This window comes from Capra hircus, chromosome 10 (genome assembly GCF_001704415.2).
Source record: "Capra hircus breed San Clemente chromosome 10, ASM170441v1, whole genome shotgun sequence".
Lineage (NCBI taxonomy): Eukaryota > Metazoa > Chordata > Mammalia > Artiodactyla > Bovidae > Capra > Capra hircus.
In genome coordinates, this window is record NC_030817.1 from 33,552,677 (window position 1) to 33,696,855 (window position 144,179).

The window sequence follows — 144,179 nt, forward strand, 5'->3', positions numbered from 1 at the left end:
TGGACTTTGCAAGGTGTTTGGTGTAGTTATTGCAACTGTTTTCAGATCATTTAGTTTGTAACAAGGTACTGAGTATGAGAAAAAGTACTTCTCAATGACACCTTCAGCAGCCTTTGTGACCAGTGTGATCACTTCCTTTCCTGAATCATGTGGCTGCTACTTTTCACAACACTTGCTGCTCTTTTCCCAATTACCAGAAGGCTCACTCTTGTCCCCGCCACCAGCACCCTCAGTTTCTGTGGCCATTGTGCATTATGTTGTAAACATTATAGCCCTGGACCTCTGCATCCTTCCTTCCCTTTAAAAAAAAATTATTGATTTTAATTAATTTCTTTGACTGCACCAGGTCTTAGTTGCAGCACTTAGGGACCTTTGATCTTCGTTGGGGCATCTTTAGTTGCGGCATCTTTAGTTGCGGCATGTGAACTCTTAGTTGCGGCATGAAGGATCTAGTCCCCTGACCAGGGCTTGAACTCAGGCCCTGTGCAATGGGAGTGCAAAGTCTTAGCCACTAGACCACCAAAGAAGTCCCCCTACCCACCTTGTTTTAATTTCAAAGAATTTATCACTACTAACAGACTCTATATTTTACCTATTGTTATGACTTAGCTAACATTTGTTAAGCAGGGCCCTGAGGTGTCAGATGGTGAGCCATGAGGGGTTCAGTGAAAACCACCAGTGAAATAGAGAAGCTTATTACTCACAGGTCCTGGGGGAGGTATATGACCCCCTGGAAGAATCCATGAGGAGAAGTCGAGTCAGGGTGTGGGAAGAGAGACTGTGGCAGGCCTCAGGGCACGTCATAATAAGGTCCTCAGGTGGACTGCTTTGGTATTCTCAGGTGAAGGCTGAATCAGTCAATTCAAACCAAAAAATTGCTGTGGTTGTTGTTGAGTTGAAATAGAATATATTAAAGTTTTAAATGGACACATTTTGATAACTTATCTTTTAATAAACAGTGCACCCTGCATGTAAATTAATTTGGACAGTTCTTGATTACCCTGTTGGCTCCACATGCGGAGCTGGCTGCAGCCATTCCTTTCCAGAGTAATAGCAACTGAGGATTACTGCAGCTTCCTTCAAAAGCAGTTCTCTGTCTAAGCTTTGCAGCACTACATAATCCTGTGTTTGAGCAGTAATTTTTTTGAAATTAATAGTTTCGCACAGTGACTGGAAAGATGAAGAAATAGAACCTGAGGTTGCTTCGATTCAGTCTTTCTGGGCAGCTTCTATTACAAAAGTAAAACAGCATGCTAACTTGAGGTATGGTATAATGTTCGAGAAGTGTAAATTTTGTTTCAAACATCAAATCTTTTACTAATTAGAATAGTATTTTCATGTTAATTTTTGTTTTTAATAAGAATACCGAGAAAATAGAATTACATCAGTGGTATGATTTAGTTGTCTCAACTGTACCTTTTTAAATATATTTTGGTTTTATTAAAATTCACTTATTACTGAAATGTTATTATTTGTGTATCAGACTGATATGTATGTATAAATTTGACCCCCTTTAAAAATACATTAATGAAATTTAAAAGTAAGGACATTTTAATTTGTTCTGTAATAAATATTTCATTTTGTATTTTTATGATTATTATTATATACATGGCATATAGATACATATATGAGATACACAGATATGTACATATATATTTAATGAAAGACAATTTTTACTATCTGTACCCCTTTTGTGGCCATCATTCTTGTCCCTTTGGTCTTGCAGAAAATAATTTTGTCATTTGGTAGTGAGAAGTATTAAAAAACGATCCACTCCATGTATTAAATATTCCAGATATGCCACAAATATTCACACCTGACATTACACTGAGATCTTCTACTGGCATCTCTAGTAACAAATAGTAACTTTGCAAATAATACTTTGTCCTTTGGTCAATTTTCTAGTGATTACTAAGCCAATGGGCTATATAACAATTTGAGTTCCATTTTTAGCCCCATCAAAATGTAAGAATTCTTATTATTATAATTACTTTGTCTTTACTGGTTAAATTAACATTCAGCTATTGAGGTTGCTGTGCAATATACGATATGATTTCACCTACTGTGTGTTCAAAGTAGTCTTGACACAGTAACAGCATGGTAGCTTGAAAAGCCTTATAGCAAATAGGTAAATACACGTCTTTTGTGAATTAAAAGGGGGTAATTATGTCAGCCTTCCTGCATTTGTGGGTGAATAGCTAAAAATAATTGAAGTAAAAATGTCAAGAAATATTTAACCTTAAATACAAGTAATCAAAAGGTTATCATAAAAAATGAGAATGACCTATCAAACATAATTTTTAGTTTCTCTTGATAGAGTAGCCACATTAGAATTAGAATATGAAAAGACATGCACAAATACTCTTAAAATTTTTCTTTCATTTTAAGTAGTTCCAGTCCCTTACACTACAGGTACAATTGCTGTAATTTTCCTGTCAAAATAGAACTTTGCTATAAAAGGCCCCCAAATTATTATTTTTATTTTAAAAATTTATTTTTATGCTTTATACAAACAAACAGAACCCAAATAAACCCTGATACTGAAAATATTTTGGCTTGCTAGAAGTACACAGGATTATGCTGTACAGGGTATGCTTATTATTGAGACTCATTTAAAAACAAACACACCAGAATTTGCAACTGAGCTTCAAAGTAGTCTTTGGTTAACTACACACTTACTCCATGATTCTGTCTTTGTGCCAAATTCTCCTGAGAATTCCTTTTTTTTTCATGAATAGCTTTTAAACCATGTGGCATATTCTTCCAAATATTTGATTTCTTAAATTTAAGCCCCATGACTATAAGATGGTTGATTAAGCCAGATAAAATGGTTTCTGTATTTAATACAAAGCAGCAATCATAAGGTCCATTTTCCATCTGCAGCTTTTAAATTAGCTTTGAAGGCTTTTGCAAAGAAATTCCTCCAAATATTTTTCTGATATCTTCACTAGAATCACAGATAGAGAAGACTAACCTAAAAGACAACATGCATATACTCGAATACTTGGAACTGGTGGTGTTGATGATGCAAGTCTCATTTTTAAAAGATGGCCGAATGGATTCTAATGGCTTTTGATGTAAAACAATGACAGTGGCAAACTAAGTTACCTGTGTTTGAGCAAGTGAAATACTTCATGTTAGAAGTCACCAGGAGACGGTCTGACATAATCAGTTTCAGAATCACATTAAATTTTCTCCAATCCTTTTCTCTTAAATTTTGCCAGGAACATTATCAGTGGTGGATCAATGACACCCTTTTGCATATATAATTATTCTCAGCCTCATTCCAAAAATGATTTGAAGAAATTAAAAATAAAGGATATAACAGTATATTAGTAAAGACCAATATAAAGGCTAGGGTAGTACAATAGGATAAAAAGAGAAACTGAGGCAAAGGGAAAGTAAAGTTAGAATAGTAAAATGATTTAATACAAAGATGATGAAAATATATATGAAAAATTCTGCACCTCTTTAAAAAAAGGTCAAGATTTCAGCTCTCAGCTTCCTAGTTACCAGAGAGGAAAATGATCTGTTACAAGAACAATAATATATATGTGTGTGTATGAATTCATTCTCTCTCTCCGCACTTCCCCCTCTCCCTGATCCCGTGTATGTGTGTGTGTGTGTTTAAGAAGAAGCAATGAGGTTGGTTGTCTAACTACATGGAAATCTAACTTTGCTATTCATACAAACTTTAAATTTCTCTGTCCTATAGTAAATGTGGGAATTTAATATTTTACTTTTCCCTATTGTGCTATCACATTACAAAAAAAATACGTGGGTTGTAAATAATAGTGACCTACTTCCAGTTCCTAAGTCATTAATAAAACAGTTGATATCTTTATTGGAGGGAGAGTCAAAGGAATGTATGCCATCACCTATGTACCATTCACTTTATACTAGCTGTATCATTTTATTGATATAAAATTCTTATGAAGATTCCTATTTCACAAATGAGGACGCTGGGACCAAGGTTTCCTTAAAAAAGAGATGGCTTTTGAACTGTGTCTGCCTAACCAGAAAGCCACACTATATACTCCACTTACCACGCTGTTTACTAACCCCTCCAAGGGCTTTCCTAGGAAACTATGCTGATGGCTCATATGGTAAAGAATCTGCCTGCTATGTAGGAGTCCCTGGTTTGATCCCTGGGTTGGGAAGATCCCCTGGAGAAGGGAATAGCTACCCACTGGTGGCTCAGGTGGTAAAGAATCTGCCTACAATGCAGGAGACCTGGGTTTGATCCCTGGGTTGGGAAGATCCCCTGGAGGAAGGCATGGCAACCCACTTCAACATTCTTGCCTGGAGAATCCCCATGGACAAAGGAGCCTGGCGGGCTACAGTCATTGGGTTGCAGAGTCGGACACGACTGAGTAACTAAGCACACACACACTAGTATTCTTGCCTGGAGAATTCCATGGACAGAGTAGCCTGGTGTGCTACAGTTCAGGGGGTCTCAAGAATCAGACAGGACTGAACAACTAACACTTTCACTTTTTTTTTTTCATGCTCAGTAGCACAATGAACAGAGAAGGCAATGGTAGCCCACTCCAGTACTCTTGCCTGGAAAATTCCGTGGGTGGAGGAACCTGGTAGGCTGCAGTCCATGGGGTCGCTAAGAGTTGGACACGACTGAGCGACTTCACTTTCACTTTTCACTTTCATGCGTTACAGAAGGAAATGGCAACCCACTCCAGTGTTCTTGCCTGGAGAATCCCCAGGGAGAGGGAGCGGGGAGCCTGGTGGGCTGCCATCTATGCGGCCGCACAGAGTCGGACACGACTGAAGCGACTTAGCAGCAGCAGCAGCAGCAGCACAATGAAGAGTTTTCCTAGTTTCAGATTCCCTAAGCGTCCAATCTTTCATTTTCTAAAAGCCCCCCAAGATAACTATTGTGCATTCATTTGAGTTTCAACCTTTCAGTTGTCATTTAACACCTGAACTCTTATTTACACAATATTTTTCTTTATACATGTTCATTTTAAATTTCGCTTTAAGGAAGAAACTTTCTATTACCATTAAAAATATAAAACCAGTATGTTTGCTAGAAACAAAAACATAGAGAAATAACCATTAAGAGATGTGAGTTTAGATGCCTCTAGTAAGCTCTCAGGCACTGACGACAGAGAATCCAAAGTGTGGCCTCCTTGCAGGACTAGGGAGTTAGGAAGCTCCTCCCCACTTGGCTGTGGGCGGTGTCTTCACTGGGAATTTCCTGGGGCTCACATCCAGGCCTGGAGGATGTTATCATGTCACTCACTTTTCTACTTTCAGACATCAAGATAGGCTTGGCGTGGTGGTAGAGACTCAGGCCTAGGGAAGATGAAGGAGTATGCCCACTGGTATTAGAAATCTGCAGCTGCAACTCAGAGTACTTTATTCATAGAGCTAATTTGGGCAAAAGGGCTAGTGCAATAACACAAAGCAAAATGTTACTATCCTGTGAGAAGAGAAAAAATTATTTTCAACTTTTTAGCATTACTAAGATTTAAGTGCCATGATCTAAAACTTCAGATTTCTAGGAAGCTAAATTTGACAATTTAAATGTTTCATTAAATCAATAAATCAATCAATCTGACATTTAAAAAATAATTATACTGTCAAATAACTTTTCTACTTTTAGGAAAATTTAAGAAATGACTTCCACATGTAGCAATTAGTTATGAATGGTACAGATTATATCTTGGACAACATAAAGAAAAGCCTTCCAGAAGTTAATTGAGCTCCATTAATATTTTGTGGGTTATTACTGCATTTGTTTAATGTTCCTGTGAATTAATTTTATTTTTGTTCAATCCCACTTTTGGCAGAATATGGCTGTTCAGTCATCTTTAATATGTGAATTTTGAGTAAATGTCTTCCCATGAATAATGATAAATTGTTAAACTTTAGCAAACTTAAACACTTACACCTACTCAGTTCTATAGCCATTTTATTAAATCCCAAAGACCCATTCAAGCAATGGAGTAGGCATTCCTGCAATGTAATATACAGCTGAACATTTAAAACCAAGGGCAAATAGACAATACATATAATTTTGATAGTCTGAAGGCATAACTATCTAATAACTAGTTGCATGTAAAGGCCATTTTTAACCTTTGATATGGAAGCAAATGAACACTAATTGAATACCTATGTAGTTAGAAAATTTGCATCATTCAATGCTTACAGTAGCCCTATAAAGCTTGGATAAAAGTGAAGACCTCAGACGTTAATTTATCCAGGACCACCCAGCTTGTAAATGGCAGAGCCTGGGATTTGAAATCAGGCCCGTATGACTTCAAAGACTGTATATTTCCTCTCTACCATTCTGCCTTTATGATAGATGGAAATTTTCATAATAATCACTTGGAATTCTTGGATACAGGCAACTCTATTTCGTCAGTACACGGGACTCACTGAGAGCTGTGGCTTTATGGGGTGAGGGGACTCTTAGCATATCAGGTCATATTATACTGAACAAAATCAGGATCAACTCTGGTAAATAGTAGGGAGCTCACAAAGCCATTGGAGAGTGAGCTCCAGAAGGGAATTCCTAAGATGAGAGTGCCAAATGCTTTAGGGTTCACTGAAGCATAATTGCAAAGAATGTGTCCTAGGATGGGCAGTAAATGCAGACCTCAGCTGTTGCTAGTTTAACAGGTTGAGCCAAAACTCTGCAGAGTGTGTCTGAAAGGAAGTGTCACGGACAGCAATAAATCTTCCAAATAGTGTTAGAGATGACAATCACAGGGCAGAAATCACCTGTGCTGAATGTGGATGGAATCACATGCATGCAAAACCATAATCACTAGACATCACTGATCTGTGTGAAGTGGGAGAATAACCTGCTTTACTTCATTTCTGACATTTCACTTAATGAGCCAACATTAAACTTGTTTTGTGTTTCTAGTGGCACTTGGAATACAAAGATGTAAAGAGATGAATGTCATTGTCCTCAAGAAGTTCAAAACGTTAGCATGAGAGGTGGGGTAAAATTTGCAAACTAGTATGTAAGAGCAGTGCTCTGGAGCCTGCATTTTTGTTTTACTTACACACACACGCACATTCGTGTGTATATGTATGTGTATATACCCAAATGAAACATGGTGAAGAATGTGTTCCATGGTAGTTCCACGGGATGTGAACTAAAAAATTTAGCTTATCAATTGACTGAGTATGCTGTATATTAATGTATCAACAGATTATATAACAGTTCTTCACATACATTTTCTCTATAGTCCTATTTGTATTTATATTTTCTTCATTGATATTGCAAAGCTAAGTCTCATATGAGCACATGCATTCAATAATTAGCAAGGAAGGAAAGCAGAGAGGGAGACAGAGTGTGGAAGTGCGCATTTGTCTTTAGGAATGTGTTCATACGCCTGCATATTCAGGTGGCAATTAGAGTAATTACTTTCCTTGGAAATTTATATCTATCTAAATATCCAAATATTGAACATCTGGAAGGAAAAAATATTCCCTTGTATGCACATGTACATACTTACTATATTAGACGCTCAGGTTTCTGGGATGCTCTTTTCAGAGAACTAGACATCCAGGTTTATGACCTTGTCCCTGGGATGCTCTTCTTTCCTTTGTATGCCTGGTGAACTTCAACCATCCCACCTCTTTGGACAATTTCGTACAATGTCTAGTCTTCCTTATTACAGTGCTAAATTGCAGGAGTTATCATATACCATTCAAAATCAGGTACTATTTATTGTCTGTCTAGTTCTGAAGTGGCATATAATAGGAGCACAGTAAAAGTTTAATATTAATTATGCGTTTCCCCTGACTAATGTCTCAATTTCAACTGGATTACTCAGTAGTTTTTTTTTAGATTTATTTTACTTTTGGCTGTGCTAGGTCTTTGTTGCTGTGCGTGGGCTTTCTCTAGTTGTGGTGAGCAGGGGCTACTCTCTAGTCGCAGTGGCTTCTCTTGTCGATCCGGAGTAAGAGGGCGTGCGGGCTCAATATTTGTGGCTCATGGGCTTAGTTGCTCCACAGTATGTGGGATTTTCCCAGACCACAGATTCCATCTGTGTCCCCTGCACTGGCAGGATGCTTAACCACTAGACTAACAGGGAAGCCCAACTCAGCAACTTTTTTTGTTGTTGTTTAGGCCTTTAACATTAAATTATAAGATTTAATGTTTATTAAATTTGACATTAAATTATATTAACTATTTTAAGTATAAGGGAAATGTTAATTATGGGCCTGAAGCCAACTTATATTAAAAAGTCCTCTTGCTGCTACCAGTTAGGAAACTGAAAGCATTTACTAACCACTTCTCCTCGTGATTTCCTTAGCAAAAGCAGAGTTAGAAGCTTGACATTTGCTTCATTTCAGATTCAAACTTTTTTTTTTAAAGATTATGGACAAAGATTGAAATTCTGTAGGATATTTTAAATATAAAATATCCAGTTTAACTCAAGCAATTCTAATCATTTCTAGACTTTAAAAAATATATGCTGCTCTGCAAATACCATAGGAAATGGTAAATAAAAAAATATGTGGTAAAGAGGTTCTCAAGAGCCTATAGCATGGGTTAATAACCTTTGCTAAGTATAACAGAAAGATTTTTAGGCTGAAATACAGAAGACTGACAACTTGTTATCTTGATGAATCTAAGAAAATTGTTCCTCAAAAATCAGTCCATCAGATTACAGAATACTGAATTGTATTCCATAACAACTGCTAAGATACCAAGTAAAATATGGTACTTAGATCCCTACTACACTTCTACTTCTAAAAGTGATTCACATTGTTCATTTCCCATAAATGAAAGCTAAAATTTTGAATTTTTAATTATTGCTTTCCTCAATTTTACCAATACATATAATACTAAATTTTTTAATGTGAGATTATCATTCCTGCTTTTCACTGATGTCTTGTTTAATTCTCAACTTAGTCTTCATGAGGTAGTTCAAAAAAGCTCTTACAATTATCAAGCTATTTCTCCAATACACATATATCCAGTAACACACTCACTTAAGTAATTTCATAACTGTTTTGTTATTTTATTATGTCTCATGCACTGCAGAGTCTGGGAGGAAAGTTCCGTAAAGCATTTGGAAATAATTTGAATGTGTATTACAGTGAATGATTTTTTTTTTTAATAGGATACTTTTCCTAGGGACAAATCTTTAAAAGAGAAAGTATTGACACATTTTTTTTTTTTTTTTTGATACTTGAGTATTTTGAAGTAAGATGGCTCAGGAACACTTCAGTTAAATGTTACTTTTCTAAAATGTACAAATGACTCATTTTTATTATCACTCATGCACTGTAATAGAGAACAGCAGGTTGCTTGAAGATGCAACAAACATTCTTTGAACACTTCAATAAACAGAATGTAAACATTCACTTTAATAATGTTTCCTTTGTTAACGCAAAACCGAGTGCATTTTTTCCTTGCCTCCGGCTGAACCATGACTAGCTGAGTAGCAACAGCACAGTGCTGAAAGAATTTTTCAACAGCAATTTGCTTGTTCTAATTTACTTTTCAAGGTTGATGATCAGGATCATTATGTGGCTTGCAAAAGGATCTATTTCTATTAACTTGATCCAGTCATTCCTCTAGTTCTCATCATATTTAGTTTCCCTGGCAGTTTTAAGTGAATCAGAAGTGCCACCAGTACTCCAGTTCTATAGTTTCATATAATAAATGCATTTCTATATCCTTTCAAAATAAATCTGTTACACTTGTTGAGAAAGTATGGGTACTTTGAAATGAGTGACTCAGATATGAAACCTCTGCATTTTGTTCAAGTAAAAATACTCTTTCTAGTTAGTAGATCTATGTCACAATAATACCAAAGAATTATCTGTTCAATCTTAACTTTTTTTAAATAAAGAAATTCTAACTTGGCCTTATGTTTTAAGCTTGAACACAATCACCACTCACCAACAAGATTAAGAAATAAAACTCACGTAATTTAATAAATTCACATGATGCATATTCAAAAAGGCTTATTTATTTCAATGTATAATATTCTAAAAATTTAACTGGAAACAATCAAGTTTTTCTCCACATTTTCAATAAATTTCAAAATAGCTGAATATTTTCCCAATCTGCTTTCTGTAAGAAAATGTGTATTATTATAGTTCTAACATTTAAAGAGTTCCACGAAAAAAAAAAACAAAAACCCAAAAAGCCAGCTAAGTGATTTGGAAAATTCAATGGTATTAACATTGTATTCTTCACACTGAACTATAAAACTGGCAAAAAAAACAAAAACAAAAAAACACCTTACTTCAATCACTGGCAAATTAACAAAGTTAACAATATGAATAAAATAGATCACATAGGCTTTGCTTCTAAGAAGGAAAAACCACAGTTTAAAAATATAGTCACTGTGAGTATTCTCACTGTTCTGATTTTGTAATAATTAGGGCAGGCCAAATGTTCACTATGTTAAGACTGTACATGTGTCCCCAGATCTAGTTCTTTACCTAGGTCTGGTTTTATAAATGCTGGTGATAAACCAAGTCCAATTTATATGTTGCATCTTGTATGAGAAGTGTCTGTGACTCTAGGTATCTGATCAACCTTGAGAAATGGCAGCACAGCTAGTGTGGTAACTTTTGAAGATAACCATTGTTAGTTTGATGATTACCAGTTACCATTAAAGGAACTGAAAAATTATTGCGTTTTATTTTCTAGGTGATTCTGATATCATTAGAAGACTGGAACAAACTGGTGAAAGTAAATCATGTACAGTTTTCCTTTAATAAAACTGGTTGGAGCTTTTTGTTTTTGTTTTTTTTTTTTAAATTACAGTCATTGGTTATCTCTATAACCTGTAGAGGGCACTCAAGTCCCTTGAAAGAAAAAGTAAGAGTTTTCATTTTTATTTATTAGTAGTGTGTTAACTAAACAATCTGGTTTTTTTTTTTCTACAGAAACCATCATTTAAAAAGAAGACATTTAAACAAAACATAGCTTCATTTTAAATGTTTAATGGAATATTAAGATATACAAATTTTCACATGTCCTACTGGAAAAACAATTTAGCAGGTGGTTTCCATTCCAGAGCATCTGTCCATCTATAAATGCTGTGCATCAAATATTAAACAGTATACTGCCATAAATTACACAGATTGGCCCTGCCTGAGAAAAGTCAACCTGGACCTCAGAATAACCTGCTTTCAAAGCAGTAAACTAGTAACAAAGATAAGGCATTCCACTGTTCCAAGCTATATATAGATAATAATGTTATCATATCCACAAAACAGCTGTTGATAATAATGGTTGAGAAACTTTCAACTCATGCTACTAGTTTTAACCATCTTATAAGAATAACCTCAAGAACTTCTTTGGGAATACTCATCTTATGCTTCTCTTCATTACTACTAAGTGTGGTTAGATGGAAGATATTTGAATATTTGACTTAGAATATTCTTCTTCCTGACACGTTAATGAAATATTTCATAGGGAAACCTCCAAAGTTGGACACACTAACATATAATTATATAAACACACGCACATAAACATCTGTTTTATATATATTCTTTCCCTGATAGCATATTTCAACATATATTGCAATGTTAACTAAAAATTTACTGTATAATTATTAAAAATACTATTGTAGTTTCTTAGCAATATGGTCAGGGATCCTGCCTTCTATCTTATATTTTCTATGATCCTCAGTTTTACCATGATTAAGTAACTTGATATTAAAAGATATTCAGAAAGTTTAGTTATTAAATTCAAATTAGAGATGCTCATTTGGCACCAATATAAGTTAGATATGCCCTTATTTGAGTCACTGTTTCTATTCAGAAATTGGATCATAGAAGTTTGAGCCAAAAAGATCTATAAGAAAAGTATCCAAATATATAACCTACAAATTGATACTAGAATAATGAACTATAAAGCATTTAAAAAAGCTTCATCTATAGTAATAACACTAGTCATCAAGAATTCACTATTTAAAAACAAATTTTGTTATACATCATTGTTTCTACTTTTAAGGTTCTCAAAATATACTTGAGAACTAAATCTCCAAATTTGACATCTGGCAAGGCAAACATTGACACTGATATTTAGTTTTACAAAGTGAATTCCTTGAGAAATCTAGCATGAAACATCTTACAAGTTTATCCTTCAAATATTATACACATTTTCATAGAATATTTCAAAGATTAGAGTTATGGAAGAAGGGTACCCAGTTAAGCAAGAAAAAGAAAAATTAGTAAAACAGTAAACAATACTGTGGAAAATAGTTGTTTTGATAAATTTAAAATAATGAGTTTGAAGTATTTTTGTAAACGTATCTTTACGAAAAAGATCTGATTCATGATTGGAACATAATAAGGTTTTTCCTCAAGAAAGGACAAAGTTAAATAAAGCTCTGAAATCAGAAGTCTTAAGATGAATAATTGTATATTGTGACGTGTTTCCCCCAGTTGGATTTACCACATTCCATGACAGTTTTTAATGGGGGCGGATGGGGAGAAACTGTGCAGTTTCATAAAATAGAAGCATTTCTCTCACCCTAAACTGCAGCTTTGCTTTTGGGTTATCTCGGGGCCAATATATATACACTCTAGTATATGAAACAAAACTAGAAGATATACTTAGAATGTAGTCTTTGTTACTTCAAAGCCTAAGTTTCCTAAAATCATTGTTGGGCAAAGTAAAAGGAAACGTTTGTTCTATTACGTAAGAAATAAACTTCATTTGGTATTCAATTGACTTTCTAACTTAGCAGGCAGGACTTTTACATCTTCAAATACTGAAAATAAATTGCATTCTTGGCCCTTGCTTTAAAAGGTTATGGAGAATAAACGCACACCCTGGTAGTGTTCTAGTGATCTCCCTAATCTCAGTTGCACTTTGTCAGAACGAGGTAACTGGTAGTTAAGTGAAATACCCTAGATCAAAGGGGGATTAATCACCAACTGAATCCTTGCTGAATAAACCTGTCATTCAAGAAAATTATTTCCACTGAACTTAGCAGAGGATTGAAGGTATTTGCATAACAGGGACCAACGTACTTCAGCCAGGTTAAAAGGTTCAGAATTCATCCCATGTTTAGCTTTTTGCCTCCTTTTCCTTTCAGCGGGCTGGTACAATGGTTTCTAATCTGATAATACAGCTAACTATCTAAATGATGTCAGAACAGGAAAGTATTGCAAAGTTTGGATGAGGGATGGATCAATTTCACTTTCAGTAACTCCTAAATCTGATTTGTTGGAATTTAAGATGTAATCCTAAAAAAGTCCCTTAAACCTGAGGACTGTTTATTAACATCCCTTTTCTGACCTTTGTCTTAGAAACAACCACTGTGCTGTGGCAGCGGTCCCAGCAGAGACTCTGGATGATAACTCGAGCTACCTACCTCCCAGGGGTGGCGCAGAGTCCATGAATGTCTAAAAAGAATTCTGAAATACTACAATAAAAACTAGAAGAAAAATACTAGCAGTTACTCTATGTATAACGTTGTGCTTTGAAACACCTTAAACCATATGATGTATAAAACTAGTTTTAACTCACTAGAAATACTGTTAGTGTGAATAAATTAATTTTATAAGACTAATGTTTTATTAAAAATTTTTTAAACAAATAATTTAAGAATTCCTGACAGGTTATTTTCTTCAAAGCTGACATCTGAATTAATTATTTAAAAAGTAAAAGGTAAAAATTGCCCACCACTGGAAGGGGACTGACTGACACTGTAAGGGTACTGCTGACTTTAAAAGTTTAAAAAATACTGTTTGTAAAAAATAAAGAAATGAGTTTAATCAAAATCATGAACTATCTTTTCTGGAGTACATTTTCAGAAATTTAACACTTTTTGTACATTTTGGGTCTACTGAAGAATAATCACCCATATGATAGACATCAGATTTCATAATCATATTTTGGCACTAAAAGGGAATTTAGCAATTCTGCCTCTGGAGTAGGTCTGACACCATCCAAATCTTTAACTGGAAGTAGGTGCTCATATTCAGTGCAAATGCACAGCATCTTTCAAGTTAAAAAATGCAAAGAATAGTTATCAAAGAAAATGAATAAAATCCATAGTGGGATAATTTTTTAGAAAATGATTGAAGTTTTAACCCAAGAAAGGACTCTTAGAATGTCTTATAGCTTAGAATAAGAACATGTCAATCACGATTAAGCTTCTGGAATCGGAATCCCTTTGAAATGCAGCTGTTTCTTCTTTAATTGTGGCAGCGGACTCTGAAGAAAAGAAAGGTCCAGCCTTAAAGATGAGTAAGGAATACAAAATAGCTCAGGATTAGTTGTGGAGTTCAAAGGTCGCTAATTACACTAAGGAGTTCCCAGACACAGAGAAAACATTAAACAGGTCACCTACCAAACGGGAAACAGACTTTGTCTTCAGAAATTATCCTGAAGTGACAGGTTTCTAGACAAAATCAAAAGCATCACAGTGTGCCCAGCTGATCTCAACAGGATGAAAACATGAGTTAGTTTAAGTTCTGTAGCGGTATGTTAGAATGGAATGGCAACAGATGGCATCAGGTTCCCCATCGTCCCTATACTTCTCCAGTACTTCTTAGATTTTCCTCAGGTTTCTAGAAATGTCAGAGCAAAGATTCACTGGTTTTTCTGACTGCTTATAAAGTTTTACCTAGGGGTTTATTATATGGAATCTCAGCCCACTCACGAGAGAAATGCCTCTTCTGTGTTTTAGTGTGCTTGGATAAACATTTATACAATCAAGATGTACAAATAGCTCCATTAATATAAGTGAAATGTTAAACTTTGCTTGAGTTTAAGAGATTAAAAAAAACTTAAGGGGAATGATTTCTTCTTTCAAAAGGCAAGTTTTTTACTACTGATAATCTGTGATGAGCCTAGAATAACAAGCTAAAGTCCTGGTCTGGATTTTACTCTATTTTCATTACTTGGGATGATTTTGAACATAGAACACTATGCCATAATGCTTTGCAGAAAAGGAATTTATAATGAGTAGGACTGATCTTAATTTTAAAAATCATATTTCAAATCCTAAATTAATATGCAATCTCATTTCAAAGTATCATAGCTCTCTTTCAGGAAGTTTGCAGCTTTTTCTAAGCTTTTCCTTAAGAGACTCGTAAAAAAGAAACCAAGATACAATTTAACTGAATATTAATTTGTGATGCATATTTTTTATAACTCTTCTGTTCTGTAAAAAGAAACTTGACATGGAGTAAGTTTTGAGGATCTTAAGATTTCATCTTTTCTTGCATTTCATCTTTCCTTTAAAGTCCAACTTGACAATGAGCTACTACGAAAATAGAAATAATTGTAAAAACAGGTAGAGAATAGAGTATGACTGGATGGTTCTTAAAGAAACCCAGAGCATGCCAATAAGGAAACAAGAGTGACAAATGTAAAGATAATGTGCTACATGAAACTGAAATAAGATTAAGTGATACTCTATACCCATAAAATAGCTTTTGAATTTTAACCTGAATTCATCCATTAATGAATTACAATAAAACAGAGAAAAAGCAATACTATATCTAAATTTACCTTTAAAAATTCGGCTGCAGATATTCAGTAATCACGAAATACTATGCTCAGCTTCAGAAGGTATCCCACCCCTCTTAATATGCTTACTGATATCCTAAACAAAATGTTACTGTTGCAGCTTATTAAGTTTGCCTGAAAGTATCTCTAGAACAGAGATAAGCACTGTAAATAGAATTATGCAGATTCTTTATTAGTCAGTAGGATAGTTCTTATTAAAAACATGTTACTGTTTAAACGATTTTCCTTCATTTTCACTGGCTATTTTCTCAAGAGATTTACAGTTGTTTCTAATGTGGTCTCTGGTATTCTGTAACAAAGCATTGTGCTAGCACTTAGTACTCGGGTTTGCAAAAGCAAATAGTTTTTTTTATCTTACATGTCACCTACAATCCATTGGGAGTGGCAGCCTGCAGCTCTGGATTGAGAAGGAGCTTGATTCCAAATCCAGGAATGCCCAATGGAGAAAGAGGGCTGTGATTGATTAGCCATGTCTGCCACAGGGGCAGGAAGAAGCACGTATGGCAAGGAAAGTTAAGACTAGTCTAAAATAAGCTGAAAGTGAATCACTCGATTTTATGCTCTGAATCATACTTAAGTAAAATCAAGGGTAAAAAAACTAAATACATTAGTTTTTAAAATGTTCTTTCAAACTAAATCAGACTAAAAACATTGAACAAGAATATTTTATCATTAAATAAATGATTTTCAATTACAGTTTATGTGTATATACATTAAAAATAAAAGACTATGATTTAAATTGTTATTAGTGTATAAATCCCATTTAAACATGAGACAATTACAGTAATAATGATCCATATGTTACTGGAGCAGGAGCTTTAGAATTCCAGATGTAATAGTCAGAAGAAATTAGCTTCCGGTCTAAAAAAAAAAAGATAAGATTATATTAACAAAATTTCAATGAGAAAGCAAAGTCATGGTATTTAAAATTTTGGAACACAATTATTTCAAGGAAGGAAATTCTTTGAGATAGTCATTTCAATTCAGTTTTCATCAAGGCATTATTATAACTTTTACCACTTTAAAAGTATGGGTTTATTAAATACATGAATAATCCATCTTTTAGCCTATATATTCCAAATTTATGCCGATATCCTTCATGCTAAACCTGTTAATTTTTTTCTCACATCTTACCTAAATTCTGTTTCTTATAGACCATTACTTCAGCTACAAAAACATTAAAAATATGTTTATTGGTTTCCCTTCTGTAACCTCTTCATCACAGTTCTGATTCTATTCTTGCTATTCTCTATGCATTCAAAGTTTCATAGATAGAAATACATACTTAACTTTCTGCTGCTGCTGCTAAGTCACTTCAGTCATGTCCGACTCTGTGTGACCCCACAGACGGCAGCCCACCAGGCTCCCCCATCCCTGGGATTCTCCAGGCAAGAACACTGGAGTGGGTTGCCATCTCCTTCTCCAATGCATGAAAGTGAAAAGTGAAAGTGAAGTTGCTCAGTCGTGTCTGACTTTTCGTGACCCCATGGACTGCAGCCTACCAGGCTCCTTTGTCCACGGGATTTTCCAGGCAAGAGTACTGGATTGGGGTGCCATCGCCTTCTCCGACTTAACTTTCTAGTAATGTTTTAAAAAGGTTGCTTTGGTGGCTTCTTATAGTTCTGATCAGATTTAAGGTTTCTGTTTTAATAGTTTTGAACAACTGACAACTTCTTTGAATTAAAGTTTTTTGACATGTAAAACTGAGACGATAACGTTTGTTTGGAGCTAGACACATGTAAATTCTTATTCCATACATCTCTATTTATCCAGTCCTGCCTTTTCTACAATACCTCTTCATGCATCTTCTTCATAATGAAAAGGATAGGTGTACAATACTGGCCTGCTGCTATCCATGGGGTCACAAAGAGTTGGATACAACTGGGTGATTGAACAACAACAATGATACATTACCTTGTTGCCTTTTTTCATTGTTACTTCAGTTTGAGAATCTAGTAACACTGAGAGGCAACAGCGTATTGGTTAGGTGGTCAGGCTCCAGTGACCGACTGCTTGGATTTGAGTCCCAGTTCCACAACTTACTAGCTATGTGATCCTAATCTCTCTGTTCCATCAGCATCCTTATCCATTAAATGGAGATAACACTTACATAGGGCATTCTAAGGATTAATGAGTTAGCCTGTACTCAAAACTATGCCTGGCACACAGTAAGGAATAAAGATTAGTTATTATTATTTAAATTACCATCATGAGCATTATTAAACTATTATCAGAACTAAGTTGAATATTATGAATAGAAATTTTCTTGTCAAGATGATGGCAAAATAGTTTTTCACATAGTTGCACAAAGTGATAGCTATCTTTTGAAACTAAAAGAAGAAAGAAATAAGAGATTAGTTACAATTATCCAATTAAAATGACCTCTTTCATTCATATATTAAGAAGCAGGTATATTACTGAAGCGTTCCATTCTGTATTGTGCTCTCTGAAAGTTACTACAACGTTTAGTAATACTAATAATATACTTACAATATTTTAGATTTTATCTAAAGAGACAACATATTTCCCACAGAAACACTGGTCTATTTACATTTAGACAATACTTCTTGTTTGTCCAAGCTAACAACTATACTGTGCCTTCATAAAAAAATTTTTAAAAGACATTATGAAGATTCTTTTATATGTATGAATTTCTTTAAAAAAAAAAACAAAAAATGATATAGGAGAAAGCACAGGGAAAACCTACGGCAGTAAATATGGCTTACTCTGGTTATACCTCATAGAATTTATTACTGCCATTCACAAGTAATTACCTAGAATTCAGCAGTTCTGAGTTCTATAATCTTTTGAAACTTTCAAATTACAAAGTCTTATCCTATCTTTCCTACTTTAAGGACCCTAACCCTTAGTTTAAGATTGTTGTTTTTCAGCTGCTAAGTTGTATCCAACTCTTTGTGACCCCATGGACTGTAGCCCACCAGGTTTCTCTGTCCATGTGGTTTTCCAGACAAGAATGCTAGAGTGGGATGCCATTCCCTTCTGCAGGCTATCTTTTGAACCCAGGGATTGAACCCGCATCTCTTGCATTGGCAGGTAGATTCTTTACCACTGAATCACCAGAGAAGCCCTGATGATTTAGATATACTTATCTAAACATGATAGCTTTGTTCTTAACATATGAGGCAAAAAGGTTTCTACTTTTGTTCAGCTAACTCCACCCTCATTCTAACTACTTGTTTATTTTATGCCATATGTCTGTATTTGATCCGAATTAAAGTTTTTTTTTCATAAACTTATATTTTTATTCTCTTTCTGTACATATTGGCAATGATAAAGCTTAAAGATGCATGTCCTATGACATAATTAAATTGGTTTCCTCTACCTATATTTTTACATCTGTTTATATATATATATAACACTATATACATATGAAACATACATATATATATGAAACACTAACAAACTCATTAAAGGCAGGAAACTTCCTATTGTTCTCCTTTTGGTAAAGCAGGGTACAAAGTAATGGTCACTGACTATGACACTGGCTAAAAATGTTTAAAATTTTAATACTCATACTTAACATTTATTGAATCCATGCTACATGCCAAATATTATGTTGAGTGCTTGATCAATATAAATTTTATTTAAACCTCATAACAATCCTGAGATAAATAATACTACTAATTCCAATTTATACATGAGGAAATTAAAACTTTAAGTAAAGTTCACTAACTTGCTCAAGTGTCAAATAGTATATTATAAACTGAGCAAAGCAAATTCACCTTTAGACTAGAGCCTACCTCTATGTCAATCCTTGCTCATTCAGACCACTTTATAAATAGGAGAAGGCAGAGGGCAATGTATATAACCTATTAACACAGGATGGATTAGGCCAGAATTTTTATAAATTGGGATTATTTTCTTAGCTTTTTATTTCACATTTTAATTTTATCTTAGTTAATAATAATATAACACCACTTTAATTCCCTCAAGTTGGCTTGAATCTGTGCAACTTACGTGTACTTATTTTTGGTTTTCCTGATGCAAAAACTTGAACTGAATGCTGATCAACATAACATCCAGTGAGCGTGTAATCTAAGATCCTAAAATGAAGCTAGAACCAGAAGAGAAATGTACCAAGTTAAGGTGATTATTTGTTAAAAATGATGGTCACATTTTTCCCTTGACACAATTTTAGGAATTTATTTCACACAATTCACAAAATAAAAATCACAAATAATATTGTTTATGTGTGCATGTGTATGGACACATATACACTAATCTTTCCCTTCTGCATTAGAGTCACTTCTTTGTAAGGCTGCCATTACGAAGTGCTTAACACATATCAGGCCCGTCACTAATGTACAGTCTAATCTACACGGCAAGTTATCTGTATTTTGCAAACAAGGGAACCGAGGTTCAGAGGTGGAAGCAGGTAGTAGAATGGGCATTGGAGCTCAGAGCCAACTGATTACAGATGCTGCCGGCCCTTCCCTGCAGTCTGCTGTTCTGTACGTTCTCTTCTGTCTCTAAGACTAGGTGATTGTGATATAGTTCAGATCATAATACTTTCACACACCTTTTAGCAAAACACAAGCATGTAATTACTAAAAAGGGAACATCAGTTTATCTGGTTTTGGAGGGAATAAAATGCTCTAGTTAATTTTTCATAAAACTAAAATTTAACTTATGTAGAACTTTTCTAAAATGTAATCAACGAATGTAATGAATGAATGTAAGTTCCTGAATTTAATTGATCATGTAGTGTCATTAGTACAAATGCCAGTTAATATACTGTGCTATAACAGAGAGGGCCATTAGTACCTTCGCTGAAAGCATAGTGTTAGCCACATAAACTATGAAAGGTCTATCACAGACCAGCCTCTTTTTGTCGTGATTCTTATCTTTGCTGCTAAAATCTTTTGAATTTGCAATAGCCTGATAGTTTTTCCATACTTTTTTCTTTCTTCTTCTTTTCCTGAATATTTCTCTCATTTCCTCTTTCTTCTTTTGATTGTCAAAGTAACTGATCACATGCATAGATATAATTTTCAGGTCTCCTCAGCAATTTTTTTCCCTATTGCCACTCAAATTATCTAACAGTAAAGAGCTATGGCTTCCTTGTTTGGCATAATTCTGGATGCTGGAAGTTATGACAATGCAGATTTCCACAAAACTAGATATTATAAAAATAAATCTATTCAGTGAACACAAATATCTATTACATGCTTTCTGTGACACTGTAACTGGTTAGGTGATGAAAATGAATAGAAAAGTTATAGTCCCTACCTTTGAAAAAACATATAACATAGTAGACATCCCACTTTTTTTCTGAAAAATATACAGAAGTGGGAATTTTTTTTAACAATCATTGAAACAAACCTTGTGGACACAGTTGAAGTCAATACAGAAGAAATACCATCAGGGTACTTCTGATTTCACTACTATTTCCCCTAGTCACTTTTATGTATAGATTTCAATCTATCTTCTTTGATTTCTTTGATACTATTTTACTTAAATTTTCCCGCTACCTTTCTCATCACCTTTTCACTTTCCTTCGCTAATTCTCCTGAATCTTCCTATTTTCTCTTATCTTTTTCTGACCTTATTCATTTCCACTGCCTTAACTATTTCTTTTCCGTGGATAACTCCTAGATTCTATGAACAGCTGAGCTTTCTCAGACACAACCTTGGTGTAAGTTGCTATTACCTGCAACAATGTGATATGAAGCCCACTCCCTCTCAACTTTCTTTGTATTTCTTCTAAGAAACAGAGCTTTCTTCTAAATGTGTTTATCCATTCTTCAAATATTTATGTGTGAGGTACTGAACTAGATGCTCAGAATAAAATAATGAATGAGATTCACGTGGTCTCTGCTCTCCAGGAGCTTCAAGTCTGGTTTGTTGTTGTTTAGTCAGTTGTGTCCGACTCTTTTGTGACCTCATGGACTGTAGCCTGCCAGGCTCCTTTGTCCATGGGATTTCCCAGGCAAGAATACTGGAGTATGTTGCCATTTCCTCCTCCAGGGGTGCTTCTTGACCCAGGGATCAAACGCATGTCTCTTGTGTCTCCTGCACTAGCCAGACAGATCCTTTACCTTTGAGCCACTTGGGAAACCCCTGGTTTAAGTCATAATTGTTTTTAATGACATCATCTTTGACTTAAAACTATTTCTTATCTTTCTACTTAATTAGTGAGATTAAAGGATTTACCCTTATCACAGCTCTATTTTTTTCTCTTTCTCTTTCTGTGACACTATACTACCTCAGCATCATTTATTTATTATCTTTCACCTGAAATACTAAAAGTTTCTTCGTCTCTAGCTTTTTTCCTCTCTCATCTTCTTCACATCCATTTCGGCTGATCCTCATAAAGTACCACTTTCTGAAGGACCACTCCCATACTCAAAAAAAGTATAACATTTTCTAACAAGCAGTGAAAGCCAGATTCAGTCCAGACCTCTACAGTCCAGACCTAAATCACTTATCTAGCCTTCTGTGTAACTACTGTTTCTAGCACAGGTTCCTAAATATGCCTAGTTATCCTTCATTCCCATGATTAAACCATGACTTTACCTATACAAATGTTAATTCCATCTTCAAGCCTTCATATTCATGCTTAACTGGGCCTCATCACTACTACAAAGCCTTCCTTGACCACTTTGGTTGGAAGAGCTTAGTCTTTTTTTGAAAGTCCAAAAGCAGGCAGTCCTGATTAATTACTGACAAGCATCACTGAAAAATCCATAGAGCGCAAAGACTGTATCTTATATCTTTGTATACAAATCTCAAATGTGGTATCTTAAGAGCTGGGTAGAAAGAGGTTAAATTGAAGTATTTTAAATTTTACATAATTCTTTCCTCTTATTAAGTATTACATGAAATAGAAAGTGATTAATAAATAGAATTTTACTAAAATCTAGAAGAGGACTTAGACAAAAAGAATTCCTACCCCCCAAAAGGATTAGAAAACATCAAAAATAAATTAGATACGTGTATTTCAGAAACAAAGGAAAGATCTCTAATGTAGTGAGCCATATAAATATAGTTACCTTTAAATATGCTGTACCTCCAATGCAAATCTGGTCAAATGACTGCTTTTCATGGTTCTTGGCTCCAAAAGTTACAGTTCCAGAAAGACTAATTTCCATTGATTTGGGAAACTTCTGTCCTAGAAACGGAAATACACCAATCAACTATTATAAATTAAATAGGTTCTACAGCAAATGAATGAAAGAAAAAAAAAAAACAAAACCTAGTTTACCAATAATCCAGACCAATAAGCTTTTCTCTCGAAATACTTCAAGCTGGCCAAAACTAGCCTTGTACTCCACATGTGTGATGGGACCTCTTTAAAAAAGAAATGGACATAATAGAAAAAAAATCACAGATTTAAGTTTGAAGAGATATATGTCAAATCTTGCTACTGTGACTTAATACAAGGATAACATAAAGCAGATCTGCATTTAAGTTTGCAAAATAGAGCAAAATAAATAATGAGTATCATATCTCAAAAAACACAGAAACACAACAAACCTTTTTGGTGATGCTATACATTTCATTATTAATTCTAAAGATGACCACAAAGTCATACAGAATGTATTAATACAGGCACATGAATTATATAACATTAAAACTATGATTTTTACTATATAGTATGTAGCCTTTGAAAAGAATTGTGCCGTAGAACAAATTTAAAAGTAGAACTGGTAAGGGAAAATCTTACAATTGACTTAATTCACCAGGTTTTATCATTGGCTTAACTTATTAATATAGGTACAGTGCAGAGAAATTGCTAGAAATAAAACCAGTAAAAAATAATCCCCGAGGAAGCTATACTGGCTGAAGCTTATAATTTACCAGCAAATTTAACCAGAAAAATGGTGACATTTAAAAACAAAAAGATTATTTTTACAACTATGTTTTGGTTCAGAATCAACATACATTTGAATAACACAAAATTTTTAGATCTTAAAAATAAGGTAAAAACCAAGACAACTTAATTATAGGGCAGTGCCAATGTACTGAGGAAGGCAGAAATCATGCCATCATGTAATTTTATTCCCACCTGTTGTAAAAAGGTATATGAGCTTCACAGAATTCAAAACTATTTTTCACACTTTCATGAAGTTTTAAATTAACTGTTATTTTTAGTTGTACTTCTTCTTCTTTCACTTGATAAAAACCCAAAATCGGTGGAACAGGGACCTGGAAACAAAACAAACACATTTTTTACATGATTCTCAAGTTAATGGGTCTAAAATGCCAATGGTGACTGAGGAAAGAGCTGTGCAGTAATATAGTCATTATAGACACATACGCCTTGAATGACTATTACGTTACTCGAACTCATTCTGACAACAGATGATGGAGCTACAGTCCTTCTAAGGACAGGGATTCTTCCATCTCTTTCCATTTCCAGAAAGACACCTTACAAAGGTGTGTAATACATTCTTTTTCCTACTCTTGCTTGTCCAGATTCTCCTCCTCCAGGTTTTCTATGACGTACAACACACAGAACATGCACTAGACACACTGATCCCTGACATACGCTCACAGTTCCTGCTGCTCTGCTTGTATCTTCACTCCCCCACCCTCCCAGGTCAGCAGTCACTTAAATTGGTCGTGAAAAAGCTGATTAAGGGGAAACAATTTGAATCTTCTGGTAAGTAACTCATGAAAAGGTTTTGTTTGGACCAAAATATGGTGATTTCCTAACAACACAATTCATAGATATAAAGACTAGCAAAGTGCCAACTTCTCCAAGGTCACTTACCTGGGAAGTGTAGTAGCATAAGGTGAATGACTCTAACGGTGGAGTGAGCGGAAATTTGTACGGTCCACTAAATGCAGAATCATCCACTGCATCAATGCTACTAGAGGTCAGAATGGCAGAGTCAAGAGATGTCACACAAGGATGAACCAGAATATCCTGAAGTGGAGATCCATTGGTAGGGAGACTCAAGCTAATGGTAACATTTGGCATGCTTCCCTCTAGATCACACTGCAACACAAACAGATATCACCGAGAGCTTTGAAGAAGTCATCTTCTGGATGAGGCTTTTCTTAATTTATCTGAGGCACTTTTCACAACTTAACTCACTTTTCTTGCAAGGAATTATTCTCATTGCTTTCTGTGTTCTGGATAATGATTCTATTTCGGCTCTCAGAAACCCAAGCTAGAAACCAGGAGAGCCTTCCTAGAACCCTCTGCTTACATTTAAAATCCTTAAAAAACTACTTTTCTCTATTCCTGTTACAAAAAATATTTCTGTCACAGCCCTCTAAGTGTATCTAGACTCACTTTCCTCTAATCAATAGATACTCCATCAATGCCAGAGCTATCTTAATAAAATAATCCTAATTCTATTGTACCTATGTTAAAACCACTCAATAGTTGCCCCTCAGTTTTATATTACTTTTAAAGCCTTTGCTGTTTGGTTCCCACCCATTTCTTTAGCCATTTTCTACCCCACAAGTAATGCTCTAGACTTACTGGATTCTTGAATTTACCTGAATAAACCATATTTTCTATCTATACTTTTGTACGTGCTATTCCCTCCAGCAACAATGCTCTTTTCTTCTTAAACAGTCAATTCATTACATGTGTTGTGTGAAGCCTTATATTCTGTATTGTCACCTCCGTGGCCTACCTTTGTTATGCAGAGAAGCCCAGGATCTTCCTCCCTGTGGTCTGGGTTAGTTTGCCAATGAGAGGTACTCATGAGAGATTTAGGAGATAGAAGGGAAAGGGAAGTCATTTATAGTAGGAAAGTCATGGAAACCAGATATGACAGCGTCACAGACCTCACTCTGAGCTCTGTTTTAAGGCAGTGGTGGTCAGACACAGCACTTTCTCAGACTTTTCCATGAACTCCTGCTTTGGGGTTGTAACACATGTGGCTGCTTTTCTGTTAACTCTGGCTTCTCTGTGTATCCTAGTCTCTAGGCTAGAGCCATTAGTTACTATCAGAGGATCAGAGACTTACTCTTTCAGTTCCTCTATACTTGAGTAAACAAACCCTCATTCCTATACTAAACATCATGATCATCTATCTGTATTAGACCAAGAATAGAAGCCAATTCAAAATTCCCAGAAGCCAAAAACTAGGGTCAGTCTACCAAAGACCTATTTAAATACCATGATATGAATTAATATTACATTATATTTAACGTATTCCCTGTTCATTACCACAGAATGAAAAAACACATAGGGAATTTCCCTTTTATTTTACAGAACTTAAGAGAGCCTCAACAACTTTAAGAGGTGTGAATGACGTAATCTGCAAACACCTTAAGTTGGAGACATTTATGATAATGATTTCCATTAAAAGTAGTAACTGGAATGTATTTTTGACCATAATGGAAGAGAGTGTAAAGAAAACACATACATTTTTAGGTCACTTTAAGGTTAAAAGGGGCTTCCAATGTGGTGCTAGTGGTAAAGAACTCATTTGTCAATGCAGGGAAAGTAAGAGACACAGGTTCAATCCTTGGGTCAGGAAGATCCCCTGAAAGAGGGCATGGAAACCCATCCCAGTATTCTTGTTTGGAGAATCCCATGGACAGAGGAGCCTGGTGGGCTACGGTCCATAGGATCTCAAAGAGTCAGAGTTGGACACAACTGAAATGACTTTGCTTGCATACAAGGTTAAAAAGAAAAATAAAGACTCAATTTGTCTGCCAGGACCATTTTAATTCTCTGTTCTTGAAATCTACTTTTAATCTATTAGATTTTTACATAGCTACTCAACATTAATAGAGGCTTCCCAGATAGTTAGTTGGTAGAGAATCTGCCTGCAATGCAGGAGTCCCTGGTTCGATTCCTGGGTTGAGAAGAGCCACTGGAGAGGGAGGGGATAGGCTACCCACTCCAGTATTCTTGGGCTTCCCTTGTGATTCAGCTGGTAAAGAATCTGCTTGCAATGCGGGAGACCTGGGTTCATTGCGTGGGTTGGGAAGATCCCCTGAAAAAGGAAAAGGCTACCCACTCCAGTATTCTGGCTTGGAAAATTTCACGGACTGTATAGTCCATGGGGTCGCAAAGAGTCAGATATGACTGAGTGACTTTCACTCACTCAACATTAATATGATATATAAAAAGTTTATTAGTGCAAAAAACAAAGGAAGAAAACAGAAAGGACACCTCAGAATATTAATATACATGTATAAGCATTCTTTTTTGGAGGGTTTCTATTTTTGATCATTATTGAATGTGGCAATTATCACTGCTAATTGCATTGTTATTTTCATTGGCTTTTCCTATTATTTAACCTTAAACCAGAGAACCCTATATTTACCTAGTGACTTGTTTAAATAAAACATGAGTCCCTGAAAATGATTTCAGATATTAAGTCAAAGATTTGTCAATTTCACGCTCTCTAAAAAAAATGGAAAGTAAGTATAGTGACTTTAAAATATTTTCACAAGTTCTTTGATATTACTGTTTCAAAAGATGGAGCCGAATTCCACTTCCCTTGAATGTGGACTGACAAAGTGATCTGCTTCTGGTGAACAGAAGTGGTAGAAGTGATGCTATGTGACCTTTCAGTCTAGGTAACAAGAAGAACAGCTTTCACTTGTGCCTCAGGTGGCTGTCTGGCTGCCTGTTCAATTGTCTGTTTGATCAAAGGGAAGTCACCAAGTTGTGAGAATGTTCTTAAGCAGCCTGTTGAGAAGTCCATGTGGAAACGAACTGAGGTTCCCTACCAATAAGGGCCAGCTTGCTAGCCATGTGACTGAGTCACCTCACAAGCAGAACTTCCAGTCCCACTCAAACCTTCGGGTGACTGCAGCCCCAGCTGAAATACTGACTGTGACAGACATCCACCTTAAAAGTTCCCAGCTAAGTTGCTCCTAAAGTCCTGACCTATAAAAACTACAAGTATAGTAGACGTTTACTGGTTGTGATGACAGGTTAATTCATTACACAGCAATGCAACTGACCCTCTGTGCAGTCAAACATCCATGTATAACTTTATAGTCAGCAGTCTGTATGCCAGGTTCTTCATCTATAGATTTAACTGTACATTCAGCCAATCATAGGTAGTATGGGACTGAATGTAGTATGTATTCAAAGAAATAAATCTTTATATAAGTGGACCCAAGCAGTTCAATCTCATGCTGTTCAAGGGTCAATTGCATATAGCTAGTATATTTAGTAAAGAATGCAAAAAGATAACATTAGAAAATTTCACTTGAATATAATATCGAATGACTGCTGTTTATGCTAAGAATCAAGAATGTCACATTATGATGTAAAATAAGTCAGCAAAATTTACTTTTCTCCATAAATATTAAGTGGTATGATAAAACAAGTATCAGAGAAAATCTCACCTTGCAAGTGACAACTCCAACGACCTGCCATGTATCTGCTATCTCCTGTTTATCATATTGCATGGAGTTTACCTTTTCAGTGATAGAAATAGAGACTTGTGGTTTTCCTTTATATGTTCCAGTTCTCCAGGCTGGCTGTTTTTGTAGATGAGTAACAGAAGCAAAATTAATACTGTCCAATGAATTATGTAAGTTGGCATCTAACAAAGTGCCAAAGGGACAAGTTTGTAAAAGCAAGTCAGACAACTGGCTCAACTTGGTATTTAGCTCACTGTCAGTTTTTTGACCTGAGGAAAGAAAACCCTGTACCCCAAAAAGAAGTTCAAAGCCTTGTGAAATTCCACTAATGCTAATTAATGGTGGACGAGGGGATAACGTTTGTTCAACCAGTGGAACACAAGCATATATCATGCCATTCTTCAGAAAAGCAACAACTGGCCAGAGTTCTTCACTTCCTACTCTGAGTCCGTAAATGGATGTTTTATTGATGTGTGAGCAGCTATCACGACTCTCCAAAAAGTCCTTCTCGTCATCCAACAATCTCAGCTCAAAAAGCAGTGCTTTCAGGAAGGGACCATCTTCAGGAACAGGCACATAACTTGCTCCATTGAAGACTTTAGCTCTTTTTTCAACAGTTGGATACCGTCTGCATCAATGGAAATAAAAACATAATTCCTGCAAAGACTGGAAGTCCAAAACCAATACAAGGCAAATACTAACAAAACACCCAATAATAAACAAATACATACACAGACACATGAAAACCACAACCAAAAAAATGTTATATTAATGTTAAACTCTTATGTCCTTGATATATCTCAAATGATAAACACTGTTTTTATTTTTAAAAACTGAATTTAGTTCATTTTTTAAATTGGTAAGATACCTGTTTCTAATTCAAAATCCTAGACTCTTGGCTATTCAGATTCCCACTTGGTAAGCAAGGCATGTGTATGTTTAAAACATAAACACACTGTCATTTTTTAAAAACAATGATACATTTTGCAGTGAAACTTACTTTTTTCCAAGTTAGTATTCATGAAGCTACAGCTGCATAGTATTCTGTTGGGTTAAAGAACTACAATCTATCTAGATTCCCATTGGTAGAAACATCACTTCTGTTGTTACAGATAAGACTGCGAAGATTTTCTTATCTTGTTTTTCCTTCCCTTTCTCTTTCTTTCCTCCCTCCTTCTTTTTCCAATTGAGGTATAATTTACATATGACATTATATTAGTTTCAGGGAAGCAACATAATGATTTGATATTTGTATATGTTGCAAAATAGTCACTGCAGTAAGTCTAGTTAACATCTGTCACCTTATATACTTACACATTTTTTTCTTATAATGAAAACTTATAAGACTTATCTTAGCAACTTCCAAATATGCAATGCAGTATAATTCAACTATAGTCACCATGCTGTACATTACAACCCTATGACTTACTTATTTTATAGCCATGTTTGTACCTTTTGATTCCCTTCATAAATTGTTCCCACCCCACCACAGGATATTTTTCTGATTCCATCTTAGTAGAGCAGGATTGAAAAAAGTAGTTTAATTTAATCCTCCACATTAGGAATTCACTAGTACCCTAAGTCTTCTTGCCAAGCCGTACAAAAATATGTGTAGTTTAGTAATAGTGGTTTATCTATATGGCCTTGGAAGATACTATGAGGTAACAAAAAGAATAAAATAAGAATAACCTTTTATGGTTTACAAGCTCTATGCTGAATGATAAGTTACTAATTTGTTCCTTTTTGGGAGAAACAGGAGATACTTTTTGCTCACTTACAAAAATGTTAGATCACATTTTCTTAATTAAAAAAAAAGTACTTTCCCCTATTCCTTATTTCTCCACTCCAAAGTCCACAACAAAATCAATTATTTGCTATTGGTTTCTGAATAGGGCTTCCTTGGTGGCTCAGACGGTAAAGACTCAACGTGAGAGACCTCGTTCAATCCCTGAGTTGGAAAGATCCCCTGGAGGAGACATGGCAACCCACTCCAGTGTTCTTGCCTGGAGAATCCCCAGGAAGAGAGAAGCTTGGCAGGCTACAGTCCATGGGGTCGCAGAGTGGGACACGTCTGAGAGACTAAGCACTCCACAGCTTCTGTATAAATTGCCTAACTTCCCAAAGTCTATTTTCTTATTTGTAAAATAAGGTATGGCTAAAGAACATACAGGCAATTCTGATCAAGGATCAAGAACACACCTAGCCAAAATGTTTTTCTACTAATTCTCTAATACTAGTAATATTTTATTAGTATAGGATAAATAAGTGACAGATGAAATTATCTGAATCCAACTTATGGCCTTCATAGAGATGTTGAAATGTCCACCCAAACATATTTGAAGTTTTGTTTTGAAATATTCTGAGCATGGTGGGAAAAAACTCTGAAAACAAGAACAACTTCTTCAAGAAACTAATTATTGTACACAGTATAAAAACCTTACCTCTACAAGATATTAAAATAAGCTACAAAGCCACAGATATAAATACAATATGTTGCTGGCACAAGAACAGATAAAGTAACAGAACTGAGACAAATTGCTGTTTAAATAATTTTAAAAAAGAAAAATGAGAATGTATTTAAAGTTATTCATGTATTAGTGAACCTCACTCATTTACATTTTGATGTGCTTTTTTCATTGAGGAAAGGGAAATTTTAGCTCTCAAGTGTTCTTTTAAAATTCAAAGTGCAAGAATTTCATGACTAAAATTGTAAAAATAAGTCAATCTGGGACCTTATGCATAGTGCTAAATCGCTTTAGTTGTGTCCGACTCTTTGCCACCCTATGGACTGTAGCTGCCAGGTTCCTTTGTCCATGGGATTCTCTAGGCAAGAATACTGTAGTGGACTGCCATACCCTCTTCCAGGGGATCTTCCCCACCCAGGGACTGAACCCAGGTCTCCCGCATTGGCAGGTGGGTTCTTTTACCAGTAGTGCTTCCTGGGAAGCCCCCTGGGTCCTTATATGATTCCTCAGTATGTGCTCAATAAATACTTTGTTCGATGACTCAGTCTGTCTTTTCAGATTTATTCTAGGCCTTTTGTAAAGTAGGACTTTAACTTTAAATGGTCCCACAACTATAGGGAAAAATACCAACCTAAGCTAGACTTGAGTGGTACTGTTACTGTCTATCCAGACAGCAAATCTCTAAACCAGAATCTAAATCAAGTTTTGGTGTGGGGAAAAAAGTAGTTAGAGGAAAGATCATTTGGATTCTCAAATCTTAAGTGATTTATCCTTTGGCAAATATGTGGATAATACATATACCTGTTTCACTTTAACTCTAGGCCAAGAGGTCAGAAAACAGAAAAAAAATAAAATAAAACCTAATTAATTTGTTCAATGATACAAAATAAACAACTGACAGATGAATTATCTGAACCCAACTTGCTGCCTTCACAGAGATGCTGAAAAGTGCACCCAAACATATCTTAATTTTTGTTCTGAAATATTCTGAGAATGGTGGGAAAAAACTCTGAAACAAGTACAACTTCTTCAAGAAACTAGTTATTGTATGTAGTACAAAAATCTTATTTCTATAAGATATAAAAATAAGCTACAAAGCCACAGATATAAAAACAGTATGGTGCTGGCAGAAGAACAGACAAAGTAACAGAACTGAGACAAACCAATGGAAGACATAAAAAACTATCAAAACCGCCCACAAATCAATGAAGAAAATACATACTGTTTGGAAGATGATTCAGAAAAACTGGCCCATAGTACAGAGAAAAACAAAGTAAGATTCCTACTTAATGTCACATTCAAAGATGGACTATATATAGTAAATAAAATATATATAATATATATATAATAATAAAATGACAAAGTCAAGAGAAAATAATGTAGGAAGACATCTTTGGGCAATAAGGGTAGGGAAAGACTACAACAAATCCCCTAAAGGGCTAACTACTATGTAACAAAACTAAGGGTTTCTGTTTAACCAAAGTAATGAAAAGTTCATTGACAATGATAATAAGTTAAGATTAAGTATCTGTAATAGCTAAAAATGACATAGGACTAATATCAAGATTACAGAACAAACTCCCACAAGTTACCAGGAAAAAGCCAGCAAATCTCAAAGAAAAAACAAAGAATATGTATAGGCAATTCCCAGAAAAGGAAAGCCCAAAGGCTAACATCATTGCTACCATAGAGAAATGCAAATGAAAGTAAGAATTTCTTTACAGCAATACTGGCAAAAAGTGCAGTAAGTGTTAGAAAAGAATAGAGACAGTGATGGTGACAGTGTAGACTGGTCCAAGTATCCTGAGGAGCTAATTATTTGGTAGTAGTCAAACTCAGTGTAGATATGTCTCATGTAATGTTTGAGGTTATTTACTGCAGCATGGTTTTGATAGCTGAGTTGGAGGCAATTTGGGAGATCAGCAGCAGGAGAAGGGGATACGTAAAATGTGGCAGATGGAAACCGGGGAGTACTACAGAGCAAGCAGAAACAGTGGCCTAGATCTGCACTGTCCAGTATAGTAGCTGCCAGCCTTACATGGCTTTTTAAACTTAAAATGAAACAAAATTAAAAACTGAGTTCCTTAGTTACAATAACCACATTTCAAAAATTCAACAACTATATGTGGCCAGTGGTTACAATTTTGACAGCAGAGATTTAGAACATTTCCCATTTCCATCACTGAAGTGGTGGACAGTGATGCCCGAGATGAACACAAAGTAACCTGGATATTTCTTAAAAATAGGGCCGAGAGGACTTCCTTGCTGGTCCAGTGGTTTAGAATCTGCCTGCCAATGCAGGGGACACAGGTTCGATCCCTGGTCTAGGGAGATCCCACATGCAGTGGAGCAAGTAAGCCCGTGCGCCACAGCTACTGCGCCCTAGAACCTGCAAGCCACAACTACTAGAGCCTACGCTCTGTAACAAGAGAAGCTACCAGAACGAGAAGTCTGCGCACCACAACTAGAGAGTTATCACTCACTGTGACTAAAGAAAGTCCACACAGCAAGCAAGACGCAGTGCAGCCAAAAAAAAAAAAAGCTGAGAAATCTGACAAATGTTAAGAAATGGTAATGACATCAGTATCGTTAAATTGTATAATTTAAAATATATACATATATGAACACACAAAGAAAAGCATAACACCAATCATATAAGGTAGGCAAATGGCAGAAATAAAGATACCAAGGGGAATATATAAATAAAGCAGGAGTATCTGGGAAGGATGGACCAAAAAGGTTGATGAACCTTTTAAAGATTATAAATAACCTCCTGAGGTACTACAACAACAAATGTAAGCCAAGTATCCCTGAGAAAATGGTAAACTTTAAGTCTCTATGATTCCAATAACAGAAATTGTTTAGGTAGGAAAGAGGGAATTATTCACATTCACGTTGCCTACCAGTTTTCACTTAAAATACACTCATCTTTATCAGCCTCAACCTAGATTCAGAGCTAGCTATTAATACTTCACTATAGAGCTATTCTCAGGGAAGAATGAATGTTTACAAGAACCGCCCATCACGGAGAATAAAAGGTGAAACAAGTTACAATTGCCGCCCATATTTTACAATGAGTTACTGTATGTGTAACTCTCTTCACAGAGTTATTTTGATAAAACGTGGCAAATTTTATATAAGCGGCACTAGCTCAGCTTACACCATTTTTAAAAAGTGAATTCAGTTTAATTTCTTGGCATTTTTTCAATTTTCAACAATTAGGAACTTTAGAAGTAAACAGAATTTCTAGGAATTAAACATAAGAACCTGAAAGTAACAGTCTGATACTGCTCAGCAAGGACTTTCCAGAAGAACGGAGTAAAATGTCCTTGCACGACTTTTATTAACAAAAGTAGAAAAATCTGAAGCATTTACTGCTCAGAAAGTTTCCTTTCCTTTTGTCACCTCTGTACCAATCTTACGCAGGTGGTAAGGCTGGTAAGATGGTAGGGCTTCGCTGGTAGCTCAGCTGGTGAAGAATCCGCCCGCAAGGCGGGAGACCTGGGTTTGACCCCTGGGTTGGGAAGATCCCCTAGACAAGGGAACGGGCTACCCACTCCAGTATTCTTGCCTGGAGAATCCCACGGACAGAGGGGCCTGGCGGGCTACAGTCCATGGGGTCGCAAAGACTCGGACACGAGTGAGCGACTTTCACTTCACTTTACTCAGGAGAAAATGTGCCAGGCATCAACTCATTTAATTTTCACAACACTATGAGGTAGTATCACAGTCTCCAGTTATTAATAACAGATGTTACAAGGGTTAAGTAACTTGCCCAGGTGTTGGACCAGGGATGAACAGCATCACAAAATTATGCTACACTATCCATCCATCTTATCTATCACGCCTAAGGATACAGATTTGCATTTACCTGGAGAATTTGACAACGCCACAAAGTGGAGTTCCTGGTTCGTGGCTTATAAGCCACATTGCCCGCTGGGCCATGATAAGCCACTAAGGCATCAGCTTATCACTAAGGTGGCCACCGAGGCAGAGCGCAGACGGGCTTTCTCAGGCGTCTTCAGAGCCACCTTCTGCTCCACCGCAAACAGATCGGGCTCAGCAGAGAAGCTAACTCCTTCAGGTGAAGTGACTAAAACCTTTGAGTCTGTCCGGGACAACTCACGCCACAAAAAGTTCCGTGAATCCGTACTTTAAGTCCTCATAAACTCATCTCCATCAGCCTAACTACCTTCTTTCTCCCGAGTCCATTTCCGGGACGGTGGCCCGCAAAGATCATAATTCCTCACTCGCTCGCGCGGAGAGCCTTTCTGCAGTTCGCCCGCTGCTCGCCTCCTCGCCGGCCCCTCCCAACAGCCACCCGGGCGCGCGCAGCTCCACTTCCGGCGTACGAGGCGGTGACAATGGGAGCGGCGCGGGTGGCGCCGGGAGGCAGCTGACAGGCGTCTGCGGCTTCGCTTCATGGCCGTTCTCCCGCCCCGCCTGGGCTCTGTGGGGAGCGGGGCGGCCCGCAGCGGCCGGGAGCCGGAGCTGGCGAGCCGAGCGGGGACCTGTGTACCGCGCCGCTGAGGCGCAGCATGTGAAGCGGAGACGGCATCCAGTGCGAGGCGAGCCTCTCAGCCGGCCGGAATGGCCACGACGGCCGAGCTGTTCGAGGTGGGTCCCCGCGGCTCTTCAGGGAGTGGCAGGCCCGGGGTGCGGGCAGAGGAGTGGGCGTCCGCCGCTGCCCGAGAGCAGCCGGACGGAAGGAAGGGGCGAAGGCGAAGGAGTGGGGTGGTGGCTCGGGTGTCGGCGCAGGCGGAGCGTGAAGGGGGAGGGGTAGCTTGGGGCCCCGGGTGGGGAGGTGGGCAGGGGTGCGAGCCAGGAGTCCTAGCAGAGCGGCGTCGGCTGGAAGGGAGCCTCGGGCTTTGGGCTTTGGAAGATGAGCTCGGGATGGGACGGGCTGACTTAGGGCGCGGAAAGAGAAGGCTGACCCAAGTCTGGCGAGTTCCGTCTTGTCGCCTGTATCCCCGCCTGATATTCTAGGGGGGGCCCCTTGAGATTGGGACGACAGGGGGCTTCTCGTGATTGAGTGATGACTCCGTTAGCCAGTGTTGGAAGCACTTTACCAGTTTACTCTTTCATTTGAGAAGGCTGTAGTCTCTTTTTAGGACAATAGAGGCCTACTAAACCCTTCCCATTGAAGAAAGTCAAAACTAAAACTAACATTTGTGTTCGTGTCTTGAGGAGTTGAAGTGTAACGTAACACCCCTCGACTGCTAGTTAGAGAATCCTTAACGCGTGAGACATTGACATTCTAATATGTTTCCTGGACCGTTTTCAGTCTCTAAAACTTAAAATTGAGATAAGGGGAATCCAGTGTGAGAAGCTGTGATGCTTGAGATAATAGAAGAGGAAGATTCTAATTGGACCACCTAACAACGGTATATCTTTTTGTGAAAGACACGAAAGCTGAGATGTGAAGGAGAGAAAAGGATGGACCCTTTTTGTGTGTGCTTATGTTTCATATTGAGTAACAAAAGTGTAGGTAATAATTAAGAAGACTATATTTAAGTCAATAATTAAGTTGACAATAAATTTCTCCATAGGTGAAAATAGGATTCTTTTTTCTGTGTAAGATTCAGCAGGCTTTGTTTTGTTATTTTGGTTTTTTTTTTTTTTTTTGGCTTAAAATTTGAATGCCACAGCTTTTGTAACAACTGGGAACTTTTCATTTGTTAGTGTTAATTTAACTTTGTTTTGGATTTCTGTCAGCTTTTGGATAGATAATGCATTTGTTGAGGAATAGTGTATGCTACTGTTATAAAAATTGTAATAGTAATTTGTGAGTGAAGGAGTATAATTATTAGAATTGGGAAATATTAATTATATTTCCTCAGATTTAAGTGTAGGGACATATATTTATTGCATTAATTTCTCTAACTCCAAAATTGTGCCATTTGTTTATTGATTGACAGGAGCAGGGAGACCTTCTTTTTGCTAAAAGCTTTTACTGTGTGTTCCTGAGCCAATACTAATTTATGAAGTTGAAATCTTTCATGAAATAGGGAACCAGCCAGCTGTTAATATACAGAAAACTGTTAACTTTGTCATACCGTTCATAAGATATTAACCTTTGGGCTTATGAATTCCCAGTTGTCTTTTTTTCTTTAAATGCTTGATCATATGAGTCCACATATACTTCCTTGAAAATGTATGTGATTTCTGTTCCACATGGGGGAAGGAGAGGAAGTAGAGAAATATGTGTAGTTTATTTTGCTTTTTCATGTCTTGCCATTTACTAAGGTAGTTAAACTAAATTAGAGTCTGAGTTAATGCAATGACATCAGTTATGAGAGCAGGTAATACTTAACAGTGATAATACAAACAACTAGTCCCAACTATCCACAGGGTTTATAGAGTGCCCTTGATTGAACATGCTTGTGGATCTTAACACATGTGACTTTCTCTTTGCTGACCATGTGTAACTTGTTGCTTCATCAAAATTAAAAGCATATTACATTAATAGTTACAATTAAATGTTAATAGGAATGATAAGTGTATTTATCTTTTCAGCCCTACAGTGGATTCTACCCTTGAATGAAGTTTTCACTGCCAAGTGAAAAGTTGGCCTCTTTGCTTTACAGGGAGAAGGAAAAAAAGAAAAGAACCAAACTTTAGCTATCACTGCCATTTCCTGTTGCTGTTGCCTTTAGAAGATAGCTTGTAGGACAAGTCAGGGAGTGCCTTTTTTTCTCTTATTTTCCTTCCTTAGTCACAGCTGGAGAACTATGGAAAACAGGTTAGGATGTAGTCAAGGATATTTAGTTTTTATGATCCTGGCTTTAATGCACCAATAAATTGAATTGTGCCTTTATTTTTTCACACTGAAAAGGAAGTTAAAGCAAAATTATGCTTTGAATCTGTGAAATGTCTTAAGTGTTAACCCTGTTTCTTTTAAAATCTTGTTGATCCTGTGAGACTTCCTTTTTAACATAAACACTTTCGTGCAACAAAAGCGAACTACAGGGTATTTCCTCAGTTGACAGAAATGATTTAAAAGTTCTGGCTGCAGTGTTTCTAAATGATCACCTCAGGATGGACATTCTAAAAAGAGTTCATATGTGGTTTGTGTTATGTCTTCTACATATAAAAAGTGGCTGGGATAGTAAATTATTTCTCTGTTGTCATAAGTATTCTTCTCTTTTCACTGCACTGCTGAGAAGTTTCTACTCCCTTCTCACTTGCTGTTTTTCTCTCCTGTCATTCTTCTGTTTGGGCAGGTTACCTTTATGGGAGGATTCTTTGTTAAGCAGAGTCTGTTGAGTACCTACTAAGTTAATGAGGCTTCATGTCTCAAAGAATTTGCTATAGACATATTAATCCTATGAGATATGAAGAAAAAACACAACTGGTTCAGAGCCCAAAGAAGTTTTGGATGTGGGCATGCTTTATTTCATTAGAGATTTACAATATTCCTTGGTATGTTAAAGATTTTAAGAAGTTCATTTCCCAAACTTCTTTGACCATGAGAATGTTTTATTTTCTACTGTTAATTTTGTGAATTCCATGGAACATTAGAAAATGTTGAATTATAAACAGAACTTGCCCTTAATGTTAAATAGGAGGAGAGAAGATAGATATATAGCTACATACTCTTGAAATAAAGTTATAAATGGTGTCAGGGGTCTAGGTAAAGTGCTATAGAAGTAGAAAGGATAGGAAGATTATCTCCAAAAGTGGGAAAGGATTAGAAGGTGACATTTGAATGAAATACAAAGGATAAATTAAATTTGAGTTTGTGGAACTGGGTGGAGGGACATTCCAATAAAGCAGACCATACAAGTGTAGGCCCCCAAAACAAGGGAAGAGTTCATCTTAGTTCATGAAGTATAGCATGCATGAAGACGAGGAGTGGCATGTAAGGGAAGAGTTTTTAATTGTTGAGGATTAGGAATTTGATTTTTTTTTTTTTTTGTAAATGTGGATGCATTAATAATAGTGTTTGAAGTCAGGTAATTTATTTGACTGTGGTGACAATGGCTCTTTGACTTCCAGATTAGAATTTGAACAGTGAAGAACACATTTGTGTAAAAACATATTTATGTCTCTTAGATTTACAAATTAAGTTACACAGACTGAAGACTTACTCAAAAAGACTTATTCTGTTGTTCAAGTAACTAGTTAGTAATGAACAGGAAATATACAAGTAAGGACCACTCCTTTACTTTCAAGATGTTGATATGCTACTTGTTTTAGCCATAATAGCTATTAAATACATATTTATGGAACTTGGCCACCGATTATAGTATCATGTATATAAAATGGATTCGTTCAGTAAACATTTAGCTTTCCTTACCTTACCTACCCTAGGCCAGAAATCCTTCCAGGTGCTGGAATTAAAAGATGGTTTGAGTTAAAAATCTAGTTGAGGGAGTGAAAGAAAAAAAAACAACCAACCTTTCTTCTCTCAACACTTTACTAATACTCTCAATATTGCTTCACTTCTGACACCAGATGTATGGGGATGGGGATTTTTTTCCCACAACAATTCAGTTTTCCAGCAGACACTGACTGGGTTTTCTACAATTCACTCTAATTCTGATACTGTTTACCTGGAGTTAGCTTAAGTCCCACAAAGGGCTTGAAGTTAAGGGCTCAGTCTCACAAACATGCCCCCACTCTGGATACCAATGTTGTCATCTCTATTTCTGATTGGCCAGCCATAAATTGGAGGTTCTCATGACCTCCTCTTTGGGTTCAGTAGTTTGCTAGAATGGCTCACAGAACTCAGGAGAACAATTTAGTAACTAGATTACTGGTTTATTAAAAAGCTCAGAAACAACCAGAGGGAAGAGACGCATAAGGCAGAGTATGGAGAAGGAGTACCGCACTGCCATTCTCTCCTTGGGTGTGCCGCCCTTTTAGCAACGTGATGTGCTCCACAACCAGGAATTTCCCTGAACCCCACACTTCAGGGATTTTTATGGAGATTTCATCATGTAGAGAATCAACTATTCACTCAATCTCTAACCCTTCTCCTCTTCACAGAGTATAGAGGATGAGGCTGAAAGTTCTGGGCTTCTAATCATGCTTTATCTTTCTGGTGACCAGCCGCCATCCAGGAACCCACCAATAGTTGCTTCAGTAGAGCCAAAGGTGCTTCCAGGAGATTCCAAGAGATTTAGGAGTTCTGTGTAAACCACTCCTATCAACTTTGTCACTCAGCAGATTAGAAGAGTTTTAGGAGGATTGTGTCAGGAACCAGGATCGAAGGCCACCGGAACAAAAGCTCTCCTGGCATGCTTATCACTTAGCCTCTTAGTTGTCTTGTGTGTGCTTTCTTTCAGCCTTTCCTTGGGTAGGATGAATCCCATTTTGCTAGCCTGAAACAAAACATTTGTAGTGCTTTTCAAAAGAATTAGTATTCAATAAATGTAATTGATTTCAATCCACCACAAAACACGTAGTCTCATGAAAATAAAATCAAATGTGATTAAAAGGAGAAGCCAAATGGGTAAAATTCATTTAGTTCCAGTGCTGGAATTGCATAAAGCTCATGTTTGGTTTCTAGTAGAGTCTTGGATTTACAGCACCATAGAATGCCTATTTTTTATTTTTGGAGTGGAGCATGGTGATCCTGCCTTTTTTTGCTTTTGGATATAAGGGGCAAATCTTGATTTTCAAGGTCCTCAGCAGGGGATTTGGCTATGGGCAAGCAAGTGTCTTGAATTATTGTGCATCTGCGATGTGCTCAATGTTATTCTGTTGACCACAGCTGGAAAGTAAGAGAAATAGATGACAAAACCTGCCCTTGCTTTTAATTTAACTGTAACAAGAGAGAAACTTACAGATGTTACTGCTGCTGGTGCTAAGTCGCTTCAGTCGTGTCCGACTCTGTGCGATCCCACAGACAGCAGCCCACTGGGCTCCCCCGTCCCTGGGATTCTCCAGGTAAGAACACTGGAGTGGGTTGCCATTTCCTTCTCCAATGCATAAAAAAGTGAAAAGTGAAAGGGAAGTCGCTCAGTTGTGTCCGATTCTTAGCGACCCCTTGGACTGCATCCTACCAGGCTCCTCCATCCATGGGATTTTCCAGGCAAGAGTACTCGAGTGGGTTGCCATTGCCTTCTTCCACAGATGTAGTATAAAGCAATAAATGACAAAATGGAAGTGTTACTGGTATTAAATATTATTCTGTGTTGGGATTTGAATTTTTAAGCCTCGTGTGCACGTGTGTGCATGTGCTTAGTTGTATCCAACTGTTTGCAACCCCATGGACTGTACCCTGCCAGGCTCTTGCAGTCCATAGGAGTTTCCAGGCAAGAATACTGGAATGAGTTGCCATTTCTTTCTCCAGGGGATTTTCCTGACCCAGGAATTGAACCCTGCACTCCTGCATTGCAGGCAGATTCTTTATGAAGTGGGCCACCAGAGGAGCCCTTTCAGCTTCATGGGGATTGTTTAAGAGTGAAGAAATCAGCTGAGATAATCTAGGGAAAGAACCCTTTCCTCACAAATATCCTTGTGGATTGAGTAACTTGGTCACAGGTAAGGAAGCAGAAGTGTGAGTTTGAAGAGAAGATGAGAGTAGGCTTGTGGTAGTGTGCCTGTCCATTTTGGGGTGCAAAGAAATTAGGTGGTGTAAAATAAGAACTTAAAAGGGTAGATTTAAGAGCATGAACATCATAGTTTTGAAATTGCATAGGGAAGTTTCTGACTAAAAGTGAATAGTGTTTTAAAGATTAGTTTGACAGTGGTTTGTTACATAGTGAATTTAAGAAAAGTACTTTCTACAGGAAGTATGTGAACCTACTTGTTAGTTGCTTTAATAGGACCCAGAAATACTTCTTCCTGAAATCCTCTGAGCCTTTTTTTTTTTTTACCTTGGTAAGCGAAAATATTATAGGTTATTTGAGTTTGTAGGTGGCTATAACATATTTTATTGAATCTTTTTGAGAAAGTTTAGTTGGGTTTTCTCAAAGAGAAAATGTTAAATTAGGGATTTATGTTCCTGTTCAAGGGCTTGAGGTCTTAATTTTTAATAGAAATGACTACAAACCCCATGTTTTTATTACAATTGGTAATAAAGAATATGAAACTTATAAGAATATGAAATCAGTTTAACAGATAAACATACTAATACATTATGTAAAGTTTGTCTTCCCTGGTGGCTTAGTGGTAAAGAACCCACCTGCCAGTACAGGAGATGCTGGTTTGATCCCTGGATCCAAAGGTCCTTTGGAGAGAAAATGGCAACCCACTCCTTTTTTCTTGCCTGGGAAATCCCATGGACAGAGGAGCCTAGCGAGCTACCATGTATGGGGTGGCAAACAATCAGTCACAATTTAAGTGACTGAGCATGTATGCAAAGTTGAATTTAACATGATAGTATCTTTGTAGTACATACTTGGAGAAGGCAGTGGCAACCCACTCGAGTACTCTTGCCTGGAAAATCCCATGGGCAGAGGAGCCTGGTAGGCTGCAGTCCATGGCGTTGCTAAGAGTTGGACACGACTGAGCGACTTCACTTTCACTTTTCACTTTCATGCATTGGAGAAGGAAATGGCAACCCACTCCAGTGTTCTTGCCTGGAGAATCCCAGGGATGGGGGAGCCTGGTGGGCTGCCGTCCATGGGTTCGCAGAGTCGGACACGACTGAAGCGACTTAGCAGTAGCAGCAGCAGTACATACTTAGATCGTTTTGGCTGATTTTGCTTTTAATTACTATAGAAGATTAAGGTATACCTTTATTAGATTCATGAAATTCTAGAAGATTTTGGGGGAATTGTTTACAAGTATCTTCGAGAATCCTCAGGAGGAATTGGTCATTTAGAGGTCTTGAAGAATTTATTAATTTGCCTATCTTTTTCTCGTTGTAAATGCCTTTGCAGTGCTAAGTATTAATAAGTTACTGGGTTTTATTTAGTTTTATAAGCAGAAAAGATTTTAGGTTTTTTGTTTTTTCAAAACTTCCATTTTTTAAAAAATCAGCAACTAATTTATCTTTAACTCTTGTAATAATTTGATTGCCTCTGAAGATAAAACCTGTGCTTCACTTCCAGGATACTGTTCTCTTCTAGTAGTTCTTCCTCCTTTACTGGTCCCTCTTATTTTGTCTCTTGATGGTTTCCTTTCCTCTTCCTATTTCCACATGTTAGCATGCCCTTCTTCCTGGGTGATCTAATCCAGTTCGGAGGTTTTAAATAACTTTAAAATTATATCTAGCACCAGTTTCTTCCCTGTAATACAGCTTATTTTTCTGACTGTGTGCTTTACATTTTCACATGTATATCAGATTGGCATCTTCTGCATATAATATGCAGAATAGAGCTCTTGTTTCCCCACTCCCTTTTCCATCTCCTTCCCAGTCTCAGTAAATGGTAGCACTCACTGTTCATACAGTTGTTCTGGTTGCAACCTCTATGAGTCATCATGATTCCCTTTTAAAATTTCTTGCCACATCCAGTTTATCAGCATTCAGTTCACTCACTGTATCAGTTCAGTCGCTAGGTTGTGTCAAACTCTTTGCGACCCCATGGACTGCAGCACGCCAGGTTTCCCTGTCCATCACCAACTCCCAGAGCTTGCTCAAACTCACATCCATCGAGTCGGTGAAGCTGTCCAACCATCTTATCCTCTGTTGTCCCCTTCTCCTCCTGCCTTCAATCTTTCCCAGCATCAGAGTCTTTTCCATTGAGTCAGTTATTCGCATCAGGTGGCCAAAGTGTTGGAGTTTCAACTTCAGAATCAGTCCTTCCAATGACTATTCAGGACTGATTTGCTTTAGGATAGACTGGTTTGATCTCCTTGTATTCCAAGGAACTCTCAAGAGTCTTCTCCAACGCCACAGTTTGAAAGCATCAATTCTTTGGCACTCAGCTTTCTTTATAGTCCAACTCTCACATCCATATGAAGAGATCCTTTAAAAGGTCATGTACCTGGCGATATGACAATATCCCTTACATTGCTACTTTGAGTCATTAGCATCTCTTGACTAGACTACTACAGTGTTGCAGGTTTTCTCAGAGAAGCTGACTTTAAGACAGTTTAGTCCCATGGACAGAGGAGCCTGGTAGGCTGCAGTCCATGGGGTCATGAACAGTTGGACACGACTGAGTGACTTCACTTACACTTTTCACTTTCATGCATTGGAGAAGGAAATGGTAACGCACTCCAGTGTTCTTGCCTAGAGAATCCCAGGGATGGGATTGCTTGTGGGTTGCCGTTTCTGGGGTCGCACAGAGTCGGACACGACTGAAGCGACTTAGCAGCTGAGGGAAGTTGTGATTGTAGCTGCTGTTCATTTTTATTTGACACCAGCATGCTTAGCCAACTCTGATGAAGCAAGCTCATGCTTTTCCTTCTCTATCATCTGGTTTTAAGTGATTCCGATAAGGCCATACATATGAATTAAGGGAAGCATGCTAGTGCAATAGTAGTGAAAAACGTGGGCTACCTGCTTATGCAGTTTGCTTTCTGGTTCTGTTCATGTTTGATCCTGGGGTTACTACTTCCATCTTATGATGAATAGTTCCTGGATCTACTTGACATCATGATTTGTTGAGTCCATTGCAACCCAGACCTCCAATGAAATCTTGTGACCCATTGCATTGTAGCTCACCAGTGTGGCCTTGGATTAAATACCCCCATGTATCACAATTTCTCAGGTGTAAAACTAGGCTATATTTATAGAACCTACCTCATAGACTTGTTAAGTATGTATTAAATAAGATTGTAAGTGCTAGGCACATATTTGGCACATAGTAAACACTTTTAAAAATTAGCTGTCATTACCGTCTTATTTAGAAGTCTTTCATGTGTTTGTCAGACTTTCTAAAGTTCTGAGTAGCTCTAAGCATAAATTCCTTCGAGTCATTGTTTCTCAATTTGTGCTTGTAAATTAAGATTTGTTAGACATGTCAACTCTTTTGTCTCAAGTGAGGTAGACTCAGGTATGATTATATAAATATGTTTGCTAAATGAGTCTGAGAAGGCAATGGCACCCCACTTCAGGACTCTTGCCTGGAAAATCCCATGGACAGAGGAGCCTGGTAGACTGCAGTCCATGGGGTCGCAAAGAGTCGGACATGACTGAGCGACTTCACTTTCACTTTTCACTTTCATGCATTGGAGAAGGAAATGGCACCCCACTCCAGTGTTCTTGCCTGGAGAATCCCAGGGACAAGGGAGCCTGTTGGGCTGCTGTCTATGGGGTCACACAGAGTCGGACATGACTGAAGTGACTTGGCAGCAGCAGCAGCAGCTAAATGAGTAAATTATATTTTAGAGGGTCAGAATATTTACTTTGCAGAATATCTAACTCATCCTTAAGATTTAATCATCAATCATGTCAGCACCTGGGTAAACTGAATTTATTTATTTATTTGCAGTTATTCCAAAATATTGGCATATTCCCCATGTTATATAATGCATCCTTGTAACATATCTTACATCCAGTAGTTTGTACTTCCTGTTCAGTTCAGTTCAGTCGCTCAGTCGTGTCCAACTCTTTGCCACCCCATGAATCGCAGCACTCCAGGCCTCCCTATCTATCACCAACTCCCGGAGTTCACTCAGACTCAACGTCCATCGAGTCAGTGATGCCATCTAGCCATCTCATCCTCTGTCGTCCTCTTCTCCAGCCCCCAATCCCTCCCAGCATCAGAGTCTTTTCCAATGAGTCAGCTCTTCGCATGAGGTGGCCAAAATACTGGAGTTTCAGCTTTAGCATCATTCCCTCCAAAGAAATCCCTGGGCTGATCTCCTTCAGAATGGATTGGTTGGATCTCCTTGCAGTGCAAGGGACTCTCAAGAGTCTTCTCCAACACCACAGTTCAAAAGCATCAATTCTTCGGTGCTCAGCCTTCTTCATAGTCCAACTCTCCATACATGACCATAGGAAAAACCATAGCCTTGACTAGACAGACCTTAGTCGGCAAAGCAGTGTCTCTGCTTTTGAATATGCTGTCTAGGTTGGTCATAACTTTTCTTCCAAGGAGTAAGCGTCTTTTAATTTCATGGCTGCAATTACCATCTACAGTGATTTTGGAGCCCCCCCAAATAAAGTCTGACAATGTTTCCCCATCTATTTCCCATGAAGTGATGGAACCGGATGCCATGATTTTCATTTTCTGAATGTTGAGCTTTAAGCCAACCTTTTCACTCTTTCACTTTCTTCAAGAGGCTCTTTAGTTCCTCTTCATTTTCTGCCATAAGGGTGGTGTCATCTGCATATCTGAGGTTATTGATATTTCTCCCGGCAATCTTGATTCCAGCTTGTGTTTCTTCCTGTCCAGCGTTTCTCATGATGTACTCTGCATATAAGTTAAATAAGCAGGGTGACAATATACAGCCTTGACGTAGTCCTTTTCCTATTTGAAACCAGTCTGTTGTTCCATGTCCAGTTCTAACTGTTGCTTCCTGACCTGCATACAGATTTCTCAAGAGGCAGGTTAGGTGGTCTGGTATTCCCATCTCTTTCAGAATTTTCCACAGTTTATTGTGATCCACACAGTCAAAGGCTTTGGCATAGTCAATACAGCAGAAATAGATGGCGCCGAAGCAGGACCCGAAGCCTAAATTCCAGGAGGGTGAGAGAGTGCTGTGCTTTCATGGGCCTCTTCTTTATGAAGCAAAGTGTGTAAAAGTTTCCATAAAGGATAAACAAGTCAAATACTTCATCCATTACAATGGTTGGAATAAAAATTGGGATGAATGGGTTCCAGAAAGCAGAGTACTCAAGTATGTGGATACCAGTTTGCAGAAACAAAGATAACTTCAAAAAGCCAATCAGGAGCAATATGCAGAGGGGAAGATGCGAGGGGCTGCCCCTGGAAAGAAGACTGCTGGGCTGCAGCAGAAAAATGTTGAAGTGAAGACAAAAAAGAACAAACAGAAGACACCTGGAAATGGAGATGGTGGCAGCACCAGTGAGGCATCTCAGGCCTCCTCGCAAGAAAAGGGCTCGAGTAGATCCTATTGTTGAAAATGAAGAAACTTCCCGCTACCCCACCCTAATATTGTCCTCTTCCCTACCATTGGTAACCACTAGTTTGTTCTCTTTGGAGAAGGAAATGGCAACCCACTCCAGTGTTCTTGCCTGGAGAATCCCAGGGATGGGGGAGCCTGGTGGGCTGCCGTTTGTGGGGTCACACAGAGTTGGACACGACTGAAGTGACTTAGCAGCAGCAGCAGCAGTTTGTTCTCTATATCTGTGAGCATGTATCTTCACAAATTACTGTTGTTGTTGTCTTTTCAGATATATACTCAAGTATGGAATTTCTGGGTCATATGGTAGTCTTGGACTTCCCTGGTGGCTCAAATGGTAAAGAATCTGCCTGCAGTGAGGGAGACCTGGGTTCGATCCCTGGGTCAGGAAGTTCTCTGGAGAAGGAAATGGCAACCCACTCCAGTATTCTTCCCTGGAGAATTCCATGGGCAGAGGAGCCTGGTGGGCTACAGTCCACGGGGTTGCAAAGAGTCAGACATGACTGAGCAGCTAAGATACATGGTAGTTCTGTTTTTTGTTTTTTTGAGAGATCTCCATACTGTTTTCCACAGTGGCTGCACCAATTTTTATTCCCACCAGCAGTGTACAAGGGTTCCCTTTCTCCACATCCTGGCCATCATTTGTTACTTGTGTTCTTTTTGATGATAGATTAGCCATGTTGAGCATCTTTTCATGTGCCTTTTGGCCATCTATATGTCTTCTTTGGAAAAATGGCTGTTCATTTCTTCTGCCCATTTAAAAATCTGGTTTGAACTGAATTTTTTAAAAATAGCTAGCAGTTTTGTTTACTTTTCATGCCTTGATCATATCAGATGTTTATATTTCCTAGAACTGTATTACTATGGCTGCTATTTTTCAGTTATTTTGACCACTATAAAAGAACTTTTTAAAAAGAGTCTTAAAATTTTTTTTAACCTATTTATATTGTTATGTGTTCTTGCTACTTAGTTTATTTTTTAGCAATAACATATTAACAATAATAAAAACTATATGGTTTTCTTTTAAAATATGTACAGCTTGAAAGTTGATCATGGAGTTTATGTACACAAGGCGTATGACAGTTTATCAATTGTCTGATAAAATTATTGGCTTGTATTTTTGATCCCATATGACTATAAGGAGAAATGTTAAAAGACGGAATTAGTGATGCACATGGGCCTTCATGTGGCAGTTTTCACCTTTTTAGCTTCACCTCTTATTCTCACCACCTTAACTTTAGGCACAAGGAGCTATTTGTAGTTTCCCAAAGTTGCTATTAAGTGTTATATAGCAGTGGAAACAGCAATTTAAATCTCACGTCTGCCATATGCAGCTTGTGTTATCTTGGGCAAGTAAGTATCCTCTCTAAATCTCAGCTTCCTCATTATAAACTGGGGATAAAATAGGTCCTCTGGTCTTAACTGCACACAGTGAATGTTAAATGATTATGTGAGCTGTTATTCTTGTTGGTGTTCCTCCTCTTTTTCCGATGGTTATTGTTCTGACTGAAGCTTATCCTCTCAGTCCTCCTCTCATATCAGACTGGTAAGCCATTCTCTCAAAGTCCAATGTGATGATGATGATAATAAAAGGACAGGTTATCATCCATGGGTTTTAACTGTCACTTCTCTCTACATCTTTCCATATGTGGCATTTGTGATCTAGTCCATTTTCCTCTAATGGGTTAAGCTCTATCTTCTCTTTCCCTAGTGGTCTGGAAAACTGTTTGTTCCATTTTTTTTCTGGCTGACTTCTTTCCTCTGGTCTCAGCGGAAGTGCCATGCTCTCAGAAAGTAAGACTGTTGCAATACTCACTTTTTACCAGTCTTCTTTGATTTCCATCTTCCCATCATCTCTGTTGCTGTTTTTAGAGCGTTCAGGAATTTCTTTCCCCCACATTTATCACAATTGTGATTAGTTATTTCTGTAATTACTGTTTAAGGTTTGTATCCTTAGTAGAAGATTATTTCTGTGAGAACTTGCAGAGACTTGTGTATTGAATTCACATCTGTGTTCTTAGTGCCTGCCACAGTGCTCAACACAAGAGTAGTTGTTTACTAAACATTTGCTGAATTAAGAAATATCCTATTTCCATCACTCAACTACCTAATGAGTTAACAACTCACTCAGCAATGTTAGTACTGAAGTTTGTGCACAAATTTTAGATTTTACTTGTTACATACAATTATTTATTTATTTATTTTTTAATTTTAAAATCTTTAATTCTTACATGCGTTCCCAAACATGAACCCCCCTCCCACCCCTCCCCATAACATCTCTGTGGGTCATCCCCATGCACCAGCCCCAAGCATGCTGTATCCTGCGTCAGACATAGACTGGCGATTCAATTCTTACATGATAGTATACATGTTACCTTTTTCCCTGTTCATGTTGTAAGTTTCTGAAGGGTGCCATTTGTGTTATATACATCTTTTTATTCCAAAGCCTAACAGACTACTTGGCAGTGGAAATTTTATTGTTCAGCGAATGTTCAACAATGAAAATATGTTTTTAAAGTATGATTAAGAATGGAAAGTTTTACAGATAAAAGAATTCAAACTGAAATCACCAACAAATGCTATCAGTTTAAGTTATATGCTAAGTGTGAGGCAATATATATGATACCTGTTTATATGAAATAGGGTAATATGGAAAATATTGTAAATTCATGTGTTAATATTATGTGTCTAAAAAACACATTATCAGCTGATGGTGAACATTTGAATGATAATTTTAATTGGGCCTTCTATTCTGATATTCTTTTTTTTTAATTCTTTTTTTCTATAAAGTTTAGAAAATTTTGTCTTGCTATTTTAATATTAGATATTATATGTGAGCATTTTTTCTCATTTCATTAAATTTTTTTACAACATGATTTTAATAGGAACATAATTTTTTTCCTATAAATTGACTATAATTTTTCAATAATGATTCTGTTGATATTTCTGTAAGTAACTTTTCAGCATTATACATATTACAGAAATTTTGCATTCATACCTACTTTTTCCCTTAGAATTTTAACAGTAGAATTACTGGGTTAAATGGTGTGAGGATTTGTAGACCTGTTGATGTTACCAAAATGTTGCTTATCGCCCTCCAAAAATATTGTACATTTAAAATTTTCTAACAATAATGAGAGTGTGAATTTCAGCCTACCTGCTCCTGTATTGCATATTGTAATTAAGGAAATATTGTATTTAAATATTATAATTAAGGAAAAAGAAACAATGTTGTCCGTATGAGGCCCCCTAAAAAGTAATAATTTGATCTTATTTGCTTACTAGTGAAGCTTTATATGTTTCATGTTTCTTGGCCATTTTTATTTTTTCTATACATTGTTTTCTTTGCTCACTTTTTCATTAGTTTGTTCCTGCTTATCAAACTCTTTAATATCCTAATTTTCATTAAATGATTTGTTTATTGAAGACTTTTTAAATAGAAAAAGCCTGTACATTTTAATAATTAGATGTATTTAATTAGTAGTTTAATTTCAGTTCTCACATAGTATAACCTATTTCATTTTTGTAAGTAGTAGTAAGTAATGTATGCAACTTTTTTCTTTTTATTATTATTATTTTTAATTTTATTATTTTTTTTCACTCTACAATATTGTAGTGGTTTTGCCATACATCAACATGGATCTGCCATGTGTTCCCAATCCTGAACCCCCCTCCCACCTCCCTCCCTTTACCATCCCTTTGGGTTGTATGAAATTTTTAAAAGAACATTTATTTTGTAAACTAGGAGCCTTTTGTGGCAGATGAGTATATTGAACGTCTTGTGTGGAGAACCCCTGGAGGAGGCTCTAGAGGGGGACCTGAAGCTTTTGATCCTAAAAGGTGAAGTAAAATTGTTTTTTCATAGACCCAATCTAGTACAAGTTTGTGTCTGGAACAGAGGTGACTGTTGGAATTCCTTTCAGTATTCCTGAAAAGGGAGTTAACAACTGGCCAATAAAAGGAAGAAGCATTAGAAGCTCGAGATTTATTTTTTTTTCCTTTTATGTTTCTATTATTTTAAAGAAGGACTGTAAGTGACACGGGGAAAGGGATTTTATTGCATTATGAGAATTTAATCTTTTCTCTAATTAATACTAAACTAGAAATTATTGGTTATACCTCTAAAATAAAACAGGTTGAGTATGCCATTTTAAGTATTGTAAATTGGGGGAACAAAACTCACTATACCCTGGAATGCACAGTATTATGTTTATATAGTACATTTTACCCTTTTGACTATTTCTGTAAAATTGATTTCATTTCTGAGGGTTAATCTGGAGATTCCCTATAAGGTTTTCATTTATATCAGAGATAATCCCTAACATGATGCTAGAGAGAAAATTAACATGTTCATCCCTACCTCAAGGAATGCTCACTAATGCTTTATTTACAATTATAAGTGAATTGATCAGTTCCTAGTGATCAATTATAGATGGATTGATACATATTCTAATTTTCTTTTGTTAGATTATTAGAAGAATTTGTAAATCATATTCAGGAGCTCCAGATAATGGATGAAAGGATTCAAAGGAAAGTAGAGAAACTAGAGCAACAGTGTCAGAAAGAAGCTAAGGAATTTGCCAGGAAGGTACAAGAACTCCAGAAAAGCAATCAGGTAAACTGTTAATTGAATAATGAATATACAGACTTCAATATGTTTATATCTTTTCAGTTTTAAGTTTTTTTAAAAAAAAGTCTAGTCAAATAGTAATTGTTGAGGTTTCTTAATACTGCTCCCATCTCATGTCATAAAATGTTTATGAATTGTTACCATGCACTCTTGGTGTACTTGTTTGCTACTGAGTGATGGTTTGGGGTCAGAGTACTCCCTTCTTAGGATGAGATGGTATTCAGTACAGTGTGGTCCTTGCTTCCTCTCTTAACAATGCAAATTTTTAAGAATGATACCTCAGCAGACCTGTATTTTTAGGGGGTCGCACAGAGTTAGACACGACTGAAGTGACTTAGCAGCAGCAGCAGCAGCATGACTAGCTTGGATATTTAGGTATTTATTTGCATTCTCATTTAATCATAAAGCAAAATAATAATACCAGACCAACTATTGCCTGGATCAGATTTTTCCCTAGAGGAAACCTGGTCTGGGAAGTTTCACTGAAGTCATGAGGCAGATACCCTAATGAGAATGCTGGTGTAACTGGGAAAAGCAGATGCAGAACTCTTCCTCAGTCCATTTTGGAGTAAAACTAGACCAGTAGGGTGACTCTGGGGTACATAGGCCAAGCTTCTTAGCCATTCTTACTTCTTAGGCCCTAGACTTAATCAGGAAACTCTGAACCTCTTTCACATCCTGAGCCTGATGTGGAACTTGACTGACCTTTAGTTAGAAATGTAGTTAGAAGAGCATGTTTAGCATTGCTGCCTTGTAGGGGTTGTTTGTTCTTTAGTATTAGGGATTAGCAAGCTGATTTCTACTCAGTTTTCATATGTTTAGATTCCTTCACTTAAGCCTGTATAACTGTTAGAAAATATTTAGTAAAGTCAGTAATTTACATAAGATAATGTATTTTTAAGTAGTTAAAGTAATAGATTCAAAATACTTCTAATGCAAAGTCCCCTTGGTAATAACAATAGTATTAATAGTTAATCTGGGTTCTCTGATTGTATTTTATGCTTGTGCATGTTTCTCCTAGGTTGCCTTCCAACATTTCCAAGAACTAGATGAGCACATCAGCTATGTAGCAACCAAAGTCTGTCACCTTGGAGACCAGTTGGAGGGGGTAAACACACCCAGACAACGGGCAGTAGAGGCTCAGAAGTTGATGAAATACTTCAATGAGTTTCTAGATGGAGAACTGAAATCTGATGTTTTTACAAATTCTGAAAAGGTGAGCACTGTCAGAAGAATAAAAGCATGTAATAACATTACTAACAGTGCTCTAATTATGAACTAAATTGCTGCTTTCCAGAGTCAGACTTCAAATCACTGAGTAGCTGACTTATTAAAAGTCTTTATTTTGAAAAAGACACTTGCCAACAAAATTTACATTCAAATTTTCAGTTGGATTGCCTGGCATTTTGTTTATGAAATGTGTATGGCTTAGAAATATTGAGTTAACTATGTTAATAAGTATTTCTTTTTCATAATTGACTTTTAATATTAAAAGAATTTAATAGTCATACTCCCCTGGGTGAGGGGGTGGTGTGACCCTAAATCATTTACAAACTGAAGTATATTTCTGTGCAAGAAATTCAGAGCTTCTAGTTTTTGTTACTTGAATAAAGTGCTTTTATAAAGGTAAAGCATAGTTCAGATCAAAAAGAATTGAAAAATCTGAATTAATTATTCATGTTAATCTTTTTCATAGCACTAGTCACTTAGTCCTCGTCTAAGGTTGTATGGTATTGGTTACTCTACAATCTTGGGAGAAGGTTATTCAGCTCATTTTCTTCCCCTCGGTGGGGGAAAAATTAAGAGTGCATGAAAAAATAAGAATTATGGATAGTATATGCACATAGGAATAACATTGTCTATTAATATGTTAAATACAGTCTTCCAGACTATTTTCCAGGTTTACTCCATGGGATATCTCAGGTAGTGGAATGTTAAAAGCTAAGTTGTATTGAAGTTCACTTTGAATTAAGCAACACATTGTTTTGTGAGCAGGAAATATATAGGTTTATAGAGTTTATAATTTTTAGAGATCTTTGAAAAAAATGCTTATATGTGTAGAGAAAATTCCTCTATAGAAAAGACAGTATTTTAAATATTGAGTTCCAGGAATTATATTTATAATATAAAGTAGAGCTGATAAGATTAATATCAAGAACATAATCATACCTAAACACTTGTAAAACACTGGCAATATCTAACTTTTATACATTCATGTGATTCTCATACACACACGCATAACACATATGGCTTGAACACCAAACTTTTTCAGGGTACAGTTTTGTTTTGTTTGAATGTTTTTGTTTTGTTTCCTACATGAAACATATATATTTCTAATGTATTATAAAAGTATATATTAATACTTATATATATATATTTTTAATTGTTTTATATATATATATATAAAATTGTATGTAACTCAAGTCTTATAGCTTGGGTTACCTTGGATTATACCTGTTGGATTGTAGAGTATATTTATGCTTTGTTATAAACAAAATGCAGATATTTTACCCAGTGTGAGTTGGTCTGTTTATTTCATGCAGCTCAAGGCAGCCATTTAGAATCTAGAGAAAAGTAAATATTTTAAAATTGACTGATTATGTGTGTGTGCGTGCGCGTGCTCAGTTGTATCCTACTCTTCCGCTATGGGCTGTAGCCCACCAGACTCCTCTGTCCATGGGATTTCGGAGATAAGAATGCTGGAATGGGTTGCCTTTTCCTTCTCCAAGCAATCTTCCCACCCCAAGGATCAAATCTGCATCTCTTGCATTTCCTGCATGGGCAGGCAGATTCTTTACCACTAGTGCCACATATACTTTTTTTAAATGAAAAAGGATGATTTTACTATTTATTGCAGAGTATTGTTTCTTTGTATGGAAGATCTTGTGGGGCACAAGTTGAAAGTAGTTAAGTGTAGAATGTTTCAATCACTCACACATCCGTCTGTTTTTATTTTTTTCATCTCTAAATAACATCACTGAGGATTTAGTACTCTCTATATCATGCTAAGGGTTAATCACTCAGTCATGTCTGACTCTTTGTGATCCCAGGTACTGTAACCCACCAGCCTCCTCTGTCCATTAAATTTTCCTGGCAAGAATACTGAACTGGGCAACCATTCCCTTCTCCAAGGGATTTTCCCCGCCCAGGGATCAAACTCAGGTCTTATGCATTGCTGGCAGATTCTTTACTGTCTGAGCCACCAAAACTATGCAGAATCAAATAACGTTGGCCCTGGTTTTCAAGAAATTTACTTTCAACTGAATTCGATGATGAATATTGTGGCATTCTAGAAAGACATCAAAAGTTCAGGCTTGTTATACATACATATTGGGTTACAAATAAGTAGATCCTTAAAACTTGATATAATAGTGATGATGTTGATAGTGATTGTACACGTATTTTAACCTGATTTGTATTGCTTATAATGTTTTATATAATGAAATTATCTTCTTTACATTATCTCTTTACACTTTAAACATTTTAATTCTCAAGTATTTGTGTAGTTCATGATGTTACTATTGTCTCTTAATTCTTAAGATTCTTAATGAAAGATGAGCAAATCTTCATATCCTTGCTACCTCATTCACTTGGTCACTAGCTGTCTAATTTTTGAGGAGTAAGTACAGACTTACCAGGGTTTAAGCTAAGTCCTCTTATTTTCTTTCCTTTGTGTCACTCTCTCCCATATCTCATTTTCTTTCATCTTGTTTCTTTTTTTCTTATACTTTAGTCCTCTTTTCACAGTTGTCTTGTTTTTCTCTCATGTCTCCCATAGATTTTGGGTTACCATTGAGTCATTATTTTTGGCCTGGTACTGCCAGTTAACTACACTTAGGAACCTCATATATGGTACTAGATTGCTAATTATTAGGTAAACTTCTGGCTGTTTCAGTTTCTGCACTGTGTACCAGCCACCTTCCCAGTGGAAAGAAAAGGAAAATCACCCATGTCGGTGTGTGATTGTGGAAGGAACTAGAATGGGAAAAGATAACACATCTTAGTCCTTTTTCTTTCTGCTCCATAGTCATTTTTGCTGTTTTTTTTAAATCTTTGCTTTTCAGAATCTTCTAATTTTTTTCTCTGGGGGAAAAAAAAAACATTTTATGTCCATAGTATATATTCCCTCTTACCACCATCTTTACAAAGTATGTTAGTTGTTTTTCTTCTTAGAATCACAACTTAATGTTCTGCATGTAGATAATGCCTGGTGGCCCTGATTATCTTTAACATGTTAGCATTGGGTGGTCTGTCACCTCATGCTGACATCAGTAGCAGATGTGAGCAGGTTATTAGATTGTGGTTTTGAAAACTTCTGTGCCTAGAGTATATTTTAACTGACAGATGACTTTAAGAACTACTTGTGCTTGAAATAGTTTTTGTAAAATAATTTGGTAATTCAATAAAATAATATGTTATTTACTCTGCTGTACTTCTTCCTATATTAAGTGAAGTTTGTAAACACTGCATAAGGGGGACTTATGTCTCTTAACAAGAACAAACTCCTGATGGAAACATAAAGCATGTACCTGGCAGGTTCCTTCTGAAGGGAGTATTGGTAAGGAGAAAATGGTGGACCTTGCTAGTACCACTAAATGGCATGTTGAAAAGTGGTCTTGTAGTGTTAATCTATGCTCATGTGCAGCAGGATTAGACTGAGCGTCCGGTAACTGAAAATGGCAGTGACATGCTGACTAGGAGATAAGTAGCTGAAGCAGAAATGCTGTCTATATTCACTCTTGTTTGGCATCAGCAGTATCATTCGGTCCTGCTCTTTTTTTCCACTGTTGTTTGCCAGACTTCACATGAGTACTCAGAAAGTTCTGTTTGAAGGTTCTCAGCTCTTCTGTCAACATTTGCAGGAGTCTCTATCTGTCTTTTTTTCCTTTTTTTTTCTTAGTGTTAAAGAAAGTGAATGATAAAATCAGTTACTAAAGGTGTGCCAAAATTAAACTCAATGCTTATTTGAAATTTGTTTTCAAAAGTTAGCATATATAACTCTCTATACATTAGTATGAATAAGCACAAATTTCTGCATTTAAAAAATTTTAGACTCCTTATCTAAATCCTTTAGTTACACGGCTTGAATAAGTACAAACATTTTTGTATCATATTCTATTCAGAAGACTTCATGTTAACAAGTTTTAAAACTTGATATTAAATGATAAGCATTTTGTTATTTTCTTTACCTACAGTGGGATATATGCACCAGTATGGTCTGAATTATTTCATAAATCTTGTTTCTCTGTTCATAAACTCAGAAGATACTTAAACTTGCTTTCGGCAGTCAATTATTTGAAATTTTTTGGAGTAGACTTGAACTGCAGGTTTCATTGGGAAGGGATTGTGGCATTATAAAATCACAAGATTTCAATACCATAATGACAAATGTTTATGTTTCAATGACTCATTATTGGTGATACCCCAGATGTATTCCTCTTGCTCACAAGATTTTATTGTGTATTTTAAAAGAAAATTGTTTGGGTGAGAGTCTGTGGACATACATATGAGAATATTACTATTTTTAAATACAAAATTATTTTTTGATACGTATAAAGGTTTTTTTTTTAACTATTGCTTTTATTTTTTTAATAGATAAAGGAGGCAGCAGACATCATTCAGAAGTTGCACCTAATCGCCCAAGAGTTACCTTTTGATAGGCAAGTTTATTTCTCAAGAGTTAATTTGGCTTTATAGTATGTAATGTATGGAATAAAATTGTAGTTTTACCTGTATTAGTTTACTCATTAAATCAACAAGAACTACTGAGGACTGCCTTTAAAAGATACAGTATGCAATAATTGATTGAAAAAATATGGTCTCTTAGCAACTAAATTTAATGATGTATGTTGAAATAATCTCAATCCTTTTTCTTTTGAAAAAAAATTGATGGAGAATTTTGAGATTGACAAGTAACATTTTGAATTTTCTGTTTTTTTTTTTTTTTGACTTTGATAACAGTGTAGAAGGGCAGAGAAAGATTAAACATGGTTTCTTGAGCTGCTTTTTCCTCTAGATGAGAGTTCTTAAGCTTTTGGTAGTCTTGGACACCTCTGCAAAGGTGAAATTGCTATGAAATTGCTAAAAGCTATGAAATTGCCTTTAAAAAGTTCAGATAAACAGACTGTTGTATACAATTTCTTGGAGTTTTAGACCATTTAACCTGTCTGAAAGCTCCTTCCTAGGGACCTTAAAGTTACAAAGTCCTGTTTTAGATGCCAGGCTTTAGGACCATTGCTAAGTCAGGTATTAATGGTTTCATACTTAAAGAGGCTTCACTGAGAAGAAAATTCTTTCATGATTTCCTTTAGTCCATGGAATGTCAGACTCCTTAATTAAATTTTATTAATAGTGGTTCTCCCATTTAAATATCTGGAAAAACATATCTTCTCTTAAAACAGATAATGTATCTTATTCCTTTTGTGGTACTTGAAGATCCTCCGTTACAAGTAGAATGTAAATGTATTACTGTACTTAAAGTTTGCCCATTATGTCCCAATATTCCCTACCCATAAATATATTTTATTTTACTTTGAACTTTGTGTCGTCGTAAAGAGTTAGCAATAATAATCATTTAGCTATTATTGATACTCTTATAACAACAACATTGTAAATAATGATTTTTAATGTCATCCACAAAAAAGCTTTTATTTCACAGTTAAACCATTTACTTAAATGGATAAAATGTATGGCTCACAATGGGTACATGATCATTTTCTCCCACCCATATAAACATCAGATATATACACTCATCTTCTCCCACTTCTCAGTTACATACTTCTCTTATATTTTTGTTTTAACCTCTCTCCCAAGCCTTAGAATTGAATTTACATCCTAATCAAATTTAATTTTCTCACAGAGATCAATATAACCTAACATGTATTCTGTACTCTGTGATCCACCATAACTATGATATATCAATTATGTTATCTGTGTGCTCAGTTGCTAAGTCATGTTTGACTCTTTGTGACTCCGAGGACTATAGCCCGCCAGGCTCCTCTGTCCATGTGATTTCCTAGGCACAAATACTGGAGCGAGTTACCATTTTCATCTCCAGGGGATTTTATCAACCCAGGATTCATTGAAACCCACGTCTCCTGCTTTACCACAATGAGCCACCTGGGAAGCCCATATCAATTTTGTATAGCTCTTGTTGAATTACTACCCTCTTTATCTATCTTTGGCGTCTTTTTTGCCATCCCCTCACCTATCACTTTAATTATGTGAGATCTTTCAGCGTTAATTTTCCATGTTGTGCATTCCCCTTTGATATTTATGATTTGAAAAAGTTCTAGTGTATTTTAATTGCTATTTTAATTTCTGAATTTGCAGAGGTTGAATGCTAGGCACATGCGGGGTCCTTTTTATGGCTTCTGTTTTATTTTTCCAGTTTTAAAATAACTCATTTATCAGTTCAGTTCAGTCTCTCAGTTGTGTCCGACTCTTTGCAACCCCATGAATCACAGCACACCAGGCCTCCCTGTCCATCACCAACTCCCGGAGTTCACTCAGACTCATGTCCATTGAATCGGTGATGCCATCCAGCCATCTCATCCTCTTTTGTCCCCTTCTCCTCCTGCCCCCAATCCCTCCCAGCATCAGGGTCTTTTCCAATGAGTCAACTCTTCACATGACGTGGCCAAAATATTGGAGTTTCAGCATCATTTATATATATACTTATTGTTTATTTTCTTTTAAGTGACAATAATGAAACTTCATATGAGGAAATCCTAACAGAAGGGAAAAGAGACAAATATCAAGTGAATTTAAAATGGCAATGAATATGAGTAGGGTCAATAACTCAGTTGTTGGGACTGGCTCAGTTAATTAATGTTCAGAATTCCTCCCTCTTTAAAAGGGATTTGGTTATTCAGTGTGAATTTCCTCAGTGAGAACTAGATACTCCATCTGAATTGCCTGGTTTCAGTTTGTTAAATGGCATGCTTCCTGTCAGTACTCTCTCCCCTCTGGCCTTGTCTTTGCCCTCCTTCCTTGGTCACACCCTCCCTCTCATCTCCCTTCCTCCCTCCCCTCCCTCCCTTCCTTTATGAAGACATTTAGTATGGAGAGTTTCTATGTATCCTCATTCTCCCTTTTATTAATATCTTACATTACTATGTACATTTGTCGCAAATAATGAACTTCATCATTGGTTTTTATCTTTCAGATTTTCAGAAGTTAAATCTAAAATTGCAAGTAAGTGGGGTTCTATTTATTTAATTGTTTTGGATAGGTGATCAAACTACTTTTATAAAAGAAAGAAAATCGTAAAAGAAGAGAGTGGGAACAATGTCATCCTCCCACCCCATCCGTGAATTTGATTCCTCTTCCTTGAAACAGCTATTAAATATTATCTGTTTCCTGTGTATTCTTCCATGGTATTCTATGGATATCTTGATATAAGCATAGAACGTAAATCATGTATATAATATGTAGAATTTTTTTCTATGGTCCCCATGTATTTTAAAATTGGTGACATCCTATACAAATAGCTTGGTACCTTGTGTTTTTAACAACATATCTTAGACATTGTTTTTGTATCTGTATATACGTGTCTCTCTCTCTTTTTCTTTTTTTTTTTTAAAAAAAGCTCATATGACCATTTCAGTACCTATTTAACTCTGTACATGGTAGTTTGAAACTTGTTCTTTAGATTGTATTTTAGGCAGATCATTCCAGATTTCTTTAATAGCCACTATATTTCTAGGCTCTAAGTCACTATTCAGGAACTCACTAAAGTTCAAAAATCACCTGTTTTGCCAAAAGTATATGGTAATAGCCCCAAGAATGTAGTGAATCAAATACCACATGTTGTCTTATAATCTGGTATTGAATCTGCCTTTGTTCATGGTAAAGGCATTTGAACTCTAGTAAAGAGTTTGATAGTTCTCTTTACTCTTTCTCTAAAGTCAGGTTTAAGACTTTTCCTATCTCTTGCTTTCAGAAATGACATCCAGTTTTTTCCCATAGTCGTAAATGGAAGTCAGACTATAGGAGCTGATCTGTTTTGCCAGTTGGGAAGATTTTTTGTGTGTGTTGAAAATATAGATTTATATGCCTTAGTATATTATAATAAGAGTTTTGATCCACTACCTATAATCTCATGGTTTTTACAATTCTTTTAAAAGAAAGCTAGACTCATAATCATTATATTTATAAAGAAACCGTATACTTGCAAATAACCTGTGTACTTTGTTTCATTGTAGCTGAATGACTTTCTATTTTTAGGTAAATACCATGATTTAGAATGCCAGTTGATTCAGGAGTTTACTGGTGCTCAAAGAAGAGGTGAAATCTCCAGAATGAGAGAAGTAGCAGCTGTTTTACTTCATTTTAAGGTATATAGAAAAAATTTAAAGTGCAGATTAGTCTTAAAGAATGTAGAGATGATGTGAATTCTGTATGTTGTTTTGTCACTAAGTTGTGATTCTTCGTGACCCCTTGGACTGTAACCCACCAGACTCCTCTATCCATGGAATTTCCCAGGCCAAGAATATTAGAGTGGGTTGCTGTTTCTCTGGAGGATCTTCCCCACCCAGGGATTGAACCCGTGTCTCCTGCATTGGCAGGCAGATTTTTACCACTGAGCCACCATGGTGTATTACAGTCTGTGATTTTGCCCTGTTGTTTTAGTGTATCACAGTGTTAATTTTGATTGTTTGGAATAATTTGAATGTATATTTTTTATGTTTCTCCAGAAATGATATTAAATCCTAGGTCTTAAGGATCTTATATTCGGTACTATTATATTAATACTATTAATAATAAACTATCACTGAATTTTTATATAGTTTGATGTAGAAAATTGTTTCCCTTCTGGCTGTTTATTGTTTTTTTTAGTCAAACATTTTATGAAATAATTCAAAAGCAAGAAGGCTTGACCTTAAGTGTCCGTTGGAATAGAGAAACCAGAGAGTAGCTGTTACTGCTGACCATTTATTGAGGCATAGAATAGCTTTATTATATGTAATACCTCTTGTATTGACATTGTTATTGTTGTTATAACTTAACCAAAACAGTGATGTGTATTTCTCTCTTCTTAGGGTTATTCTCATTGTGTTGATGTTTATATAAAGCAGTGCCAGGAGGTAACATAACAGTACACTTCATTTGATTTTATTTTATGCTGATTTGTGTTTTAAAAAGCATTTAAATTATATATTCATTATATAAAATTCTCTGCTCTTTAGGGTGCTTACTTGAGAAACGATATATTTGAAGATGCAGCAATACTCTGTCAACGGGTAAACAAACAAGTTGGAGATATCTTTAGCAATCCAGAAACAGTACTGGCTAAACTTATTCAAAATGTATTTGAAATCAAACTACAGGTAATTTTAAACAGTGACTAAGTAGCTCTTAAGACAATATGTGTTTTTTTTCCTCTGTATTAAAAGTTTTTAAAAATTGAGTTTGTTTGTGTAATATCCTTAGGAACAGCAATTCACTTATTAAGTATAGGGGAAAGGAGAGACAGTGTCAAGCTTTAAAACAAAATGTTAAAAGGTGCCACTCACGGTCATCAGAGCATGTGTTAGAAATTACATGTGTATCAGTAGTAGTAGTAACAGGTGTGATAGATAAGCCTCAGATTTTAATATTCACTGGGCTCTCACCTTGACCAATCGATAGCATTTTGAAATGCTAAGAATGATACTTAGCATTGACATTGCTTACCTTATTTTTACCTTAGTAAAGTAAATTTGAACAAGATTACAAGATCTGTAAAATTTTTTATCATATGGCACTGACATGAAAAGAAAAAACTCTGAATGTTTCGTTTACAGCCTTTGCTTCCATAGCTCTGTACTTTAAGGCAACATTTCCTAAACTGTTTACCAGTGGATTCAGCAGTGATAAATAAATGTCGTTTTAAAAACACGACTTTTAATATCCTTTAGAGGTACTAATATATATTGTGATCCTCTAGAAGTGGAAATGTAATGTACTGCCTTTCCCAGTTTTATAGTAAGGTCTGTTAGTGTCTCAAAGGACACTAGTGTTACTTAGACTACAGTTTGGGAAATGCTGCTTTAAAGAATTGACCATATTGATATAGCTTCAAGTGTTTTGGGGGATTTTTTTCTAAAGATAAGATATTTGAGATTCTTAATGCTTAATCCCAACACTGATATAAATGTACAAGTAAATACGAGAAGCAGTAAACTAAAAACCTGTTTTTAAATTTTTTTTATATTGGTTTATTTCCTATGCATTGCCTTTGCCACTGGATTTTAAGTCAGAACAGTTCAAGAATGTGGAGTAATTCTAGAGGAAAAAAATATTGACTGTATAATTTAATATTTATTTAATTAACAGAATGTTGACTTTTCTTTTTAGAGCTTTGTGAAAGACCAGTTACAAGAATGTTGGAAGTCTGATGCAGAGCAGTATCTCAAAAGTCTCTATGATTTATACACAAGGTATATTTTTAATTATTAGAAAATAGTAATATCTCACCTTTTCTTCAAATAGAAAATTGGGAAGTATTCAGGTGTTTTTGAATAACAGTTTGTCAGATAGCAATATAGCTTTTAGCGTTAAATACTTGCCTGTATAGACTAGTATTGTATAAGAGTATCTTTCTTAGCAGGTTAACTATTAGATATTTTGCTTTATGTTAATATACTTTAATGAAGTATAAAACCTTGTTTAAACTAAGACTTGAGAATTATGTTTTTGATCTTAATTGTAAACTATTTCATTATTTAATTTTTTTAAAGAATGAGTAATAACTACATTTATTTTCATTAAAGCTTTAGAAGTTGAGAAAAGGAGTCACAAATTCTTAACAAATGACAGTTTCAGACTTAAGTCTGATGTGAAAATCTTGCTTGTGTTTTGTAAATGGCAGTGTTACACTTTGTAGAAGCTTCATGTGGAGTTGCTTTTCTTCATTGTGATTTTGAGAAGAGGGTTTTCAAAAGTAACTATAATCAGGAAGTCTGTTTCAACAGCAGCACTATTCTGAGTCTATCTTCAGCAGTGAGAAACAGAAAATTAGAGACAAGTCCAGAGAAGAGAATGAACAGAGGAAGTATTTTGACTTGGTACCATGTCATGAATGGCATACTTGAAGCCATTCGGCCATTGTTGCCATTTCTAGACTGGTTGGTTGCCTCAGTTTCCTCTTGTTGAGTTGTCTCTAGGAGTTTATGGCAGTTTTCAAAACCATCATATTATTTGTAATATACATTCTACTTAATATATTTATATAACCTTATATAGTTGCTCTCTGCATACTAAGTAATGTCCCAGGGTTCAAGAAATGGTGGTTTAACATAAGTTTTTCAAAAGTCACATTTTAAAAATATGTATTTCTTAATATTATTTCTATACCTAAAATATACCTTTATCTTTTTCCCCTCTTTTCCATGAAAAGAACCACAAATCTTTCCAGCAAGTTGATGGAGTTTAACTTAGGTACTGATAAACAGACTTTCTTGTCTAAGCTTATCAAGTCCATTTTCATTTCCTATTTGGAGAGCTACATTGAAATAGAGACTGGCTATTTGAAAAGCAGAAGTGCTATGATCCTACAGCGCTATTATGATTCAAAAAACCATCAAAAGAGATCCATTGGCACAGGAGGGTAAGAGTTTTTGTTAAATGTTATAGTTAAAACTAAAGATATTAAAAACATTTTTATATTTGGACAACTTGAGAAATATTGATAGTCATTAGAATTTTCTGTGAAGAATTATCAGTTTTTTTATACCATTCATCAAATCCTGTCTTTTGAGCCACATGTTGAAATATTTTAACATTATTAAAATGTAAAACAGAATACCAGTGCCATAAGTCCTCCCATCCTCCCTTCTTTCCTTTTTTTAGATTGAGTTAATTATTCCAGGCTATTAATTAGGAAGTAAATTGTTTTATTGCTGCTGTTGCAGGTGTGCTTAAAAAGAACAAAAACCCCTGCAAATTGATACCCTGAGCTTTTTAAATGACTTGGGCATGAACTTGTTTAAGTAATACATTAAAACTTGAATTTACTCATATCCTAGAAGAAAATAAAATGATTTGCTATAAGAATTGGTGGCAGCTCAGTAATCTAGATCTTACCTATCTGGAATTTAGTTGATTCTAGGATGAATCAAAATGACTTTTGTGAACCATCAGAGTTGATGGTTCATATAATATTCATACAGCTAAATCAGCTTCTTATTTCCCAGCTTGTTATATATTAAATAATGATCATGGAGAGATTATAATTAGGAATAAGAAGTGACATCTGAAAGGCAGTAGCAAGTAAAAGAGAAAAGCTAAAAAACAACCATAAGAATTTTTTTTTAAAGTTCACAATCTGGAGCTATATATTCTATAAATAGGAACAAAAGTAATCTAGCCTTCTATAAATATAATAAATGTTCTTAATAACCCTCAGTCATTTAGAAAAGCTAAATTATGTTTAATAGTAATAAATGTACAATATGCTTAAGTAGTTAGTATATTTAAAAAGCTTTAAAATTTTAAAGTTTGTTTTAAGCAGGGCCATTTAATTATCTGAAATATTAGCTTACTTCGAAAAGCCTACTTCCTAAGGAAACCAAACAAGGAGTTTTTGGCTATTGAGTCTGAATTGTAGAGCTAAATATTGAGTCAGAATTGTAGACCTAAAAGAGACGTTAGAGATAATGACTGCAAATCTACTCACTTTTCATATGATAGTCTTCTATTTAGAGATTAATGCTTTCTTCACTTTACAGAATTACTTATTGAAATTAGAAGTTTTAGATCTCCTGCTATTGGTCCATTTTTCTTCTTTTAATTAGTTCATGTATACTAAGTTTGAGAGTACTTGAAATTGAAATCTATGTATAGTAGTCTTATTTTTTCATTTGTTTCTATTATGCACTAGTATTCAAGATCTGAAAGAGAGAATTAGACAACGTACCAACTTACCTCTGGGGCCAAGTATCGATACTCATGGAGAGACTTTCCTGTCCCAGGAAGTGGTGGTTAATCTTTTGCAAGAAACCAAACAAGCCTTTGAAAGATGTCATAGGGTAAGAATTGTACATTTATTTAATTTATATATAGCTGTGTATTTTAAGTTTTGCTTGTATAAACACTCAAATTTTCTTCAGTGAGATATTAAATCAAGATATGAAAGTGAGGATTAGAACCAGATCATAAAGAAATACAGCATTAGGGAGAGAAGGATGCTTTAAGAACAGATATCAAAGGAAAGGAAAAATTGACTCCATTAAAAATTTAGAATGCCTTCAACAAACACACTTTAACAAAGTAAACAATTAAGCCAGGGTGTGAAAAGAAGGCTTTAACCAGTTTTACTAGCAGAAGATTTATAAAACAAATAATACTTGTTAGTAATTGTATAGCACATACTATGTTCCAGGCACTATTCCAAGCACCTTAGGTATGCATTAACTCATTGTAACATTTCTGTGAAGTTGTTATCTCTTTTACAGAGGAAGAAACTGAGCTACGTATTTCTTAAGTATGAAGTTGAGAGTTGAGGTAGTCATAATTTTTTATTTGTATGATGTATGTGGTCTATATATTTATATTGATAGATCAATATAGACTGTAAATAGAAATATAAAATGTGAGTTATCAATAAGATATTTAGTCTCACTGGTGGGAAATGAAACTTAAGACAGAGAAAATACTAATTCTCAATAGGTTGGCAAAAATTTTGTTGATACTCTTGGTAAGGATGTGGAGCAATAGAAGTTCTTATACACTGCCTATGGAAATAATAATCGGTATACTTTGGAGAGTAATTTGTTAATTTCTTAGAGAATTTGTAGGTTCACAGGACATGTCTAACATCATAAGCTACATTGTTTGTCATGGTGAAAAATTAGAAGCAAACTAAGTGTGCTGTAGAAAGAACTGATAAAATGACATTGTTCGTATACTGGAAAGCTAATATACCAATTTAAATGACTAAACTAGAGTTACATGTATCAGCATGAGTAAATCTCAAAAATATAATGTTTAGTGGAAAGAGCAAGATGGGGAAAGATATATTCATTATACCACAATATAAAGTTTTAAAAAGTAAAAATATTTTCTTCAGGAGCATATACAACATGGGTGTGATAAACAGTTTCAGAGTAGTGGTTGTCTTGGGAGGAATACCTAAGGCACTTTATAATGTTGGACTGCCCCTGCCACCACAGAAGAAAAAAAATCTGAAGTACATTTGGAAAAATGTTAAGATATGACACCTCAGGGTATGTGATGGCTGTATTTAATACAGTAATAGCTCTACTCTTCTGAATGCTAGAAATATGTTAAAATATTTCTATACTATCGGATCATCAAAAATCCCATGGATGGAGGAGCCTGGTAGGCTGCAGTCCATGGGGTCGCTAAGAGTCGGACACGACTGCGTGACTTCACTTTCACTTTTCACTTTCATGTATTAGAGAAGGAAATGGCAACCCACTCCAGTGTTCTTGCCTGGAGAATCCCAGGGACAGGGGAGCCTGGTGGGCTGCTGTCTGTGGGGTTGCACAGAGTCGGACGTGACTGAAGCGACTTAGCAGCAGCAGCAGCAGCAGCAGCAGATCATCAAACCTGAAGCTGTCAACATATTTATTGTTTTGAGTCACAGTGTGTGCTTAATCACTTTAGTCGTGTCCAACTCTGTGCAACCCTGTGGGGTGTAGCCCACCAGGCTCCTCTGTCCAAGGGATTCTCTAGGCAAGAATACTGGAGTGGGTTGCCATGCCCTTCTCCAGGGGATCTTCCCAACCCAGGGATTGAAGCTAGGTCTCTTATATCTCCGGCATTGGCAGGCAAGTTCTTTACCACTAGCGCCACCTGGGAAGCGCTTGAGTCATTCTCAGTAACTAGATCTAAATCATGACCTTCTCTCTGGATAAAGACAAAATCAAAAATCAGTTTAATTCATTGCAGTCTGATGTAACAAACATTATTTTGTGTTTACTTTGTACCACCTGCCATGTTAGGCATTAAGGTTATAAGTACAAAATATACACATTACTTTTGAATAGTGAGAAAAGAGGTAGATATATAAAGAATTAGTGCAAGTAGATATACACTATGTATATAGTGACAGATTTCCTCTTCTTGGGCTCTAAAATCACTGCGGATGGTGACTGCAGCCATGAAATCAGAAGACAGTTGCTTCTTGGCAGGAAAGCTGTGACAGACCTAGACTGTATATACTCTGCTGACAAAGATCCGTATAGTCAAGGCTGTGTTCTTCCCATTGGTCCATGTACTGTTGGGAGAGCCGGACTGTAAAGAAGGCAGAGCACCAAGAATATATGCCTTCGAGCTGTGGTGCTGGGGAAGACTTCAGGAATACCTTGGACAGCAAGGAGATCAAACCAGTCAATCTTAAGGGAAATCAACCCTGAATACTCTTTGGAAGGACTGATGCTAAAGCTGAAGCTCCAGTATTTTGGTCATCTGATGTAAACAGCTGACTCATTGGAAAAGTCCGTTACTGGAAAAGACTGAGGGCAAAAGGAAAAGAGAGCGTCAGAGGATGAAATGGCTGGATGGCATCACCGATGTGATGGACATGAACTTGGGCAAACTTCAGGAGATGGTGAGGGACAGGGAGGCCTGGCGTGCTGCAGTCCATGGGGTTGCAGAGTCAAACAGGACTGGGTGACTGAACAGCACAACAACAGATAGACACTGTTGAGACCTAAAGAGGAAGCAGCCAGCTCTGACTGCTTAAGGAATTGAGGATGAGTATTTTTCAGAGGAAATTTCAGAAAGGAGAGGACATTTGAAGTCTGGGTCTTGAAAGATAAATAGGGTATCTTCAAGATAATGGCAGGCGATTTCAGGAAAAGAGAATATTGCATGCACAAAAACATATACAGAGAACAGTCATGCAGCATGAAATGCTTGAACTGAAAAAGGATATGGGGAGAGTAATGAGACAGGAATTTGAAAATGTAGACAAAAACTCTTTACCATACTTAGAAATTTGGACTTGACCTTGTTAGATGTTGATGGAAATATTAAAGGATATAAAACAGGGCAGTGTAATGAGAAGATTGGGTGTATTTTTCTTTTTTAAAAAGCTTACTAATGTCGAGATATAATTGACATTCATTAGACTGCTTGTATTTGAACTGTACAGTTTGGTAACTTTGGTAAGTTATGTGTACATTTATGAAGCTATAGTGCAATCAAAGTAATGAACAGATCACCTCCCCCCCAAAGTTTCCTTTTCTACTTGTAAATTCTCCTCTTCTCCTCCCTCTGTTTCTGTCCTCAGGCAACCATGACCTCCTTCACTGTAGATTAGTTGTCAAAAAGAAGTTGTCAAGACTCAGGACTGAGTCTTGAAAACTAAATAGGACTTTTCAAGAAGTTGATTAATTTTCTAGAATTTTTAATAAGTGGGATTATAGTATATATATGTGTTTCTGGATTCTTTAACTCAGCATAAATGTTTTGAAATTCATTCATGTTGTGTGTATTCGTATTTTCTTTTATTGCTGAATAGTATCTTATTGCATGGAAAAGAAGTGAAAGTGTTAGTTGCTCAGTCATGTCCAACTCTTTGTGACCCATGGACTTCTCTACCCATGGAATTCTCCAGGCAAGAATTCTAGAGTGGGTAGCCGTTTTCTTCGCTTGGGGATCTTCCTGACCCAGGGATTGAACCATGGTCTCCTGCATTAAAGGCAGGTTCTTCACTGTTTTGCTTATCCACATACCTATTGATGGCAGTTTAGATTGGCTCCAGTGTTTGGTTGTTAAAAATGAAGCTCGAACATTCATTTATATATCTTTATGCAGACATACGCTTTCATTTCTCTTTAGTAACATTTTTAAAAATTGGGTTCTTATTTCTTGACAGTTGTATATGTAGTTAAGACTCATTTTTTTTAAAGTTGGAAGTGAAGTTGCTCAGTCGTGTCCAACTCTTTGCAACCCCATGGACTGTAGCCTACCAGGCTCCTCTGTTCATGGGATTTTCCAGGCACAAGTACTGGCGTGGCTAGCCATTCCCTTCTCAGGTATCTTCCCAACCCAGGGATTGAACCCAGGTCCCCTGCATTGCAGGCAGACTTTACTGTCTGAGCAACCAGAGAAGCCTAAGTTTTAGGTGTACAGCATAGCAGTTCAGCTATATGTATATTTACGTGTGTATATATATTTTTTCCCTTATAGATTGTTATACAATATTGAGTATAGTTCCCTGTGCTATACAGTAGGTCATTGTTGGTTGTCTGTTTTTTACATAGTTGTGTGTATATGTTAATCCCAGTCTCACAATTTATCCCTCCCCCATCCCCTTTTTCACTTTGGTAACCATAAGTTTGTTTTCTGTGTCTGTGAGTCTCTTTCTGTTTTGAGAATAAGTTCATTTGTGTCTTCTTTTTCTTTTAGATTCTGCAAATAAGCTATATTGCATATTTGTCTTTATCTGACTTACTTCACTTAGTATGATAACCTCTAGGTCCATACACACACACATACATATACACGCACTCATATACATATGTGTGTGTGCGTGTGCTTAGTTGGTTCCAATTCTTTGCAGCCCCATGGACTGTAGCCTACCAGGCTCCTCTGTCCATGGAATTTTCCAGGCAAGAATACTGGAGTGGGTTGCCATTTCCTTCTCCAGGGGATCTTCTTGACCAGAGATGGAACCTGAGTCTCTTGCATTGCAGGCAGAGTCTTTACCACTTAGGCACCAGAGAAACCCTGTTTGATTAGGACCCATTTGTTTTTCATAGATGCTCTTTATCAGATTAAGGAAATTCTTTTATTATAATTTTCTAGGTGTTTTTATAAGGATGGATATTAGGCTTTGTCAGATGCTTTTTTGTTGTTGTTATTCTGTTGTGAATTACATTGATAGATTTCTAAATGTTAACCTTGCATTCTTTTAATAAACCCCCCCTGGGCATCATGTATTGTCCTATTTATGTATTATTGGATTAGGTTTACTAAACTTTTGTTAAGTTTTGTGTTTGTGTTCACAAAGGATTAATACATATTTTTTTCTCATAATGTCTTTGTCGCTTTGGTATCAAGGTAATCTTGGCCTCATAGAATGAATTGGAAATATTCTTTCCACTTTAATTTCCTAGAAGAGTTTGTGTAAAATTAGTGTTTTATCTTCCTTAAATATTTGGTAGAACTTAGTGAAGTCTTTTGTGCCTGTAGTTTTTAAGTTTGTGAGTATTTTTAGCTACAAATTCAACTTCTTAGTAGATATGGAACTATTTTAGTTACCTATTTCTTTTAAAGTGAGCTTTAGTAGTTTGTGTCCTTTAAGATTTGTATATTTCACACAGATTGTTGAATCTCGGGGGATTAAGTTGTTCATGTTATTGCCATATCCTTCTTTTAATGTTGAGTTGATTTGTGTGTGTGTGTGTGTGTGTGTGTGTGTGTGTTTAATTGAAAAAAATTGTTTAAAGTTTTGTGTTAATTTCTGGTGTATAGCAAAATGATCCAGTTATGTATATAATATATATAATATGTATATTCTTTTTTCATTATAGGTCATTATAAGGTAGTGAATATAGTTTGCTGTAGTTTACACTATGACTTTCTTGTTTATTACATATATAGTAGCTTATTATCTTTTTAAAACCTGTTGAATCTATAGTGATGTCACCTATTCATTTTTGATGATTTGTGTCTTGTGTGTGTGATATACGTTTATCAGTTTATTGGTTTCCCTGGAGAATCAGCTTTGGTATCATTGATTTTCCTGTTTTGTATTTCATGGATGTCCACTCTTTATTATTTCTTTTCCTTCTGCTTACCTGGGCTTCATTTGATCTTCTTTATCTAGTTTTTAAGGTGGAAGGTGAGATCAGTGATTAGAGACCCTTCTTATTTTCTGATACAAGGATTTAATCATAACTTTCTCTTTAAGATACTGCTTTAGCTTCATACAATAAATTTTTATTTGTTGTGTTTAAAATTCAGTTCAAAATACTTTTAAATTTCCCTTTTGATTTCTGTTGGCTGCAGAGTAGCTTAGAAGTGTGTTATATCATTTCCAGATATTAGAGGATTTTTTGGATATCTTTCTGTTAATGGTTTCAGTGTGATTCTGTTGTTGTTAGAGAACATATTTTGTGTGATGTGAATCCATTTTAAATTTCTTGAGACTTGTTTTTTAGCCTAGAATATGATCCATCTTGGTAAATGTTTTCTGAATACTGAAAGAAAATGTGTATCCTAATGTTGAATGTTCTATGAATGTCATTTAGGTCCAGTTGGTTAACAGTTATTTTTGTCTTGTATATCCTTACAACTTTTTCAGTCTACTTCTTCTTTCAATTATGCATGAATATATGGATGTAGAGAGGAGGGATGTGGAAAATGGCTTGCTAATGGCATTTATAAAGCATCATTGAACAAAGAAGGGAGGTGAGAGTTGTGGTAGAGAAGGGTAAAGGTTGGGGTGGTGTTAAGACCAGCAAGGGAATCAAGTAATACCAAACGAATAATTATAAGCTGTAGAGATTTAGAGAATTTAAAGTGGGTTATGCACTTTTTAACACCCAGCTGTATATATCAGATAACAAGCATTACTCTCAGAGGGAGCATGAATAGAGACAACAAATAGGCAACAATCAATTGATTAATAATGTAGGCAGCAGTTACAAGAAGGTGAGAGGTTATTTTCCAACATTTTAAAAGGGATTTAATTTTCTCAGCATAACTACTAATGATTCTTTTACTAAGTAGTTAATCAGCAGCAACATCAACATCAAAATGAACATTTATTGTTGTGAACTTATGTGCCAGACACTAAGCTCAAAATACCTTACATGTATTTTCATACTTTATTTTCATCTCAAGGGTAGGATATAAGTACCAATAATACTATTCCTACCTTACAGATGAAGAAATTGAGATTTGGTGGGGTTAAATAACATCTCAAGGGTTCACTCAATGGGAAGTGATGAAGATGGGATTGAGCCTGACCTATTTTATAGTGTCTGTTATTGATTTCCCTGTCCCCACCCTCCAATAAAATGAAGAATCCTTTCTGGTTCTGAGTTTTACTAGAATAGCTTTTATTCAGTAGGTGACTCAGACTTCTTTTACTATGACATTAAGAAAGGCATTTTACATGGCAGTTGAGTGTACTTTATTATATGTACTTATGTGTATGTTTTGTTTGTGTGTATTTCTTTAAAACATACTTGGCTTTAATGTGTACCTTAGATTTTCTTTTCTATTGGTTCTCTCTCCTTTTCTTTCCTGTCACAGTTAACATGAATTGCAGTCCAGGTCAGAAAACAGTAATCTTGTTTAAGCCGGGAGAATTGTAGACAAATACAGAGCACTGCAACTATATGTATATGAGAAAGGCATTTTGGGTGGGTGGAAGGTATTTAAGTTACCATTTGACACCAGATCACTATGTCTTATACAAAGTAGATTGCTTTAAAAAAAAAAAAAAGTTGCCTTGTTTTTTAAAGGTAAACCTGAGGAGTGATGTATTTGGTTTTTCTTTTTAAAGCTCTCTGATCCTTCTGATTTACCAAGGAATGCCTTTAGAATTTTTACCATTCTTGTGGAATTTTTATGTATTGAACATATTGATTATGCCTTGGAAACAGGACTTGCTGGTAAGTATATTTATTTGTATTATTCTTCATCTTAAATTCCTTTGATCCTGCTTGGTTAAACTGTATGCATACTATTGTTTTATATATATTCATCTCAATCAATGCAGCGAAATGCTTTTTGAACTTCCTGTAGTGCAAGGATTTGTCAGATGCTAAAAGCTATACAAAGACACAGTTCTAATGTTGCTTACATTGAGCAGGGCAGGATAAACTATATAAGTCACAGCAGTGTGTGGCAGACTGTAATACAATGCTGCTGCTGCTGCTGCCACGTCGCATCAGTCTTGTATGACTGTGCGATCCCATAGACAGCAGCCCACGAGGCTCCGCTGTCCCTGGGATTCTCCAGGCAAGAACACTGGAGTGGGTTGCCATTTCCTTTTCCAATGTGTGAAAAGGGAAAGTGAAGTCACTCAGTCGTGTCTGACTCTTTGCGACCCCACGGACTGCAGCCTACCAGGCTCTTCCGCCCTTGGGATTTTCCAGGCAAGAGTACTGGAGTGGGTTGCCATTGCCTTTGCTGTAAGTTATTAAATGCCAAGGGGGCAGAAATGGAAATGACAGCAATTCTGCTTGAGACAGTTGAGTAATGTAAAGTTTGGAAAAGAAAATAAGCCTTATCAATAAGCCTGGAAAGGAATAGATTCATAAGAAATTTTTTCTTTTGTTTTTGGCCTTTTGGGTTTACTGATATTAATAAGATAATAATGACCTCTTCCCTAAATTCTAGTCTCATTAGTTCAGTTGCCTCCTTGACTTCTCTCATCTGTTCTGTGTACATCTCAAGTTTAATATATCCAAAATGAAACTCTTCATCTTCCATCTAAACTTCTTCCTTTCCCATTATTTCTCATGTTTTTAAAAGGCATTGCTATTTACTATTTGCTGAAGCCCCAAACCCAGGAGTTGCCATAATTATTCTTTTCATCAAACCTGAAAACCAGTCTGTCAGTGAATCCTGTCTATATACTGTCAAACATAACTCAAATTCTCCTACTTTTCTCCATCTCCGTTGATGCCAACCTGATTTAAACATCATGATCTCCATCTGCTCCTAACTGGTCTCTCTGTACGTTCTTACCTTTCCAAATAACTGACTCCATGTAACAGTCATGGTATAAATTTAAGGGTCTTAAATTTTTTTTTGTTTAAGACATTTTAGTGGTTTCCTATTACACTTAGGGGGAAAACAGCAACAAACTCTTTACAAAAGCATAGTTTTGATCTGGCCTCCTCTTATATATTCATCCTCTTCTCATCTGCATTTCCCTTCACTGCCCCAGCCACTCTGGCCTTTATTCTTTTTCCTTACTCAGGTTCTTTGCACTTGATGTTCCCCCTCCTCCTGACCCCCATTTCTTTTTCTTCAGCTCTTCTCATGTCTGGCTTTTCAGCCTTTTGATCTTAACTAAGGTGCCACATTTTTAGGGAGTCTTTTGCAGATGGACCTAGCTAAAGTGACCCACTTCTCCCAGCCTAGTTACTCATTATTTCATCATTGAATTAACTTTTTTCATAGCACTTGTTACAATAAAATTTTCATCCATTGGTATTTGCCTCACTCATTGAGCATATACATAAGTGTTTATTCTTATGAACTTACATTCTTATGGAAAAGATTGACAAATGACTAGTAAGTACAGTGAATAAAAATAATATTGAGTAAGAAATAGAGAATAGTAATGGGAGTTAGAATGGGGAATTCAGGGGGAAGAGGGCTTTTTTAGAAAGGATGGTCAGAGAAGGCCTCTGAGGAGACATGAATCAGCTGAATGAAGTGAAGGAATAAATTGAATATTTGGAGAAAGAGTATTTTAAGCAGAGAGAATAGCATGTAAGTTCAAGTGGTTAGGAATCTTATTTGTCTTAATTGCATTATAGTCTAGCACCTAGAAAGCTAGTGGAGGTGATGGAATTCCAGCTGAGCTAGTTCAGATCCTAAGAGATGATGCTGTTAAAGTGCTGTACTCAATATGCCAGCAAATTTGGAAAATTCAGCAGTTTTTGAAAATTCAGGCCACAGGACAGGAAAAGATCGGTTTTCATCCCAATCCCAAAGAAAGGCAGTACCAAAGAATGTAAACTACTGCACAATCGCACATGCTAGCAAAGAAATGCTCAAAATTCTCCAAGGGAGGCATTAACAGTACGTGAACTGAGAACCTCCAGATGTACAAGCTGGATTTAGAAAAGGCAGAGGAACCAGAAATCAAATTGCCAACATCTGTTGGATCATAGAAAAAGCAAGAGAATTCCAGAAAAACATCTACCTCTCCTTCATTGACTACATTGAAGCCTTTTTACTGTATGGATCACAGCAAACTGGAAAATTCTGGAAGAGATGGGAATACCAGACCACCTTATCTGCCTCCTGAGGAATCTGTATGCAGGTCAAGAAGCAACAGTTAGAACTGGACATGGAACAACGGACTGGTTCAAAATTGGGAAAGGAGTGTGTCAAGGCTGTATGTTGTCACCTTACTTATTTAACTTACATGCAGAGTACATTATGTAAAATGATGGGCTGGATGAAACAGAAGCTGAAATCAGGTTTGCAAAGATAAATATCAATAACCTCAGATATACAGATGACACCACCCTTATGGCAGAAAACGAAGAGTAACTAAAGAGCCTCATGATGAGAATGAAAGAGTGAAAAAGCTAGCTTAAAACTCAACATTCAAAAAACTAAGATCATGGCATCCGGTCCCATCACTTCATGGCACATAGATGGGGAAACAGTGGAAACAGTGACAGACTTTATTTTCTTGGGCTCCAAAATCACTGCAGATGGTGACTGCCGCCGTGAAATTAAAGGACACTTGTTCCTTGGAAGAAAAGCTATGACCAACCTAGACAGCATATTAAAAAGCAGAGATATTGCTTTACCGACAAAGATCCATCTAGTCAAAACTATGGTTTTTTCAGTAGTCATGTATGAACGTGAGAGTTGGACTATAAGAAAGCTGAGCACCGAAGAATTGATGCTTTTGAACCGTGGTGTTGGAGAAGTCTTGAGAGTCCCTTGGACTGCAAGGAGATCCAACCAGTCAATCCTAAAGGAAATCAGTTCTGAGTATTCATTGGAAGGACCATGCTGTAGCCGAAGCTTCAGTACTTGGCCACCAGATGCAGAGAACTGACTCATCGAAAATGTCCTTGATGGTGGGAAAGATTGAAGCCAGGAGGAGAAGGGGATGACAGAGGATGAGATGGTTGGATGGCAATACCAACTTGATGGACATGAGTTTGAGCAAGCTCCAGGAGTTGGTGATGGACAGGGAATCCTGGTGTGCTGCAGTCCATGGGGTCACAAAGAGTTGGACATGACTGGCGACTGCATTGAATTGAGCTGAAGCTACTAGAAAGCACATAGCACATGCTCAAAAATGTTTGTGTGTAACATCTTTCTTTAAAGTTTCTAAGGTTGAAGAGAAATTACCTATAATTCAATAACCTTGCGGTTTATATTCCCCCTGCCCTGCTTTTTTATTATTATTATTTTAACCTAGTTGCTCTCAGGATATGCATAAACATTTGTAGCCTGCTTGCCTCCCCTTCCCCCTTATAGCAGAAACTGACATCAAGTATTTAACATTTGCAATTTGCAGATAACCTAATGTGGTCATTTATATTGAGATAATATCTACCTCAAAGATATGAAGATTAATGAAGATAATAAAGTAACAAATTTGATTCCATATGGTATGAACGATTTGTTCTTTAGTATGGAAACCTAGCATCTTCATTTTAATAGCAGTATTCATAATTTGGAAGGGCTTAGGAAATTTTCTGATAGGATGAGAATATGCCTTCTATTCCTATGCATTTTCTATGTGGCTGTAGTGAACTCTGTAGAACTTACTGTGTTTTCTTTCTTTTGAATTATTTTCTCTGGATAAAACTCTGGAACTAAAATTACCAGATCAAAGTGTGTTGCAAATTTTTAAAATTTCTGTACATATAAACAAACTGTTTTCCTAAGGATTTTTTTCCCCACTAATCTATACTGCTACTGGCATATATGCTTATACCCATTTTTCTACACTCACTGAATTTTCTATAAGAACTGTAATAATTTAGTGATATAAAGACATACATAACTGTTGCCTTTCATGTCTTTCATTGGGTGTGTTGACTACTTTTTTCTCTTGTGAGTTTGTGTTGGAGGCTTTAGTTTTGTTGCCAGTTGTGATTTTGTCATTTGTGGGAAAATAAAAACTTGTTTTAAAACTTTGGGGAAAAAATCATCCTTCTGTAAAGAACTCTAGGTATTAAACTTTTAATTCTCATTTTCTCTGAATATTTCTCCTGGCCCTTTATACCTTTTAATTTTAGCTAGGAACATAAATGTCTATGGTTAGTAGGCACCTTGGAATTTAACTATTACTCTTTTGCAAAAGAGGAAACTGAAATCTGAAGAGGTCAGCTGTTTGCGGTCAGAATGTGAAGTGGCTTGAATACAATGCTGAAAATCAGGAATTTATTTTGTTGACAGTGAGGAGTCTTTGAATATTTTTGAGGAAATGGTAGATAGAAAACATAGTGAAATATGTCAAGTACCTTACTCTGGCAACAAGATATAGTATAAAAGATAAGGAAATTTGAACTAATAAGAAAATTATTTTAACTGTTAGCAGAGGTAATGAGGCCTGGTTATAAGAAAAATGGTATTAATAGAAGTATGTTCATGGTTCATGTGAATCTTTAGGCACAAGAAGATGGGGAAGGAGAAGATATAGTCTGAGATGATTCACTTACAAGTTTAGATTTTGATTTATCAGCAAACAATGAAGACTTGAGTATATGGTGAAAATTTGGCATTAAAACTTTGTTATTAATGAGCTTAATTTTACTCTTTTTGTCCACAAAAAGTATTGCTGACTTACTGAAACAACAGTTCTTTTTTATGCATGTTATATAACCACGTTCTTTTTTTCTGTTGCCTAGATGAATTTCTTTAATATGATTCTAACATATACATGCCTTCCAACTTTAGGAATTCCTTCTTCAGATTCTAAGAATGCAAATCTCTATTTTTTGGATGTTGTGCACCAAGCCAATACTATTTTTCATCTTTTTGACAAGCAGTTTAATGATCACCTTATGCCACTAATAAGGTTAGTCAAATTGTCTGATTTTCATTGGTATTTCAAAGAATATTATAATATTCTACTTTATGTTAAATTTTAAAGGTAATAGCTGTTCACTGAAACATCAAACAGGGCAGGAGGGTGTGAAATAAGCAACCCGGTTGCTCTCAGGGTGTATGTAAGCATTGGTAACCTGCTTCTTCCTTCCCCTTCCTCTCTCACAGCAGAAATTTGACATCAAGTATTTAACATTTACCATTAGCAAATAATGAAATGTGGTAATTTGTACGGAAATAATAATATCTAGCTCAAAGATGTGACGTTTGAAGAAAATTTTTAAAAAGTAACATAAACTCTTCTTCCTTGCCTTCTCTATTCTCTTCCTTCTGTGGTATTAATTTTGTTTTATTTGAAAATACTGTGTCATAAACCTAAATCTGTATGAAAGGTGACTTCTAGCTTGTTCCCACTTGTTATAATGAAAAGATGTACAGTAACAATTTCATGCCATCAGTAGGACAAGTTTTGATGAGAAATAAGATTTTTGTGAACTTTTGAAGCATATGAGAATTATGTAAAATAGTGTATGTGTGAGCATGTTTTACAAAATTGTATGTATAGTACTGTCATTAAAGAGGAAAAATATTCATATAAAAGAAAATTCTAGACATTTTTTATAAACATTGATAATACCAAGAAATTATTAATCTAGGAATGATCTCAAAGATACAGATTACTTGTGATCTCTGAATCACATTTTGAAAGGAAATTTACTTTTTAACGAGCTCTAATGCCAACATCCACTAGATCATCGAAAAAGCAAGAGAGTTCCAGAAAAGCATCTATTTCTGCTTTATTGACTATGCCAAAGCCTTTGACTGTGTGGATCATAATAAACTGTGGAAAATTCTGAAAGAGATAGGAATACCAGACCACCTGACCTGCCTCTTGAGAAACCTATATGCAGGTCAGGAAGCAACAGTTTGAACTGGACATGGAACAACAGACTGGTTGCAAATAGGAAAAGGAGTACATCAAGGCTGTATATTGTCACTCTGCTTATTTAACTTACATGCAGAGTACATCATGAGAAACACTGGGCTGGAAGAAGCACAAGCTGGAATCAAGATTGCCGGGAGAAATATCAATAACCTCAGATGTGCAGATGACACCACCCTTATGGCAGAAAGTGAAGAGGAGCTAAAGAGCCTCTTGATGAAAGTGAAAGAGGACAGTGAAAAAGTTGGCTTAAAGCTCAACATTCAGGAAACGAAGATCATGGCATCCGGTCCCATCACTTCATGGGAAATAGATGGGGAAACAGTGGAAACAGTGTCAGACTTTATTTTTTGGGGCTCCAGGATCACTGCAGATGGTGATTGCAGCCATGAAATTAAAAGACGGTTATTCCTCGGAAAGAAAGTTATGAGCAACCTAGATAGTATATTCAAAAGCAGAGACTTTACTTTGCCAACAGAGGTCCTTCTAATCAAGACTATGGTTTTTCCAGTGGTCATGTATGGATGTGAGAGTTGGACTGTGCAGAAGGCTGAGCGCCAAGGAATTGATGCGTTTGAACTGTGGTGTTGGAGAAGACTCTTGAGAGTCCCTTGGACTGCAAGGAGATCCAGTCAGTCCATTCTGAAGGAGATCAGTCCTGGGTGTTCATTGGAAGGACTGATGCTAAAGCTGAAACTGTAATACTTTGGCCACCTCCTGGGAAGAGTTGACTCATTGGAAAAGACTCTGATGGTGGGAGGGATTGGGGGCAGGGGGAAAAGGGGACGACAGAGGATGAAATGGCTGGATGACATCACCAACTTGATGGATAGACATGAGTTTGAGTGAACTCCGGGAGTTGGTGATGGACAGGGAGACCTGATGTGCTGCGATTATCATGGGATCACAAAGAGTCGGGCACGACTGAGCGACTGAACTGAACTGAACTGAACTGAATACCACATAGTGAAGAATTCACATATAGCTATTAAGATTGCATATTCTTTAGTATTTTGGGTGTTATTTGACATTTGGGTAAAATTCAGAAGGTGAATATGACTACCAAGATGTTGGTGTTTGTTTTTTAATATAAGAAAGCTAAATACAACTGGATTGAGTGTTGGTCTACAAATTTTAATTAATATATATAATTTACTATACTTTCAAGAAGCTGTTATTTTTCTTACTGTTAACACCAGAAATTTAATTAAAAAGGAAACCAAATAATTCCAAAATCATGTTTATATTCTAAAGGGATAGCTCCTCAGAGATGAAAATAAAAAATCTAAATCCTGTTTTAAATGATAAATTTTTCCTATCATGACTATTGTAATGAATTGAGCATAGTGAATACTAAATAATCACTGTTTATATCCTTCTTGGATTTGGAAGCAAGTTAAAATTATGTGTGTGTATGTGTGTCTAGGTATGTAACAATAAGCAGGAATTGTGAAAACTTTTAGAATTCTAAGGGTACTAATATGATTTTTATTCCTCCTTTAAACATTCAATAGCTCCTCTCCTAAATTATCTGAATGCCTTCAGAAAAAAAAAGAAATAATTGAACAGATGGAGATGAAATTGGATACCGGCATTGATAGGCAAGTTTTTAGTTTTACTATTTCTCTTGCATTTTTTTATTTGTAAAAATACCATTATAACAACATGAAAATTATTTTCAAACAAGAAAAAAGTCTATTTGAATTCCACTATCCTGCTATAATGTTTGATTTTATTTGTACATATTTATTTCATCCTAATAATGTTATTTTATTGGATTCCAGAATTATTATTTATGGAAGTCAGCAGGTTTAGATTAACTTTAGACCAATTCTATTTGAAAATCTTTTTTTTTTTTCTTTTGGCAAATGCTGCTGTAGACACTGTCTCTCTCTGTCCCCATCCTCCCTCTCTCTCCTCCTCTCTCCCTGCCTCCCTCCCTTCCCTTTCCCTCTTCCTCTTCTTCTCTCCAGACTCCTTAAAAATGGTATGTAACCCGGAAGATTTCAGGCTTATATCTGAAATGCATTAAATTAACATACCAATTTTTAAAAGTAACTTCCATTGAGTGAAAACCCTACATTCGAAAATTTTTTTTGATGTTTATTTTAGTTAATTACCTGTTCATAATATGGAGCAGTGGATTCTGTCTTTTGAAATGATAGTGGACATATGTTACTGATGATAATCATCTGTTTATTAAGCATTTATCAGGCATTTGCTATATGTGTTGCACAATACAAGGATCTTTACCTGTAAAATTTCATTCGCCTGCAATGCAGGAAACCCAGGTTTGGTCCCTGGGTTAGGAAGATCCCCTGGAGAAGGAAATGGCAAACCACTCCAATATTGTTGCCTGAGAAATCCCATGGACAGAAGAGCCTGGAGAGCTGCAGTCCATGGTTTACAAAGAGTTGGACACAACTGGGTGATTATTACTTTCACTGGCACAATACAAGGATCTTTACCTGTATAATTTCATTTAAGTAAGAAATACCATTTCCATTTTACAGATGAGGAAGTGAAGGCTTAAAGAAATGAAGTAGTTTGCTAGAGATCATACAGTTAATGCTGGTAGAACTGGAACTCAAATTCTAAAGCCCATGCTACCAGGTTTGGGCATATTTTTACTTCCTGTAATTCTTTTTTCTCTTCCATTCACGAAGACACATACGAATATAAGTTACTTATAGGAACTCTAGCTCTAAATATCTTTATCTTTTGCCAGTCTATCCTTCACAGCTTTGTTTCTTGCCAATCTGTCCTTTCCCAGCTTTGTTTTATTCACTGTTAACGCTTAGATTGCTTGTTCCATATCTTTAATTACTCCCTCGTAATTACCCTAAAATTTATTTCCTTTGATCATAACTATCTTACAGATCCTAAACTCTGGATTAATGCAGATTCTGTTATTCTGATAACTGGATGGTTCATTGCTGTTGGAGAATGTCGCAAAACTCATTGTTTGTGCCATTACAGACTCATACTTCATTTCTCAACTGGGCCTTCAGTACCACTTATTCAGCCTCCTGCTTATCCTTAGACTGTGAAACTCGGGTTCTTCTCACCTGTTCTTCCAAACTTTGGCCATTCCTTACAAGTTCTTCTTTCTTACTCCCTTCCTAAGCATTCTCCAAATATACTTGTGAAGGAAATGAATTAGTGACAGTCTTCTAAGATCTTTAAGATTTCCTTAAATAAAGTAATGGACAAATGAATCTTTGCCCTGTGTTTTGAGCAGGAAGCTAATAAAATTAAGATCTCTTTGCTATCAAGAGCTAGAATTTACTTGTTTTAAAATCTGAAGTATACCAATAGTAAAGTAGTTTTTGGTGACATGAAATTAAATAATTTAAATTTAATTTAGTATAAATAATATAAATTAAAGTAAATTAAATGGATCAAATGCATGGTATTCTCAATTCTGTAGGACATTAAATTGTATGATTGGACAAATGAAGCATATCTTGGCTGCAGAACAAAAGAAAACAGATTTTAAGCCAGAAGATGAAAACAATGTTTTGATTCAGTATACTAATGTGAGTAAAATGATTTAATATGCTAGTAAGAATATCTGCTTTATTCGTATTCTTATTAACATTTCATTGATGTATCTTATTATGCTCCAAGTGTTTTTTTTTTATTCTTAGAGATTAATGAGAAATTATATGTATTTTCTCCTTAGCTAAGCTGATACATATTTCTGTGTAATAAGTGTAGAAAAAATTTTACAGGCCTGTGTTAAAGTCTGTGCTTACGTAAGAAAACAAGTGGAGAAGATTAAAAATTCCATGGATGGGAAGAATGTGGATACAGTTTTGATGGAACTTGGAGTACGTTTTCATCGACTTATTTATGAGCATCTTCAACAATATTCCTATAGCTGTATGGGTGGCATGTTAGCAATTTGTGACGTAGCTGAGTATAGGAGGTGTGCCAAAGACTTCAAGGTATGTATTCACAAATATCAAACTTGTAAATAAGTTCAAGAACATAAGTCAGATCATAAAAATGTATACTGACATAACCATCGGGAAAGTTTATAACTTTTGTTGATACTGTAATGAGACAGATCTGACATTTCCTAAATGAAAAAGTATTACTCCAGTCAGTATTAACGCATTTTTGCTTTGAGCTTTTAGAAAATGCCATATTTTAGTTCCATAGTCCAGATGACTTTATTAATGCCCATAACTAATGCTGTATATCATATATCAAGAAAATATGTTCTTTCTTCATGTATATCTCTCTGAAATTAGTTTCCATCCAATGTTTAAATTATTTAAAAAAGCTGTAAATTAATGATAACTAGTTCTACTTCACAAAAGTATAAATGATTATTACTGTTTGAGTAAATTGGCACAATATGAATCTTTTCAAAAAGATTATGTTGAGTTTATATAATGTCTGAAATATTTGAGTTTTTTAACACTTTGGTAGCTTTTAAAAATTCTGACATTGAACTCTTTAACATTAGTTAATTCCTGACAGTACATAAGTGAGAAGAATTTACAAACTGATTATAAAACTAGAAATATTTTTTTCCTTCTCTTATCTCAATTCAGATTCCTCTGGTATTACAGCTTTTTGATACTCTGCATGCACTTTGCAATCTTCTGGTAGTAAACCCAGATAATTTAAAGCAAGTCTGCTCAGGAGAACAACTTGCTAATCTGGACAAGAACATTCTTCACTCCTTCGTACAACTTCGTGCTGACTATAGATCTGCCCGCCTTGCTCGACATTTCAGCTGAGGTTGAATTTACAAGGGAAATGTGTTGTACTCCAGCAAGCCTTGGTTGAAAGAAAGCACAGAAGGTTTCTTATGACACAGCCAACATTTTATTGAAAAATGACTGTTTGAAAAAACAGCAGCCATACTTATCCTTGAGGATTTATTTGAAATTTGGACAATACTAAGAATATTTTGGTTTTTCCTTAAAAGTTTTAATTCCATTTCTGAACTTATATAAATCTCAAACTCTGTGAAGCTATATGTCATTGTTTTCATCCTGGAAAATGTTGATGTCAGAAGGTAAATGAGATTGTTACCAGTATTCCAGTTCATGTTCTTTAACATAGTCCATTGGGAAATTTCAGCTTCCTGTTTTGCACTAATGATGGGTAAAATACAGCAAGACTCATTTATTATTTATCAATTTTCAGTGACCTTTTCAGCAGTGGTAATTGTTAATCAGATTATTTTTAAGTTTTCCTGGAGAACTTTTTACCTATTTCAAAGGTTGAAAATTGGGCATAATTTCTGTAGTTGGTTCATTGAATTTTTTCTGAGGTACAACAGTAATACTATTCCAAAAAAATGTTATAAAGAAAACTAAAATGAAATACATTTTATGTAGGTATTAGCAGTGTGGATCAAAATACATCTGCTTCTGGGTAAAAGGAAAAAAAAAAGTTTACAATTTCTTATTTGGTAAACAGATTTTAAGCCAATGCTAGCAAGAAGTTAATAAAGCTACCTTATTTTATATTTCTTTTAAGATAAAGTAGAGGATGTTAACTAAAGGACCATATTTATTCATTATTTTAATATTATAAGGGAAGTAAAAAAGTGAGGTATAGATGGTGCATATGAGAATTATTGGCAGTGTTTAGCAGCAATGCAATCCTTTAAGATTTTTATCCTTATGCTAAACTGAAAAAAGATGGAATGGCTAAACATGCAGGTAGTCTTCTCTTTTAAGAGGAATTGGGAATTGATAGTCAGCATTATATTCTAGTCCAGAGATGAACTTTGTAAGGACTAGTAGTTTTTAAATATATAGTGTCTGTCACTATCTTTTTCAAGGCATTTCTGAAGTGATTCCTACTGAGTGTAGTTAATTGAATTGGCTTAATATGGTGACATAATAAATCACTTATAAAATTTTAAATATCAAGTGGAAATTAAAAAAAATTATTAACTATAAACTTTCTCTGCAAGAATGCATTCTTAGCTGTATGTAGTGTTTCAGCTTCCATTGTATTATTCATAGTCTTCCAGGAACAGATAAACTTCAATGTTTGACTCATTTTTGGCTTTTCTTTTTCCTCTAATGTAGGCTTTTTGGCCTAATTTTGGAAAACTACAATTAAGAATATGTTTCTGAATGTTCAACTTTACCAAAACTTCCAGGTCCAGAGTGAGCTAGCTACTGTTTAAGTTACTTTTAACTGAATTTTCTTCATTTTCTGTTTAGCCCAGTGTTATCTAGGTAAGCAAGAGAAATAAAGTATGCCAACATTTATCAAAGCATTTTAGGAAATTGTGGCAGCTTTGGAAGGCTGTCTAGTTTTCTATTCCTTAGCCAAAGGAAAGCCAGAACAGGTTTTGGATATTAGAGAGTCATATGCTTGTACTATTGCCATTTTAGAAAGCTCTGATGTGAATTCAAATTATACCTCTGTTACTTAAAGCCAACAATTTTAAAGCAGTAGTTTTACTGGCCATTTGAACTTTGTACACAGTGTCAATTTGTTTAAAAAAAAGGGGGGGGGGATATCAAATAAAACATGAGAGAACATTATAAGACTTCCACATCAGAGAAGTGTTTCAGATTATTTTGTTTGGATTAATTTTTAAAATGTAAAGCATATATTTGTTGCGTAGCTATCTTGTTAATTTTTATTTTTATATTTGAGTTATGTGCAATATTTTCCATTACGACCATTGACAGGACACTAACAAAGAAAACTCATAAGTGAATACTTAATTTAGAAGTGTTAACATTATTGCTCAATAAACAAATTCCCTGCAGTTGTTTTTTATTTCACTCCATTTTTACATTTTGAAGACATCATACTGAATTTTATAAATTATTTTTATTGAATTTTTAAGATGTTCCTTATTTTTCATGGCATAGGTCTTCTCACTTCCTTTTTAAGCAGAAAAATACTTGGCTATATAATCAAAATTAGAAACAAAAAATTTCTCTAAGAAAAAAATTTATTGTATAAAACTGTGCATTCTTTGGATTTGTTATATTTGATTTTTAAAGTAGTTTTCATATTAGTGGACAGTATGAAATTTTGTCCCAAATATATATGACTCAAAAGAGATGATAGATAAGTAAACATATGCATATGGTAAAATTTTAGGTAGTGATAAAGGAGCTTTATACATTAATAACTTTAGCCAACATTTGAATAAGGAGAATCTTCATAATTTTCCAGTTTCACATGAGCTAACATGCAATGTTTAGAAAATATTTTGAAATTAAAAATATGCTCTTAAACACTGCATTTTTAGAATATGCAGAAACACTCAAGAAAAAGCTTGAGTGTATTATGTTTTCATAAAATGATACAGAAAGTGAAATATAGAATGCAGGTGATATTGAAAACAACAGCTAACCAAAGTAGATGAATACTTCTTATGAGGAATTATTAACATAATGGCTGGATGCATCCTTAGACAGTTGGCTATCTGACTATTCTAAGACAATTATTAGTAGCCTCATTTTGAGTACCACCATTGTTGTAAATCCCTAGCACCTTTCTTCTTTTAAAGAGAGCTTCTAAGTAAGTTAATTTATGGTATAGTTTAGACTATCTCTTTTCTCTTTCACTTGAAATATTTCACATCATAAAATAATTATCACCCAGTAGATAGATTCAAAGTGGAGAATGTGCTGCTTCCTTAAAATGCCTTTTGCTCATCTATGATGATGAATATTTACATCTAGTTAGATAAAGAGATTTTTGTTCCTGAAATGCCAGAAAACCTGTTCAGGTGGTCATATTTATATATTACCTAAGGCATCCCATGGACAGAGGAGCCTGGTAGGCTGCAGTCCATGGGGTCTCTAAGAGTTGGACACGACTGAGCGACTTCACTTTCACTTTTCACTTTCATGCATTGGAGAAGGAAATGGCAACCCACTCCGGTATTCTTTCCTAGAGAATCCCAGGGATGGAGGAGCCTGGTGGGCTGCCGTCTATGGGGTCGCACAGATTCTGACGCGACTGAAGCGACTTAGCAGCAGCAGCAGCAAGGCATGCTTCAACTGCATGTGAGTCAGGTATCCTGGGTGTGTAATTTGTTAGTGACTTCAAAACCTCCTATCTTGGAGTTTAGCTTTTTTTTAATGCAGAGATATTCTGTGTATTACTCTTATTTGCCCTTTGACTCAGAAGTGTGCGATGTTTTCTAGAAGCATAATTTCTAGTGAAGAATTTGACATACAAAGCATTCTGTGCTTTCATCCATTTAGTTTAGCTATATTCAGTTTTCTGGTACTTCTCTTTGCTTGAGAAAGTCTGTCGTGAAATACATTGTGTACTTCGGAGGAAAAGAACCAGTCCATATTGTTACTTTAAGTAATTCTACATAAAGTAAAAATGGCCTTTAAAAATTTTGATGCATAATAAAGACAATTATAGCTATATTTATTGACTTAAGTCCTGTGCACTGTGCTAAGCCCTTTGCATACGTTATTTCATTTGGTTTCAAAGCAGCCCTAAGAGCAGAGTACTATTATCTCCATTTGAAGATACCCATTGCCCAGAAAGTTGTAAATAGATCTGCTCAAGGTCTGCAGCTAAGTAAAAGGCTCAGATTGAAACCTGAATCATTCTCGCTATTTGTGCTTTATGCGCTTTTCTCCTTATGTAACATTAAGTAGGTCCTTTAGTTTGATGGGCTCATTAGTTTTGTTTAATCTTTCCTTTCACCCAGTATTTGGTTCTCATTGTAGTGTTTAGATTATGAAGTTGAGATACAGAGCTAATTAATTTACTCTTAGACTTTTTTTTAATGTGTCCATTGTGTAGTCATATACAACCCTCAGTGTAGAAGAGAAATCTGACACATTAGAAAATAAGAATTTTAATTGGTGATTTGAAGCAGCTAGGTTGATAACCTTGGGCTTTAAAATTTTATAAGTGGTCATGCAATTTAATTGAATATTAAGTTTGTGCCTACTAGAAATCTTTCCTTCAAAAAGTTCTTTAGTAGTATTTTGTGTAGTCATCGTGCTACTTGAGTTATAATTTTTGCAATAGAAAGAATTCAGATATTTTGTGCCATATTTTGTACCATAGGAGTAAACGACAATTCCACCTTTAAAGATAAGAAATCAGTATTTCTGCCTTCAGAAACAAACTATTTTAATGTCATAAGTTTGCCAATTCTGTTGATCATTTAGTGCATTGGTAGTTGTAAAATAGCTAATGCTGGAGTGAAAGCATAAGAGAAAAAAGTACTCAGTGTATTAGCAATAGGCTATCATTTTCATGTAATCAAATATTGTATATTTAATGTTTTTAAAATTGCCTTAACTCTTAACTTTTATTCTTACTACTGATCAGTCTTTCTCTTTCCTAATTTAAGGGGAGAAACAACCCTCTGTGTGTGAAGAGAAATCTTACACATTAGAAAATAAGAATTTTAATTGGTGATTTGAAGCAACTAGGTTGATAACCTTGGGCTTAACAAGACTGATATTTTTAAACAAGGCCCTGCATGCTTTCGGGGCTTCCGTTGTGGCTCATCTGGTAAAGAATCTGCCTGCAGTGCGGGATACCTGGGTTCTATCCCTGGGAGGGAATATCCCCTGGAGAAGGGATATTCTCCAGTATCCTGGCCTGGAGAATTCCATGGACTGTAGTCCATGGGATTGCAAAGAGTTGGACTTGACTGAGTGACTTTCACTTTCACTTTATACTTTTGGGCTTACCCTGGTGGCTCAGACAGTGAAGAAACTGCCTGTAATGTAGAAGACCTGGGTTTGATCCTTGGTTCAGGAAGATCCCCTGGAGAAGGAAATGGCAACCCACTCCAATATTCTTGCCTAGAGAATCCCATGGACAGAGGGCCCTGACAGGTTGCAGTCGATGGGGTCTCAAAGAGTTGGACATGACAAAGCGACAAACGCTTTTTTCTCTGTATACTTGAACATTGTTATCTGGGAGGTAACGCTAAACTTTAGTTCTTAGGATTAATAACACTTTTGTGGGGGAGAGACAAGTAATTAACCATACTTGCTCATTTCCTAAGTGGTTTAGAAGGTTGCTATCTGCTTCACCGTACATACGAAGCCAATTGAAATATGAATATATCACAGTCATACTCCAAACAGCAAACAAGCTCAGAGGAAAGTCATTTATTCAGAAGGCATAGATTTGTGCTAGACAGCAGTGATGCATTACAAATATATAATTATTTTCACTAATATTTGAGCAGGTGGAATGGATTAGAACATGGTCAACATTATGCTGCTGATAACATGTATTTTTCTATATTAATATGTACTGTGCAACATGTATTAAAATTGTCAATAATTCATTTTAGCCGAGATACTAATATTTATATTACAGTGTTGAAGAGACAGTATCCAACTGAGCCACTTTTAATTTAAAAGTCTGAAACTGGAATTAAGTTTACTTTCAAAAACCACTTAAATTACTTTATAATCACTGGAAGGTCAATAAAACAGAATTATCAATGACTGGTCACTTAATAGGAAGAAGTATAGAAAGTTAAGAATATGGATAAGAATCTGGAATAAGTTAAATTTCATTTATAGCTCAGATGAGTTATCTCCTTTTGTTTTCACCATTGGTAATCTTAAATGAAGGAAAATGTCTTTTTCCCAGAGCATCTTCACATTAATAAACTAAGTCTGAAGATTGGATGGAACCAACTCCGAGGAATCTTCAGCGGTAGGCTTTCAGATTTTTTAGATTAAATTTTGAGAGGTAGGAAGCCTTCTTGACTCCCCTGTAATCTTAGGTGCCTTGGAATGGGGCCACTCCTTTTTACCTATGTGTCATTTTAATCTTTATACTGTGGATAAAAATTTGGTTTGTTTGAACTCTGGCATTTTGTGTGGCAATCTATCAAACCTTCAGCTTTTTGCTATAGAGTAATTAGCCAAATAGAATCTGGGCAGTGCTGAACTAAAGAAAACTGTGACACTACCTCTTAAGCGTATTGTTTGCAAGTGCTGTGTGCTATTTAGAGGATTCACATAAAAATATGTGAAAATACTTTATAAGGAATAATACTAAGTGCCTCTATATTAGCATTCTTCAGTAGAATGTATTTTCAGTTTTTTGCCACAAGGGGGAGGAGTTATTTTTATAGTAATACTTACAAACATTTTGTTCCATTAAAAAATAGAATTCACATAGCTTCTCTCTCTCACAGCACCTATGAACATGTCACTATCCTAACAGGAAGAGGGTGTGAGTATGTGTCTTCAAGATTCTGAAAATCCTATGTGAAAAGAATTATCTGAGTGAATTAATGACATAAAACAAACAGTTTTGAAGAACATGTATGTTCACAGTGGACCCAGGAAGGAGCTGGACAGAAGAGTTCATCATAATTAAAATTGTTTTTTAGGGTTATATATCTCCTAGAATTCCTTTATCAACTCTTTAATAGGAATCTATTGATTAGTTTTTTGGTTTTTAAGGAAAAAATTTTGAAACAATCTCTGACTTACAGAAAGGTTTTAAATATTGTACAAATAAAATTTTTCCACTTTGAGAGTAAGTTGCTGTCATGATGCCCCATTACCCTGTAATACTTTTTTATTTCCAACAAGAAGAAATTCTCCTATATAGTCATAATACAGTTATCAAAATCAGGAAATTAACATTGATATGTTACTCCCATCTAACCCTAAGACCCCTTTCAAGTTTCACTGATTGTCCCAATAATGATTTATAAGGATCCACTTTAAAATCATGTGGTGTTTTAGGTTGTAATATCTCTACTTTCTTCCACTCTGGAATGGTTTCTTACTTAGTCTTTCCTTGATTTTTGCTACCCTTGACACTTCTGTAGATTATAAGCCAGTTATGTAAAATGTTCCTAAATTTGAATTTATTTCCTCGTGAATAGATTCCAGTTGTGCTTTTTTGGCAGGGATATTACAAAAGCAAGTCTGTGTTGTAATTGCAGCCTATGAGGTAGTGCACAATCTCAGTGCACCATTTCTGATAATACTCATTTTAATCACTTGCTTATGTTGCTACCTATCAGGATTCTCTACTATAAAGTTACTTTTTCCCTTTGTAATAATTTCGTGAGAAGGTAGTTTGAAACTATGTATATATCCTGCTCCTAATCAAAATTTCAGTGTGAATGGTTTTCTGGTTAAAAGATTATAACCTGTTGCTTATTTTGAATCTCAAATTGTCTCACATTTGGTTAATGGGATCCCCTTCAAGTTGGCTCCTATCTCCTTTAGACATGTCATCATTTTTTAAGTGCTTTCTTACATTGGGCACACAGCTTTCTCCAAACTCATCCTGTATTTGCCTGCCCCATAGTTTGAATCAGCTGTTTCTTCATCTTTTTAGTGGAAATTGGTATTTAGAAACTACAATTTGTATATGAGATATGCTTATAATTGAGATGTCTGTGCCACCACTCCTCAGTGGATGGTGCTATGGGGCTTTGTGTGTGTATATACAGGTATGTTTTAAATTTACATGCACATACACTCCTATGTGATACCCTTTTTACCTCATTTGAGCTCTAGTACTCCTGTTGTGTTTCCTCCCCCATGCAAGAGGGGGGCTTCCTCACTTCACTCAGCCTCTGAGGCTTTGGCCATAGAACAAGGTAGGGGGAATGAAAACAGTCATTACAGAAAACATGTAAAGATTTAAAAATTGTAAATAAAAATTGTTCATAATCGCTTTATTCAGAAACAACAAATTTTTGGTGTATTTTCTTTTATTGTAGTGATCAAATTAGTAACACTGAATTGAGAAGGGTAAAGTGTTTATGCCAAAAATATGAGACTTGTATTTATTTCGAAGGAATTGAACTGAAATCATGTCATATGTTTTTCTATAATACATGTCCTTGCTATTGTGAGCAGTTGTTAATTAATGATAAAGTACATCAGTGAAACCAATTCTGAGAATGGAAATCTGACCATTAAGGACTAAATACCAATAGGATATTTTTACTAATAAAATTCAAAAGAAAATAATTATGAAATTATTGTGTAGGCTGATAAATAAAAATACATTTAAGTAAGATCAATTTTATATGAGAAAGTCTATCTAGATTAGATTTAATACATGTTAAATTTCATTTGAAATAGGAGTCTGTATCTGGGCAAATTGTTCAGCCCTCAGTTTCCTTCTTAGTGCTCTGTGATCACTACTATAGCAAGCTTAAATTCCGTAATTCCAAATGTAGGCATACTGTTAAAAGCCTATAGTGATATCAGAAATAGATTAGCTTAAGAAGTCATGTCTGAACCCAAATGAGGATATCAGAACTAGATTCTCCTACAATACTACCACTTGCAGTGACCATGTACCACTTTGATAAGAGCTAAAGCTTTTAAATCAGCTCAATGACAGATGTGCATCATGCATCACCTTGTCACTTACTAATTATGTGACCTTGTGCAAGTGTTATAAAGTGTGGAGAAAAGACACTTCTGACGTGTTTAATAAAAGATAACTTTAATAGTTTTAATTATGTACCATCCCCACCAGCTAACAAATGTAATAACGGCTTGCTGTGGGCTTCTACAGCACCTAGTTTCATGCTACCATTATAACACATTCAGTTCAGTTCAGTCGCTCAGTCGTGTCCGACTCTTTGTGACCCCATGAATCGCAGCACACCAGGCCTCCCTGTCCATCACCATCTCCCGGATTTCACTCAGACTCACGTCCATCGAGTCCGTGATGCCATCCAGCCATCTCATCCTCGGTCATCCCCTTCTCCTCCTTTCCCCAGTCCCTCCCAGCATCAGAGTCTTTCCCAATGAGTCAACTCTTCGCATGAGGTGGCCAAAGTACTGGAGTTTCAGCTTTAGCATCATTCCTTCCAAAGAAATCCCAGGGCTGATCTTCAGAATGGACTGGTTGGATCTCCTTGCAATCCAAGGGACTCTCAAGAGTCTTCTCCAACACCACAGTTCAAAAGCATCAATTCTTCGCCGCTCAGCCGCCTTCACAGTCCAACTCTGACATCAATACATGACCACAGGAAAAACCATAGCCTTGATTAGACAGACCTTAGTCAGCAAAGTAATGTCTCTGCTTTTGAATATACTATCTAGGTTGGTCATAACTTTTCTTCCAAGGAGTAAGCATCTTTTAATTTCATGGCTGCAGTCACCATCTGCAGTGATTTTGGAGCCCCCAAAAATAAAGTGTGACACTTTGCATTGTTTCCCCATCTATTTGCCATGAAGTGATGGGACCAGATGCCATGATCTTCGTTTTCTGAATGTTGAGCTTTAAGCCAACTTTTTCACTCTCGTCTTTCACTTTCATCAAGAGGCTCTTTAGCTCGTCTTCACTTTCTGCCATAAGGGTGGTGTCATCTGCATATCTGAGGTTATTGATATTTCTCCTGGCAGTCTTGGTTCCAGCTTGTGTTTCTTCCAGTCCAGCGTTTCTCATGATGTACTCTGCATGTAAGTTAAATAAGCAGAGTGACAATATACAGCCTTGATGTACTCCTTTTCCTATTTGGAACCAGTCTGTTGTTCCATGTCCAGTTCTAACTGTTGCTTCCTGACCTGCATACAGATTTCTCAAGAGGCAGGTTAGGTGGCCTGGTATTCCCATCTCTTTCAGGATTTTCCACAGTTTATTGTGATCCACACAACCAAAGGCTTTGGCATAGTCAATAAAGCAGAAATAGATGTTTTTCTGGAACTCTCTTGGTTTTCCCATGATCCAGCGGATGTTGGCAATTTGATCTCTGGTTCCTCTGCCTTTTCTAAAACCAGCTTGAACATCAGGGAGTTCACGGTTCACGTATTGCTGAAGCCTGGCTTGGAGAATTTTGAGCATTACTTTACTAGCATGTGAGATGAGTGCAATTGTGCAGTAGTTTGAGCATTCTTTTGCATTGCCTTGCTTTGGAATTGGAATGAAAACTGACCTTTTCCAGTCCTGTGGCCACTGCTGAGTTTTCCAAATTTGCTGGCATATTGAGTACAGCACTTTCACAGCATCATCTTTCAGGATTTGAAACAGCTCACCTGGAATTCCATCACCTCCACCAGCTTTGTTCGTAGTGATGCTTTCCAAGGCCCACTTGACTTCACATTCCAAGATGCCTGGCTCTAGATTAGTGATCACATCATCATGATTATCTGGGTTGTGAAGATCTATTTGGTACAGTTCTGTGTATTCTTGCCACCTCTTCTTAATATCTCTGCTTCTGTTAGGTCCATACCATTTCTGTCCTTTATCGAGCCCATCTTTGCATGAAATGTTCCCTTGGTATCTAATTTTCTTGAAGAGATCTCTGGTCTTTCCCATTCTGTTATTTTCCTCTATTTCTTTGCATTGATCGCTGAAGAAGGCTTTCTTATCTCTTCTTGCTATTCTCTGGAACTCTGCATTCAGATGCTTATATCTTTCCTTTTCTCCTTTGCTTTTTGCCTCTCTTCTTTTCACAGCTATTTGTAAGGCCTCCCCAGACAGCCATTTTGCTTTTTTGCATTTCTTTTCCATGGGGATGGTCTTGATCCCTGTCTCCTGTACAATGTCACGAACCTCATTCCATAGTTCATCAGGCACTCTATCAGATCTAGACCCTTAAATCTATTTCTCACTTCCACTGTAAATAATCATAAGGGATTTGATTTAGGTCATACCTGAATGGTCTAGCGGTTTTCCCTACTTTCTTCAATTTGAGTCTGAATTTGGCAATAAGGAGTTCATGATCTGAGCCACAGTCAGCTCCTGGTCTTGTTTTTGTTGCCTGTATAGTGCGTCTCCATCTTTGGCTACAAAGAATATAATCAATCTGATTTTGGTGTTGACCATCTGGTGATGTCTATGTGTAGAGTCTTCTCTTGTGTTGTTGGAAGAGGGTGTTTGCTATGACGAGTGCATTTTCTTGGCAAAACTCTATTAGTCTTTGCCCTGCTTCATTCCACATTCCAAGGCCAAATTTGCCTGTTACTCCAGGTGTTTCTTGACTTCCTACTTTTGCATTCCAGTCCTGTATAATGAAAAGGACATCTTTTTTGGGTGTTAGTTCTAAAAGTTCTTGTAGGTCTTCATAAAACCGTTCAACTTCAGTTTCTTCAGCGTTACTGGTTTATTAACACATTACTGGCTTATTATTAGCTGCATACTTTTTCTCAATAGGCTAGACTTTTGAGGGCAGGATCTTTTTACTTAATATCCCTAACTTCTAATACTGTACTGAACAAAGGACAGCATTTCAATAAATATTTGTTAGATGAAAAATAATGAGATGATCCCACATAGGACTAGAAATACCTTTAAAAAGCTGACAGAAGAGATGATGAAAAACAATCACAAGTGTCTTTTCTCTGCACTTTGTAACATTTGCACAAGGTCACATATTTAGTGACAAAGTCACAATGCACATCTTGTTGGGCTGATTTAAAAGCCTTAGCTCTTAATTAAAGTGGTATATGATCAGTGCAAGCTAGTAGTATTGTAAGAGGATCTAGCTCTCAGATATCCTTATTTTGGGTTAAGACATGATGTCTTAAGTTAACTTATTTCTGACATCACTATAGGCTCTTAACAGAATGCCTTTTATTAAATACCTATTATGTGTCAGGCAGACTCCCCTGGTGGCTCAGATGATAAAGAATCTGCTTGTAATCCAGGAGACCTGGGTTCGATCCCTGGGTTGGGAAGATCCCCTGCAGAAGGAAATGGCTACCCATTCCAATATTCTGGTCTGGAGAATTCCATGGACAGAGGATCTGGTGGTCTACAGTCCCTGGGGTCACAAAGAGTCAGACACGACAGTGACTTGATATTATATGTCAGACACCTTACTAATAATACATTTGTTATTGCACTTAATACAATGGGGGCTCAGTACTGTTGTTACCCGCATTTTAAAAATGAAGTAAGTGAGGCACAGTGAAGATAGCTAACTTGACTGAGGTTACATTTCTAAAAAGTAACAGAGTCAGAATTCAAACTATAACCATGGGTTGCCAGAGCCAGTGCTTTAACCACTTTGTTCTATTACCTCTACCTCCAAAAAGATTTCACAAAAGAAGGTTAGATTTCAGCTAGGCTTTTAAAAGACAGAGTATTTCAGAAAATGGAACAGGTGGAAGGAAATGGCAACCCACTCCAGTGTTCTTGCCTGGAGAATCCCAGGGACCGGGGAGCCTGGTGGGTTGCCGTCTATGGGGTCGCACAGAGTCGGACATGACTGAAGTGATTTAGCAGCAGCAGAGGGCGTTCCATGTAGAGGTGACTTACACTCGCAAAAGTGTGGTGCATGAGTCCCTGGTATATTCACTGTGAGCAGATCTTAGGGTATGTGGTCTATCAAAAAAGCAAGTAAAGCTGGAATATTTGGATCAAGGTTAGTTTCTTAAGAATCTGAAGTGCAATGCAAATTGTTTAGGCTTTACATAAAAATAATAAAGAACCGACCATTAATGATTAAGTAGGTGAAAAACATGAACACTCTGAAAAGATGCCTGATAGGAATATGTGATGTGATTGAGGGAGCAAAAGAGAGCTGAAGCTAGGCTACTGCATTAATCTGGATGGTGAAGGCCTGAACTAGGGGAGTAGCACAGGAATGCAGAGGAAGTGGTGGGTTCAGTAAACACTTGGAAGATTAAACCAATGGGACATATATTATTGATTATTGAATATGGAGGGCAAGGAAGAAGGAATCAAAATGATTCCAGGATTCTTAAATAACTTGTTGAAGACTAACATTACTGACTTACATTATATACATTAGCAAAAGTATGCTTTTTAAATCATGTTTTCAAAAATACTAGAAATTATGGTAGCAAAAGAAAAACATCTATTTTTTTAAGGCCTTGAAACAGAGGAATGATTTTGAAATTTGAATAATATTTTATTTGATAAATGTATAGTTGTTGAATTTTTGTTTTGTTTTTGTTTTTTTAAAAAAAAAAGCTTTATAGCATTTCAGTATATGGATATAATTGGTAGACTCAAATGACACCAGTCCTAGAAAATTTTAAGTTGGGAAGTATGACTTCCTATAGTTGGACTGTAAGTTCAGTCTCTCGGTTGTGTCCGACTTTGTGACCCCATGGACTAGAGCATGCCAGGCTTCCCTGTCCGTCACCAACCCCCGGAGCCTACTCAAACTCACGTCCATTGAGTCAGTGACGCCATCCAACCATCTCATCCTCTGTCATCCCCTTCTCCTCCTGCCTTCAATCTTTCCCAGCATCAGGCTCTTTTCCAATGAGTCAGTTCTTCACATCAGGTGGCCAAAGTATTGGAGTTTAAGTTTTAGCATCAGTCCTTCCAATGAGTATTCAGGACCGACTTCCCTATTCTGAACCAGAATTTTAATCTTTAACCTGGGGGATATCAAGTATCTTCTAGGAAGACACTGCAGATCTGTAACAGTTCTCAGCCATCATATTTAACTGTAATCCCAAAGACTGTATGTTTATCTCAATAAGGTTAACAATACTTCTTAGAAATAGTATGTGCAAAGCATGAATACAAATTACGGATATATCACAATTTAATTGTATTTGATGGATTTCAGACACATTTTGAAGGTATATTTTTGGATCTTTTGGAAGTTTTACATAACTGAGTTGTCTGAAGCAGGCTACTAGTTAACCAAAGGATTAGCAAAATCTAGAAGTAATTTATTTCTGAATTTGATTAAAAAACACACACACATATTGTCATTCTTATACTACAGATGCCTTTCTTTTTTATAAGTTTTTTTTTTGACGATCATTTTTAAAGTCTTGACTGAATTTGTTACAATATTGTTTCTGTTTAATGTTTTGGTTTTTTTGGCCATGAGACATGTAAGATCTTAGCTCCCTGTCCAGGGACCAAACCTGCACCCCTCAGCATTGCAAGGTGAAGTCTTAACCACTGGACTGCCTGGGAAGTCCCTTCAGATGCCTTTATGTCTGCTTTAGCAATTTTATTAACACAATGAAGTAAAATTATTTTCATTGTGATTACTAATGGCTTTGATCAGAAAAGATATACAGAATATTGAGTATTTTTATTACCTAAGAAAATTATGGATATACTTTAAAATTTTGTAATTTAGTAAATATTTTAATATACATATTTAACTTTCATTAGTAAAGAGAAATGTGTTTTTAAAGTAGATTTTAATATTTTGATTTTTCTGTAAAGGAGATTGATTATAAAGTAAATGATAGTCACATATAACTACAGAATGCATGTTCATTTTAAGTGCACATGGAAATTTAAAGAATTGACTGTGCTAGGGCTATAATGTCCTAACAACTTCAAAAATTTGACATTCAGAGTATGTTCTGTGACTATGGTGGGATAAAGTTAGAAATGAATCAATTTGGAAAAAAATAAAATTTCTGAATACTCAGGAGTCAGAAAAACTACACTGGAAATTAAAAATTATTTGAACTGAGTGGTAAAAATAGAACTTACCAAAACTTGTGGGATGCAGCTAAAGCAGTGCATAGAGAAACATTTGAAGCCTTTAATGTAACTATCTTAGAGAGGAAGAAAACATTTAAATCTATTTCAAAAAGTTAGAATAAAGCATAAGATTAAACACATAGGAAAGAAGGAAAGAAAATAACAAAATATTAAAACACATAGAAGAGAGGATCAGTAAAAAAATCTGAAGTGTTTTGTAAAGACTAATGAAACTGATAAACCTCTGCAAGACTGAACAAGTGAAAAAGCACAAATTTATCTGAGGAAAGAAGAATGAAGTTCTGTACATATTCTGCAGACAATAAAAAGTAAACAAAAGATTAATTAACTTTGCCAATAAACTTTAAAAATTAGATAAAGGTTTTGCTTCAAAAACTTTTTAAAACTTTATGCTGATATAAATTAGAAAATATTAACAATTCTGTATCTATTAAAAATAGTTACTTTGTTAAACACTTTGCTGTGAAGGAAACTTAGGCTCGGATGACTTCCTTGGTTAGTAATAGTAAGAATGGAAACTATCTCCCTGAGATCAGTAGATGCTTGCTACCACCACTTAGGTTTAATATCGTAATGGAGATCCTAGCCAATACAATAATGCAAAAAAAAAGCAGAAAGAAAGAAAACTCATTATTTGCAGATATTGTGATTATGTACATAGAAGGTCTACAAATAAGTTATAAGTGAAATTAGCAAGGTTACAAACTGCTACAGATTAGAAATTATTCTTCATACCAATAAACAATTTTTTAAAAAAAAATTTTTAAATAAATTACAAAAACATCAAATATCTAAGAATGAAACTAGTGAAAGACATGTAAGACCTCTATGCATAACATTATAAAACATAGAATTTAAAGGGGTTGAAAAGCCATATTTATAGCTCAGGAGACTCAGCATTATAAATCAGTCCTCCACAAAGTGATCTGTAGATTTAATCCTAATCAAAGTTTCAGCTCATTTGTTGTAAAAATTGACTGACTCTAATCACAACAAACTGTGGAACATTCTTGAAGAGATGGGACCACCTTAAAGAAAAGCAGAGACCTTACTTTGCTGCTAAAAGTCAATATAGTCAAAACTATGGTTTTTCCAGTAGTCATGTGTGGATGTAAGAGTTAGACCATAAAGAAGGCTGAGCACTGAAGAACTGATGCTTTCGAATTGTGGTGCTGGAAAAGACTCTTGAGAGTTCCTTGGACAGCATGGAGATCAAATCAATCAATCCTAAAGGAAATCAACCCTGAACATTCATTGGAAGAACTGAAGCTGAAGCTCCAATATTTTGGCCATCTGATGCAAACAGCTAACTCATTGGAAAACACCCTGATGCTGGGGAAGATTGAAGGCATGAGGAGAAGGGGGTGACAGAGGATAAGATGGTTGGATGACATCACCCATTCAATTGACATAGGTTTGAGCAAATTCTGGGAGATAGTGAAGGACAAGGAAGCCTGGTGTGCTGCAGTTCATGGACTCACAAAGAGCTGGACACAACCTAGTGACTGAACAACAAAATTCATATGAAAGTGCAAAGGTCCAACAATAGCCAAAATTTCTTAGAGAAGAAAAACTTGGAGAACTTTCAGCACATTAAAAAGTTACAGTAGTTAAGACAGTGTGATATCGACAAAAAATAGAGCAGCAGAGCAAAATAAAGGACACAGGAATAGATTGGACTGATACACAGATACTTCCATTTATGATGAAGTTGGTGCTGAGGGGTGGTATATTTATGAATTTTGATCCCTCTTCCCTGCTTAATACCATACACAAAAAGGAATTCTTGGTGGTTTATGCACCCAAGTGTGAAAGATAAAACAATAAATCTTCTAGAAGATACCAGGCAAATATCTGTGTGGTGGTATAGGAAAAGAAAAATGTTCAGTTCAGTTCAGTTCAGTCACTCAGTCGTGTCTGACTCTTTGCGACCCCATGAATCGCAGCATGCCAGGCCTCCCTGTCCATCACCATCTCCCGGATTTCACTCAGATTCAAGTCCATCGAGTCAGTGATGCCATCCAGCCATCTCATCCTCTGTCATCCCCTTTTCCTCTTGATCCCAATCCCTCCCAGCATCAAAGTCTTTTCCAATGAGTCAACTCTTCGCATGAGGTGGCCAAAGTACTGGAGTTTCAGCCTTAGCATCATTCCTTCCAAAGAACTCCCAGGGCTGATCTTCAGAATGAACTGGTTGGATCTCCTTGCAGTCCAAGGGACTCTCAAAAGTCTTCTCTAACACCACAGTTCAAAAGCATCAATTCTTTGGCGCTCAGCCTTCTTCACAGTCCAACTCTCACATCCATACATGACCACTGGAAAAACCATAGCCTTGACTAGACGGACCTTAGTCAACAAAGTAATGTCTCTGCTTTTGAATATGCTGTCTACGTTGACCATAGCTTTTCTTCCAAGGAGTAAGCGTCTTTTAATTTCATGGCTACAGTCACCATCTGCAGTGATTTTGGAGCACCAAAAAATAAAGTCTGACACTGTTTCCACTGCAGGTAACAAAAAGAATTACCTCTATGTTACATTTAAATTAGGAACTCTAAGAAAATATTTGAAGTATGCATAATTGAAAAAAGATTAGTATTCAAATCATGAATAAACTTCTATATATCATTAAGGATATTTCAGTAGAAAAATTGGCAAAAGATTTTGAATCACAGTCTACAAAGTTGGATATTCAGTGCCCAACAGATAGATAAAAAGATACTCAGCCTCATTGGTTATCAGGAAGTTGCAAATTAAAACCACATTGAAGTACTATTAATGCATTCCCCAGAATGGTACAAATTAAGAGGACTTGAGAATTCCAAGTATTGGCAAATGTGAAACAAGAGGGATTAGTATTTGTTTCTGGTAGGAACAGATGTATTGCTATTTGGGTGGCTAACCCACTCCAGTACTCTTGCCTGGAGAATCCCATGGAGGGAGGAGTCTGGTAGGCTACAGTCCATGGTAGGCTACAGTCCATGGGGTCGTGAGGAGTCGGACATGACTGAGCGATTTCACTTTCACTTTGCTATGTTCTACTGAATGTAGTCCGGCTATGGTTTTTCCAGTGGTCATGTATGAATGTGAGAGTTGGACTGTGAAGAAAGCTGAGCACTGAAGAACTGATGCATTTGAACTGTGGTGTTGGAGAAGACTCTTGAGAGTCCCTTGCACTGCAAGATCCAACCAGTCCATTCTAAAGGAGATCAGCCCTGGGTGTTCTTTGGAAGGAATGATGCTAAAGCTGAAACTCCAGTATTTGGCCACCTCATGCAAAAAGTTGACTCATTGGGAAAGACTCTGATGCTGGGAGAGATTGGGGAAAGGAAGAGAAGGGGACGACAGAGGATGAGATGGCTGGATGGCATCACCGACTCGATGTATGTGAGTTTGAGTGAACTCCAGGAGTTGGTGATGGACAGGGAGGCCTGGCGTGCTGTGATTCATGGGGTCACAAAGAGTCAGACACTACTGAGCGACTGAACTGAACTGAACTGAATATACATACCCAGCAACTCCACTGCTTCCTTTGAGGGGAAGGATAGGTAGTATCTTAGGAGGTAGTTCAAGAGCTTAGGTTCTAGAGTGTTGTTTTATTTCTTGATCCAGGGCACAGTTACATGAGTGTGTTCACTTTATAATAATTCACAGAGAAGTACATTTACAGAGTGTACACTTTTATGAATTTAAGATATATTCTATTTAAGAGGTTACTTAAATAATTGAAACAGAACTACTCTGGTTTTGTATTAATAGCCATTAACGGTGCTATTAAAAATAATATAAAATCTAGAGGCACATTTTCTAGACCTTTCTGTATATAATACAGCTCCTTGCTTGTGCTGTTTGTTGAATAATTTATATGACCTCAGAGGATAAGACTTACTAGAGTAATAGATGGGTTAATCTGCTACACCTAGTAGCAGATTAGTCTACTACCACTAGTAGATGGATTTAATCCACCTGTGTAGGTGGATTAAAACACATGCATATATGTACAATATTTTTTCTCTTTCCTCTTTTATAAAGTAATATATACACATTACAAATACCCGAGACATTACAGAAATACACAGTGTAATATAACCAGAAATATATAGGCGATGTACCCTTGCTTTATTGACTTGGATTACAAAAGGTCAATTTTTTAAAAATGCTAAAATTTGAAGATGTAAATCCAACACCTTGAATTCCCTCAAACCTAAGGTTGTAGTGGTTAATAAAGCTTCACTGCATGCTTGGGGGGTAACCAAAGAACAGCTCCAAAAGTGATTTTACTCTGCCATTGGCAGTGATTTTTCTCAGGTTCATGTGCCCGTAATTCAGTATCAGGGACCCTGTGGAGTTTCTCTCTGGCTCCCAGATGTTGAGGCTAATTTAACGCCCATCAACAAAACCCCAAGAGCTTTCAGGCTCCAAATCCAGATTCAAAGAATCTCTTTCTGCCCCACCCCCACACTCCTGGTCCAAGGCCCGTTCATTTTTCTGCTTTAAAATGATTGACAGAGGGACTAGATGGTCAGTCACAGTAGAGTGGATTTCTCAAAGCCCAAGTAGGTTCATTTTAATAACACCACAGAGGAACACTGAGAGTCTTATCTAAATATACATATAGGAAAGCATCTCTCCAGTGTTTCAAGTTCTCGGCACTGGCAACACCGTATCTGGTTGCTAAACAGAACTCCTCATAATAGCTAATGCTCATGGAACATTTACTTTATGCCAGATGTTGTTTTAGTGAGTTTCAATTAAGTCTACATAAAAGCTCCATGAGGTAGATACTAATATTGTCATTATTATCTTATGGATAAAAGAGATGCAGAGAAACCCAAAGCAAGTTCACTCAGGTAGGGGAAGGTAACCAGGATTGAACATGGGTAATCAGCCATTAGTACATGTATTCCTAACCACTGTTTCGTTTCTTGGAAAATAAGCTGCTCAGATAATATCATCTGGGTTTGGACTTCTGACGGCTTCACATGTTTCTCCAAGATCATCTGAAAAACTATTACTTTCTTGTAACAAGAGACTACCCTGGATAATTTTCCCCAATAAAGGGTACATCTCAGAATATAATGGATTTATCTACTATCAGAAACCCAAACTATCCAGCAACCCTCAAAGCCCATATCATGTCACAAAACTAGTACATTGAAAAAGTGAAAAATTCTAAGAATCCTGCTCAGCACTCAACTCTGTTAGTAGTCATGTCATGAATTTTGACTGGGGTAGCTTCTCACACTTGTTCTTCCTCTTAAAGAAATCTATACTTTTCACCTTAAATATGCAAGTTAAGCATTGATGTGACCCTGAACAGAGCATGGGCAGAGGATGAAAATACCTGAACCACCCTGAAGAGTTTAAGGAGCGAGCCTTTCCTTTGTTATTTAGAGCCAGTGGGTAAGAATTCATAGGCCAGTTGGTAATTGTTGTTCAGTCACTAAGTCATGTCTGACTCTTTGCGATCCCATGGACTGCATCATGCCAGGCCTCCCTATCCCTCCCTGTCTCCCAGAGTTTGCCCAAGTTCATGTCCAGTGTTTGGCTAGGCCAGACCCAAAGCCTGCTCCAGGTTTAAAGATGGTCAACAAAGATGACTTGAACTAATTTTAAGATTCTGACCCAATTGGCAAACCTGCAAAAGAGCAGCAATATGAGATGTGAATGGAGAGGCCTCAGTGTCTCCTTTGGTTTTCATGCAAGGGTGCCCAATGTTCAGAAGTCAACGTGACATATTTCCAGTAATGAATCACCACACAGCTCTACTTCATAGAGTCTTACTAGCCTAGGATAAAGGCTCTATCTGCACTCAATGGTTTATTTTTCATTCACTCAATTCAATATTTATTGAACAGCTATGTGCTAGGCATTGGTCTAGGTACATGGGATTTATCAGTGAATAAAGTCCCAGATGTTGTTGAGCTTCTAGCAGCAGAAACCAATCAATACAATTAATAAGTAAATTCTACAGTACATTAGAAGGTAATAAGTGCTTTGGGGAAAAAAATAGAGCATAAAGAGAAAGAAGAGTTGGTAGGGAAGGGTTTCTCTTTTAAATATGGCAGGGTCAGGTTTATATGTGTGCCACCTGTGTAGTTAGTTACACAAGGCCCAGGTCAGAAAGTTTGAGGTTCTGTTCACATCATCTTGAAATTCTTAATAATTTTATCTTTGCACTTAACTTTTTTTAAGTGAGGTTTGATGGGACAATGGAATATGTGTATAAGCAGAGGAGAAACTGTATGTACAATGTGCATGCCTGCCATGTCTGTTGAGATTCCAACTGAGACTGCCTTACATTGGTATATTAATTTGGGGGAAATTGGCATTTTTAGATTATTAAATTCTTCCAACTGAAGAAAATGGTGTGCTTTTCTATCTGTTTTAATGTCCTCTGGTAATATTATATAGATGTTTTCTATATAGGGTCAGCACATTTCTAATTTATTTAAATTTAAATTCTATTTTAATTTATTCCTAGGACTTTTCTGGGGAAACAGCAGTTTCAATGCAAGGGACATCTTTTTCATATTAAAAATTAGCATTTTGTCTTTTGACTTAAAATCATAGGAGAAGGGAGAAAGTTCTGGAAAAACATACAACTAGGAACAAAATAGTCTTTTGTTCCCTGGCATGTTGTATTTCTGGCCATCCTTTGTTTACAAGTTTATTCTTCTCATTCAGACCCATTGGAATTGGATAAATAATCCCTTTCAGGGGAAAAACACACAGGGATCAATGAATCTCAGAGACGTGGATAAGACAAAGCCGTGAGAGCAGACTGCTCTGTGTGGTTACTTGTTGGGATAACCGTGGCTGTCAGCAAGGCCAAAGGGAAGTAGCCAGAGAGGTGACTGACCGCACGCCTTTGGGTGGGGTCCACATATGTACCTTTGACACCAGTGGCCACTAAGGACTGAATGAGAAGAGCAGCACAAGCAGAGACCACAGGGGATGATGGGGTGTGTGGCCCAGGCCTGATTTGTGCAAACCTAGGAAAATGAAGCTCATTCCAGATCCAGAAGTCTGTAAATGTTATCGTAAACACCAATGGACATATGTAGTCAGCAGAAATATTTTCACTAGCAGTGTTGGATGTGCAAATGCACAGAGATGAAAACAGATGAAAAAGAAGAGCAAAATCTGAAAAGTAGCAACAGCGATATGGCAGAAACAGGTGGCAGCTACACGAGCATACTGCTGGAGACACTGACTCCCAGAGGGCATCAGCCCCACAAGACAAACATGGACCCAAGAGGAGATGAGGCAGAGAGAAGAGGCACCACCAGCCTGAGACAGCTTCTCTCCACTGTGGGCCACGGGAAAATGCCTAGCCTTAGGATAAATGTGTGGAATGTAACAAATTAGTTGTACCCAAATGAAGCATTTCAGTGGACCCCCATGTCATTTACTCATATGGATGTATTTTCTTACAATAAGGAATCGGGGACAGGGACTTCCTTGGTGGTTCAGTGGTTGCGCAGGTCCCATCCCAGGTCGGCGAAGTTCCACCTGCTTTGAGTTGCTGCCAAAAAAAAAAAAGGGGGGAATTGGTAAGGAGCCAACTCATTAATTTACAGTGACCAAGAGAGATCTTCATTCAGGTGTTAGAAGAGAAACAAAAGAATCTTGCACCCACGTAAATTTTCAGCCATGACACTGGTTTCTATCAGAACACTTGTCAGGCCCCAGTTCCTCAGCCACTGCTGTTTTGAGGTTCTGGGAAAGTAGACTGGAAGACTGATTATTTAGATCCAGAATGGCAACACTACTCTGGAGCATTCCCTTTTCAACTGAGCATTGTGAGAACCACAGGCAGGGAAAGAGTTAAGTATGTCAAACTACATACACAAAGTGAAAAAAGAGGGAGAAAGAAATGTTACCAGCATATTTTTAAACAATAGACATGAAAATGCCAGCTCTTCTGAGTATGGAAAAAAATGTCCTTTTCATACATATTGACAGCCAGAGGGGGTTATTATTGAGAATATGGGTGAAGTTACTGCCAGTTTCTACTGGTACTCATGTTTAAAAAGAAACTATGGAAACCAGAAGAAGGAATATTAATTAACTTCAAATTCGGAATGTCTTTGCCAGGAGTGGATGAATGAATTCAATGAAGCAACCTGTTGGGTTGTAATTCAGTGTTTTGTTAGCAATTTAATAGAATGCTGAACTTTTCATAAATTAACACTTTGTTTTAATAACCTTATTAAAAGGTTTCTTGATAAGTTTCTAAAATATGATTTTGTTTTAAATTTAAAGAATCAGTATGTGTTTATTTTTCACAATTTAAAATTATTGGTTATTTATAGAAATACTTAATATATTTACATGTTAAAAATAAAAAGCATAACATAATATAGACAAGTAAATCTTTCCCACTTTAGATTCTGTATCCCTCCACCTCTAACTAAAGAAATCTGTCATTAGTTTCCTATGTATACTTTAGAGATATTATTTGCACATCTCTTTCATACAAATTCACAAAATCTGTTTTCTATTAGATTGATTATAACTCTTTTTATAAGGTCCCTATTTATATTAAAGGCCCTTTGATAATCACATCTTTGGGGTATTATTTACTAAGAACACATGCCTTTTATAAGAAAATATTTTGTAATAGTGAAAGTAATATGGATGTCTGGAGAGGGTAATGCTAATGAGAAAACACAAAATGGGAAAAATTATTCACTTGAAAAAACCTGGAGAGTTTACAAGTAAGGCTTCACTGGCCACTGCAGGGTTTAAAGGAAGTTTCCACTTTACAACATGAATGTGTTGTGGTCGTCTTAGTCCTTAGACTAATTTGCTTCTTTCTGGTGGGGAGGATAGCAATGTTGAGAAAACACTGACTAAACCAAAAATCGGCTCCATTTAAATGTGAAGCTGCGTTCTAAACACAAGCAGAGTCTGCTGAAGGGCTCTGAACATTAAGCTGCATGCCTTGCTGAGTTTTATTCCGAATAGACAACAGCAGATGGTAACAATGCACTTCTCATAGATGGTAGGAGGGAGGCAGTCTTGTTTCAAGTAATACTATTTCTGGGCGATAATCCAAAATGCGCAGTAGGCAGAAGTTAAAAGGAAGCGCTTGCTTTTAGGTTTTTAAAATATATCCCTTAATCCTGGGTGATGATTGACAATCATGATTTAGAGTATGAGGGGCCTCTCTTTAATCTGGCAAGTTTGATGTTATTTGCGTATCTAGTAGGGCTTTTATTCAACTAAAACTAAGTGGAAGCCTGTGCAATTGATGCCGCATTTCAGAATTGATTCCTGGCCTGGTACTCTATTTACAGATTAGTAAGTACACAGGATCCGTCCTCCTCATCATCTTTTTGAAATTTAAAGGCTCTAAAAGACACATTTACAATTAAAATGTGTCTTGCTGTGTTAGACTATGACCAGGAGATGACGTTTTTTCCCTATGATTTAATTTCTTCAGAAAAGAAGCAGTCTATAAGGTTATATTATAATCCTGATTTGATTCTTAAAATATAATATTAGCCATTGGTATTTCCAGATGATTAAAATGTTTTCATCACTGGCTTCGTGTGGTTTGTTATTAAGTCCTTGGGAAAAATTTAGAGAATTACCTCCAATTCTCCTGCTCCTATTACAAGGTTTCTAGGGAAGTTTTTATAAGAAAAAGATCAATGTTCAGCCATTGTATTCCTATTGTTTTATCATTTGTGACAGTAAATTGATTTAAAAACACTGTATTAAAATAGAATTAAGTTACAAATTCTAAAACGTGATATAGCTAAGAAAAGGAAATTCACAGACATGAAATTTAACAGATGAATTTGACAATAGTAGCAACAAATGTGGTTTTCATTGAGGTTTAATCACTACCGTTAATGTCTCTGTCACAATGCATTAAACAAAGCAAGATGGGCTTATGAGAAGGGAAAGAAAGCTATTATGTGAAACCCAAGTGATTTAGTGTTTAACCTGTGTTCCCATTATTATGATGTTTTTAATTATATAATTTGGGGGAAACTTGTAAGAAGTAAAACACATTCATTATAGAAAAATTTGGAAAATACAGAAAAGTATAAACAGAAAATAAATATTACGCTCAATCCCATTTTTTTTCCCCCTTATCTTGCTTTAATCCAGATTTAAGGGCTAAAATATACCTCCCAGGAGACATTCTGGCTGCTGGGAGTGTGCAGAAGTGTTCAGAAAGGGTCCCGGGCAGCCAGGAGCCAGGGTAAGTGACACAAAGTGCTATAGGTTTGGTCTGTGTTTTGTACTGCAGTAGCAGAGCTTTCTTCCCATAGAAAACCCAGTGATAGGAACCTTTGTGTTTAAAATATATTCTAACCTAATAAGTGAATGTTGATAATACTTTCTGTTAACATTTCAAAAGTACATTTTTGCAGCAGAATCATGTGTTTGATATTTAAAGGCTAATAAATCCAAGTGATAGAAAAATAGTATGAAAATCATATTAGAATATCCATTGCAAACAGTTATTAAACCCAAATTTCCTTTTTGCCTTTGGACCTTCAGTTTCTTGCCAGTAAGTAATTGAGTGATTGCAAAAATGAAAACACTACTTGCCTACAGCTTTGCTCAATTTATTCGTAAGAATTACATAGGTTAACTCATCAAATCTTTATGAGAATTTTCTGAGAAGGTAGACCTAAGTCTACAGGCTCAAAAATTAAATCCCAGGTCCTCAGAATGCCAAATCCGGGGAAAAGTCAAGGACCTTCCTCTCCAGTCAGCGATGGACATCATCCCAGAAACCTATGCCTGTCACATGGTTTTCCCTCTCCCTGGCGTGCTCTTCGCCTCCCTCCCTCACACCCTCACGTCACCGGCTGTACTCTTCCTTGGAGATGCTGCTTGTTTGTCTCCCATGCCATGAAACCTTTACCTCCTGCCCCTGGCAATGTTTCTGATGCCTCCTTCCACAATGCCAGGGTTCTTTGCACACACACACACACACACAAACACATGCACACACACACACACACACACATCTCTGCGGCTCTCATCAACTCTGGTTTCCACCATTTATTTACTATCTGTCTCCTCCTTACTTGTGTGCATCCACAGCCTAGCACAGCATTAAAAAATGATTTGTTGACTGATTGACTTACTAAATAGATGAATAAACAAACAGATGAGTGAATTTACTCTTACGATAAAGGTGTCTAGCACCCAGTCTAGCAGCACAGTTAGTTAGCATGCATCATGGTGATAATTGTTTCTGATGCTTTGACTCTTACTGAATAGTTACTAGATACTGTGTCCAGTGCTTTAATGAATTACTCTTTTACGGTAATATTATTAACCCTATCCTACAGAGACTGAAGGGCTTCCCTGGTGGTACAGATGGTAAAGAATCTGCGTGCAATACTGGAGACCTGGGCTCGATCCCTGAGTTGGGAAGATCCCCTGGAGAAGGGAATGGCAACCCACTCCAGTATTCTTGTCTAGAGAATTCCATGGACAGAGAGTCTGGTGGGCTACAGTCCATGGGGTTGCAAAGAGTCAGACACGACTGAGTGACTAACACACACACACACAGAAGGAAACTCTTGAGTCTTAGAAGGAATAAATCACTTATCAAAAGGCATACAACAAATAGCTCACAGGGAAGGGACTCAAATTCATGCTGTCTCTTTCCAAAGCCTATGTACTTACAAATATCACAGTACCTTTTCCTGCAGAAGGCAGTCAATACTTGTTGAATGAATCAACGAATAAGTGAACGTGTACTCTCCCTATATGTGAGGACTTTCGGTAAGAAGCAAGTAAGAAGCTGAAGTAAGACAGCATCATCAGTCATATAGCAAGGTGTAAGAAATGGCAGTGCCCCTGGCTTTATTTAATCATCTGTTCTATCTGGAAGCGAACAACACAAATGGCATCAATGAAAGCCTGACTTGAAATTAGGGCTAGACTGATATGTGTGAACACCGTGAATGTCGAATATACTTGTTCAACATTTGTTTAGTGGGAGGGGGTCAATGCTGGCAAGAATGCTTTCTTTGCTCCCTTTCAATTCCTTCTAAAAGTGTATGTGCTGCTGCTGCTGCTGCTGCTAAGTCGCTTCAGTCGTGTCCGACTCTGTGTGACCCCATAGATGGCAGCCCACCAGGCTCTCCTGTCCCTGGGATTCTCCAGGCAAGAACACTGGAATGGGTTGCCATTTCTTTCTCCAACAGTGTATGTACTTCAATAGAATGAGACCATGTTCCATTTTGCCCTTTATGTTAGGAGGCATGTACTGCAACACACTTTGTGGTATTTTTAGCACTTCTAATATATTGGTACTACCAGTTGGTCTGGTTGGGTCCACTGTATAATTTGGCTCTGCATAAAGAGGGATATCATTATGAAAAGTGCCAACAGATATCACAAGTTCCAGGTGATCTCCATGGCTCAACAATTCTCAACCCTACTTTTGAATCAATTCATTTGCGGAATTTTAAAAATCTTCAGTTTCCTAGCACCCAGTCTCAGAGTTTCTGTTTAAAGAGACCCAGGGAGAGTTGTGGTTGACTTATGTGATTACAGGAAGCTCAGCACTATGGATTGAGACGTGAAACCCATGTCCAGAAATGATGGAACAAAGTACATAAAGACTTTGTCATAAAAATATAAACTTTCCTTAACCTGAACCCTCCTAAGCAGGATGGCAGATAAAAAGGGAGTAAGGATTCATTTCCAGCCCTGTCTGAGGAGAAGCGACTCTGACTGCGGGTATGCTAATTGGATTAACAGATACAGTTCATTGGTTCACAAAGTTAACTTTTCTTTGGATTCACCTGGGGGTAGTTTCAAAAAATAACCTGAGTTCACTGGCAACACATTTCTGTGGTGTTTTCTGAACTCCTAGTATACAGATGCCATGGACATCCCCCCTCCCTGTAGGGGCCCTGATCTAATTGGTCTGGGGGTTGATGTAGGTATCAGGATTTTTTAAAGCCAACAGGTAATCGTAGTATGCAGAAGAGCTTGGGAACCACTGGTCTAGTTGAGGAGAATACATCGGATATTGGATAACTGACTCTTTACAATATCTCTAAAATAAGATATTCTCATGGATTGATACTTCTGCCACTCCCAAAGCCTAAATCTCAGAAAGCAGGTCTCTGTTTCAAAGGCAAGGAGGAGAGGAAGTGAGTATGGCTAAAACATAGGAATCTGTAGTTTTCTAGAATTTCGGGATCTCAGGAAGCATTTTGTAGAGGCACTTTTTTGTTATGTATTTTGCTCTACCTTTATTCTCCCTGAGAAAGCTCTCGACTTTAATTAAACTTCCTAAGTTAAGGTGTATGCCAGCCAACAGGAATAGTCCATTTGGCAACCAAAGTTCCCAATAAAAATGAAAATGTTGGTATCACGCCTTGTGTATGAGCCACCTCATGAAGGCCTGATCACTCTCAGGTACAATGATAGAATTGGTGCAGAGCGCACAGGATTTACCATGTTAAATAAATTGGAGCTTCTTGCTCCCTTAGCTGAGTGCTGGAAATCATGGGCAGGTATTTGACTTAGACCTAAGTAGGAAAATATCTGACAAAATAAAGATAACTGGAGGGTCTCAGTGCAGGCATGAACACCACTCAAAGGGCAGTGTCTCAAGAAGTCGAGCATGAGACAGAACAATCCTAGGCCAAATGCACGTGTTTAAAGGACCCTCCAATGTCCAGTTCCATGAGGTTCACTAGTGGAGATGGGAACCATAGGATACTAGGGGGCAATCTCAACACAGAGATCTTCTCTTTCTGATTCTCCCTATACTCTGCATCAATCTTGTGGTCTGCCTGCAAATCTCATCATTTAGGCTTTGTTATTTGATATAAAATACAACTACTATTTCCATAGAGGATAACAAGCCTTCCCATTAATGTCTTTTACAGTGATTCTCAACCCCTGGCTACATGTTAGAATCACTTGGAGGGATTTTTGTTTTGTTTTTAAAATACTGAAGTCAGAGCTTCATTGTTGGAGATTCTGATTCAGTTGGTCAAGGGTAGGGCCTTGGCGTTAGTATATATTTTAAAAAATGAAAGGTGATTTTAACGTGCAGCCAAAGTTGGGACTCACTGGTCTAGAGTGTGAAAAATTTGATCATATCCTTTCTGGAGGGCGGATTTTGATTGGAAAGGAAAGAAAACTGAATCCTTGGGCAGAGGGAGGTAGGAAGAAGTACCTGGGGTTTTTAAAGGAAGATGGGGAGAGTGGAGATTAGGAATAAGGAGGTAGTGCTGAAAATAAACTTCTATTTGTCAGTTTTGCCTAGGGCTGGCTCTGACCCAGGACATAAGAGAGATAAGAGGCGAGGAGGAGAATGAGCTTATGAGAGAAGTGCATCTTCATGAATACATATTTAAAAACTGTCTCAACAAGCATTCTCAACGCCACCGGGCTTCGGAAATTGACCACCTCTAACAAAGCACTTTTAATTCCTGTAGTACTGATTCTTCCTGGAAAATCATAAAGTAAAAATTAGTGCAAATTTTAGTATTAAAATGTCCATAGAAGTAGTGGTGAGTGAGGTGTTTGCTTAAGGATCCCTTAGGACAGTTTCTGTAAGAACCTTGAAGTGTGCTCTTAGACAAATAAGTCATATTTTTTATTGTGAATTCACTGTGTAAATATCTTAAAAAAATCCAATTTTATCTTGCTTTAGTTGGTTTCTTCATCATTTGCTAGCTAAACAGCTTGCCCCTTGCCCTGTTCACTTGTAACTTTACTTGGCATGAAGAATATTAATTGGTTTTGTTGGTTGTCCTAACTTTTGTTTAGAACACTTTCCAGGGCTTCTGTGGTACATCTGATCCACAGCCTCTGAGAGGCAGTGTGGCATCATGCACTGAGCTTGTGTTTCCTAGATTTGAATCTCAAGTCTTTGTCCTTGGACAAACCTGATTGATTTCTGTTTCCTCATCTGCAAAATGGGAATGATGCTAATACACTGCCAAATTATGAGAATTGAATGACAATATATGTGAAAAATGCTTTATAAACTATGTAACATGCTGTGCAAAGGATTTTTTCCCCCTTCTATGGCTTTCCCACAGGGAAAGCCTGCTAAAGCTCTTCAGGATAGGATGAAAATGAAAGTGTTGAAAGTGGAAGTGTTAGTAACTCAGTCGTGTACAACTTTTTGCGACCCCATGGACTGTAGCCTGCCAGGCTTCACCATCCATGGCATTCTCCAGGCAAGAATACTGGAATGGGTAGCCATTCCCTTCTCCAGGGGATCTTCCCAACCTAGGGATCAAACCTGGGTCTCCTGAATTGCAGGCAGATTCTTCACCATCTGAGCCACCAGGGAGGCCCACCAGGATAGGTTAAAAGGGACTGGATTATTTGGGGATTTTTTTAAGATATTTGCTCTTGGTCTATGGATCATTTCAGAACAAATCTGCTGATCATTCTGTGACCTTCCTTTAGCCACAGTTTAAGAGTCACAATCACCAGCCTTTGAGCACATCACTCACTGGGTGCTCTGTGCTCAAATCTGACGTGAGAGAGATTTGTATGGACTGGGAGGGTTGGCAGATCCACCCTTAGCCAGGGCTCTTCAGTTTGTGATACTTAGAGTGAGCCAGGCAACTTTGAAGATACAGAAACAGTTTCCTCGGAAGATCACCATCTTAGCTTTGGGTCCATCAATCTCTAAGCCCTTAAAGGGCCCCTTTGTGGTCTGCAATTCCTCAGGGATGTGAGAGTTTCCCATAACATCAATCCAAGACACTCTCTGAGTAAGAGCTTTATTGATAGGACTTGTGGTTCTTCATCAGTATTGTACGGTAGAATCTGCTATGCAAATATGATTCAATAGGAAATACTGGGGCTTGTTTGTCCATTTCTGTATTAGGCTATCTTTGTCTTGATTTAGGACAGTGGTTCTCAAAGTGTGATTCCCCAGAAGCAGCATCACCAAGGGAACTTGTTAAAAATGCAAATAATGCGTCAGCTCCACCCCCTAGAGCTTCTGAATTAGAAACTCTGGGAGTGGGGCCCCACAATCTGTTATTAAAAGCCCTCCAGATGATTTTGATTCATTAAAGTGTGAGAACTACTGATGTAGGAAATTGTGACCACGTGTGTTCTCTCCCGGCTTCATTGAAAGTAGAAATGCCAATCCTTGGGTGCTTCTCTTAGGTACCCTATTGTAGTCACCCAATGAAGAAGCCATTATCAGTGGCCCTGTGCTCTGAAAGCAGCCTGGCTGGCTGGCATTGGATTCTCCATCCAGCTAACTGCTCTCTCAGAGCTTTGCTTCATCAACTTCCTGAATTCAGCTGCCTTTACTTTTAGGCTTAACAATTTTGGGAAGAAAAGCATATGATTTCTCTTCCTGGGTAAATGTGCGTTTTGTTATCTGACCTCAAGAAATAGCATGAAATTAACTTATTTCCCCTACCCTTGGTTAAAAGAAATGTAATTTTGTTCTGTGGCTCTTCACACGTTTGGTAATATCTGACCATAAATAGTTTTAGGACTAGAGAGGGTCAAGCAAATAAAACAGGCTTGCCCATAGGCTGGGGGAAAAAAATTCTGCCCAACAAATTTAAATTGCCTTTCCTTTGATCATAACACATATTGGTGGCCTGAAGGAGGATAGTACCAGTGTGCTAAAGGCTAAAATTTCCATTTCTATCACTTTTTCTTTACCCACTGGAGTGGCTATCTGAGGGACTGTTGGTCATACTCACTCTCAAGTAGGGTTCTGTGTCAATTTTCACTTTCAAAATGTGCTGGAGATCTGAGTAAATTTTTAACCAATAGCTAGTATCATATATTTTCTTGTTTTGCATATGATCATCCCTATGATATTAATATCTGAATAGTAATATTAGGTAAATACAAAGAAAAAATATTTTCCTTGCCTTCTTTGGGGTCTTGAGCCCTAAAAGTTTGTTTCTCAGAAGGTTCTAATTGAAAAGGCCTATTAGGACCTACAGTTTTAATGGTAGTTTCTTACTGTTATTCAGCTCTAGGATTCACTGAAATAGGTTCCATATTAAATAAGATCCCCTCTTCAGTTGGCTTTCCTTGTGATTCAGATGGTAAAGAATCTTGCGGGAGATGCAGGTTCAATCCCTGGGTTGGGAAGGTCCCATGGAGAAGGGAATGGCAATCCACTTCAATATTCTTGCCTGGAGAATTTCACGGACAGAAGAGCCTTGTGGGCTACATTCCATGGGATCGCAAAGAGTTGGACATGACTGAGCAGTTAACACTCTCACTCTCCTCTTCAGTTGACTACAAATTCAAGATTCTACGGTGTGACAATGAACACTTCACCAAAACTCTACCATTAAAGCCAGTACGCTAGATTAGCTCATATTCTGACCACCAAATACTTCACGGGAGGGCTAGTGATCTTCAACTTTCACTCCCGTTTGAGTAAGCTAATTTTTGTTATCATTACTCATCCTAAGGTCACAAGTGAGGACTGAAAAAATCAGCTGGCTGAAATGTGAATCACAATATTACCAGATTATTACCAATTGTCCAGTGGCCAGGATAAGCCTGCTCAACTAGCTTCTGGGTTCTGGGTAAAAGTGAACCATCCAAATCCATCCCTTTCTCAACTTTTGTTGGCACCGTATGTGGTGATATTTTACTCTGGCTTACATATCAATGGACATCATTCCAGGTCTTAGAGCTCTCTGAAACTGACAGACTATAATGACAGTTCCAAAAATCTCCCAGACAATTGCCTTTCTTTGCATCCTCCCAGTAGTGGGACATGGGTGGGAGGATTACAGCATTGTGAGGTCTCTGCTTCACAACTTCCCAGTGTTTTTCCCTAAAGCCTCACCCTCTCCCCTCAAAAGGTTAGACTTTTAACCAGCCCCGACTGAGAACGACAGCTAGAAGATAGGAATCCATTGCAAGGAAAATGATCTAAAATCACACAGCTGAAGAGAAATGGGCTGAGACCCAAATCCGTGATTGGATATTCAGCCCAAACCCTTTTCTACCTCCCTTGAACAATAAGTGTTAGTGAGGCAATTATATACCGAAGATACTGCAAACTTTGTTCTCCTTCCCCTCAACCAAAACAGTAAAATGCACAATAGTTTAGCATCAGTTAAACAGAAACATCTTTTGAAAAGAGACTAAAATGTGCAAAATGAGAATCAGACTCAAAATAGAATGACTTTTTTTTTGTTTTCCCTCAAAAGAGGACAGTTTTAATACACATGCCCAAGGTTTCAGAGATGGTTTCATTCACAGTCCTGAACCCAGCGCGTGCTTTCCTAGCTTCCCATACTCTGTTCCTTTGACTCTGGTGCAGTGTGGACTTGGGAAGCTCCCTTCACATCCTTCTGAAGTTCACAGGTGAAAGTGTTTATTTGGCTCATTGTGTATGTTTTAGAATTATTTTCTGTGTTTAGGAGAGATTTTAGAACATCAGAAACCACAAACTTATAGATCAATCTCATTATTATGCAGTCAAAGTGAAAGTGAAAGTTACGTCCGACTATACAGTCCATGGAATTCTCCAGGTCAGAATACCAGAGTGGGTAGAATATACCTTCTCCAGGGGATCTTCCCAACTCAGCAATCCAACTGGGGTCTTCTGCATTGCAAGAGGATTCTTTACCAACAGCTATCAGGGAAGCCCGTTATGCAGTCAAATGCTGCTTAAATAATTACTTAAATTACTTGGAAGCAGTATTTTCCCTACCTCTAACAAGAAATAAAGTTTTATCACTGTTGCCCCAACTCTTTTTTCTTTACCTCCAAATAAATGGAGATCTTGTATTAACCTTGTAAACTGCTTTTTTGTTGTTGTTTCAGTTATTCTTCATTATTTTAATTGACCAGGCAAATATGTACTCTTACTAGTCTGAGATGATGTGAATAAAGAATGATGGTTTGATTTTATAACTTGAGTACCCCCTGGAGAAAGTAGCTGGCAAAAATGTCTTGGTATTTAAGTTCAAGTTTGGGTTTTAAGCGATTTGAGTGTGAAGCATATGAATTAAAAAATCAGCTCTTTGGAGCAGTCTTTTCTAAATTCAGACATCAGATATGATATTATTGTTAGTCTTAGAGCAGACCTATCAAGACGCTTCATTTTAGTTGTTGCAAAAGCTATTCATAAAAGCTATCCTGAGTTATTCATCTAGGTCAGGGGGTCATCAAACTTTCTGTAAAGGGTCAGATAGTAAATATCTCAGGTCTTGCCATGCCGTATAATAAGAAATATATTTGATCTTTGTACCAGCTCTCTGCTAGAGAGCTCCTAAAATCTTTGCAATTTCCTGAATTATAGGGGTGCTAGGAGCATCCTTTGTTCTAATATTTGGTCTTTGGTTCAAGTTCCTGATACCAGAGCTTCCAAGAACCTTGGATTCCTGGGAGTGAGTGTCTTTTTGTATGCTAATGAGAGGGCCAGTGACCTGGGGGGCCTCTTGATAGCTTCAGGATGGGAGTTGTCACCAGAAAGATCAAGCCATGATTAGAAGCTTGGAACTTCAGCCACACCTTCAGCCACACCCCACACCTCTGGGGCTGGAAATGGAGTCAGTCATGCCTACATGATGAAAACTCCGTAATGATCTCTAAATTACAGTGTTTGGAGAGTTTCTGTGTTGGTAAGCACACCCACATGTTGGGAGGATGGTGTACCTCAACTTCATGAGGACAGAGGCTCCTGTGCATTAGACCCTTCAGACCTCACCCTGTGTACCTCTTCATCTGGCTGCTATCTGTATCTTTATTATATATAAACTAGTAGATCTAAGTGTTTCTCTGAGTTCATATGAGCCATTATAGCAAGTTGTTGAGCTTGAGGAAGGGTTTGCAGGAACCCCCAGTTTATAACCTGTTGGTCAGAGGCATAGGTAGCAACCCGAGACTTGCGATTGGCATCTGAAGTGAGGGAAGTCTCATGAGACTGTGCCCTTAATCTGGGGGTCTGTACTATGGGTAGTGAGTGATAGAACTGAATTGTGGGACACCCAGTTGGTGTTTGCAGAGTTGGAGAATTGGTTGGTGTTAAGGGGAATATCCACACATTGTTTAGTGTCAGAGTGTTATGAATAGAAAAGGGAAAAGTTTTTCCTTTAGTGGGTCATATGATTTCTGTCACAAGTACTTAACTCAGTCATTGTAAAGTGGGAGTAGATGTGGACAATATGTAAGCAAATGGGTGTGGCTGTGTTCCAATAAAACTTTATTTACAAAAATAGGTAGTGGGCCAGAATTTGGCCCATGGACTCTGGTTTGCTAACCTCTGATCTGGGGGCTTCTTGGAATAAATTTGCTATTTTAAACTGTAGACAATTAAACCAGATAAAAAATAAAAGGGTCAGTTAGTAGTAGGCAAGAATCTTTATGATTCTGACTCCTATGATTTAGACTCCAGAACTGTACCTTTAAGTGAGGGATTTCCAGTCCTCACATCAGGAATTAGGGTGAACAATTAAGAGAATTTAAGTGCTTCCTTTTAAAATACAACTTTTAAATAAGGTATATTCCCCATGAAAATATATATGTGCAGGACTTCCCTGGTGGTCCAGTGGCTAAGACTTCACACTCCTAATTCAGGGGGCCTGGGTTCAATCCCCAGTCAGAAAACTAAATCTCACATGCCACAGCTAAAGATCCCACATGCTACTACTGGTCCAGCCAAATAAATAAATACCTAAAAATAAATATAAAAGAGAAAATCTAAATGTGCATGTTTGCATATGTATTCATGTATTGTACTACATATCTAATATATCTATACATATATCTAGCATGCTGTGAAACTCTGCAACATCTTTTTCAAACTTTTTTTTAGTAGTTGCTTTCACAAAGAACAAGATTGTGTTCCTTCTGGCTAGACTCCAAGGGAAACAAGCATCCTGATTCATCAGATGTTTGTCAGTAGTTCCAGGGCTGTTCTATTCTAGGTGAGAGCTGCCCAAGGGGCGGCACGTGGGAATCTGTGGCTCTCTGGCCGCCCTGTGCCAAAGCCACTGTTGGTCAGCTTTGATTAAGGTAAAGAAGGATGGTAATCATATCCCAGGTCTCAAAGGCAGGAATTGACAGGTTAGGTAGATAGGATAGATTTAGAGCATTGAAAGAGATGGTGTCAAATAAGCAAGGAAGCAGTTTGGAGGCAAATTCTCTGAACCCTGGCACAGAGATGTCCCGTCTCAAGGGCAGCCTAGCACCTTTTGCTGGCTGGAGGCCAATTTTAACAGCGAATGAACTCTGTAGGTGACTTAGTGACCCATTCTAAGGGATTTGTAGAGTCCTGAAGGGTCAGTTCACCTTGACTCCCACAGCATAAAGTTGACTAGTCAGAAAGAAGACCAGTAAAATTGTCATCAAATAGCATTAGGCACAGAATCCCCTTTCATTGTCTGTTAGTGGCGTTGGCAGTCAAGGTTAAAAATGAGGGCTCTGAAGTTCAACTGTCAGGTTTCAAACATCAGCTTCACCACTTATTAGTTGGTAATGGTGCTGTGTAAAATAACCTAATCTGTCTAAAATTGTTGACTCTGTAAGATAATCTATTTTTCTTTCTGAAATGATGTGAGCTCCTGCCTGCCTCCTCTGCTGCCCCGTCCTTTCCCTCACCCCACCCCACATATTTTTCTCGGGCTGCCGCAAATTGCTGGATGGAATCATATGAATTCTAAATTACTTTTTTAAATTGACATTACTTTGCTGCAAGCCAACTACTTCATAAGCTGTGTCAGCTAAAGGTCTCCCCACCAGTTAGTCTGAAGAAGTTTTCGCTGTCATATCTGTCCTGTTAATTTAAGCAGAAACTGTAATTAGATGTAAGTGGTCTGTTCCCACAGAAATGAGTGGCAGCATCTGTAGAGAGACAACCGTTCCAAACCCTTTTGGCGACCAGAGCTCTACAAGTTAGTGGTGTGGAGTGAGGCCCAGATCCAGACTTCTGTCGGCCTAATTTTATATCTGTGGACACACAACACTAAATCCAATCTTTCTAATGCCTTGCTGTGATGGGTGCAAAGCCAAGCACATTCCAGACTTTTGTGCTGGTGACTCCTTCTGAGAAGGACATTCTGTGTGTCTGTGTGTGTGTGTTTTCTATTTTCCTTGATCACTAAGCATAGAGAGGAAAAAATAAATAGCCATCTGATAAGTAGCTCTGTGCAAAACCAGAAAAAGTAGAAAGTTGTGCTTATAAATGAGCAATGGAATCCAAAGATATTTTGAATAAAGATGTTTCATTCCTTTGTTAACTTCCCTGACAAAGGAATAAACTGCTTGTACCCTGAAAGTCTGGCTAATGATAGAGTCAAGTGCCAGGGCCTCTTGTGTGTGGGGAGATGTATTTTCAGGAAGAGTATCTATGGTGGATAAGTTTATATCCAGGCAGTGAAAGAAATCTATATGGAGACCATTCATGCTGTACTAAAGCTTCAGCAATGTAATAACATTGTCAGTTGCTAAGTGTCTACCTCTCATCCATACCATGCTAGATGTGGTGGTGTTTTTAAGAGTGATAGAAAACATGATTCTTTTTCTCAGTAAGCTTGTGATTTGCCTGGGGGTTCAAATACACAAACTCAAAGATAACTGGATAATAAGACTGAGTACAATAAGTTGAGTAGAACTCTCTTCATGACAAGAGAAGCATGCTCCAACAAATTCATTTGCTGAAAACCTGGCATCATATTGCAAGATTAATGAAATGAGCAGAGTGAGGTTGTCCAACAAGCCATCTGGGAGTTCAGAGGTCTTTGCCATCTAAATCTGCCCTGGTCCTGGCCTCAGTTTGGTCCCACCTGGTGGCAATTGTCCACTCCAGCTTAAATGTACCTGGAAAGATTCTGGGCCCTATGGTTGACAGGACTTCCAGCAAAGAGGCAGCGATTCCAGGAATCTCCCAGAAAGTTGGCACCTATTTCATTAGCTCAATCCAGGGAAACTGGGGACATGGAGACCACCCTTGGTTTCCCTGCTTTCTGATGGGGTTACCTGCAAAGTTTCCTCTTTCCCTTCCAAGTTGCTTGTCTTCCCATCCACTAACATCTTTGAGAACAGGGCTGGCAGGCAATGGCAGCCAATCATTAATTTTGTCAGATTCAAATTTACCTTTTACTGTCTTTTAAACATCTTTTGTTATTCTTTTATTTTATAAACCTGGAGAGTAGTTATTCCAATGTATATTGTAGCAGCAAAAATCTCTTGAAATGTTAAATATAGTATGTCAGAAAAGACAAGCTTTACAATATCAAGTAGAGAATATTCTCCTAAGCTTATTTTGCAGTTTTCTGGGAACTATAACCTGATTTAGTATGTATTTGACTAAATGAGATACATTGAGGGAACTTTGGGATCTTTTGAGGTAATAGTAAGGGACAAGAGTCTGTATCGGTACCTGATGGTGCTTGCTGTTTTCAAAATATTTGATGACCTCTAAGCACTTTTGGCACTAGAGAAAAGGACTTTTTTACAGATAGATATTTAGCTGTGCCAATGCATTGCTTTAAACACCATTGAATGTAAAGATAACACATGGGAGAAAGAGAGATGGAGGAAAAGAGAAAAAGTGTCCAAATGCTCATCTAAGAATTAACTTACCCTGAATTTTTTTTAATTTAAAAAATGGGCTTGCACTTTGTATAAACACAGAAGCTTTGCCTGGAAACGTGATTTTAGTTAGGTCTCAATCAGGAGTACCTCAGATACTCCAAAGATCAAGACAGGAAATTTAAGTTCAAATCAATTGCGTAGCTCACTATCAGCAATAGCTTTCCTTTTGGTTGATTCACTTGCCATTACCTCTTCCCTTGGTGATTTTCCTATTCTGCCCTATGGTTAATGCTTTGCTTTTTTTATGAAGTGCATTTTAATCTTTAAAGTGCTATGCAGGCAAGAATTAATCTCTGGTGGAATTTTTCCATTTTGTAGATGGAGGAGATAGCAGAGGAGATATAGATAGATTGTCTGGGACTTCAAAGTGGAATGTTTTCAGAGCTGGGATTTGGTTAGCAGTCCAAGCCCTAGAAATCCTAAGGTAGCTTTAAATATCTGTTTGCTCCTGGACTGTAGATCCTCTTGAACCATATTTGTGAGTATATGTGTTTGTATGTTGATAGAGGAAGTGAGTGAGGGGTGACCCGTGCATTAAGTTAAATGATATGTTTTCAATTGGTTTGATTATTAAAAAAAAAAGAATACACTCAAACAAGAAAACTGTTGATGGCCTTAGATATAATAGAAAGATCTCTGAGCAGTTACTTCATCTATTTGGGCTTCAATTTGCCCTCCTGTATAAAAACAGACACAAAGACAAAATATCTACTGGGCAGTGGTACATTGTTGTTGTTTTTCTGTCGCTAAGTCATGTCCAGCTGCTCTGCGCCTCCACAGACTGCAGCCTGCCAGGCTCCATGGGATTTCCCAGGCAGCAATACTAGAGCGGGTTGCCATTTCCTTCTCCAAGCTGTACATTACCATATGCCTGAAACTGAGTCAGGCATATTCCTAATGGCCACTGGATTTCCCAGAGTCCAGTAGCTTAGGAAAGGGAAACCAGAGAGACGCCATGACTTGTTCTTCAAGATTTCTGTAGTTAAATTATGAACAGAAGAGTCTAACACCTGAACCTAGATCCAGTGCTCTTCCAGTTACATCATAACTGCCTCAAAAGAGGGCATGCCTAGCTGATCTTGCAGGTCCTGGATGGCTCTAACATAATGGTCCCATGATGATGGAGAGGGTACAAGTCAATGAGTCTGCGTAGAAGATAGAAGGGGTTCAAGAATAATCATCACTGTGATGACTCACTGAGTCTAGAAGAATGGATCTCAATCTTGACTTCACATCAGCATCATCTCATGAACTTAAAAAAATAAATAAATAAAATAAACTGCTAGTACTTAGGTCTATCCCCAGACACATTAAATCATGGGGAAGGGGTGCAGCCGTCTTTTCAGGTCTCCCTCAGTGATTACAATATGCTGCCAGAGTACAACTGCTGTAGACATAGGAATTCATACCAGTGAACTTCCTTTCTTGAGGTTGTTTGATACACTCCTCTTTCCCCTCTCTTGCAATACGTTTCTTCTCCTTTTGCTCTTGCAAGCCAATGGAAGGACAGCAACCTTCAGCTTCCTTATTGGTTCTTCCCATTTACAACGGAGTGTGATTGCTGTAGGGGAGGGCCAGAAAGAAAGTTAATAACAACAGGGATGAACAACAAACTTGGGCAACAGGTCCATTCCTGACAAAGACTTAGCAGTGCATAAGCACGGCAAGCCAAAACATTAGCAAGGAAACCACTGATGCATGACTTGCTCTAGGGACTTTGCCAGCAGAGAGCAAGGAGCTTCCACCCAGCGCAGCCCCTCACATAGAGGACAGTGCTGCAGCTTTCCTGTAGGGGGAGAAACCAGAGTGCCATGCAGTGTCAAAGTGTTCCCCATGTTCAAAATGACCCAATGCCATATGGGATCCTGTGAGCTAGAAAAGAGTTGATTAAAATTTCAACCCTCTTCACAGACCAAAAGGGATTTTGTCCTCAAATCTGGCATACTTAGACTGTGGCTGCTTCTAGAGCTGGATTATGTCCTCATGGAAATGGGTCTTAATTTCTACAGGTTCTTTTTCAGAAATTGGGCCTCTTTTGAAATCCGATTTCAAACTCTGACAGGTGAAAATCCACGCTTCTTGAAGTAATACACATGGCAGAGTTATAAGCAAAAATCTAGATAACTTTGTTAAGTTAAAAAAAAATCTATGCATTTCAGTAGTGAAGTAACAATAATGGGACTGTATAGTATTTTGGTAAAGGATTTCCAGGATTTTCTTCTATTTTAAGTATGTAAAAAGTAGGATTTTTTCTTTTTTGGTGATTTTATTGATTTATTTATTTTTGGCTATGCTGGTCTTCGTTGCTGCAGGCTTTTCTTCATTTGCAGCAAATGGTGGCTACTCTGGTTGCGATGTGTGAGCTTCTAGAGAACAGGCTCAAAGAGTTGTGGTGCACAGGCTTAGTTGCTCCTCGGCATGTGATACCTTCCTGGATCGGGGATCAAACTCGCATCCCGTATTGGCAGGCAGCTTCTTCACCGCTGAGCCACCAGGGAAGCCTGTGAAGAGTAGTTTTAAAATGAATCCATCTTTTTGTGATGTTTTCAGCTGGGTGAGAGAAGAACAGTGAAAGTGAAAATCTAAGTGTTTCCCAGTTTAGGAGTAATTCTCTCAACTCTCAGATTATCAAAGTACTCTTTCATTTTTCTCCCAGCATTTTGAGTTATCTCAATTATTAGTGACCAACACAATAGTAAGAAATGCTTTTGATAATTTTTAGCCTTTTCATTGTTAAATACACACACACACACACACACATAAGAAAGTTGCACAAGTAAATAATGTGCAGCCCAGTGACCTGTCACAAACAACATTTGTGGATCTACCACCAGGCCAAGGAATAGAGTGTGGCAAGCTCACCGATATATAGCAAATGTTCCCAGGCAGAAAAGGGCCATCATTTTTAAACTCTTTCTTCTTCCTAGGAAAATAATAAAATAAACATTTGAAGCTGTTGAAAGATTCCTAAGGGGGGAAACAAAGGAAAGTATGTCAATGGGAAATGCTGAGTTCATCTCCATGCCAGCTAGAACTTTCCTGTTGCTTGAACATTTCTCATATTTCCATGCCTTTGCCCCTTCTCCTCCTGCTGTGTGGAGAGCCTTCACCCCGTGGATTGTAAAAAGGAGTCCTTTCTAGCCAGAGGCTTTTAATTATGTAACTTAAATGTTAACTTAGGCACAAGTAACCTAGTCTCTGTGAGGCATTATATTCTGAGAAGCCCAGCAACCACAAGAAACTAAAAGAAGTCTAATTCTTCCCTAAATCACTTAAAAACATTTTAGGAGGCATATTTCATATCTCATGGTGACAAAAAATCCACTCTCCCCCTCTCCCATATCCTGTGGCAGTTTCTTAGAAACCAACCCTAGAAACAACACCCCATCCTGTAGTATCTTCTTTCTCCGTACCTCCTTTTTCCCTCTGTTCTTAATTGTGTAGACCAATTAAACTGTTTATATTCTTTTTTTGAAATCCTTTGTGTTTTTCCCATCTCCTAGATTTTTTACAACAAAGGAGAGCGATTAAAGTGACCCTACTAGCAAGATTCTTCCCCCATTTTCCTTTCTTCCAGCTCCTTTTTCTGTCTACTCATTCCTCAAATTCTGTCTCGAGAAGAGCCCAGACTGGTTTGGCAAATGCCTAACATGCTTAGAGTATGAGGGAGTGAGCAGTGTGGACACCATTCTCGTAGCTGGTCGGGGGGAATGTGTGTGTGTGAGTGGGTGAGAGAGTGAGAATACTCATATCAATAAGGCTTATCCCAGAAATGATTAATTGACTTGAACTGATTTAAAAAAAAAAAACATAAATTGAATGTGGGTAGAGGTTAGGGATGCTACCTCGTAACCTCAAAAACTGAGTAGGACAGTCTATTAAAACGTTAAATGTGTTGGAAGACTGCCTTCTGTGAGTCAGAGCTGCCAAAAGCACTTCTTGGATCCTGGAGATTCCTGAAGACGTGGGAGATGATAGTTAGGGGTGGGATGGGGAGAAAGGAAGGAAAAGGCTAAGTTCTGTGTTTTGGTGGGGATAGTCTTCCTCATGGTTCTTTGCAGAGATCCTCTTTTTTTTCTCCACTGAAATCTGAGTGGAACAGCCATTGGCTGTGACCACCTGGGTGGTGAGTGTTATGAGAAAAAAAAAGAAGTGACCAGTCAAGTCCCAGACCTGAGGCCAAGTAGAGGGTGATTAGTTCCTTTTTCTAAAGTGTTAAAACAGTCTAAGAGATTTGTGTAAGATGGATAAACATGAAGATGAGAGCAGTGGAGCCCACATACTATCAGTCAATGCTTAGATGCATAGGCTACTTAAGAGAAAAAGTACTATACTGTACCCAGAGTACAGTAACAAGAAAGTTCTATATGTTTTATTTAGTAAAATTTGCTTCTAAAAACCCCATGGTATGATTCAGAAATTCTGACATAATGCCTATGTTTCTGGAATTCTAATTAAAGAGCTACTCTGAAGTTATCCATAATAGAAATACCTAAATCTAATTTCACCCAAAAAGGGCTGCTGTACAAGAGGTGTCCTGATGGGGCTGATGCCATGAGGGTATGCTCCTGTTATCCTGACTAATGCTACTGATTCTGAATTTGTAGTGCCTCAGTTTACAATTGCACATATATGACTGATTGCAATTACTCATTCTCACCAGGCTTCATGAAGGGACAGATAGATACAAATTGCCCTCTTCAGCTTCCCTTTTCTTGTCAGTGGGACCACCAGATTCATAATCTTTTTCACCTTTAACGTCTTTATTTCCTTTGCTCCCTGTATCCTACAAGTTCCCTGTGTCTTTCTTTTTGATGTCTCTGGAATCCAGGACTGCCTCTGTTATTTGAGGGACCCAGAGCAAGAGTAAAATAATAGTGGCCCATATGCCATGTGCCTAGATACTTGAAAGTGATAAAAAATCAAGCTCACAACTAACGACCAAAATGTTCTCTTTTGTCTGCACAAATAATACCTTCATAATGACACAATAGAAAAGTGTGAGTGAAGCTATGGTTTACATGTGACTGAAATTTGGCAAAATGTCAAAAACAACTGAATTTAAATATAATTGCACATGTCTGGGTGTAATTGTGGATGGTCTGACAATGTTTAAATGAGTGATAAAAAAAGATATACATATTTCATAAGTTACTGTGTATGTATCATTAAAATTTTTGTCTTCTTTTCAGAAAAATCACCAATTATGTTTTTATAATGAAGATTTTCACATAATTTGTCTTCTATTAATTGGGATGATGTAAAGGCTTGAAAAACAAAACAATTCAAGTGTACAAATTTTAAATATATTTTCACCAAAAATATAAAGTAAAAATAAGTGTTGAAACATTCATATGAAAAATTAAAATTATTTTAATAGCTTTCCAAAGTTATTTTCTTCTAAAATATTTAAATTTACATATGAAAGTTTAAAAGGTAAAATACAAATAATAATGAATTTCAATGTTTTAAAATATAATTATTTAGATAAAGCTAATCTTTTTAATTTAATTTTTTAAAATGAATTCAATTTCACTAACTGTTATCAAAATGGAACTATTAGCAACAGTGAAAGATTTTTTTAATGTACATGTTGTATTTAGATACTCAAATTTAACAATAAATGAATTGTTTAATATAGCAAAATGTTCTTCAGCTTCCATGTGAAGTTGTTTTAAATATTCCCTTATTTATGAGGACTCTGAAACCACAAACTGGGACACAAAGAGAAGCAAGAAAATGGATGCTCAACTCTACTAGGAAATGATATTTTTTATGCAAGAATCTATTGCATTCATGCTGGGAGGAAGGCTTTATAAATTATTATCTTTTCTTGAATCTAAGCACTCCTGCGGCTGAAGCCCTCCTGTACTCCAACGCAGTGTCTGCCTCCAATGCAAGCAGCAGTGCAGCCCACACCTTCAGGGTACTGGACACAGGTGCCTGAATACCACTGCATTCTGTTTTAAGGGTATAGGGCAAGGAAGGTGGAAAAGCATTTCCCTCAGGCCTGAGAGATGTTAGGTCCATACCATTCCTGTCCTTTATCAAGCCCATCTTTGCATGAAATGTTCCCATGGTATCTCTAATTTTCTTGAAGAGATCTCTAGTCTTTCCTAGTCTGTTGTTTTCCTCTATTTCTTTGCATTGATCACTGAGGAAGGCTTTCTTATCTCTTCTTGCTATTCTCTGGAACTCTGCATTCAGATGCTTATATCTTTCCTTTTCTCCTTTGCTTTTCGTTTCTCTTCTTTTCACAGCTATTTGAAAGGCCTCCTCAGACAGCCATTTTGCTTTTTTGCATTTCTTTTCCATGGGGTTGGTATTGATCCCTGTCTCCTGTACAATTGTCACGAACCTCAGTCCATAGTTCAACAGGCACTCTATCTATAAGATCTAGTCCCTTAAATCTATTTCTCACTTCCACAGTATAATCATAAGGGATTTGATTTAGGTCAGTTTTTTGGGCTCCAAAATCACTGCAGATGTTGATTGCAGCCATGAAATTAAAAGACGCTTACTCCTTGGAAGGAAAGTTATGACCAACCTAGATAGCATATTCAAAAGCAGAGACATTACTTTGCCAACAAAGGTCCATCTAGTCAAGGCTATGGTTTTTCCAGAAGTCATGTATGGATGCAAGAGTTGGACTGTGAAGAAAGCTGAGCGCTGAAGAATTGATGCTTTTGAACTGTGGTGTTGGAGAAGACTCTTGAGAGTCCCTTGGACTGCAAGGAGATCCAACCAGTCCATCCTAAAGGAGATCAGCCCCCCTGGATGTTCTTTGGAAAGAATGATGCTAAAGCTGCAGTACTTTGACCACCTCATACAAAGAGTTGAGTCGTTGGAAAAGACTCTGATGCTGGGAGGGATTGAGGGCAGGAGGAAAAGGGGACAACAGAGGATGAGATGGCTGGATGGCATCACCAACTTGATGGACGTGAGTTTGAGTGAATTCTGGGAGTTGGTGATGGACAGGGAGGCCTGGCGTGCTGCGATTCATGGGGTCACAGAGTCAGACATGACTGAGTGACTGAACTGAACTGAACTGAACTGAGAGGTGTTAGTTGGCAGAGTGAATGTTTAGAGATATTGGTTGTGCCATGCTGGTGCAGAACATTGGGTCCATAAAGACTTGTCTATGTGCTTTTAAAAAATTTTTATTTATTTATCTAGTTGTTTTTGATGTGCTGGGTCTTTGTTGCTGTGCAAGGGCCTCCTCTAGTTGAGACAAGTGGGGGCTACTCTGTTGTGGTGCGTGGGCTTCTCATTGCAGTGGCTTATCTTGTTGTGAAGCATGGGCCTTATGATCTTTGGGCTTCAGTAGATGTGGGCCAGTGGGCTCAGGAGTTGTGATACTCGGGCTTAGTTGCCCTTAGGCATGTGGGATCTTCTCGGACCAGTGATTTAACCCGTATCCCCTGCATTACAGGGCAGACTCTTAACCACTGGACCAACAGGGAAACCCATTCATGTGCTTTTTACTAACTTTAATTTTTTTGAATTTTGTGGTACATCTGTTTAGTTAAGTTCAGTTCAGTAGCTCAGTCGTGTCTGACTCTTTGCGACCCCATGAATCGCAGCATGCCAGGCCTCCCTGTCCATCACCAACTCCCGGAGTTCACTGAGACTCGTGTCCATCGAGTCAGTGATGCCATCCAGTCATCTCATCCTCTGTTGTCCCCTTCTTCTCCTGCCCTCAATCCCTCCCAGCATCAAAGTCTTTTCCAATGAGTCAGCTCTTCGCATGAGGTGGCCAAAGTACTGGAGTTTCAGTTCAGCAGCATTCCTTCCAAAGAAATCCCAGGGCTGATCTCCTTTAGGATGGACTGGTTGGATCTCCTTGCAGTCCAAGGGACTCTCAAGAGTCTTCTCCAACACCACAGTTCAAACGCATCAATTCTTCGGCGCTCAGCCTTCTTCACAGTCCAACTCTCACATCCATACATGACTACTGGAAAAACCATAGCCTTGACTAGACGGACCTTTGTTGGCAAAGTAATGTCTCTGCTTTTCAATATGCTATCTAGGTTGCTCATAACTTTTCTTCCAAGGAGTAAGCGTCTTTTAATTTCATGGCTGCAGTCACCATCTGCAGTGATTTTGGAGCCCAAAAAAATAAAGTCTGTCACTGTTTCCACTGTTTCTCCATCTATTTCCCATGGAGTGATGGGACCGGATGCCATGATCTTCGTTTTCTGAATGTTGAGCTTTAAGCCAACTTTTTCACTCTCCTCTTTTACTTTCATCAAGAGGCTTTTTAGATCCTCTTCACTTTCTCCCATATGGGTGATGTCATCTGCATATCTGAGGTTATTAATATTTCTCCCGGCAATCTTGATTCCAGCTTGTGTTTCTTCCAGTCCAGCATTTCTCATTATATACTCTGCATATAAGTTAAATAAGCAGGGTGACAATATACAGCCTTGACGTACTCCTTTTCCTATTTGGAACCAGTCTGTTGTTCCATGTGCAGTTCTAACTGTTGCTTCCTGACCTGCATATAGGTTTCTCAAGAGGCAGGTCAGGTGGTCTGGTATTCCCATCTCTTTCAGAATTTTCCACAGTTTATTGTGATCCACACAGTCAAAGGCTTTGGTATAGTCAATAAAGCAGAAATAGATGTTTTTCTGGAACTCTCTTGCTTTTTCCATGATCCAGTAGATGTTGGCAATTTGATCTCTGGTTCCTCTGCCTTTTCTAAAACCAGCTTGAACATCAGGAAGTTCAAGGTTCACGTATTGCTGAAGCCTGGCTTGGAGAATTTTAAGCATTACTTTACTAGCGTGTGAGATGAGTGCAATTGTGCGGTAGTTTGAGCATTCTTTGGCATTGCCTTTCTTTGGAATTGGAATGAAAACTGACCTTTTCCAGTCCTGTGGCCACTGCTGAGTTTTCCAAATTTGGTGGTACATAGAGCCCTCTAAAGCTTGGGATCCCAATTCTCTTGCTTGGCTGTGAGGATGGAACTGTCCTGATATGTCTCTTCCTCTCCATTTCTTAGTCCTGCTTTGAGTTGTCTTGATACTGATACTGAAATAGCTCTAGCCACCTATGCATCTTTCTTCTGCCAAGTCATCTGAATCATCTGTAAGATGAATTTTTCTTAAATTCTGTGACCTACCATGTCATTTCTTGCTGTAGAAGTTACAGTAGTTACCGGATGCCATCTGAGCCACCAGGGAAACCCTGATGCCTGCTGGATTCAATGCTAAATAATAAGACTATCTCATCTCATCAGTTTATTTTCTCTTTTTACCGATAAATACCCTTTGCTTAACCCTTTGCTCTCCTGACTCACACTGAACTTGTAGTTATCATTCTTTAAGTAATTTGCTCATAAGCATTCCCTCTTGGCTAAAATAATAGTAACTATCTTTTGGCTTATATCCATCAGCTTCTGTTAGGTGACTTGTGGATTTTTTCCAGCTTTATTATATTTTGTCTTCCTAAGTATTTGTGGTATGAAAGTAGGGTAATTTTATTTTATTTTTTGTTCTTTTAAGACTGTAATCATATTTCTATTACAAAAGTAAGTATTTATGTTTTAAATACAAATTTAGGAGTATGTGAAGGAAAATGTCACTCTCTTCATCATTCCACTCTCATTTCCCAGGAGAAAGCCCTATCAATAGTTTGTTGTTGCAGACTGCTTCATGCACAAATGCTTACATGCATTTTTGCGTATACATTTTTAAAAAGTGGACTTCCCTGGCGGCTCAGACGGTAAAGCGTCTGCCTAAAATGCGAGAGACCTGGGTTCGATCCCTGGGTAGGGAAGATCCCCTGGAGAAGGAAATGGCAACCCACTCCAGTATGCTTGTCTGGAAAATCCCATGGACAGAGGAGCCTGGTAGGCTACAGTCCATGGGGTCGCAAAGAGTCGGACACGATTGAGCAGCTTCACTTTCACTTTTTTAAAAGCAAAGAAGGTATGTGTGTGTATTAGTCACTCAGTTGTGTCCGACTCTTTGTGATGCCATGGACTGTAGTCCGCTGGGTCCCTTTGTCCATGGAATTCTCCAGGCAAGAATATGTCAGTGGGTTGCCATTCCCTCCTGCAGGAGATCTTCCTGCCCCAGCAGTCAAACCTAGGTCTCCTGCATTGCAGGCAGATTCTGTACAATCTGAGCCACCAGGGAAGCCCCAATCATCTTAAATATTCTTCTATGATGTCTTTATTTGCATAACACTATATCATGGATAACTTTGCATGCCAGAACATCAGACTATCTCATTCTTTAAAAGCTGCATATAATGAATATTATATGGATATAAAATCCCAGCTGTAATAAGGATAAAAGTAGTATGTCTTTCAAAAAGTTGTGGTGGGGATTAAAAATGTTAAGACATTTGAAGTACTTTGAACTGTGTCTAGCACATGATAGGGATAAATACATGTTACCTGTTTAATAATAAAAATGATTTAATACTGATTTGTATTAAATAATTTAATGATTTGTATTAAATAAGTTAATACTGATTTGTATTGTAATAATGATTTGTCCATTTTCTGCTGAAAGACTTGTTTCTTCTAATTTTTTTACTATTGCAAATAATTTCTCAATGAACATCCTTACATATACCCCTGCACACTAAACACTGCTAATTCATCTTTTCATCAACAGAAGATAAGAATCCAGTATGGCAATTTTTAAATGTTTGTTTTATTTCTGATTATAAAGGTAACACATGCTCCTTGCAGAGACTTTTTTTGTTGTTGTTCAGTCATTCAGTCCTGTTCAACTCTGTGACCCCATGGACTGCAGCTTGCCAGGCTTCCCTGTCCTTCACGGTCTCCCAGAGCTTGTTCAAACTCATGTCCATTGACTCGGTGATGCCATCCAACCATCTCATCCTTTGTCATCTCCTTCGCCTCCTGCCTTCTATCTTTCCCAGAATCACGATCTTTTCCAATGAGTCAGCTCTTTGCATCAGGGGGCCAAAGTATGGGAGCTTCAGCTTCAGCACCAGTCCTTCCAACGAATATTCAGGACTGATTTCCTTTAGGATTGACCGGTTTAATCTCCTTGCAGTCCAAGGGACACTCGAGAGTCTTCTCTAACAACACAGCTCAAAAGCATCAATTATTTGGTGCTCAGCCCTTTTTATGGTCCAACTCTCACATACATACATGTCTACTGAAAAAGCCATAGCTTTGACTAGACAGACTTTTGTAGGCAAAGTAACGTCCGCTTTTCAACATGCTGTATAGGTTTGTCATAACCTTTCTTCCAAGGTGCAAGCATCTTATAATTTCATGGCTGCAGTCACCATCTGCAGTGATTTTGGAGCCCAAGAAAATCAAGTCTGTTACTGTTTCCCTTGTTCCCCCATCTATATGCCAGGAAGTGATGCCATGATCTCAGTTTTCTGAATGTTGAGTTTTAAGCCAGCTTTTTCACTCTCCTCTTTCACATTCATCAAGAGGCTCTTCAGTTCTTCTTCACTTTCTGCCATAAGGGTGATATCATCTGGGTATCTGAGGTTATTGATATTTCTCCCAGCAATCTTGATTCCAGCTTGTACTTCATCCAGCCTGGCATTTCGCATGATGTATTTGGCATATAAGTTAAATAATCAGGATGACAATATACAGCTTTTCCCAATCTTCCCAGTTTTGAACTTTCCCAATTTTGATGCACTCCTTTCCCAATTTTGAATCAGTCCGTTTTTTCATGTCTGGTTCTAACTGTTGCTTCTTGATCTACATACAGATTTCTCAGGAGACAGGTAACGTGGCCTGGTATTCCCATCTCTTAAGGATTTTCCACAGTTTGTTGTGATCCACACAGTCAAAGGCTTTAGCATAGTCAATGAAGAAGAAATAGATGTTTTTCTGGAATTCTCTTGCTTTTTCTATGATCCAATGGATGTTGGCAATTTAATCTCTTCCTCTGCCTCTTCTAAATCCAGCTTGTACATCTGGAAGTTCTCAGTTCACATACTGTTGAAATCTAGCTTGAAGGATTTTGAGCATGACCTTACTAGCGTGTGAAATGAGTGCAATTGTGTGGTAGTTTGAACATTCTTTGGCATTGCCTTTCTTTGGTATTGAAATGAATACTGACCCTTTCCAGTCCTGTGGCCACTGCTGAGTTTTCCAAAGTTGCTGGCATATTGAGTGCAACACTTTAACAGCATCATCTTTTAGGAGAATTTGGAAACCATCAAAAATGTCAAAGCCCTTCCAATCAGAGATAAAATCACTAACATTTTAATGTCCTTTCATTGGGAATCATCAGATAAGTTTATGTATTTTGTTTTGACTCAGTACACATTATAGAGAATGCACTTGCTCATGACATATAATATTTTGTCTCATAACTATACCATCATTTACCTAACTGTTCTCCATTTGTTGGATATTTAAGTTATTCCTTAATATTAATTTTTTACCATATAAGTCTATAGTTAACTTTTGAAGATAAGGTTTTGCCCACATTTCAGTTTTACTTAAAACATGAAGCGTACAAACTTTTGATTGCCAAGGTGTTTTCCAGGAAGGTTCTTAGCAACATCAGAGAGTACCTGTTCCAGGAATGGCCTTCAGAAGTCAGCCTCCACTTTTCCAGTCTGGAAGCATCCACTGGTTCACCTCTCCCAGCGCCAGACCGAGCCTGGCCATCTCAGCCACAGATAGCACACTAGATATTCTATGTTGTCATTAAGGCTCTGATGGTCCCTGTGCTGGACTCTTGCTCTGTATTCAGGGCTTATCTAACATCATTTCTTGCTCTTCATAATCTTCCTTTCAAATTCTTTATGGAACACTTCATCCTCTTTTTGGATATCACGTCACTGAACCATAGAAGATTAGATTCTCAGCAAATCTAAATTATATTTTCTGCTTGGGTAGGGACTAGCTGTGTGACATTGGGAAGTGATTTATCCCCTCTGTGTCTCAGTGTCCCAATCAGTGAACTGGAGGTATGTATAATATGTCTTTTTGCAATATGGTGCTTATGGCATTTTTTTGTAGTGAATGAGATTACTACAAAATGGTTAGAAAGGTAGAAATTCACAAGCATGCATGCCTGTAATGACAATATATAGTTTGTAATTTTGTTGCCCTTTCAAAGGAGGGGTCCCATGTGTTAATGAAGCTGATTTTAGTATTTCTTAGGGCTCTGAAGGAGACAGCTGCTGGTACTGCCTTTACTCTGTGGTGTAACCATGTAATGAGGTAGGCAGTGAAGAGGGCGTGAAAGAAGCCAGGGGACGGACAGGTAATGACAAGGAACTTGAAGCACAGTCTACCTGTCAGGTGTGTTGATAGCTTTGGTCAAGAATTCACATACCAGGAAGTCAGGTACAAAATACCACAATTTCTTTAGCCACAGGCAGAGAGTTTGTCGGCTCCTTTCTTCCCGCTTTCATCCATATGCAAGCAAGTGATAACATGTACTAAGTTAAATAATGCATGGTACTTCAACTATTCTTACTTTCTATCCTTTGGTTATTGTAATTACATGTAATTTTGTGATGGATTTTCTATTTTTTAAGAAATCACACTTTTGTACTTGATCCAGCTAACAGGATTTTCTTACATTACTTCATAAAGAGACCATCTTTTAAACTTCTAATGTTATTTCCTATTCATTAGTACATTTGCCTGTGGGGTATGTTCATAAATGGGTTAAAGTTACAAAGTTATGCTTATAAAAGCTCATGGTAATTTGGAGTATCAGGAGGATTTATTAATTTTGAAATCTTAAAAGAGCAAAAGCTAAAATGAGATTGGATTAAGTATATTCTTGCATGCAGTTATTCTAAACACCCTTAAGGACCAAAGACTAACTTACAGAGGACATTATGCAAATGCGAATATATCTCTAAGTGCCTTGTAGGCTTGCTGATGTAATATTTTACATGGTTAGTTAAGTACATCAAGTAGAAGGTTTGACCTTGATAGAGTAGAAAGGTGCTTATTTCAAAACAACTCAGTTGTTTTCCAGGCCATTGTAGAGCAATCAACATAAAGTGAATATAATCTGGAATCTAATATTAACATGTTAGTCAGCTAAGTCTCTGCTTCACAGGAAACCAAATACACTCATATCTCCTGCATTCTTATTTGTCATCTAAATACTACATGTGCTTGAATACTTCTTAGAGACTGTACTGTTGTGATGTGAAGAAATTGTTTGTAGACATGGCTGAAACCAAGAAAGGAGGTTAAAAAAATTTTAGATTCCCAGGTCTCATGATCACTTAATCAGATTTTGGGGTGAGGACAGCCCCCAGCATCATGAGATTTTTAAAAAACCTTCCCTACACTAATCCCATGGTTAGAAACCAGCAGAGGCCTCCTAAACTTCAGTTTGACAGCCTGCTATGGTACTTTTGTATCTTTCCTTTTGCCACTTTATCATCTCAATATGATAAGGAGTAGATATCCATTTCTGGGATTTATAGTTTCCATATTAATATGAGAATAAATAATTATTGATGGGGATGCTAAGACTTAGGCTCTAGAAACTTGGAACAAAGGGACCATTTGGTCACACTTTGGTCATCCATTATTAGTCATCATCTACCTATGTGCCCATATCTGAGGTTGACTGAAAGTGAGGAAGGAGTTTAGGAAGGAGACAGGAGAATATTGCAGAGAAACCTAAGCACTCATTACCTTCCCTCTGCCTCAAGTGGAGCTTTCCCCAAAAGCACCTAAATAAATCCATTCATTGATCATTAATCACTAACTGATCACTAATTTATATAAGAACTTCCTTTTTAAAATTTAGTCAACAAGTATTTACTGCATACTTACAGGATACAGAGTTCTGTTCTTGCCAAAGGGTCAGTGGTTTTAAGAACTTTCCAAATATTCGCTACCCTGTTCATTAGCAATGGACAAGGAGAAAGCAGAATAAAAATCTGACTGACAAACTTATTTTAGAAGAAATTATTCCAAATGTATGTGGACCAGGAGGGATGCAAATTTCTCATTCTGAGCTAATTGCATTTTTCCTCATCTTAATAAGAAATGCTGTTTCTTTCTGATCATTTTAAGCATCGCCAATGCCCCAACCGACTGAAATGGGGACAGTTGGCAGGTGGAGAAAGTGAATAATGGTAGAAGCAAAATGTGATTTCTTCCTCTATAATTCTCCACAAGCTGTGTAAACTTTCCTCAGTTAAAAAACAAACAAAAATTTTAAAGATTTTACATTTTCATCCAAATACTGCTGTTAACAACTGCTCACTTTCACTCTTTTGGAGGCTTCCAAAGCAGCTAGGAGACTTGCCTTTTCTTTAATAGTCTCAGCAGTATGCTTTCCTCCAGAAAAGAGAGAGAAAAATGAAAACCTTGCATTTCCTGGAATGCTGACTAAAGTAACATGACTCTGTTCCAGGTGGCCTAATGAATAAATAGGCAATTATTATTTTTAAATCTTTTTAATGGTTTATGCAGCAAACTTCCCAAGCATTTGAACTTCACACACCACCATTAATAATGTGTTACACCTGCACACCAACAGGAAAGACCTTGAGTTGATCTTTCACTGTAGTCACTGGATCACTGAGCACGTCCTCAAATTGGAGTCAGTGGGACAAATCCTACAACTAGAGGCCGTGAAAATTCAAAAGAAGGGCATGTGCATAGAATATGGATGTTATTTTTGTGGAGAGCTGTGGGTGTCTAACTTTCATACCTTTTAAAAGGGGAAATAGGATCTCTAAAGGGAATAAATATAGATATTTAATTTTTTCTTGGGAAATATCAGTCACATAGCTGATATGAAGGCCCCAAATGTGTAAAATGCAAAAAAGATGAATGGATGATGAGTGACAGTGTGGATAATTATATCATCCTCATGTATGGATGTGAGAGTTGGACTGTGAAGAAAGCTGAGTACCGAAGAATTGATGCTTCTGTAATGTGGTGTTGGAGAAGACTCTTGAGAGTCCCTTGGACTGCAAGGAGATCCAACTAGTCCATTCTAAAGGAGATCAGTCCTGGGTGTTCATTGGAAGGACTGATGTTGAAGCTGAAGCTCCAGTACTTTGGCCACCTCATGCGAAGAGTTGACTCACTGGAAAAGGCTCTGATGCTGGGAGGGATTGGGGCAGGAGGAGAAAGGGACGACAAAGGATGAGATGGCTGGATGGCATCACCGACTCGATGGACATGAATTTGAGTGAACTCCAGGAGTTGGTGATAGACAGGGAGGCCAGACGTGCTGCAATTCATGAGGTCGCAAAGAGTCGGACACAACTGAGTGACTGAACTGAACTGAACAGGTTGGTGAGCATCTGTATGGCTCAACATGGGCTTCAAATCTCAGTTCGATTATCAACTGGCTGTGTGTCCTTGGACAAAACACTCAACTACTCTTGCCTTGTTTTCCCCATCTAAAAATAGGGATAATATGTGAGGATAAAATAATGTCTTTACAGCTTTTTGAATAGCACAGAACACATTGTAAATGCTCAGTAAACCCTAGTGATTAATTGCTATCATATAACCTAGCTTTATGAGAGATTTTTAAGAAACCGCTAAAATGTAACCATTCTGGTTGGCCGGCCCAGTTATTATTCCCACCCACCATTCTTGCTCCCCAGAGACATTCTCCAGGTAGCTCTCCATATCCCCAGGTTAAAAAGATGCACAGCTTTGGGCTTGCCAAATGGTGGTCTCAAGGTCAATCCCATGTGGTTCTTTTATTACCTTTGTAAGTGAGATTCTTGGGGTGACAGGCAAGCTGCCACTCTGGGAGTATTTGTACTTCTTCAAATACTACCCTTCCTGCTCAGGACTTTTTTACTTTGACTGCTCCTTATTCCCTTACCTGAAGGTCTACCAGAACATGGCTACATAGGAGCTTCTGAGTCCATGTTCACTGACTGATTGGCTGGCAAGCTATGATTAAGAAAAATTAAGGCAATATTAGCATTAGGTGAAACTTTGAGAGTAACTCTAAAGATCAAGAACAGTGAGGAATGCCTAGAAGGAGGCTAAGCGGCTCCAAAATAAATTTGCATTAGAAGCAGATTGTGTTTGTATGTTCTTAGTGGTGCTAGTGGAGACACAAGAGACGTGGGTGGGGTGGGGGGAGTAGTGGGTAGGGGTGGAGGTAGGAGGAGTAGGACGTGGGGAGGGGTGCATAGTCCCTGGGTTGGGAAGATCTTCTGGAGTAGGAAATGACAGCTCATTCCAGTATTCTTGCCTGGAAAATTCCATAGACAGAGGAATCTGGCAGGCCACAGTCCATGAGGATGGAGTCAGACATGACCAAGTATGCACGTGTTCACAATGTTTTTTTAAAAACAATATTTAATTTATTTATTTGGCTGTGCAGGGTCTTAGTTGTGGCACGTGGCAACTTTGATCTTCATTGCAGGATCGGGATTTTTAGTTGTGGCATGTGAGCTCTTAGTTGCAGCATGTGGGATCTAGTTCCCTGACCAGGAGTTGAACCCAGGCCCCTGCATTGGGAGTGTGGAGTTTTAGCCACTGGACCACCAGGGAAGTCCCTCAGTGTTCTTTATATATGAGTGTGCCTTAGGCTACAGGTATCCACAGCATCAAAATTCAGACTAGACTGTGAGGCCACTCTATAAAGATCTGATTATGAGGGGAGTCTTTTGTCTAGTTCACAACACACCCCATCTCAAAGTTCTCTATTCCTTGGCAGATGTTTTTATTTGGCTGATTAGTTTTATAGCAAATAAGAATGAGACCCTTAATTTGACCTCATAGTAGTCAGCATGAGCTTATGGGAACAGCCTCACTTTATTTGAAGGGAAATTAAAAGTTAACAACGACAAACAAGAAGTTTAGGAAAATTAGGGGAGCAGGGGTCATATGACAGAGGGTAATTTATTTATGATCACCATGACAGTCGGCAGAATCTAGTTCCGAGAGAGTGGGCCTTCACCGTGGACTGGCACAGCTATTTGAAAATAGTCAATACTCTTGTTCTTGAAGGTAATTCTCTAGGAAGTGAGCAACTCAGGGCCCAGATAGAGTAACCAGTAAAGGACTCCTGTTGGATGTTCTGTTAATGGAGCTCTTTTAAGCATGATAAAAGATGCTATCCTATGAATATAACATGCTGGAAATTCAGAGACCTATTACAAATGGAATTTGCGTAATTTCATGTTGGAGCTTGTCTTTCTGGCTCTCAGCTAGAATTCACAACCTGCTTTGTAGTTTCTGACTGAGAATCTCTGCCTACAAGCAAATGACTTCTCTTCTAGGTTCCTAAAGCAGGAGACTTGGATGGAGCCAAGGAGGGGACTGAAAGGAACTCTTTGGTTGCAATCAACAGAAGTCCAGTTTCAGTTAAATTAAACAAAAACGCCTATCCATTGACTCATGTTACCTGGAGTCAGGCATTGCTGGATCCAGGACCTCAGTGATGAGGTCTGTTCTGTCCCTCTCTGTCTTTTGATTTTGGCACTTCTTCTCTCTGTATATCAGTCTTATTCTTTCGTGCTGTGAGAAATTCTCACCATGGGGAGATAAAGAAGTTTGCTAGCAACCAAGTTGTTATCTCTTGAACCAGTCTAAATAGTCAGGGCCAAATGATACCATAGTTGGCCCAGTCTGAGTCACATGTTCAGCTCTGTGACCAAAAGTGGAGTGATTTACTGTGATTGAAAATTCTACTAAAATTTGTTTGAAATGAACAAGGAAATGGGGTGCTTTTCCAAGGAAGGAGGAGGAAGAGAGACAAATACCAAGCAGATCAAAACCAGGATTCCAACAGCCACTCAGATTGTTTTGCTAACTTGGGAGCTTAACCATAGCCTTGGATGCCAAGGTCTGTGCCTCTGATTTAGTGACCATATTGCATCTAGTTGTAGGCATTCAGGGACACTAACTACTTGTCTAGGCCAGCACAACTCAGTCTGTTGATTGCTTCTTCTCCACATGCATTCCCTCTTCCCATTCTGATGAATGTTTGAGTCAGTGGAGTGAGCTGATGAGAGAAGTGTGGTGCAGGGTGGCTTCCTTATAGATACACATGGGAATGCCTTTGGCTGACCATGGCACAAATTCTCCCAGAATGGAAAGTATTTGGTCTGTGATAAGCTGTAAGGTCTGCAAGCTCCCTTGCCTTTGCATAGGCTGGTTTTGGCTCAGAATGTCATGCATTCATTCAGTAATTATTTCTTGAATTCTACCATATGTTTGGCATGTTGATATGAGTCATTACATTACTCTTGCCCTGTGGCAATTGCAATCTATTGAAGAGTATAGACAAACTCTGGGAGATAGTGAAGGACAAGGAAGCCTGGCATGCTATAGTCCATGGGGTCTCAAAGAGTCAGACACATGGCTGAGCAACTGAACAACAACAAAGAGAGTATAGACAGTAACCAAAGAATTACCCAGTTGCCTTCTCAGTTTTGTTATCATATCAACTTTTGTTCCTTTACCCATACTCCAAACAGTAGCCAAACTGATTTTTTTAGCAGACTATATCAAATTATACAATTTTCCCTGCTTAAAATCCTTCAATGACTTTTTTATTTCTCTGTAAATAAAACCTTTTTATTGTAATCATTTTTTTCAACTTTAGACATATAATTGGCATATAACATTGTGTAAGTTTAAGGTGCACAAGGCATTGATTTGATACATGTGTATTTCAAAATGTTTACCACCATAATGTTAGTTAATATCTTCATCACACCACATAATCACCAGTTCTTTTCTGTGGTGAAAACATTTAAGATCTACTCTCTTTCAATACACTGTAATACAGTCTTGTTAGCAGCAACCACTGTGCAGTACGTTAGATTCATAGAACTTATTCATCTTGCACCTGTAAATTTGTACTCTTTGACCAACACCTCTCTATATCGCTCACCCTCCAGCCCCTGGTAACCACCATTCTACTTTCTGTTTCTATGGGTTCAGCTTTTTTAGATTCCACTTGTAAGATCATACAGTATTTATCTTCCTCTGTCTGACTTATTTCACCTAGAATAATGCCCACATTGTAGTAATTGGTAGGGATTTCCCACCTTTTCATGGCTGACTAATGTTCCATCACACACACACACACACACACACACACACTCCCCACATCTTCTTTATCCATTCATCTGTTGATGAATACTTAGGTTGTTTTCTATCTTGGCTATTGTGAATAGTGCTGCTATGAGCAGTGGAGCACAGATATATTTTCAAGACCCTATTTACATTTCCTTTGTATACATGCCCAGAAGAAGAATTACTGGATCATATGATAGTTCTATTTTTGATTTTTTGTGTAGTCGCAAAAAATTATCCATGAATTATCCACAGTGACTTCACTGATTTCCATTTCCAACAGTACACAAGGGTTCCTTTTTCTTTGCAATTTTTGTTTTCTTTACATTTACACGTTTTGTTCCTTTTGTTACTCTTTGCCTTTTGGTGATAGCCTTTCAAAACAGGTGTGATGTGATACCTCGTTGTGGTTTAGATTTGCATTTCTGGGAGTAAAATTTGAACATTTTCTGTGTCCTTGAAAGCCCTCCGGGACCTGAGTCCAGCCGAGCTCCCCGCTTTCCGCGCCTTGCTGTACTGGTAACACTGCCTTTCTGCTCCTTGCCCACTCCAACCTTCATCTGGGCCTGGCACTTGCCCTTCCCTTAGCTTTGCACATGACGAGTGCCTTGTCATCCTTCACGTGTCAACTCAACTGTTACTTCCTAAGAGAGGTCTCCTCTAACCAGCCATATAAAGGAATTCCTTTCCTTATGGCATCTCCATCAATAGTCCCTTCACAGCACTGATCCTAATTCTCTCCAATTATCTTTTCTGTTCTCTTCCTTAGTGTCTTTTCCTTTCTAGAAGAATGAATTCAGGGACCATGTTGATCATATTCAGAGCTTTACTTCTGATCTGAGCAATTGGTGAACTCTCATGTCTATGAGGCAATGTCTTTTTTAAAAAATTTTTATTGGTTTTACAAAATATTTTATTAAACTTTTGCAATGTTGTGTTAGTTTGCACTGTATAAAAAGTGAATCAGCGATATATATATATATCCTCTTTCTTGGATTTCCTTCGCTAATTATTAGAGAAATATAAATCAAAACTACGATGAGGTACAACCTCAGACTAGGCAGAATGGCCATCATCAAAAAACTCTACAAACAATAAATACTGGAGAGGATGTGGAGAAAAGGGAACTCTCCTACAAGGTTGATGGGAACTTACATTGGAATAGCCACTATGGTGAAGAGTATGGTGGTTCCTTAATTAAACACGGAACTATCGTATGAGAAGATCTCTTGAAGAGCCACCACCTTCTCCATGAAGCCTGCCTTGGGCAGAATTGATTTCTGCCTCCTCAGTGCCACCATGGTGCCTCATGCGTACCTCAGTGACAGCGCTTGCTAGGCTAGGCTATAATTGCTTCTCTCCATGCCTGGTTCCTCTGCTAGCACAGCTCCATGAGATCAGGGACAAAGATTTAGCTCTGTATATCCAAGCTGAACAGTGGTCCCCGGCCCATAGCAGGGACTTGGCTGCTTAGTGATGGAATGAAAGCAGCTCCAATTAATCAGCAATCTGTATCTGTGTGTTTGTGTATTCATCAGGGAAGGGAGGGGTGGAGAAAAGACCAGCTTTCTTTCAGCGTTATTTGCTATATTGACAGGGTAAGAGTGAAGGAAGAGCTTTATGAACAGACAAAAGGAAACAAGCAAACTTGCAAAAAAAGAAAATCTATTGTCGAGAATTTTCAATTCAATTAATAGCCTCTGGTGGGTTTTAAAAAAGAGAAAACTACTAGGGAAGAACCAGAAGACAAGTACTTGACAGTACTCTTTAATGCTTTTCCTGTTCCTTGACTCATTGTCTCCTTGTGGAAGTATCAATATTGTGTGCAGACAAGGGGAAAAGCATCATCTTCAAACTGTAATGAATCTCAAATGGAAACAAGGCACACAGTTGGCCAACACTGCTTTAAAATTGCACATCAAGAACACTCCCAGTGACAAACACTTTCAAGGCAAACAAACCAAACAGAAATTAAAAAATCTCTGTGGGGTATAAATATGTAATTACACTCACACAGGGAGCATTTTATCAGGTAAACCATCCCACTTTGTTAATTGAAATGCTCCAGCACTGGGCTTTTTTGACAAAGCGTCTGAATATATATGGATAGGGTGTAGACCTGCTGCTTCCCCCGGCTCTTCCTAGCCGGGGTTAACCGCCTCAAAGCCATTTTCCCATGCAGCTGGGAGGTCAGTTCTTAAGCCTTCCTTTTGTTTGTTTGCTTCTGTTTCCATCTAGCTGAATGTCACCAGGATGCAAACTGGTTTGGAATTCTAAATATCTATCGGCAACACAGCTATTTTCAAAATAGAGAATAATATTTTACTTTTATATGGCTCATTGGAAATGCATAGATAAGTAATCCTCTGTGGTAATTTAGAAATGTTAAAACAAACCAAAAAGAGAGGTTCCAGGATTATACTTTAGTCTGGTGAAGAATATTGAGCTAGAATCCCCGCTCCTGTGTTCTGCTTCAGGCTCTGCTCCAACCAGGTATGTGGCCATAGCCCATCAAAACATTGCCACCTTAGTTTTCTCAGTTTTGGTTTATGGTTGTTAAAAATTACTTTCTACTCCAGCAAGGCCTATGATTCATTATCTAATAGTCTTTCTTTATCTTGAGGTTTGCTTTGGTTTTTTTTTTTGAGCGCTTGGATTATTAACTCAATAAAACTTTTCTAAGCGTTAGAGAGTCA

The 144,179-nt window shown here is 37.2% G+C and overlaps 2 protein-coding genes and 1 long non-coding RNA gene across 5 annotated transcripts; 2 read left to right on the top strand and 1 right to left on the bottom strand.

The window, feature by feature from the left end:
• Positions 10,932-34,470, bottom strand: AP5M1 (adaptor related protein complex 5 mu 1 subunit). Of its 2 annotated transcripts, XM_005685905.3 has the most exons (9): positions 34,148-34,261; positions 27,794-28,439; positions 24,234-24,461; positions 23,526-23,665; positions 22,722-22,807; positions 22,510-22,628; positions 19,475-19,571; positions 16,279-16,357; positions 10,932-14,176 (listed from the first exon to the last, which is right to left on the bottom strand). In XM_005685905.3, exons 1-9 carry the CDS (start codon positions 34,219-34,221, stop codon positions 14,158-14,160), a joined length of 1,488 nt encoding a protein of 495 aa, XP_005685962.2. In that variant the 5' UTR covers positions 34,222-34,261; the 3' UTR covers positions 10,932-14,157. The 2 variants fall into 2 exon arrangements, with proteins under 2 accessions (XP_005685962.2, XP_005685963.2); XM_005685906.3 differs by having other exon boundaries at positions 10,932-16,357; positions 34,148-34,470.
• EXOC5 (exocyst complex component 5) lies at positions 34,618-85,047 on the top strand. Of its 2 annotated transcripts, XM_018054099.1 has the most exons (18): positions 34,618-34,893; positions 49,952-50,046; positions 50,674-50,821; positions 51,858-52,052; positions 56,432-56,496; positions 59,004-59,032; positions 60,065-60,174; positions 60,880-60,924; positions 61,027-61,167; positions 62,177-62,259; positions 63,219-63,428; positions 64,701-64,848; positions 72,309-72,417; positions 77,417-77,537; positions 80,024-80,110; positions 81,940-82,048; positions 82,244-82,459; positions 83,075-85,047. In XM_018054099.1, exons 1-18 carry the CDS (start codon positions 34,867-34,869, stop codon positions 83,261-83,263), a joined length of 2,127 nt encoding a protein of 708 aa, XP_017909588.1. In that variant the 5' UTR covers positions 34,618-34,866; the 3' UTR covers positions 83,264-85,047. The 2 variants fall into 2 exon arrangements, with proteins under 2 accessions (XP_017909588.1, XP_017909589.1); XM_018054100.1 differs by lacking the exon at positions 49,952-50,046 and having other exon boundaries at positions 34,620-34,893.
• LOC108636973 lies at positions 88,275-91,182 on the top strand. The gene is made up of 2 exons (XR_001918667.1): positions 88,275-89,171; positions 89,659-91,182. It is a non-coding gene; the product is annotated as an uncharacterized LOC108636973 (long non-coding RNA).

What these genes read in the sequence shown, in the direction of transcription:
- AP5M1 (XM_005685905.3), bottom strand. Translation starts at nt 34,221, where the DNA reads ATGGCCCAGCGGGCAATGTGGCTTATAAGCCACGAACCAGGAACTCCA. An exon ending in GGCGTTGTCAAATTCTCCAG is followed by an intron (nt 28,440 to 34,147) that starts GTAAATGCAAAT and finishes CCATTGATGCAG; the next exon opens with ACGGTATCCAACTGTTGAAA. An exon ending in AAAACCAAAAATAAGTACAC is followed by an intron (nt 16,358 to 19,474) that starts GTAAGTTGCACA and finishes TTTTTTTTTTAG; the next exon opens with ACCGGAAGCTAATTTCTTCT.
- EXOC5 (XM_018054099.1), top strand. Translation starts at nt 34,867, where the DNA reads ATGGCCACGACGGCCGAGCTGTTCGAG. An exon ending in AGTTAAATCTAAAATTGCAA is followed by an intron (nt 59,033 to 60,064) that starts GTAAGTGGGGTT and finishes TTCTATTTTTAG; the next exon opens with GTAAATACCATGATTTAGAA. An exon ending in TTTTGATTCAGTATACTAAT is followed by an intron (nt 82,049 to 82,243) that starts GTGAGTAAAATG and finishes AAAATTTTACAG; the next exon opens with GCCTGTGTTAAAGTCTGTGC.